This window comes from Phascolarctos cinereus, unplaced genomic scaffold (genome assembly GCF_003287225.1).
Source record: "Phascolarctos cinereus isolate Bilbo 61053 unplaced genomic scaffold, phaCin_HiC Scaffold_2;HRSCAF=192, whole genome shotgun sequence".
Classification (NCBI taxonomy): Eukaryota; Metazoa; Chordata; class Mammalia; order Diprotodontia; family Phascolarctidae; genus Phascolarctos; species Phascolarctos cinereus.
In genome coordinates, this window is record NW_027555625.1 from 258,375,033 (window position 1) to 258,477,387 (window position 102,355).

The 102,355-nt window shown below is 37.4% G+C and overlaps 2 protein-coding genes across 5 annotated transcripts; both read right to left on the reverse strand.

Moving 5' to 3' along the window:
* Nucleotides 1–1,093: 1,093 nt before the first annotated feature.
* Nucleotides 1,094–25,617, reverse strand: INPP5E (inositol polyphosphate-5-phosphatase E). 4 transcript variants are annotated; one of them, XM_020981903.2, is made up of 12 exons: nucleotides 25,075–25,519; nucleotides 23,554–23,690; nucleotides 21,996–23,089; nucleotides 18,982–19,105; nucleotides 17,415–17,512; nucleotides 16,110–16,234; nucleotides 15,078–15,197; nucleotides 12,507–12,614; nucleotides 10,453–10,614; nucleotides 10,193–10,308; nucleotides 4,991–5,127; nucleotides 1,094–2,715 (listed from the first exon to the last, which is right to left on the reverse strand). In XM_020981903.2, exons 3-12 carry the CDS (start codon nucleotides 22,844–22,846, stop codon nucleotides 2,583–2,585), a joined length of 1,974 nt encoding a protein of 657 aa, XP_020837562.1. In that variant the 5' UTR covers nucleotides 22,847–23,089; nucleotides 23,554–23,690; nucleotides 25,075–25,519; the 3' UTR covers nucleotides 1,094–2,582. The 4 variants fall into 4 exon arrangements, with proteins under 4 accessions (XP_020837562.1, XP_020837559.1, XP_020837561.1 ...); XM_020981900.2 differs by lacking the exons at nucleotides 23,554–23,690; nucleotides 25,075–25,519 and adding an exon at nucleotides 25,526–25,617; XM_020981902.2 differs by lacking the exon at nucleotides 23,554–23,690.
* A 1,368-nt stretch (nucleotides 25,618–26,985) lies between these two features.
* On the reverse strand, nucleotides 26,986–73,854 carry SEC16A (SEC16 homolog A, endoplasmic reticulum export factor). Its single transcript, XM_020981906.2, is given in 33 exon segments — nucleotides 26,986–28,656; nucleotides 30,445–30,519; nucleotides 31,460–31,519; nucleotides 32,109–32,183; nucleotides 32,703–32,791; nucleotides 33,227–33,364; nucleotides 34,373–34,487; nucleotides 36,048–36,104; nucleotides 36,615–36,695; nucleotides 37,320–37,472; nucleotides 37,652–37,699; nucleotides 39,533–39,615; nucleotides 40,504–40,767; nucleotides 43,052–43,244; nucleotides 43,544–43,657; nucleotides 44,653–44,793; nucleotides 46,169–46,274; nucleotides 46,567–46,678; nucleotides 46,876–46,993; nucleotides 47,177–47,258; nucleotides 48,550–48,647; nucleotides 49,577–49,822; nucleotides 50,335–50,473; nucleotides 50,592–50,653; nucleotides 51,095–51,237; nucleotides 52,127–52,301; nucleotides 52,818–53,010; nucleotides 54,287–54,413; nucleotides 58,167–58,264; nucleotides 61,597–61,733; nucleotides 63,437–65,178; nucleotides 65,181–67,221; nucleotides 73,617–73,854. Coding segments are annotated over 32 exon segments (7,299 nt in total). The 5' UTR covers nucleotides 67,147–67,221; nucleotides 73,617–73,854; the 3' UTR covers nucleotides 26,986–28,587.
* Between the last annotated feature and the right edge of the window lie 28,501 nt (nucleotides 73,855–102,355).

Genomic DNA, 102,355 nt, shown 5'->3' on the forward strand with positions numbered 1-102,355 from the left:
GAAGGCTGAAGGGAAAAAAGTAGATTTTTGTTAATTGGGGAAAAAATAAACAAGATTAGGAAACCACAGACCACATTTTGGGTTTGTTTCTTGGCAATTTAGTTTTAATTGTGTAAGTACAAAAAATGTACAGCTTAAGTAAAAAAAAATCAAGATGAAAACAATTGATCAGAGACCTGAACACAAAACTCTTTTAAATAAGCAACTCAGACTAATCAAACCAAAATTTTAAGCAGATTTGATTATTGCTTGGGAAATTGGCAAATAATTTACTTTTCATAATTTTTACAGTTCTAATTTGTGCTCAATCAAAATTACATTGTTTTTGTTTTTCTGGCTAGGCAATGGGGTCAAAATTACTTTAACTGTAATTTTCCAGGAGTGAATTCATTTCATAAAGAATCTGAATGTTCATGGTTAAGTAATTTACTCAACACAGAATTAGTGATTTTAGAAATCAGATTTATAAAGTGCCTTTCTCCCAAGTTCTTAATCACAAACTACTATATAAGTGAATTCATGTATTAATTACTTTAAGGTTGAAGAAAATTTATTCCTCCTCATTTGGAAAAAAAAAAACATTTTCAGATTTAATCTGTAAAAATTTGCTCAAGTCAAATTTTATTACAACAAAAATCCACATAACAATGATTTTTAAGTGAAATGTATGGCCCACTTACTTATTTAAGCAATATTTTATATAACATTCCAGTAAAATGAAACAAATTGAACAGCTCCTTGGGATTCTTCCTAATAGGATCTTACCTATAAGACAAAATAGCATTTCTATAAATGTCTTAAAGGCTGAATTTTGTCTTTAAAATGTTCTTTGTTGACTCAAACACAAGTTCATATCTGGAAATTCAAATTTTGTAGTCTGTTACTATGGCAGAAATTAGAAGCCTCACTTAAATATGCTCAATTTTCTGATGTATTTGCAATAAATTTTACTTATAGAAAATAGAAATCATGTAATTGAAATTCGGAAGGATTCTGGTCAGTTGTTTTTTTGTCTTAACTTTTCAACTTCGAATGTCACATATATATATATTTTTTCTATTAGAACTCTAAAGTCACTAAGGAAACACACCTATAAATTTTAAGATATATTTATTTTAAAATATAAATAAGAAAAATAAATATTAATTTAGACATCTAGATTGAATCCACATATTCAAGGCATAACATTTTTTGGATATGAGACAAGAAAGAAAACAATAGTTATGAGTTTAAAAACCCTCTTAAAAATCTGTAGTTGTTTCTCCAGGATTAGTGCAAAATAATAACACTCCAAATATCCAGACCATTAGGCAAGTAAATGAAAAGGATTTTAAATTCTTAAAAAAAAAAAAAAGCAAATGACCTGAACAGAACAAACATGTCCATCTGTAAACGTAGCCTTTCTACAATGTTTCTTTGTTTCCCAAAAATCTTGAACTAGTTCCATAAAATGACACTTGGGGGTGACCTCCACGGGAACCTGTGTAGCTGATAAAATTCTTAAGGATGAATAATGAAGTTCTGTGATGACGCTGAATGTAATGTATCAATCCTGGAGAATCACCTCATGCACTCCCCCTCCCTGGAGTCAAGTTGGCTTTCAGTCATTTCTCACATTTGGTAAGGGTAAGGGCAACCAGATTGTTCAACATGGCCTCTTTTCCTCTTAATAGTGACTCTTGGGTTTGGGGTTCATGTCCCAAGGACAATGCTAAGCGCACCTAAGCCACAAGGTTAGCCTTTAAAACTTCCCCAAGCACAACTGATAAACTACGGGCTCTACTCCCCTGAACTAATGCCCTGGGTGAGGGAGAAGTGGGCCATTGAGCAAATGACTCAATATCCTGTGGCGTTCTACTCAATAGTAACTAGGGGAATGATGTACACAGGAAAGGATATATATTTATATATGGGGGTTGGATATATCTTTGGAGGCTAAATGTAGGAAAAACAAAGATGTACCTACAAGATTTAAGATGCACTAGCTATGGGGCATATGGCCAAATACTTTTTTTTTTAAGTGAAATTTAGTCAGGTATTAAAGGGCTCTTTGGCAGAAAATATTAAGGAAATAAAGTACTGCCTTAGATCATATAAGCTGTTCAGGGCAAACTGTACAGGTGTTTGCCAAAGCAGAGTGCCAATGATTGTATTAATATACTACTGGAGGAATACAATGTAGGAACCCTGAAAAAGGCTAGAATTACCTGAAATGTCAATAAGGATAATTTGCCTTGCTCCTAATGGAAATATTACAAATAGAAGTGATTTATATATTTACAAGAAATCCAAATGATTCTCAGGATACCTATCCTTCCTGGGACAATGATAATTTAGGTACCACACCATTACTGAATTTTCACAGCTAGTGTGTTACAGTTTTTTTGTAAGATACAGAGAACAGAACAGTTCTTTTAAGATTGTCTTTGTGAGTCGTTAAAGATGGAATGGTGATTACACACAAAACTACTTCAGTCTTTTTCAGTGAGTTCTCTTCATACGTAGACTGGAGTATTTATTTGGCCTGCTGGGGTGATCTTCCCTTACTGATGGCTTGTCAGGTTCTTCCAAGGCCAGCTTTCTCAGGAAACAGTACAAATCATACTGGATTTTTGATCTTTAAGTGGTTGCTGTTTCTGAAGTTCCTTTGAAATGCGTCTTCTAATTCCTAATAAATAGAGGTCTCGATCAAATTTGCCAGCAGCTAGAGGAATGCTGTAAAGGAAAAAGAAACTGTGATATGGATATTGCTTCTTAACTGTAAAACCAAGGAACAATCTGGACTTTGTAAGAGCTACAACAAAGTGAGATTTCTCTCCCTTTGGCACATGCATGCATTTTGTGGGTGTCTTCATAAAGGACTCTTTGTGGCTGAGTATAAAGTGGCTTTGGGCAGTGGTCTCCAAACACCTCCAACTAGGTACGTATATTTACTTATTTATTATATACATGTACTGCTATACTAATAATTATATATATCATAAAACTTACATGAAGATAGAAATTAAAAAGGATAAAATAAAGATGAAACAACCTTTGTTACTGCAGATGTAATTGGGAGCCTCTGGAATTTAATGAGAACCCAACTGGTTACTGCCGGTTGTATAGAAGAAGGGAGAGGCCTGAGGGAAAGCAACCTATTAGGAGGCCTTTATTATAATACAGCACGGGGGCAGAATAGGATTAAGGGAAACAGAGTTAGTTTTTCACAACATGTCTGTTATGGAAGTGTTTTGCATAACTGCACATGTACAACCTATATTGAGTTGCTTGCCTTTTCAATGAGGGTGGGTGGTGAGGGAGGAAGGGAGAAAATTTGGAACCCAAAGTTTTAAAAACATATGTTTTTTTAAAAATGTTTTCACATGCAACCGGGAAATAAGAAATATAGGAAATGGGGTACAGAAATCTATCCTGCCCTACAGGAAAACAGAAGGGGAAGGGGATAATAGAAGGGGGGAGAGAAAGAAAAGAGGACAGATATGGGAAGGGATATTCAGAATGCATGCCATCTTGCGGTGGGGGGAGGGTGAGACGGGTTGAAAATTTGGAACTCAAAAACTTGTGGAAATGTTGAAAACTACAAATAAATAAATTTATATTAAAAAAAATAAAAACAAACAGACAAAATAATACAGCATGGGAGAGGTTTTAAGGACCTTAACCAGGGCTATGGTAGTGTAAGTAGAGAAAAGGGGACAGATATGAAAAATGTGCAGGTAGAAATAAGATTCTGGAAATAACTGGATCTGTTTGTGTGATGACGGAAGGTGAGGAGTCTTGTAAACCTGGATGACTAGAAGACTGGTGGTACCCTTAATAGTAATAGCAAAGTTTGGGAAAAGAATGAGTTTGAGGGGAAAAATAATATAATGAGATCTGTGATTCAGTTTTCAATCCATTGGTGTCTGTTCATCCTGTGCAACTACAAAACTAGGAGGCAAGGCTCTTACACACTGGTCATTGCCCTGGAATGCAGAGCCTACTTTCCAAGGGGAAACTTAGAGTCACAAGGTGATGTTGGAGCAGGGGATAGGTACATTGTTTTTTTTTTTTTTTCAGAGTCAGTTGGGATTATGTGACCTGCTCAGGGTCACACAGCTAATAAATATCTGAATCTGTATTTGAACTCAGGTCCTCCTGACTCCAGGTGTCCACTGTGCCACCTACCGACCCTGAGCTTGAGTACACTGAAACAAGAGAAGTTGATTACATACCTCAAAGGGGCCCCAATTTGGAGACTACTGTCTTCGGGAACACACCAAGAGCTTTTCTTTCTAGTCTTAGCTACTCTAACTTTGTAATGTTCAAGGTAAGCCTGATTCATCAAAATGTTTATTAAGTATATACTGTGTTCAAGGCATTAAATATACAAAACCAAAAAACCAGCACCCAATCTAAAGATTATATTCTCCTGACTGAAAAGTTGATTTGCCATCCAACTTTGAATATCCCACTCAGATCTGTATCAAAACACTTGATTTTAAGAGGAAAAACAATATGAAAGCAAGCTTTAAATTGGGCCTATTTTGAATGAGTTATCTCAGAGATGATTTTAAGTTGACCTGTTGCCCTCCTGAGATAAAAATGAAGATCTCACACACACACACATATACACCTATATTCTTAAAAAATTATAATCCATGACATTCAAATGCAACTTAGAATTAAAAAAAAATAACCAAGACTTCTGAGTGGAACAAAAAAAGAGATCTGCATTTTTTTGGGGGGGTATTACACAAATACAATTCAAACAAATCAATACAAAATAATCACTTTGAGATGAGTCATTGGCTCATGGTACTGGTATCTCTGATTTATACAGCTCCAAAATGTGAGGCTACGAGGTTGAACTTAAATCAAGTCAAATTCCAAATTCAAACACCACCACCTCAGGACCTGACAAGAATCAGTGAACTTTGGAAGTCCTAACCCTAAGAGGAGCTGATGTGACCCCTTGTAAAAAGAGATGCATGAATGGGACACTAACTTGTCTCTCCCAGGTTTCACTTTTACTCGGAACAGACCATACACTGGGCGGTGATCAGAAGTCTTGATTCCAGGACAGGAAGAATACTTGATTGGGTAGATGTCTTCTATTTGACGGCTTTTATATACAACTCGGTCCTATAGGGAGAGATTTACAAAAGGCAGGGAAACTAAGCTGAATTCCACAGGAATACATGGTCTGCTCACCTTTCATTTCTTTTTAAAAATTTTCATAGAAAATAGAATAAGAGGAAAAAAACAGTTCAGAGCATCAGCCAAAGCTGACATCATATGCAATATTCCATGTCTACAGTGTTCCCACCTCTATAAAGAAGGGAGTGGAGTGCATTCTTCTACCTTTTCTTTGGGATCAAGCGGGATCATTATAATTTCACAGCATTCAGTTTTTATTGTTTGTTCTTCTTTACATTTACATTGTTGTGGTCACTGTGTTTTTACACTGGTTTCCTGGCTTTGTTTTTTTTACTTCACTTTACATCAGTTCATATAAGTCTTCCTATCCTTCTCTGTATTCATATATTCTTATACTACTGTAATATTCTATTATGTTCATGGATTTTAACTTGTTTAGCAATTCTCCAATCAATGGATATGTATTTTGTTCCTAGCTCTTTGCTACTATAAAAAGTGCTAAAAGTAATATTTTTATATCTATGGGAACTTTTTTTTTTAAATCTCCTTGGGGTATATATACCTAGTGGTGACATCTGTCACTGAAAAGGCATGGGCATTTTAGTCACTTTCTTAGTATATTCTAAACTGCTTTCCAGAATGATTGCATTAACTGTCCATTAACGTGCCTCTCTTTCCACAACCTCTCAAACACTATTATCACCTTTTATCATCTTTGCCAGTAACTAAGTTTGAGATGAAACCTCAGAGTTGCTCTGATTTGCAAGTCTCTATCTATTCGTGATTTTGGAGCAATCTTTGCTATGACTGTTAATATTTTAACAATTTTTTCAAATGCTGTTTATACCCTTTGACCACTTATACAAAGGAAATGGATTTTGGTGTTATAATAAATTTGTATTAGGGTCCCTATATACCTTTATTAGACATAATTCCTGTGAAGATTTTTTTTTTGCCCAATCAATCACTTCCCCTTTTTATCCTAGTTAAGTTGATTTGGTTTGTGCAAAAGCATCCAATTTCATATAACTGAAATGATCTATTTTATCTTTTGTGATCATTGTTTTGCTTGTCTGGTTTGGATTTCCCTCCTATAATACTACTAGGTCTTTATCCCAAAAGAGATAAAAAAGAAAAAAGAAAAGGACCTATATGTACAAAAATATTTATAGAAGCCCTTTTCTGGAAGTAAAGAATTGGAAATTGAGAGGATGACCATCAGTTGGGAAATGGCTGAAGAAGTTGTGGTATATGATTATGATGGGATAATACTGTACTGTAAGAAATGATGAGCAGGATACTCTCAGAAAAACCTGGAAAAGGCTTGCATGGGCTGATGCAAAGTAAAATGTACTGTGTACAAAGTAACAGCGATATTGTGAGATGATAACTGTGATGACTTAGCTATTCTGAGCAGTACAACGATCCAAGACAACTCTGAAGCACTTATGATGAAAAACGCTACCCATCTCCAGAGAAAGAACTGATGGCGTCTGAATATAGATTGAAGCATACTTTTTTTTTTTACTTTCTTTATTGAGGTTTTTTTGTCTACGTTTTCTTTCACAACATGACTATTATGGATATGTTTTGCATGACTACACATGTATAACCTATATCAAATTGCTTGCCTTCTCAATGTGGGGGGGAAGAAGGGAAAAAGGGAGAGAATTTGGAATTCAGAGTTTTAAAAACAAATAAATGTTGGAGGCTGTTTTTACTTGTAACTGGGGAAAAATAAAATACTAAATAAATTTTTTTAATATAAATTTGTTTATTTTTAGTTTTCAACATTCACTTCCACAAGTTTTTGAGTTCCAAATTTTCACCCCCCCTCCCCCCTCCCCAAGATGTCATTCTGAATATCCCTTCCCCTAGTCTGTCCTCTCTTCTCTCTCTCTCCCCTTCTCTTATCCCCTTCCCCTTCTATTTTCCTGTAGGGCAGGAGAGACTTCTGTACCCCATTTCCTGTATTTCTTATTTCCCAGTAGCATGTGAAAACATTTTTTTTAAAACATATGTTTTTAAAACTTTAGGTTTCAAATTTTCTCTTTCTCTCCCTCCCCACCCACCCTCATTGAAAAGGCAAGCAACTCAATATAGGTTGTACATGTGCAGTTATGCAAAACACTTCCAGTAGACATGTTGTGAAAAACTAACTCTATTTCCCTTAATCCTATCCTGCCCTCCCATTTATTCTATTCTTTCTTTTTGACCCTGTCCCTCCTCAGAAGTATTTACTTCTGATTACCCCTTTCCCAATCTGCCCTCCTCTCTATCATCCCCCTGCTCTCTTGTCCCTTCTCCCCCTATTTTCCTGTAGGGTAAGACAGATTTCCATACCCAATTGAATGTGTATGTTATTCCCTCCTTAAGCCAAATCCTATGAGAATAAGATTCACTCATTCCCCTCACCTTCCCCTGTTTCCCCTCCACTGTAAGAGACTTTTCTGTTTTTTTTGTGAGATAATTTACCCCATTCTACCTCTCCCTTTCTTCTTCTCCAGTATAATCCTCTCTCATCCCTTAATTTTATTCTCCAGATATGACCCCTTAATCTTCAACTCACCCTGTGCCCTCTATCTATCTACATATACATACATATAATTTTTTTCCTCCAACTACCCTAATACTGACAAAGGTCTCATGAGTTATAAATATCATCTTTCCATGCAGGAATGTAAACAGTTCAATCTTAATAAGTCTCTTATGATTTCTCTTTCCTGTTTACCTCTTCATGTTCCACTTGAGTCCTGTATTTGAAAGTCAAATTTTCTATTCAGCTCTGGTCTTTTCATCAAGAATGCTTGAAAGTCCTCTATTTCACTGAATGACCATTTTTTCCCCTGAAGGATTATACTCAGTTTTGCTGGGTAGGTGATTCTTGGTTGTAATCCTATCTCCTTTGCCCTCGGAATATTATATTCCATGCCCTGCGGTCCTTTAATGTAGAAGCTGCTAAATCTTGTGTTATCCTGATTGTGTTTCCACAGTACTTGAATTGTTTCCTTCTGGCAGCTTGTAATATTTTCTCCTTGACCTGGGAACTCTGGAATTTGGCTACAATATTCCTAGGAGTTTTCCTTTGGGGATCTCTTTCAGGAGGAGATCTGTGGATTCTTTCAATTTCTATTTTGCCCTCTGGTTCTAATATAGGGCAGTTTTCCTTGATAATTTCTTGAAAGATGATGTCTAGGCTCTTTTTTTGATCATGGCTTTCAGATAGTCCAATAATTTTTAAATTCTCTCTCCTGGATCTATTTTCCAGGTCAGTTGTTTTTCCAATGAGATATTTCACATTGTTTTCTAATTTTTCATTCTTTTGGATTTGTTTTACAGTGTCTTGATTTCTCATAAAGTCACTATCTTCCAATTGCTCTATTCTAATTTTTAAGGAAGTATTTTCTTCAGTAAGCTTTTGGACTTCCTTTTCCATGTGGCCAATTTTTCTTTTTAGGGCATTTTTCTCTTCATTGGCTTTTTGGACCTCTTTTGCCATTTGGGTTAGGCTATTTTTTAAGGTGTTATTTTCTTCAGTATTTTTTTGGGTCTCCTTTAGCAAGCTGTTGACTTGTTTTTCGTGATTTTCTTGCATCACTCTCAGTTTTTCCTCTACTTCCCTTACTTGCTTCTCAAGATCCCTTTTGAGCTCTTCCAAGGCCTGGGACTGATTCATATTTTTCTTGGAGGTTTTGGATGTAGGAGCTTTGACTTTGTTGTCTTCTTCTGGTTGTATATTTTGATCTTCTTTGTCACCAAAGTAAGATTCTATGGTCTGACTCTTTTTGCGCTACTTGCTCATGATCCCAGCCAATTACTTGAGTTTTAAACTCTTTGTTAAGGTAAGAGTCTGCTTCCACTAAATTTTTTTAAAAAATTTCCCTCCTAACCACAGTAATGAAAGAAAGAGACCTGATCTGGTTCTTTTCTAATTTTGTTACTCCCCTTTCACTTCTTATGTTCTACTGTTTAAAACAAGTTATCACTCATCTCAACCCATTTCAGGACTCACTTCACTTCGAAAAACTGATTTCACTTGAAAGTTATCTGTGTTCACAGTTGTTTGGGTTTTTTTTGGAGGATGGGAGGGTGGGATTGTATTCAAAGATTATTAGGACATTAGACTATAGAGCTGTCTTAAAGTATACCTCAGAATAAAAAAATCCATTTCTTTACGAATGTTCATTGGTGATTCTATTCAATGAATCCTGACAAGTAGGATGCATGTTTTCTCATTTGTTATGAAAGTAATAAGAAGATAACTACATGCACAGAATCTATGTGTTCCATCATCTGAGCTTTAATAGTATATAATAGATCCACTGGTTTCTTAACCTTTGCTCTTTCAAGAAGCATTACCACTATGAGAGAGAGTTTGACAGCAAACTTACAGCATAGGAAGGAAAAGGTCCCAAAGCTGAGGTAGCAGGCAAAGGAAACTGGTACCTAATGGGCATTTCATTAAACATTAGTTCTGTTAGTTCCTTTATGCAAAGGAATCTGACTTCTCTACAAATACATCTGGTAGAAATGGGAGCCTCAGGAAATATGTGGGATTCTTCTTTTAGTATTTACAGCTAAGAGTTATAATTAATCAGATAATATATTCTTTATAATAACATTACCTTCCCCCCAAAAAAGTCTGTTGAAATCAAATGTAATTCTATGGAATCAATAAAAAATATCATTAGCTAAAATTCTAGGCAGTTTCTACATAGTGGCATTTTTTTCTTACAATGATTGTGACAACCAAGAGTCCACGTGTACAAATTTTCCAGCTGGATATCAATTTTGGAATTACATGGGCTAAGCAAGGTCCGGGTTTCTTCAAACAATAAGTATTTGTTTTGGCAGATGGCCATAGGTAGTGTGATCCAATGTGTCACACGCAGAAAGAAGACTAAGTCAATGAAGATGCAAGTATAGTCATGTACAACAGGAACATTATGAGCTGCAGTCACACTCTCAGGAATATGTAGGCCTACAGCTCAAAACTGAGAAAAAGGCACTGCCTTTCTAGTAGGAAGGGTAAGGAATGAAGACCTCTTACTGTATAAGAAGGCGTCCTCTGCTTGGAAGTGCTATCATAGCTGTCCTTTCCAACATCAAATTTATATGAAGGGAAAAAGTGAATGTCTGCTTCCCTGAACCCCTTGAAGATGGATCCTGCAAGGCAGAAAGACAAAGCAAGGATAATAAGGACTCTCTGTCCCAAGGTTCTGCCTCTGTTTTCACAAAGTCCATCAGACTAAAATAACTCAGCCTTCCAAAATTTAAAAATGAATAAGAAAAAATAGCAATGCCACTTACCTTTCTTCATTTCTTTAATAAGTTGATCATGCTGAAGTAGCTCTGACATGTTCATCTCCAGATTCTGTTTCAGGATTGACTCTACTGCCATCCGTCCACCATTCAGTCGAAAATTGAAATCTCCAAACCAGAACACTTCATCAAATCGACTTGTGACATCCACTGAAGCAAATGTCAGAAGGTTCATTAGTGTCATATTTCCTAGTTGAGCATCATAACACAAGCAGTTTCAGATCCTGGCTTTTAGCTATGGGTTAAAAACAAGACTAGTAGTGATACATACTGTATATAAAGCCCTGAAGGGCCCAACAGAGACTCTCAACAGGTACTCATTAAATTCTGAGGACTGGCTATCTAGTGAAAAAAGAAGACCAGTTCTGGAATAGACAGAGAAGCTTGTCCAGATCTGTCGCAAAATGGTAAGAAGGAACGTTTGCTTAGCTGTGCAATGGCCCACTATTTTGTAGCATTCCCTTGAAATTCAAATGCATAGAAAAGTTCACACTAATAAAAAGACAAGGGTTATGAAGAGACAGTTTCAAAATAGAAAACATAAGTTTCTAATAATCAAGTAAAACGTTATTTTTAACAAATATTCAAAAAGATGCAAATTAAAATAATTTTGAGATATCACACCTCATACCCATTATATTAGCAAAAATAATTAAAAGCAACAAAAATAAATGCTGGTAGGGCTGTGAAGGAACAAGCATAATCATTCATTCCCAGTGGAATTTCAAATCTGCAGAATCTTTTTGGAGAGCAATCTGATAGTACATATTAAAAGTTACCAAAATAATCATATGCTTTGACCCAATAAATTTATTATTGGGAACAGACCCTGAAACAGTTATTGAAATTTTTTTTAAAAGAGCAATTATTCAAAGATTTTTCCTAACAGCATAATGCATAAATGAAAAAAGTGGGAAATGTTCAATAATAGGAAAGTGGTTAAATAAATAATGCTACATTAAAGTATTGGAATTCTATAATGTAATTAGAATCAATGAGTATAAGGAATACAAAAAACAATGCTTTATGAAATAATGCAAAGTGAAAAAAGTAGAACTAAAAGAACAGATTATATTCTAATTACAATCAAATAAGAGGGAAAGCAAATGAGAGTGAATGGACAAAGAATCCTTATGAGGACTTTCAGAGAATGAATGGAAAATTTTAATACATTATATGCTGAAATTAACTTAAAATGTAAATAGTTCCTAAGCAAGTGTAGTTGGCTGTATTGATCTTCAATGTTATGTTTTTAATAAAATACTTAAATTTTAACATTTAAATAAAACATTAAATTTTAAAATCTTCGCTGATTTTTTTTCACTTCCATTTAAAACAGCCACAATTCATCCAATGACAAGGTACAGTATTATATCCAAATTAAGATAGTAAAAAAAGTCTTCCTGTTTAGCATGAACAAGGTACTGTTTCGGTATCTCAATTTTTCTTCTGCCAAATGGAATAACATTAACAATGAGTGTGACCCTTGTATACAACTGGGGCTGAAGAGATTTAAAATTATGCCCTCTCATCCTTTGTGATGAGAAGGATCACAAGCTAAACATTGTTTTTAGAATGGTGAGTTTATGTGAATGAGACTAGTTAGCTAGAAGTTATTTCTACAGTTTTTTTTTATTTCTACAGTTGTTGATCTTGAATTTACCTCCCCATATGCTCCTCCTCATTTTGCACATACATACATATATATATATATGTAATATAATATTATATAATAGTATACTGAAATATTACTATTACCCCTTGTGCCTACAGTAGACTCTAAAGGGCAGGAACCGTGACTCATATAAACTTTGTATTACTTCTAGAGCCCTGCAAAAGGCTATGCACACAACAGACAGTTAATAAATGCTTACTGTTTTACATTTTAATTAAAATTTTTTAATTTTTCTATAACACAATTCCCTAAGGCACAACAGAAAATATGCTTTCTATTTAAGTGACTAAGTAATTCATTACAAATTATAGAGAAAAATGTCTGTCAGTATTTTTTTTAAAATGTACATTTAGATTTGAATACTCACAGGAACTAGATAGATATGGGTTTGTATCTGGGACATTCTTAGGAAGTGTAAGTGCTTGGATAGTTTTACTGTAGTCTAACAGTCGATCAGATACTTTCCCATCACCAGCTGAAATAAAAGAAAAAATTAAAGAATGTGTGTGACACATAAATTTATAAATTCAAACAAGTCTAGATATTCTTTGGGCATTTCAAATATGATGCACTTAAAGAAGACAAAAACTCCTGGGTCACAATGATTCTATTTTCAGAATTCGATCTAATTTAGCCAAATGTACATAGTTTGGGGATTTAAACCAGAACATATTCCCTGTCTCCCCTGAAAAAATTAATTGCCCACTGTGAACAACTGACCACTGAGTATAAACTAACAGATACAAATTTAGGGTCCTGTCTTTGACTCTTGTTTTACAAGTCTGCAGAAAGCTTGATATAAGTCATAAAATCACAGAATTTCAGATCTGTCACAAATTAAAGACATTATTTATGAAGGGTCTAGACCCCTCATTTTACATACGAAGAAACTGAGGCCAAAAAGGCAAGTGATTCATCTAAGGTCATAAGTGGTAGAGCTGAGAACATAATCCAAATCACGTGACTCTCATACTTTGGTGTTCTTTCTGCTATCGTTGTCTTGTGCCACTCAACTATATTGAGAACATTGTCTTCACTAAAGTTATAGTTCTATCTTCAAAGGCACCAAAAACAAAATGCCAGGAACCTGTGGCCTTGAGGCCACATGTGGACTTCTAGGTCCTTGGGTGCAGCCTTTTGACTGAGTCCAAGTTTTACAGAACAAATCCTTTTATTAAGGGGATTTGTTATGTGAAGTTTGGATTCAGTCAAAGGGTGGCACTTGAGGACCTAAAGGGCCTCACATGGCCTGGAGGCTGTAGGTTCCCCACCCCTGCTCCAGAACTTCCTTTATGCAAGCATTTATCGAGTGATGTCTCAGGTAAATGGGAAGGAGATTGAAGAAGATTCTGAAGGGTTGAGCTTTGATGGTTTACACATCCCAATTATTTAACTTTTTGGAAAATAGCACAATTTCTCTAAGGTCTCAAGAAGCCAAAATTATTATTTATAGCTTTGTGAAGGGTTAAAAAAAATTAGTGATGTAAGGAAGTTTCAACAAAGATCCCTGCTATGCTATGCTATGCTATATAGTGTATTAGGTAACCATTCAGAAAATTCAATCCTTACTCCTCTGGTCCCTTAAGAATTAGTTTCCCAAATCTAGAGATAACTGATAGCTTAAATTGAGTTGCCAAGTGTACATAAAGGTTAATTTGATTTTTTTGGGGGGGGCGGTGAGAAGGAGGGAGGAAAGGTAATGTTTGTTCTAAAAAGCTAAGTTGCACAGTACATAGAGTGCCAGGCCTGCAGTCAGGAAGACTTGAATTCAAATCCTACCTTAGACACTTACTAGCTGTGTGACCCTAGACAAGTCACAACTTCTATCTGTTTCAGTTTCTTCATGTGTAAAATGGAGTTAAAACAAAATCTATCTCACAGGGTTGTTGTGAGGATAAAATAACAAAATATTTATAAAGTGCTTTATAATGCTACATAAATGCTAGCTATTATTAAATTATCAAACTTTATAAATTTAACTATATTAGATCTAATACTGAAGATGAAATCACTATCGTGACACAGTAATTCACATCCACTTTAAATCCATCACACTTTACTTTAAAAAGTATCTAGAACTGGTCTGAATAAGAAAGCCAAGGTTTCTTCTCATTCCCTACTATGTGGCCCTCTAGGCATTATATATTTTTGACAGTGAGAGTAGAGGCAAAATCTGAAATAATGGAGTTTGGAACAATTATAATATGTTGCACAAATTAACTGTATGCATTTTTACATATTTGGAGTTAGGCTTTTCTGTTTTGTTTTTGTTTTTGGCTAGGCAATGGGGTTAAGTGACTTGCCCAGGGTCACACAGCTAGTAAGTGTTAAGTGTCTGAGGCTGGATTTGAACTCAGGTTCTCCTGAATCCAGGGCCAGTGCTCCATCCACTGCGCCACCTAGCTGCCCCGAGTTAGGCTTTTCTGAATTCATAAGCTGCATTTATTCAGTTTATGAAGTTTCTACTATGTGTGAAGCACAATGCTAAGATCTAAAGGTACAAAAACAAAACATGATCACCCCTCAAAGAGTTGACAAATACACTACTTATTTAAGCAAGTAAATATCACTTCTCTGCAGGGTCAGGAAATCATCAACCACTGAGGGATCGGTAAAGGCTTTGTAATGTATCGAAGATGGTGCCACTCCTTGAAGGGGGCCTCTTCATTTAATGATTGAGGAATCCGTTGATTAATATAAAAACATTCAGTAGTTTTATGAATATCAAGCATGAATAACTAAGTGGTACTTTACATAAGTTACATAAGTATATATTACATATAATAATAAGTATATATGTGTGTGTGTGTGTGTGTGTGTGTGTGTGTATATATATATACACACACACACACATATGTATTTACCTAAGTATAGAGATGAAAGCAGTGAGAAGTTTTTTTAAAATAGAACAATTTAATTCAGAAAGTAAGTGACTTACAAGTGAAGTGAGATGTGATAAAGAGAAAGGAGGTGCCAAAAAAGGTGAAGCTGACTCCCAATGACCCTTTGGTTTTTATCTGAGACACAATTCGAGTTGTTACTGTTGAATATTCTACTTCTGTATGTGGGAAAGAGAAAAAGAACAGAGAATTACTTTCCTATTTAGACTATTTAGTTTATAACACTGTTGCCTTTTCAATCTTTTCCAAAGAGGCATGTCTAACAAGTTTATCCGAAGAGGTTTACTCATTTTTTCCAGGGGACAGGGCCTATCTGCCCCAACACTAAATCACCCTAGGTTGCTATGTTTTGAAAATTGTGTTTACTTTTTAGAATTCTCCTGCCTCTACCCTCACTGGCAGGATATCAGTTACTGGGATTCCTTCCTTTAAGAGCCGCCCCCACAAACCTAATTTGCTGTATCCATGCCACTTTTAGTTAGGCAAGGAGAACACTGAGCAAGCCAAGATTTTCTGTGAAATAAAATTACAGTTTCAATAAGTAGACTGAGTGAGGTCCCCAAGACCTCTTCTGAAGAATAAAGTATGTCAATTTCAGCTACTGCTATTTTGTCAACTCAGGGGCCTTTTTTGCTTTAGTTTCCACAGCTATGTTTCCAAATGGCTGAAGCTGCCCCAAATCTGGCCACTAAAGAAGTAGGACCTTATAACTTTTTGTCATAAACAACCTATAGTTAAGTATTTAAGGAGCCTCTAAAGTAGTAACCTGGGGTGAAAATCTGTAATAGTTATGGACTTTTCTTGTATGACCTTGTTTTTCTAAATGAAATCCCTTCCGGAGCCTAATAGTAAAAGAAATTAATCTGTTACACTCCTGTGTGTCTATGTTTAAGCAATCCATCATAAACAGATGTACTGTAAAAAGAACAAGTATATAAATGCTGTTCTTTAATGTTAACAAAAAGGTCAGTTTTTTTTAGGGGCATGGCTGCTAGTTTCAATTCCACTAATAGTAGTATTACTACTCCTACTTCTGTAATTCCTATTTTCTTTCACCACATATTTCATACCTGAACAGAACCAGATGAGGTCCCTTCTTATAAATACTGACATGTATAGTACACCGTGGGCAGCTGAGTACAGCATTACATAATGGGGTCCCAAAGTTTCCTGTAGCCGAATCTCCCACTCCCGCCTGTGGGAAAGAAAACGAAAGAAACAAATCTACACTTCAGCTCTGAAATGACATGAACAAAACAGCTAAAGATGAGACTTTACATTCTGTTTTCATGATAGAAGAGCAAACTGGCAAAATATTGGCAGAGTTAAGAATCAAAGTACTGAGTTTTTTCATTAAGTCATTGTGGGAGAAAAAAATCTAAGAAAAACAATAACAACAAAATCTAAGCTATTTTTAACCAAAGGAAAACACGGCAACTAAAATCCTAGTAATAAACATGCTGTGATACATTTAACTAGCCATTTTTAGTCTCATAAAAAGGTCAAAGCAGCTTCCTATTATGAAACAAAAAGGATTAACTTTCTGTGAAAAGGCCATATGGCCCATGATAAAAAAGAAGCATCTCTGTTCTAGGGCCTTCTGTGTACAGAGATTACCAATTTCCAAGCTCTTTCTTGATGACATGGTAACCTGGCAAAAATGTCAACAATCAGGAAAATACCATAAAAATCTAAAAGTCTACCCAAACAAGATAGACTTCTCAGTCGATCTTAAAATGAATGCATCAGGATCTGACACATATCCATAACAGAGTAGTTATCTACATAATATGAAAACTTCAACCCAGAAATAAGAGACAAATATCTGGAAATTACACGGGAAAATTAAGAATAAAATTCAGAAATCAAAGTCAAAAGCTGAGAAATGACAGGCTAGGGCTTCAAATTGAATACTCAATATATTTTCCCTTTAGCCCTTAATAATTTTTTAAAAAGTTATTTAATAATTACTTCCTTAAGAAAAAGTGGGAGGGGAAGGAAGTAGAACAAGAACAATTTGCTTTTAATATTAGTTTGGCCATTATAGAAAAGGAAGTAAAACTGGATATGCCTGGCACCTAACACAGAGCCTTTCACATAGTAGATGCCCTCCCAAATTCTTGTTGATGATAATAATTTCCATGAGTGGCATCTATGTACTATCTCAGACAGTATTAGGTACAGACAGAAAGGTTGAGCTTAAAGCAAGATCTTTCAGCTGTAGGAATTTGTAACTAGCAGTTCTGGCTTTTATTTTGGCAAATACAAAATATGGTGAGAACTGGAAAAGTGAGAAGAAAAAAATGTGTGAAGAGGAGAGGCACATGAAATAAAGATATAATTTAACAAGGTCTTATTTACACTGGCTATAATACCTGTCTGAACAGCCTTCTTGCACTCCTAAAACATACATGTCCTGGACACAGTCAGCTTCAGAAGGTAATAAAAAGTCATCCAGGTTATTTGGAAGTTCCTGCGCAAAAGTTGAACAAACTGGTTAGATCAAAGGATAAGATGACAAGCAGCAACATAGAGACTGTAAAATATAAACAAGACAATCAGAAACGAAGAGTAAGGTACAAGAAGTACATAACAACACAATTTAACTTTCATTAGAAGATCACAAACACCCCATTTCTTATTGAGATATGAGTACTGGGTTATTCTATTTATTTTTAGCCAAAGGTGGCCCCAAGAAGATAAATGACTTGTCTAAGGTCAAAGAGCAAATGCTTGGTGAAGCTTATAAAATAAATTATAAATTATATAAATTATAAAATTATGATTTTCTCTTTCTAAATATCCAATTACATTTAATCAAGCAAATTTCCAGCTTGGGGCCTCAGTTCTCTCACCTGTGAAACGAGGGAGGGGTTTGGACTAAAGGTCTCTTTATGCTCTGACATTCTATGTTCTATGTTTTTAAACACAGGCAATGTGTTCCACAAGTTTTCAGGGTAATCAATTTAAACTAAACCTTGTGAAGAGAAAATGTGCCAACTACAACTGTGTAACTAGCAAATATTAACACCACCATTGCTGTTCTCTCAAAATTGTTCTTTTCAATTTATTTATGGAAATATTTACTATATTTCTGACCTGAATTGGATTTCTGGTAGTAAGAGCAATCCTGGCTTACAAATGTCATGGTCATAGACAGCTGAACAGAAGGTAGATCTGTTTCAGTGAGAGCCATCAGAACTCTTATTTTTAGGGTATAAACCATTCTGAGATTAAGTACTATTACAATAGACTCTGCTTTAACAAAGGAGACTCCTGGATTGATGCAAGTTATTCATTTCAGAAGGAAACATGTGGGACAACAAGCTCTAAAATACACCGTTATCAAAAAAAAAAACCAAGAAAAAAATTTTCATGTACAAAACTACCAAACTGCCTCCTGCTTTCTCAAAGTGTTTTGTTCCTGGTGGGAAATTGATCTAGATGACAAGTGGTTTTACTAAGTCTCATCATGAAACTTCAGAATAAAACATTTTTCCAATTGGATTAAATCTGTGACAGTAGCAAATTTTCTGTCATTGATCTGTTAGAAATGGATACGATAGGGAAAATAATACTTTCTTTGTTCTATTTTACACAAGCCAGCACTTTTGTTATTTATTAACACTAAATCATCAATCTCTGCAGCATGCTATCTAGGTAAATGTCCAGGCTGCTAGTACACTATTCATTTTCCACGTGGGGCTAACTAATTAAAAAGACAACAGGATTCCATTGCATCATATTGCTTACCGGTGGTAGAGTAATCAAGTAGCAGGTCATAGGAGAGAATTAACAAATTTCCACTTGTAGTCACATTCTATAAATGTAACTCTACCCAACAAAAGAGTTCACTACATATTGATATTCCTTCTGTTCTTATCTTCCCCCTACCACTTGTACAAGCTGCAAAATCCCTGAGATCAAACACAGTTATACAACCTTCTGGCCCTGCATGTTCCATGTGGCCACAAAGAGTCCCAAGTTCCCATCTGGAAAGTATCGGGTTAGTTCATCCACTCCCAACAAGGCACCACTAGCTGAGAAGTTTCCTTCCATATAGCTCCTATAAAAAGAATAAAATAGACTAGGTTCAAAACAATAGTGAATTCCAGAATAAGGCTACCAAGTACTTCCAAATGGTACAAGTCTTCAAAGGAGAAATACAGCAAAAGCATCCAGCTATGTATACTCTCTGGAGAGATGTAGCCAAACTCTTAGCTAAGACAAACTCAGACTAATATAATTTCTCCTGAAAAGGATCACAAAACTTTAATATTAAGACACCAATTTTCTTTCTTTTCTTTTCTTTTCTTTTTTTTTTTTTTGCTGAGGCCATCAGACTTGCCCCAGGTCACACAGCTAGTAAGGGTTAAGTGTCTGAGACTGGATTTGAACTCAGGTTCTCCTGATTCCAAGGCCAGAGCTCTATTCACTGAGCAACCATGCTGTCCCTACCAATTTTCTTGAATCAAATCTGTTAATGGAAACTGCCTACAAAACAGGAGAGTGACTAGAAACTGATTTGAAAAAGAATTGGCATAATTTTTGTCCACTTTCAGCTTTTAGTCACCATACTATAGTGACTAAAAAATACTGATTTGTCCTGACTTTATGAAAATCTCATATCTAAAGCTCTAAATTTAACACAATATATATTAGGGGATGATTTTTTGCACATTACAAAATTCTTCACTTTACCAAATAATTCACCACAATATTCATTTGAATATTCCATTCCTTTTGTAAATCTAAAGTAGGATTTGATTTCCAAAATAAATCTACTCACCTTCGAGGTGTTTTTTTTTCCTCTTAAATTAAGGCCTACTATATAAAATTTGTTTCCTGAGTCATTTTTCTGACAACCAGAAAGCAATTTTTGGTAAGCATCACCATACAACTCACTCACATCAATCCTCCTGACATGTCCTTCATACATTTCTGATGCCCAAAAGCACTTTCCAAATCTAGCTCTGTAAGCCTGGTCACAGATAAAAGATTGCTTTTGATGTCTAAGACAGAAGATAAAAAAGCTGTTCAATTCTCCTTTATTTTAAAGCGCAGGGGAAGACCCATGATAATTCACCCTTGGGTATTCGTTTTGGTTTGTTAACTTTGTGGACTATGTCAGTAAGGTGGGAAGAGCACTGGCCTGGGAGTCATGTTCTAGTTCTAGTTCTGCAACTAATTCACCGTGTGACCTTCAGTCTGTCACAGTCAACAAGTATTATTTAAGTGCTTATTCTCTGTTAGGCACTGTGCTAAACATTGGGGAAATGAAAGGAGAAAAAAAAACCTGGTGCCTGCCCTCAAGGATCTCACATTCCAATGGAGTTCACATTCTACTGTGGCAATTCAATTTGGATAAAACCTTTCCAATCACTAGGCTTCAGTTTACAATGGGATGTTTAGACTAGCTTTCTCTAAGGTCCCTACTCGTTCTAAGTTTCAAAGACTTGATAGAATTTCCTGGGAAACTAATACAATACCTAAACACAAAAGGTTCTTCAACTCTGACAAAGGGAACGAAATGGAATCATTGAGTAAAGGGGAACTAGTTTTCAGTTTTTAATTCACACATTAATATAGTTTTTCCTCACTGCTTTGGTTCAGCAGGTGAAATTCCAATGAGGACAAAGATAATTCAATGTGGTGCTCACCAAATGCCCAATACATTTCATTTCATTAAAAAAAAAAAGGCTTCTTGACAGCAGGGTCTTTTATTTTTGTCCTTGTATCCCTAACACCTGGCACATAGTAGGCACTTAAAAAAACTGTTTGCTGGGTTGATTGAAACAGCAGCTGAAGGTAAAACCCTGTAATTCACCTGAGGGCAAATTATATAATATGCAATGTTGGAGTTATTAGTCCTTAGCTAATTCTTTTCACTGAGGAAAAAAGCAGACACATTTGTAGGTATAATTTTTTGAGATGATCATTCATCCTGGAACCTCCCGCCAAAGAAAACATTAACAACCCTGTCTTCAGCTTCTCTCACGCTAATTATATCTTTTAATTCACAACAAATAGAAAAAGACCCAATTTAATCATAACTGCCTGTCTTAGTCCTATAGAAATTAAAATAAATGAAAATTTTCTCAACTAGTCTTCTTTTGAGGGGAAAAAAAAGGATTTAAGCTAGATGTTTTTGCTTAACTGTTATGACAGAGTACAATCTAGAAGGAGGAATGAAATGACAATGAAATAAGGACAAAAGAATCAATAAAATGCTTAAAGATTTAAACTATTAAACTAAGGTTTCTGCTAAAAACAACGTAAGAATTCTTGTAATTTTTAAATCACTCCACTGTAAGGTGGCATGCCAATTTTAAATGATAAATGGCTTATAGAATGTTTAGTTTCACCTGGCAGTGAACCATAATACATACTGGAGGCATGCTAAATCCTCTCAGGCCATAAAAAGTCAATATTAATTAAATATTAAAGCTACATCCTGCCAAATTATGGGAAATCATTATCTCTTAAAAGCATTTTTTAAATGTAAAGATAACTTGCACCCAGCCCAGAATTCTGCAGTAAAACTAACAGAGCTGTTAGCTCACATCGTCTGTGTAAAGATGAACAATCAGTAATAGTAGTTATCTTCAAGAAACTGTGATGCCACCTGTCTGGGCAATCCTCCACTGATACAGATTTCAACCTTTCTGCAATTTAGTAGATGGTGTTTGAAAGCTCCTGGGGCAAAAAAAAAAAAATTACCACTTCATGGTCAACCTAGTGATGAGATTCTCCAAATTTTGCAAGGCTGGGTCCCTGGACCACAGATAGAAAAACTGTCATTAGGCCTATAATCTTTGTATGATTTCTAAGCAAATAAAACACAGCACAACATTCTAACCTCATCTATCTTTGGCCCACCTCTCCCCAGAGGAATGGGATTACAGCTGTCACTTATATAAAATCAACAGGATGAAATTTTAAAGCGGGGCACCTACCTGTTTCTGACATCCTTTGAGTAAATGGGTGTAAGAAGGCTGAATGCGGACTTCAAAGAGGTCGTGGAACAGTTATCACAAACCACACAGCTTTGTAATCTACCATCACTCAGGCTACTACCAGGCCGGAGCAATTTACTTTGAGCGTTATGCTTATAATTTATATAATCTGGGTCAATTTTATTAGTTGTCCTTAGGGTTTCAGATGCTACATTCAATTCCAAAGGGGGAAGTGCTAATGGTGGCAATACTTTGGAAAGTCTAAGTTTGTTCCATGAAGTTGTAACCCCATGCAGAAGCTCCAGGGAACCACTTGTCACAGTGGGAGGAATAATTTCCAAGGAGGAAGGGGGATCTGTATTATTTCCTATGTCTCCTGGTTCAGGAATATCCTGCAAAGAGGTGCTCTGTAGGCTGCTGAAGTTGTGAGGAGTATGACTGCCATCATGAGCCAATGTAGTCAAAGTTGGAGGACTTGTAGTCACCTCCTGTAGGGAGCCAGATGATGAACCTGTCTCATTAGGGTCTGTCAGGCTTTCTTGGCTTGTTCTAAAACGCCTCCTCCTCCAGCCTTTCTCATCTAAGGAAAATGTTCGCTCCAGCTTTGGTTTTCTGGGTGGTTTGGGGGTGATGGATTTGACCTTCATGTTAAATTTCATTTCCTCAGTCGTAAGTCTTAAGAGTCTATTGAAAGGAAACTCTGAGGTGTTCCCACAAGGCTCATTCCTTTCAGGCAATTCATTCTTCAGCCCTGCTTCTTTTAGCATTGTATCAGATTGTGGACTCACACAGGCTACTGGCTGCTGGGAAACTGAATGCTTAGGATCCATTATCACTGGCTTGGTTGGCATCTTCTGAGAGTGTCCATACCCCCACCAAGCTTGGGAGCTTGATCTTCCTGAGAAAACTCACCTTGTTAATTCACCACTTATCCCTCTGAATATCCTGGATATGCATTTGGGTTTGGAAAGCCCAAATACCAAAGTCAAAGACCCTATAGATACCTTACTTTGGGGCCTGGGACGGTGTAAAATGGCCACAGTCAACTGGCGCATGGTTGGAAATCTTGAAGTCATGGAGCCACAAAGAAATTTCTGAATGGAAGGGAAATAACATATCATTAGAATTTATTAAATCATACCAATTAATGTCAAATTTAACACAAAGGATTTTGTAAAGATACAAGGGCATAGCATATAGTCACCAAATGCATGAGCAATGCTATGGCACCTATGTATAACTATATGTGTAACTAGCATTTGTAAACATATATGTTTAGATATATGTATATACACACATATACATATACACATATACATACATACATGTGTGTATGTGCGCACATATATACACACACACATATATATATATTTGTAAACAGCTTTACACTAAAGTGTAAGATAAAACCCCATGTTACTACCACTTTAATGACAGCCCAACCCCACCACTGGGTGAGCTGGCTGTATCACTTGGCATGCTGAGGACAAAACAGATAAAAATTCACAAGCTGACTTTCCAAACCTGCTATCAAGTTACACTCTTCTCTGACAGTACCCACCTAAGGAGCTAGATGGCTTAGTGGATAGACTGCTGGATATGGAGGCAGGAAGGCTTCAGTTCAAATCCTTTTTCAGACACTTACTAACTGTGGGGTACTGGGCAAATCATATACTCTCTCAGCCTTAGATTCTTCAACTGCAAAATAGGGATAATAATAGTACCCACCTCCCAGAGTTGTTGTGAGGACCAAGTGAGATAATAGATGTAAATCCTCCTGCAAAGCTTTAAGTACTATATGAAATGCCACTTATTATTATTATCCAATGTCAACTACTATACCTAAATATGAAGAGCAGAATTTACACATAAATCTGAAATCTTAATTTTCTCCTTCTTGATTATGCAAGTGACCAAAATGTCCATATCCTTCAATTCTAAGATTCTACTGTTGAGCATATACCCCAAGGAAATCACTAACAAAAAGGTTCCATGTACACCAAAATATTTATAGGAGCACTTTTTGAGGTAGTAAAGAAAGAACTGGAAACAAAGTGGTTGTTCATTGACTGGAAAATGGTCAAACTGTGGTACATGAATGTAATGGATTATTACTGCCTTAAGAAATAACAAAAATGAATATGGATAGAAATGGAAAGACTTCATGGACTAATGTAAAATGAGGTAAAAAGCAGAGCCAGGAAAACAACATACACAAAAATTATAAAAATGGAAATGAAAATAGAACCACTACCTTAAATTATAGACTGAATGTTATGAAGTGATAAAAAAAGTTTATTATCAAAGAAGAGATATGACACTTCCTCCCATTCCTTCACAGAGGCTAGGGCCAGCAGGCATGAAACTCTGCACCTAATATCAGATTTTTTGAACGTATGGATTGTTTTAGAAAATTTCTCTTCTTTTCCTTTAAAAAAATTCTTTGTTTATAAGGAATGTCTCTCTGGGAGGAATGGAGGAGAGATACAGTGGAAAACTAGGAGATCTGAAACAAAAGATAGCAATAAAAATTCGTTTAAAAAACTTTCTCCTTTGTTTCAGAAGTGAATTCATAAAACACCTCTGTTACACTTCAAGGCAACAGCTTCCAGTTTTCCCCCTTCTCAAGCAAGATCCAATTCTTGCTCTTTGCTTATCAATGACTATTTCTAGCTCCTACTCCAATTCTCTATCTCTATCCTTCCCGCAGCCTTAAAACCAATGGTATTGTCTCTCTCAGGGAATCCACACACAAAGCAAAGGAGGGTGGGCTCCAGACAGGGTCTGCGGGAGCAAGGGCAAGTTTCGTTCCTTGGTCTTGGCGTGATGTCCCACAAGCCACAGACCCTCTCTGGGCCTAGGGAGACGACTTTCTCCTACTTCCTGGCCTGACAGGAATACTGGGAGAGTCCACATGCACCCGCAAAAGTGAGCCAGAAAAGGCCTAACTAAGTTCAAAAAAAAAAAACAGCAGCAGTGGATAAAAAGGGAAAAGCTCACAGCGACCTCCTGGAGACTATAAATCAAGATTACTCTCACACGTTTCCTCTTTCCCCGAATTCAATTGCCCCAATATACTTACCCCCTCGCGAATGCTGCTTAGATTAAGGGAGGGAGCAAGGAAGGAGGGGACGAGGGGCAATGATGGGGCTGGGGGAGCATGGCGGGGGGGCCCGGGGCGAGGACGAGGGCGGCCCCAGGGCGATGGGGACCCACGGATGCCGGGGTGGGGAGGAGACGCAGATCCTGGAGGGGTCGGGGAGGGAGAAGGGAGAGCGGCTGGGGAGGTCACGACACGGGGCGCGAGGGGAAGGTCGAGGAGGAGGAAGAGGAGGAGGAGACCGGGAATGGGCCAGGAGGGAGGCTAGAGGGGATGGGGAGGAGGACGTGGAAAAGACAGACGCGGGGCGCAGGGTGGGTCAAGGAGGGGACAGCTGGGGAGACCTCGAGTGATTCGTGGATGGGGCCCAGCGGCACGGAGGGGACCCTGCCGAGGTTGTGGAAGGGGCGATTCAGGAAGCCTCGGCGCTCACCTGCCCCAACCCCGCGCCGGGGCCTCGCCCCCCGGGCCGCACTCCCAGCTCAGCTTCTTAGCAACCGTGCGACCGAGGCGGGAGAAAGGATGGCTGTGGCGGCGGGACGGGGTCGAGGCATCGCCCCCTGGCGTCTGGAGGACCCGCACGCCGTGCAGCCTCCTGCCCGCCAGCCGCCTCTTCTCACCCCCACCCATCCGACCCATCCATCAGTCCAAGGGCAGGATTCCCCAGTGAAAGCTTCCCGCATCCTTCCCCTTCCCCCTTTCGGGGCCACGAGTTGGAAAACCAGCCTTTCCTCCCAAAGGTGCTGGGGGAGGTTTGATTTGTGAGCCTCTCGCTGAAGGCTCTCAACCCATGGGCCAGAGGAAGCATTTCAATTTCCTGGGCTCTCTAGGTGATGCCTTGGTTAAAAATCCAACCCTCCTGCCTCCCTCCCGGGGTTGGAAGGGTCCCTGGATCTGACTCAGCTTCCCCAAACCCCAGGAGAAAAAATGTGTGTGCTCCTGATAAGAGTCTGTGAGAGGGCACTGAGAGGCAGTTAAAGGACTGAGGGCGGTCAGTGGTCAGCCACCGGGCAGCTCCTATTTACTTCCAAAGTTCCAAAGTCCCTGGAACTCCAAGTCCAAGGGGAAAAGGTCCTGAAAGGCATTAGAGCGCTAGAGACCTGGCCTTACATGGTAACTGTCACTTGGGTCTTAGTCTCCTTGTCTGTAAAGTGAAGGGCTCAGAATAAATTCTCTCTCAGAGTCTCTTCTGGCTCAAAAAGGCCCATGAACCTATAAATTTCCCTTATTCTGAGAAGCAATCTGACAGCTGTGTATTTCATAATGCACTGCCTATAAACAAGCATTAGAATACCCTTCATGGCTGCCTTTTAGGTAATCTCAAATGGAATAACTAGGATTTGTATAGGGCTTTAAGGTCTGCTAAGCACTTTACACACATTCTCATTTGATCATCATAACAACCATATGAGGTAGGTGCTTTTATCCTTATTTTACAGATGAGCGGCTCAGGGGAGTTGTGACTTGCTAGGGTCACACAGTTACTAAGGGTCTGAGGCAGGTAAGGGTCTGAGGCAGGATTTGAACTCAAGTACTGATTACAAGTCTAGTGCTCCACCCATTAAGCCACCTAACTGCCTAAACACTTCAAGTTTTACTTCACTGAGTAGTAGTTCAAACTGACCAGGGAATTTCAGGAGTCAAGTGATCCCTTGCTTTTTCTTTACTTCCAGCTAAAATATGTTATATGTAGCCTGTGTCTTTTCACAGGATTTCTCTCTAATGAATGGTAAAATGTAATTCCTACTTTAGTAATACCCCATAGATTGTAATGAAGGTCTACTTTTAAAAAATTTGGATGTGGTCAAGACTTTTTATATGTTGACATGGAAAACCCATCTATGCCAAGATAATCATTTCACTTTAGTTTGTTACCAATAATGACAAGCAAAGTAAAATATGAAAGTGCTCCAGAGCGCAAAATATTTTATTTAAGAATTTACAGTGTCAAATCTAACACTTTTAGGAAAAATAGCAGCTCCCAGATCAGAGGAAGCCTTCTTGAATTAAAAGGTGTTTGGCAGTCTATGCGGAAAGAACAATCGGCAGCAGGGCTGAACTGTAGGAAGCCAATGATCCAAACAAAGTTTTGAAGATCAAAAGAAAAAAATCACATTGACTGCTGATGAGAGAGTCCAGGAGTTAGGATTATGGACCATTAAACAAAAGACTGTATTTCCACCAGGACTTGCCTTTTTATAAGTTGAAGTAAATGAATTCTACATTTAATTGTACAACCCTGCAAAACATTTTGGAGTTTAAGTTTCTCTCCCCCATTTAATCCAAATGTTAGCTAGATAAAAAGGAAGGACCAGTGCTAAATCCACATTTACATCATTTCTACTCTTAGAGGTTCAAATACCAAAGTAACAAATTATTCATCTTCCCCCAGCAAAACCTAAAGAAAGTATGACCTATTGATTTTATAAATATTAAATCTTCTCTCTCATTGGGCCTCTTTAGACTTAACCAGTATGAATAGTATTGAAAATATTCTAAATTAAACCTAAAAGATTTTTCAAGTTCATTAGGTAGAGGTCTATGTTTGCAGTTTAGCATGACTGATATTCAACATATAAGCTACTTAAGACCTTGATATGGAAACTGTTTTGAGGGCAGAAATAACAGATTCCAGGATTTCAGACAGTATTCTATTGTGTTTAACCATTTTCAAGATGTGACCATTGGAATGAAACTGTGCCAACAGTATGAGAGAAAAAAAAGCAACCTAACCATATTGCACTGTAAAAAAAAATCACTCCTCAGAAGAGTACAGCATTGACTATTATACAAGAGCTTTTCATACTATACAATTTCTTTTACAATGAGCCTAAACACAAGCTACATACATACTAGGTAAAATCCAAACCAAATTTATTACAGTCACAGTTTTCATTTAACAATGGTTAATTTGGATCAGCTGTGGCCCCCAAGATCGATATGCACCAGTCATAGCCTAAAATACATGTTCTTTTGCTGATGCTCTCTTAATAACTGAACACCCTTTATACATAGACAAACATCACTGTAACTTCATGTGCATTAAAATTAGTCATGGTCCTAGTAAGGCCACAGAGAGTTAAGTAAAAATGAAAACATACTTGCTACAGGAAAGGAAATGCACTTCTGTAACTAGGGCAAAAACTAACTTTCCATTCTTAAATCACTCTACTAGGTTCCAAAATTATGAGGATGAGGGAACTGCCTTTGGTTGCAGATCTGAAGTTGGTATGAGTAATAGACATCAACTATTTCCCTCTAATGCTTCATAGATTCAGCCTTTCCAACTAGGATCTTAAAGGAAATGTGGAATTACTTTTGACCATAATTCACACATGGACTGCAAGAAAAGGAAACCAGAAGAAAAATCAGTATTAAATTACTGCTATGTCAATTTCAGAACAGAGTAGCTATACCATGTGCAATACATCTGAATTATCAGTATATCAGAAGAATTTCAAGTGTTCCAATAACTAATCCAAAAGATAAAACAGTCTACTTCAGTGCTGGATACTTCCTCTGACCAATTCTTCCCAGCCTGGAGCTTCCAGTGATGGCAGATGGCTGAAATGAAACAAACTGCATTAAGTCACAGACTTTACTGTCTCAATTACACATAGAAGTAAGAAGTTTTCTTGTAATATATAACTATATAGCTTATTAGGGGGCAGGGGGAAGAATGAAGGCATGTTGATAAAAATTAAATAGGCCATTACAACCCAAAGAAAAACAAGTATATTTTTCTAAGTGAATAGAGATTCTTTACTATATAACAACTGTAACTAGTTTAATTGTTGGAATTTTGAAAATTTTTAAGTTGCCTGATGTCTACTAAAAAAAGTTTAAATTTAAGTGCATTTCTATGGTCAAAAGATATAAAGAGAACATTTTTCAAAAGAGGAAACTCAAATCGTTAATAATTACTAGAAAAGATGTTCAACCTCACTAATAATCAGAGGGGTGCAAATTAAAACTACTTGGAGGTACCAACTTGGGACTTGACAAAATGGAAAAAATAATTAAAAGCAACAAAATCCAACCCCCAGGAGGGGTTGTAGGGAAACAAGGAATACTGAATCATTGCTCATGAAATTACAAACTTGTGGAATATTTTTGGAAAGCAATATGACAGTAAATAGTAAAAGTTACCAAAGAATAGTGATGGAGATTTAGAGGGAATGATTGAAAAGTTAAGATATTTATTGAACCTAATTTAAATTAAAGACTTAACTAAACAAGATTAACTTGCTGAACTGATTGTTCAATGTTAAATTAGAAAAAGTCATCTAATTTTAAAATTTCATTTCCTTTACAATAGTTGAATTTCTCTTTAAAAAGCTTTAGGTTTGATTGCCTAACAGTAAAAAAAATTAAGTTTTAATCATCTGATGATATATAATGTTTATTCAATTAGTCAACCTTTCTGCAGCAGCTAAACTCCTAACAAGTACTGTGGGGGGTGGGGGAGGAGTAGAAAGAGCATGTCCTGCAACCAAATCTGTTGAAAATTTAACAAAAATAAATGATATGCTATCAAGGTAAACTATCAATGAGTACAAGCAGATAAAGCACATGGCTGTGTATATAAAAAGAAAAGGAAGTCTAAAAATAGGAAAGAAGAAAGGAGAGGGAAGAAGGGAGGGAAAAATGAAGGAAGGGAAGGAGGATTTGTTAAGTGTTTTACTATGGTGCAATGTTCTTACTTGGTCCTCACAACAACCCTGTGTTGTTGTTGTTGAGTCGTTTCAGTCATGTCTGATTCATCATGACCCCATTTGGGCTTTTCTTGGCAAAGATACTGGAGTGGTTTGCCATTTCCATCTGTAGCCCATTTGACAGATGAGGAAACTAAAGCTAACAGGGTTAAGTGACTTGCCCAGACTCACACAGCTACTAAGTGTCTGAGGATGGATTTGAACTCATGAAGATGAACCTTCCTGAGTCTAAGCCCAGGGTTCTATCCACTGTGCCACCTAGCCGCCCAGAATCCTGGGAAATAGGTGCTATTATTATTTCCATTTTACAACTGAGAAAACTGATACACACAGAAGTGAAGTGACTTGCTAAGTAACAGAGTCACACAGCTAGTAAGTGTTTGAAGCTACATTTGACCTCAGGTCTTTCTAACACCAGGTATGCCACTTTATCATATCTAGCTGCCTCTAGATCTAGGTAGGGAAAGCAGAGTTATGCCAAAAAGTAAGAAAAAGATGAAGAACAGATAAGTTGCTCCAAGAATTTTTACTGGGAGGGTTTGGGGAACAGCGGCAGAGAGAATGAAGTACAGGAGGGGAATAATCATTAAACATATATATCATAAACAACAGTGAAGAAGGAAATTATATCACCTACTTGTGCAAATTGAGAAGGATTATAGAATGGTACTGTTCCCACTGTAGCTTCTCCTGATGGTGGCAGATTGGGAGGCTGTAAACCATGAATAAGCCACTTCATTAACACCATATTCAACACTAATTTACTCATTTGCTCATTTGTAGAATACAGCTATCATTTCAAATAAGTATTTGTAATTTCTACGGAGAAATGATTAAAAATTCACATGGAAACAACTGATCTTAGGCACTTCTTGCAACTCTGGGGTTATTTAATGGCCCACAGAAAATGGTAAAAACATACTGCAGCATGCATAATCAAAAGAGCTTTGAACCAAAGCATGCACAAATTAGGAGAGCCCAGCACCAATGCAGTGTTATTAAATTAGTACTCTGCAGCAGTTAATAGAGCTTATGTTATATAAGACATTAAAAGGGTCCAATAACAACACTCACTGTTTTAATATAAACATAAAAAGCCATGACCAACTTTTCTAGTGGCCCCAACATAAAAAAACCTGAAGTCTATGATACACATAAAGATGAAGCATTCCTTTACTGCCTAAAAAGGATGGTCATAGGGTTATTATTGTTACTTCCCTCTTTTGCTACAAACACATCTTCATGTCTTCAATCACAGAGAATCTAACTTGATTTCCAAAGTGCAGCACCTTGTTTTGAGCCTTCTGAATCATACCTCACATTGGTGAAGTCAAACATTTCACTAAAATCAGACACTAAGAAAATGAACCCAAATAATATGCTCCTAAACAATGAACATTTTAAAATAAGTTTTCTCTTTTGTGTATCAGTATATTAAAAATTAAAACCCTTAAGACCAAATTCAGCAAGGAACACTGCATCCTTAGTTAATTTATGTTTAGTAAAATAATAGGATGACAAATGTTAGAAAGTGAACACATCCAGACCCCTACCCACCAAACCTTCCCCCCACCCGGGAAAAAAGGGGGGAAATGGAATGAAACCAAAAATAAAAGCTTCCATGTTAACTGAAAACTGCCAGCCACATGTACCTGATTAAAATGCTGGCTTACTTCACGTGATAATGAACTCATTGAACTACAGCGCGAAAGCTACAAAATAGCAAGAACACACACAAAACACACACAAATAAAAAAATCATCATGCATGTCACTGCCCCAAGCCATAAATTTATTTTCAAAAAGTTTTATGTTGCCATTAGAGTCAACCAGATATCAAAATTTTAAAAGCCAGTTAGTTTAAAATTCACTTTTAAATAAGTAGTTTTATTTAGTAAGAAATAAATTAGAGTTGATAATAATTAGTTTGGGGAGGAAGGGAATCCATTTAACTTAAGCCAGCTTCTCCCCTTTACAGCAGCACTTACTTAAGAGATTAAAAGAATTATTACATGCTAGGATGAAGAAAGAGAAAACAAAACCTAAACCTTAAAACCCTTCATTTTGGAACATTTAAAGACCCACTTAAAATAGAAAAAAGTGTTCCTAACAGAAAAATTCACACACTTAACATTTTTTTTTGCATTTAATTCTTTGTTTTCTAACCTTTAATTTGTACTTCATAAATTAAAAATATATATCGAAGACAAAGCTCACTAAACATCCTATTTCAAAAACTCAAACCAATACAAATGACTGAGAAATTTTGGGGGGGGGGGGTGGGGGGAAGGGAATATCCTACCTCTCCTGATTGGCAACCATCCATATTTGAAGATGAGTTTTCAGAACCAGGCAGCAATGTGGCAGAGTTTAACAACTAACCAGAAAGAATAGGAAAAAGGTCATGGGTTGCTCAGATTAAACGATGTTCAAATCCTTGGTATCAAACAGAACAGCAATGGATGTAGGATGAATTTTCTCTTATTCACAGAAATAATTTTTTTCTAATAGGTTCTTAATGTCAAAACTACCCTTGTTTTATTGGTACTATTAACAGAAAATCATCCATTTTAGAATGTAGTTTTTAAAAAAAATTTTTAAAATATAAATTTATTTATTTTTAGTTTTCAATATTTACTTCCACAAGATTTTGAGTTCCAAATTTTCACCCCATCTCATAGAACGTAGTTTTAAAGGCATTTCCTTTACTATTATAACTCAGTAGGGTAAAGTCACTAAATTATGAAACACAAGCACACAATTTCCAATCTTTCCATTCTCATGTTTATGTTAAATGAGAAAAGACAACCTTAAGTATAACTGAATTTTTCAAGAGCTCAGCAAAACATTCATTTCCTAAAGTTAACTATAAATATTTTTCCACTCCACTATTTACCTGTGGTTCAGTAGCAGGCTCTGGATCAGGCTGGTATGCATCTGGTGTCTGCCCCTCTAGGCCACTGTTTTCCAAAGGCTGCTCCTCTGCTTTAGTTTTAGAGAGAGAGAGAGAGAGAGTGAGAGAGAGTGAGAGAGTGAGAGAGAGAGAGAGAGAGAGAGAGAGAGAGAGAGAGAGAGAGAGAGAGAGAGAGAGAGAGAGAGAGACAGAAAGAACCATTTTGCCATCATTCAAACTAAAATCTCTTGGGTAAATTAAGTTATAATCACTTAAAAAAAATTCAAGATGTTCCTTCCAATGGTGGCCTTATTCTGAAAGTGATTACAACTATCAAATGTGGAGATGAGATTCTGGCTTTTTAATTTTTAAAACTTTAAAATCTTTATCAAAGATCTTTACAGAGAAGCAACACAGGATTTAACTCTTCTCACTGTTATCCTTGGGGCAAGAAAGAAAAAAATCAGAATTTAGAAATAAGGTTTGTGGTTAAAGGCAAAGCTTTCATGGGGTATTATCTGGCATACCTGAATTTGGTACAAACACGTTTGAAGGAATAGGAAGTGGTGCTAATGGAGCAAATAAATCTGAGGGTGCAGGAACAGGTCCACTTTGTTTTGCTCCACTTGGGTTTAAAACATCAACATAACGAGCTCTTGTTCCTGCTGTGGAGAAAGGAATCCTAATTAATTCCAACATAATCAGGCATTTTTTGAATATCAAAAATTCAACTATTAGGGAAGAAGTGACAAGAATGAATTTTAAAGTTGCATCCAGTACCTTTAATATTTTGTACACTCATGTGCATCTCACTTTAGATACTACATATACTTTTTGTCTAGCTTTTCTTTTTTGGGGGAAAACAGATGATAAAAAGATTATCCCACTGCTTTCTATCTACATTACTTTCTCGAGTTCTATTCTGATGCCTCATTGTGTCACAGAGATGATCCTAATTCTAGAAGTAAGGTTTCTAGAGGCCAGATCCTGATTCTAGAGGCCAGAGCAATGCAAATTCTGGCAAGTTCTACCAAGCTTTATAAACTTTGATTTGTAGCTGCTGACAGATAGTGCATCTGCTGGCCAAGTACCCAACTAGTTATGCTCTTGGAGACAAAACCAGTGGGCTGGCTGCAAGGTCATAGATTTTTCTGTCACATCGGGAAGACGATTTACTAAGATACAGAGGACTGGGGACTTGGTTCAGTGCAATATTCAAATCAATGAAATTATATATCGTAGATACTTAAGTTTTTATTCCTTCACATTTTCTATTAATTTTAAATTTCTCTGCACCCAAGCCAGGAAAGTATAGTATCTGACAATCCCTAAACAACTTGGAGCCAAAGGACCTATGTCCCAGTCTTGGCCTGAGCTTTCTGATCTGTACATGAGGAAGCTGGACAATATAATCTCTAACGTCTCTGCCAGCTCTAAATTCTAAGATTCTAAGATCCTACATATACTAAAGGAATTGGGTTTTTGTATACGCACGCGCGCACGCGCACACACACACACACACACACACACACACACAAAAGTCAATAAATACTTTTAAAATGAGGTGAAAAACCATTTAATTTGCCAATCATGTTTTATAGTTCTTAGATCCAAAACATTTGTATAATGAATAAAATCTACATGTGTTCTATATTCCAGTTTGACACTGTTACCTGCTTTTCTGGAAAACATGTTAACAGAGGTATTGGGGGGGCCACCAGGACCTGGAGGAGCAGCAACCTGAGGAAGCTTAGGAAATGCTGTTGGAGGTGGAGGTGGTGGTTTGTTCTGCAAAGAAAAAAAATAGCTAACTTCAGGAACAAACTAAAATATAATCAGATAAAAACTGAACATTGCATTTAGTGAGTTTCAAGAGATAAAGATAAGAATATAGCTAGAAAACAACTTCTTTTTTGTTCTAACAAAGCCTTTTCCCAACAGGAAAACAGTTTGGAAAAAATAGGTTTACTTCAACATCTTGCACCATATACCACCATAAACTCAAAATAAGAAAATGACATGAATTATTAGAAAAGAAACAGATGAGGTATCTTTCATGGCTATGGCCAGAGGGGGAATTAATAACCAAAAAGGTATGACGGAGCATTCCAAAAAATTAAAAAAAATAATTTTGATTATGTGAAAAGGAAAAGTTTTTGTATTAACAAAACCACAACTAGGATAAGGTGAGCAGTCCTCTAGGAAAAAAATCTTTGCACCACATTATCTGTGCTAGAACTAATGAAAATATATTATGCCAAAAGCCATTCTTCCATGAATAAGTGATCAAAGGAAATGAACCAACAATTCTCCCAAGAACTGTATCAACTATTAATTACCATATGAAAGATTGGTCTGAAATCACTAAAGAAAGATCAATGCAAATTAAAACTACTCTGAAGTATCAGAGCAAATTAGTAAAAACAACAAAAAAATGGAAATAGTCAATGTTGAGAGGCTGTCAAAAGATGGGCACACTGATGAACTGTTAGTGCAGCTGAGAAGTGGTCCAATCATTCTGGAAAGCAAACTGGAATTAAGCTAAGAAAGTAATTAAAATGTTACTTATATATGTATATATATATATATATATATATATATATATAAAACACATACACACACATATCCCACTGCTAGAAATATACTGCCAAAGAAGTAAATGATAAAAAGAAACTTCTCAAAAATACTCTAAAATAACTAAAGCAGCACTTGATTTTCTATAGTTGAAAGAACTGAAAATAAAGTAGATGCTAATCTATTGGGGAATAGCTAAACAAACTAGGGTACCCGATTGTAACGAAATATTACTTCACTGCAAGAAATAATCAATATGTTAAATACAGAGAAATATGGAAAGACTTATATGAATTGATGCAAAGTGAAGTAAAACTGGGAGACCAATATATACAATGACCACAAGACTGTAAATGACAAGAATAGCAGTAAAAAAAAAATAAAAACTGAATTCCATTAAAGTATAAAGATGAAAAAGTCCTCAAGGGATATAAGAATACACCGCCCTCCCTGCTTTGCAGAGAGGGGTGACTGTGAGTGTGGAACAATGCATGTAATGTCAGATTTGGTTAATATATAGGCTAGATTTGAACTCTCCCCCCCCCTTTTCTATTCTTTACCTTTTTTTTTAATTTTTATTTCTTTTTGGTGAGGCAATTGGGGTTAAGTGACTTGCCCAGGATCATACAGCTAGTCTATTCTTTATCATAAGGAAAGACTCTACAGGAGACAGGAAGGCATATTGGGAAATAAATTGGGAAATACAAAAAGGTAACAATAAAAACTAAAAAAGGAAAAAAAGGCTCTTCTTTTCCAGTTAAGGCAATGTTTTACCTCTTCTTCTGGCTCATCTAAATTCACCCAGCGCTGTTTCTTTCCATCCCAAACAATCTGTAAAGATTTAAAATCAAATAAAACAGCATAAAGAGGTTAATTTATGACATTTTAATTTTCATAACTGACAGAACTGCTTTTAGAGGATTCCACATCACTGAATAATTATTTTATATTTATTTTGTCGTTGTTCAGTCATGTCCAACTCTTCGTGACCATGTCAAAAAACTCATGGACCATATCACACCAATGCTGTCCATGGAGTTTTCTTGGCAAAGATACAAGAGTAGTTTGTCATTTCCTTCTCCAGTGGATTAAAGTAAATGGAGGTTAAGTGACTTGCCCAGGGTCACACAACTAATAAGTGTCTGAGGCTGGATTAAAATTCAGATCTTTCTGACTAAAGACCCTAGCTGCCTCCATTTTATACATATACTTAATATTGACTGTTGATATATTTCTTATTTTTATTAAAATTTCTACACTTGCCTTTAGCCTGGTTTTAAATGTATTTGTGGACTACAAAAGATATAAGCAAATTAGTTGGTCATATTTAAAAACACTTACTGATTTGTTTGTGTCATCTGGCAGATAAGCTTCTGTCTTTTTTTTCCCAGGTAGCCAACGAGAAAACCAAGACTCACCACTCTACACATCAAAAAAAAAAAGGCAAAAGAAAAACAAGTACTTGTGAAGCTTTTCTTCTTCAAGATACCAGTAAGCTAATGAAGGTATTACATCATTCCTAAAATACCCTTTTTTATAAGTTAGAGAGATGAGAAAGAGAGAGCCAGTAACGGCCAAAAATACAAAACCATGTGTCCCTTAGTCTTTTTCTTTTTGGAGGGGAGAAGGGAGACGAGGTGAGACTGAGTCTCCCTGTCTCTGAGACTGGAAGTGCAGAGGCCACTAATGAACCTGATCAATCATCACAGAAACTTTTGACCTGCCCAGTTTCTGACTTAAGCCAGTTCATACCTTCTTGGGCAGCCTGGTGGTCCCCAGCTTTCCGGAGCTTACCACTCCAGCTCATGACCAGAATTAGTGTGGCCACCCACTGCAGCAGAGAACCCCCAAGCTCTACTGTTCCAACAGCCTCAGCTTCCCCAGCAGCAGGGTTTATAAGCATGTGCCAATATGCCAGAGTCCATATTCTAAATTTTAAAATATTCTTCCAAATTCCCAATTTATCTTCATACACCAAAGACTTTACACTAGAGTTGATACTGTTTTTTTCTAAAAGTCACCCTTAGAGATATCATGTGCTTTTACCTTTTTAGGTTCCTTGGCCTCTTTTTTGACCTCTTTGGCTGGTCTCTTTACTTCAGCAGCAAAAGTTGAAGAGGGAGAAAGCTGCTGCCCAGCAGAATTAGAACGCTCTCGTCCTTTATAGGATTCAGTGTTCTGACACTTTCTGGAATACTCCTATTCCCAAACATGGTGAATACGGGGTTTATATCCATGCTACTTTACATATTAACTTAAAGGAAAGATTAGAAATCACTTTTGTATGAACCCTTAAAAACATTACTGAGATGGCAAAATAACAAAATGATTCAGACAGAAAAAGATGAGCTAGTGAAAGCAGCACAGATGTACTATACCATGTGTGCTGAAGACTGGGAGGTAGTTCTGGATCTTCGTCCTGATGCCTGGTTAGATAAAGTGAGCACATGCTTATTAGTAAGCAATAAATAATGTCTCTTTGCAAATATTAAAGTTTTTGTGTAAATATGTAAATAAACTCTGATGCACAATGAGAAGCATATTTACTCTCCAATTCTTGTAGAAAATGAAAATGCTATTTTTATACTTGTGAATTATGTACTGACTAAGTACTGATTTTAAACAATTTTAATAAAAGTTTCTGTTAAGTTAGACTTTAAATCCTCATTTTTAATTTTTCTAGTGATATGTTACAAAAAGCAGGACCGGAGAAGCAGACGGAAAAAGGAATTGGACTCAGGATCAGAAAGACCAGGGTTTAAGTCCTAACTAAATAAGTACTAACTAAATGACCATAGGCAAATCATTTAACCCCTTTTTTGTGCCTGAGACAGCTCTCTCCACCTAGCCCAAGAAGAGTAGTCAGAGTTTCTGGCTTTTGCAGAGATGGTACCAATCTCCATTGGTTTAGAAAAAGTTCCTCACTAGGAGCTCCTACATCTACGAAATCACAGGTCTGGTTTAAAAAAAGTAGGATCAATTCAATTGATAACAATTAAAACTAACTAAGATACAGCTTACTGTACTTTTAATAAGTGAAAACAATAAAGTAGATTGTAAACCCTGTGGAAGGTATTTGTTATGGACATTTCTTAACTTGGGTAACCAAAAGGTGTCCCCCTCCCCATTACTTTAGCCATCATCCCCAAAGATATTTCTAAAGGTGCTAAATGCTCATTAGCATCTTGGAATAGGGAGAGCATGACATTTTTTTTGACAAGGGAAACAAAATGTAACTTATTTCAGCATTTTGCTTGTTTTCTTAAAATTAGCAAGTTTTAATCTTACAAAGTTTCATATATGGCCAAAGAAAATGCACTTAAATTTGGTCCTCTAAGCTTGTTGAATTTATTCTGCATTTGTACATTATATAAAAATTGTCACAAAATATTTGCATTTTCTGTGGTTTATGTTAATGGCACCCTAAATTGGTACATTAAGGATCTGAATTGAAATGCAGCATCTTCCAATTTGGTTTGTGGATTATCAAACTCTTCCAGATGATTTTTTATTCTCTCCCTACCCTCAACTCCCTATTTTGGCTATGTTGTTCATAATGAACTCCTTCACCTAAGATCAAGAAAAGAAAATACTTCCTCCAATTATCATGTCACATACTACTACATATCCTTGCAATACAGGTATAAGCAATATCAGACTGTTTGCTGTCTTAGGGAAGGGAGGGAGAAAAATCTGGAACTCAAACTCATAAAAAATGATGCTGAAAACTATATATGTAATTGGAAAAAATAAAATGCTATTTACATAAAAAAAGGAAAAAAGAAAGAAATTCACATTATAGGAAATGTGGTGAAAATTTTAGGGACTCTGAACAGAGCCTCTAGGAAGGCAGGAGTATAAATACTAAAAGCTATGTAATAATGATAAGAATTAATATAAATATCCATATACATGTAAATATAAATAAGCAATTTTATATATCTAAGTATTCTTTTACTTAGTTAAGGTAATTGCGTTCATCTCAATATGAAAAGGTCTACCTCTCCTCTTTTTCTCAACTTGTATTAGTCTAAAGGTAATTTATCTTTCTCCCATTACTTTAATCATTTTATTAGGAGTTCCTTTTAAAAAACTAAGGTTTAGGATTGCATCCTCATGTAAGCATTGAAAAAGCTGATTTGACACCAAACTCCTTTCTCAACTGCAGCTGTTTTTCTTTCCAAATACAGCTGAAGAAGTAGCAACAGTTAATATCATTGGTATAGAAGTGACTATATAAAGAAATACAAGTAGAGTACCATATTGGCAAATTTCCCACCAAAATCCTCTTCTCTTTGTTCTGAAATAGAGTTCCTAACGGATGATTCTTGTGGCACTCTTCCTAGTGATTAAAAAGATAATTATTGGAGTTTTAGTATTGAGGAACATTTAATGAAAGCAAATATGAATAACAGTGATATAGTATGCAACTTCAAGAACATACTTAGCCTTTTGATGGGGTACTTTCAAAAATCAAGACTAAAGCTTTACCTGAACTATTTTCAACTCTCTTTAAAGCCGCATTTGAATTTCGACTTAAAAAAAATAAGTCAAACACATATCATGGCACAGAAATGGCAGGAACTACACAAGATTTAGTTTTTAAATCCATGATACCATTTATTATGACCTCAGGACAAAAGTGATTATCCCCTAATAATGAGTCTCAAGCAGAAATTCATCAGTTCCATCTAAAAGATGACATCCTAAAGTTACTTTCATAGGAATGTCCACTGTTATTTGTATTCTGCATTATGATTTCAACTTTACTTAAGAGCACTATTCTGATATCTTTTCAGGGTAGAACTGATCCTGGGTTCTTGAAGGCTAAGACTGAAGAACATAAAAGCAGACAATTTCTGCTATGCTAAGAAAGGCTTTCCAAATGCAAGGATGGACTTTCATCTGAGCACTGGCCAGTTTGAAAAATGACCCCTGGATGTTTGGCCACCAAGTGATGAATTTGCTTTTTGACCACAGCAGTTCATCAAGATGGTCTCTCTACTGAGGCATGTAAGGATTGGGGGTACTGGATTCATGAATGTACATGTTGGAATCAGCGAAGGAAATCTCTATACTGATGAAATCACAGATGTCTGAGAAGTACTAAAGTATCTAGTGTTTACCATTCAAGTAATTTTAAACAATCTGCTAAGTTTTCATCATGCCATCTCATTTAAAAAGAAAACCAAACCCTTAAGTTAAACACAAGTTGCTTGAGCAGACCAACCTGTGTTCTGGTTCCTAGACTCTTCTGGCAGCTGATCTGTCACCTGGAGAGACTGCCCACCTGGAGATACATTAGGCCCTGGATACACAGCTGCATGCTCAGGACCATATGGATCTGAAAACCCAGGTACAGACACTGGTGGTTCATATACAGGGGCATGCCCAATAGGTCCAGGAGGCACTGGATAGAAGGGTACGGTGTCAGGTTTTTCTTGATGGAAGGAGGCAGGCATACTGCCTGAATTTTCAAGAATGCTCTGAGGAGCTATACGATAAAAGAAGAAAAACATCCTAGATTTTGTGTTGCATAAAATTTAACTCAACAACAGGAAAACAGTGCATTTTCTACCAAACACAAATCTATTCATGATTGCAATGAGTTTGTTTTTCCTCATATTCTTAATTTAGGGGGGAAGGGGGAAATGGGAGTTGGGATGGGAGGGTAAGGAGATGGATCTTAGCTGATTAAAACAAATTTTTTAAAAATTAGGGGGATTAAAATCTATCTAAAGCTGTAGTAAAATGACTGAACCAGAACTACATGTACAATATTAACTACAACTTTACTTATTTTTTTAAAGACAAGGAAACAAAAGAAGGAAAAGTGAAAGGTAAAGGAACTTTATTGAAGGCCAGGAAGGGGACATAAAATAAAAGCATTTTATTTTTTGCTTAATGTTTGGCTAATTTCTTTGGTTCTGACTTGTTATAGGCTAGGGGTTTGATTATATTACCCCCTTTCTGAATGTTTATTTAACTGTTTTTGTTGTGAGGTAAGTTTGTCATTAAAAATAAATTTTTAACATGAGATGTTTGGTCTATGCCAAAATGAAAAAGAATGAAAAAAAGGCGTAAGGTGAAATGAACTTGAGGAAAAATAGAGAAGGGAAAAAAACATAAATGGGGGGGTGGGAAGAAGTGGGGGATGTAAAGAAAGGATGGAAACAGATCCAAAATGTCAGAGCAAAGGATAAAAGAGAGCCAGGCTCCTCTCAACAACAAACACAGAAGAGAAGAGATAATAAAAACCAAGAAAATAAAAATGATCAAAGGAAAAAATGTAGATATGAACACAAATTACAATAAAACTTCCTCATTAAAATATCAGAAGCAATGGAGATAGAAAAAGAAACTAACCAAGACCTTAATACATGTCCATGATGGATAAGTAACAAGCACAACTGACAATGCTAAGAAAATCATAATACAAAGTAAAAAAAGGGCTTGTCTTATTTATCCCCTCTAAGGACTCCCACAGTACACTGCACAAAGTAAATGCATAATCAATGTTCAATTTTTGGAAGAAATGAATGATGAGTAAGACAAAATGAGTGAGTAGAAAAGTTATCAAAAAAGATCCTGGCCAAAAATTGAATAGCAAAAGGAAATATCACAAAATGAGCACCTATGACAAGTAAACAAGCTGTACAACCTAACATGGCTCAAAATAAACAAAGACAACTCTCTCGGAAGAAGCAAAAACTGTACTGACTACCCTATGTAAAAGTATCAAAGGGAACTATGAAAGTACTTAAAATTTTTTTCAACATAATTTCCACTAAAACTACAACTGAACAAGCAGGTAGGTTGTATCATCTCAGCTTCTTACAGTGTCATAGGAGCAGAAAGCCCTACATGTACTAATCAATGAATGATAATTTTATGTATATCTGTGCCAATGTAAATTACTTCTAATCTCCCTTGCAACAAATTACTGGCAATTCAAAACACCACACCAAATATGTCTAACTTTTCTTCTTATAGACTTGTGTTAAAATGAGTGATTTGAAATTTGATGTTATTGATTAGGCAACAAGAAAACTAAGCAAAATTGGTAGGGTAGGAGTTTTCTAATTAAAGTAAAATGTATTGTAAATCTCCTTAATGGTGCTAGTATTAGAGAAGAAGAAGAATGTTTGCTTTACAAGTTTTTTAATTTTCATTTATTCATTCATTTATTTATTTTTGGTGAGGCAATTGGTATTAAGTGACTTGCCCAGGGTCACACAGCTAGTAAGTAAGTGTCAAGTGTCTGAGGCCACATTTGAACTCAGGTCCTCCTGACTAGAAGGCTGAAGCTCTATCCACTGGGCCACCTAGCTGCCCCTAAAGGTTAATTTTTTTTTTGAGGTAATCGGGGTTAAATAACTTGCCCAGAGTCACACAGCTAGTGCGTGTTATGTGTCTGAGGCCACATTTGAACTCAGGTCCTCCTGACTCCAGAGCTGGGGCTCTATCCACTGTGCCACCTAGCTGCCCCATTTTACAGGTTTATCGTGGTGAAGAATAGCACTCAATCTATGACATAATCAGATGCAAGGCAAACAGAAGCCATCATTCCAAAAGGTTATAATATATTCAGTAACAATTCATAAAAGATCAAGACAGCTCCCTCAAAGTGACGGTAACTCTGCTGTTATCCCTTTGTTTTCCTGGCATTAAAATTTGAAAAATTCAAAGCTTTCATTTTCAGAACGATTTCTGTTAAGAAATTTCTACTACATACACTACTATATTTACTTCTCAAATAGAAAATATAAAGCACTCACCTGAAGGCATAAGGCGAATGTTTTGATTAGACTGCTCAGTATTAGGCAACAATGATGCTAGTAATGGGTTGTTGGTTCCTGGGCCAATTTCTTGACCATGTCCTGTGCCATCATATTGCTCCAGTTCAGAGCTTGGTGTACTCGGATACTGATGTGGTGTTGCTCTGTCTTGATTCCAAATTACATCACCCTCCTATAAGAGAAATATTTCAGCCATTTTCAAGAACGTAAACATTTCAGGAAGCATAATCTGCATTATAACAACCTGAATCGAGCATAAAATATTAATTATTAGTGCTTCTCATTTACTCTCTCTTCTTCACCAAAGTAACAAATGATCCAAAGCGCTTCTGCTTTTGTTAATTAGGAATTCTTGCAAACAAAACCATTAAACAATTACAACTGAAATCTCCAAGATGTAAATAAGTGAGGAAACAACTTTCTCAAACATAAAATCAGCAAACTGTCTTATAATTAAAATGAATTCTATACCTCTATCTGCCTCTTCAATTGCTGGAGCTGTATTAACCAAGTAGGTTCAATAAATGATTCCTGTTCTGGTTTCTCTTTTATTTGAGGATCGAAGAGTCGTAACTGGGAGGCTATCTAGAAAAACAGGAAAAAATAAATGGCTGTTACTATTACATGATCTGCCAAACTAAAATCACTTTTCAAAACAGTAAAACCTAGAGCAAATGCATCTTCAATACTACTACTGGAAGTTTTCAATGAACTCAATAGGTCTTTCAGAAATCTTATTCATTTAAACTTAGTTTACAGCAAGGCACAGTAAACAGAGCCAGCCCTGAACCTAGTAAGACCTGACAACCTTTTAAATATACTGAATCAATGACCCTGGGCAAGTCACGTCTTAGCACTCTTTCCACATCAGGGCCTTCTCTATACCAACGAAATCACAGGTCCAGACCTCATCCCTTCCAGGCCTATAATTCGACTAATTTTTTTAAAAAATTATTTAAATTTAATAGAAAAGATTAACAAGCATTGATTTTTTTTTCCTTCCTCCTACCTTTCTCCTGTTGCTTAAAAAAAAAGCCCACAGGAAAAATTAGAGAAAGAAAATTATCATAACATATATGCATAGTCAAACATGTCACCCACTTAATTTCAAAAGCTCAACTTAAATTCATCTGTATACATTATTTACCAGTAATACACAGTAAATATGTAGTTCTGCTTTAAAATATCACTAACATGAGTACATTTATAAACAATGAAAACTACTGGGTGGGCAGAGATGCATTTTAAAGTTCCACACTTCATATGAAAGTTATGTAGTATTTCACTCCACTAAATGAAATTTTTAATGCGCTGATGAACAAAGGCCATCACTATTTTCCGTGAACTAAGATCATCAATAAACATATGAATCAGCACAAGTCATCATATGAACCAGTTTATTAATAGATGAACATTAAAATAATTATGGGAAGAAAATTTATGGCTACTAATGTTTGCTTAATAACCAGTTATAAAAAGGCAGCTTAATTTTTAAAAGTTAGTATTTCATCTCTCTAAACCTATCATAACTTTTATGCTATCAGACAATCTGAAGAAGCCTCAGTAAAGACAATACGTACCTGAATGAGCTGGCTAATCAGCACTGGTGAATACTGACGTGGTTGTTTGAGAATGGTTTTAGAAATAACTTCACAGTAATGAAAGGCCTGTGCAGCAAGTCCCATTTCAGCCAGTCGACAAGCATAGATGAATTTGAATACCTAAAGGAATCAAATAAAGATGTATTATATGCCTTTCAATCACTATCTGGCCACCACTCACTAATGTTCATGTTTACTCTACACTAGAAAGTAACTCATCACATCTGAACTGGTACATGGTTGCAGGCAGATATCTGGCATTAGTGCACTGGCACTAGTAAGCATAATTCTTTTCAAATTCCTCCCTTCTACAGAGATATATCGAGTACAAAGTCAGACAACATCCATGTACCACAACCCACACTCCCCAAAAAAGACATTCTAATATTTTAGCTTTTGTGTCTTCTCCAGAATAACCTTTGGCTTTGGAATTTTATAAAGCTAAAGACGGTCATGACTCACTTAAAAGTGACTGAGATCCAGGAAACTAAGTCTTTAGTTTAGAAACAAACCAGAAGAGTAGAGACTGTTTTAACATAGCTCATTATAACAACAATTACTTGTGCTGTAGCTTAAATTGTGTCCCCTAAACATACTTAAACTCGGATGCAACATTTCCTACGATGGTACAGAATGAAGAGATTTCATGGCATAGTTCATAAACAGATCCAGCTTTGAGAAACTAGACATTTTAGGAACTAAAAGGTTTTGAAGACCAAAATACAAATAATTTTGATATCCTTAAAGCAAATTGTTTCTCATTTACAACAGAAAGCTTTCCTGTAGGATTATTTTCTGTCTCCCACCCATGCCTCAAATCTCTCATGCTGACAATCTACCTTCTACTCAATGGTCAAAATAACATTCCTCAAGGACAAGTCTGGCTATGCCATTCATCTCCATGTTCCCAATGCAGGAAAGTACTCCATTCCCCCCTCTGCCTCTTATCAGAATCCCTAGTTTTCCTTCAAAATTCAATTCAAATACCATCTTCAATATGAGGCCTTTATTTTCTCCCCACAGATGCTAGTGTTTCCATTCCAAAAAATTATCCTGTGCATGGTGTCCCAAAAGTCTTAGTGCAGTCATCAGCTTTAATACTTTAGTGCAGTTTTAAACCATTAAAGCTTAAAACTGCACTAAGATTTTTGGGACACTGTATGTTTTATTTAAAATATATTTTGGACATACTGATATATGTTCATGTTATATCCCACTATAGAACATAAGCTCCTTGAAGACAGAGATTATTTCATTTTTGTCTTTGGAAAACAAGATCCTAGCATAGTGACTGGCACATAATACAAGTTTAATACAATGCTTGTTGATTGATTGTGAGTATTTCACGTCGAAAATTTCCTTGAAAAGATTATTTTTTTTAAAATTTTAATCATTAACTAAAAAACAAGGAAAGACTAACCATAAAAAAATTTCCTCAATTCTGATCACTCATATTCATAAATTGTAAATTCAAAAATATATCATCAATTCTAACCTGGAAATTAGGCAAGAAGCATGGCTGGGTTCCCAGTGACTGTGCATATTCATAGGCTTCTGTTCTGTGAATAGCTTCATTGGTTGCAAATTTTAAAAATGGCAAACTATTAAGAGAAGGATAATTACATTAATTTGAAAAAAGGAAAGTACTTCTGATCAACAATAGCATGTGACTCAAATACATACCTAAGGTGAGTCACCTGGAACCTAACTACATATAGGGGAGTCTTTTTTGACTGGCACAAATATCAAAGTCATTTGATGAAAAAATGGTTCTGATTTTACTAAAAGGGCAAACATCAAGTGAAAAATAACCAGAAACTGCCACCTGAAGCTCTGATCAAAAGGTCAGAGTTTTTCTTAAAAACAAAACAGTTTAATCATATGCTTCCCTACCTGTGATTTGATCCAATTAGGACAAGTTTTGTAGTTTTCTTAGTATAGACCCCAAATCCAATCTGGGCCATCAGATAGCAAAAGTGTGCAGCATCCAAGAGGCCTTTAGAAGCTAAAGAAACAGAAAAGCAGTCCCAACTATTACTGATCATTTTCGAAAAGAGGAAAAAGTTATAAGGTTCCTCAAATCTACAGAAGCAAAATAAACAAGACTTTATTCTAAATATTTCCAGTAACATTAAGTAAACTTAAAACAACTTGTTTACATTAGACAAATGCTATACTTTTAACCTCAATAAACTAACTTACCAAGAGTATCACCCATGGTAGCTATTGTCCTTGACTCTACATCCATATTATTATTCAAGTTGGACAAAACCATAGCAAGATGAGGCCTCCAATCTCCCCATTTCTCATCTCCACAACACTAAAAATAGAAGAAATCATTGTAATACATGGGAAAGGAAAGCTATTTTAAATTCTACAAAGAATGGCATTAGTAAATATAATAAAGCAATCTGGGTCAGCAAAATGTGAATCCATGAGTAATTCCTAATAAACCAGGTAAGAGTATGGAGTACAGCTCCCTCTTCTGAGGGTCAATACCTACTGTGGACGCAGCGGGCATTCTTCCAGACATGAGCTGGTAAACAGTTTGTAAGGGATCATTAATTGGAAGGCTGTTGGCAAACCTGTAATTACATAAAAACAAAATGATACAATAAAAGCTCAGCTTCTGGGAGATCACAATCAGTCCACTAACAAGTATCTATTCAGTGCACATTATATGCCAGGTACTGTGCTAGGAAGCTGGGGAAACAAAGACAAAAACAAAACTGTTCCCACTCTGAAGGGGCTTACATTCTACTAAGAGGCCAACATATTTAAGTACGCATGGAAGTAAATACAAAGTATATCCAAGGTAATTTCTTTTTTCTTTTTGGTGAGGCAACTGGGCCTAAGTGACTTGCCTAGGATCACACAGCTAGTGTCAAGTGTCTGAGGCTGAATTTGAACTCCGATCCTCCTGGCTCCAGGGCCAATGCTCTAGCCACTTTGCCACCTAGCTGCCCCTATCCAAGGTAATTTCAAGAAGACACAAACAGCTGGAGGGGTGGAAATCAGGAAAGGCCTCATTTCAAAAGAAGCTAGGGATTCTAGGAAGCAGATGTTGGAAGGAAGTACACTACAGGAAAGGAGGGGTGGTAGGGGCAGGGTGGTGGTCAAATTACACAAAGGCATGGAGAGAGAGGAGATGGAAAGTTGTATATGAGGAAATAGCAGGTGAGCCAACTGGGCTAGAACACAGACTGCATGAAAGAGAGTAATGTGTAATAAGCCTGAAAAGGCAGTCTGGAGTTAGACTGTGATGGGCTTTAAATGCCAAAGTTGTACGAATTTTATCTTAGAGGCAACTGAGAAATGCCATGGTCAGACCTTTACTTTAGGAATGCCTTTTTAGTAGTTTCATGGATGACAAATCAGAGAGGAGAGAGATTTGAAAAAGTCTTCCTGCCTCAAATCTCTGTCCTATTTGATCCAACCACAATAGCTCAGGCAGTAAGTAATGGAGGCCTAAACTAGGATGGCAGTGGAGAGAAGACAACAGATGTGAGAGATGTTATGTAGGTAGAATAGACAAGTCTTGGCAGCTGGCTGAAATATGAGCAGAGAAGGAGAGTGAAGGGTCTGGATTAGACTTAGAGTGAAGCAACAAAGTGCACTTTGATGGAAAAAAACATGAAAAGCATAGATCCTGAGGTGAAATTAAGGAATCCACTAAAATGTTTTCTGTAAGAATTAACTGAAAGCGTCCAAAAATAAATGCAGTAACAACAACCCTGAAAGAGCAGCATAACTCTAGGAGAATTTCCATCAGCATATCATTCCATGAATATAACCTGTTGCTTCAAAAGAGCTAAATGAATAGCAAATTAATTCTACAAGTATATGAGAAGTCACTCCCAAATTAAAACCCCTTACCTGGTCATAACTCTTGCATGTGTTCGGCTGTCCATTTTACTAGCAAGTAACAGAGCATGTCCCCATAAGCCATGTTTCATAGCAGACTCCAAAGCATCCTATTGACAGTTAAAGCAACTCAAATAAAAACAAATCCAGCACAGAAGCAAATTTTTATCTTATATAATATTAAATGAATGTTACAACTTATTAACACACAAACTTAAATAACCACACTCTAATGCATTACATGCAAATTATTTAAAAAAGAATGCTTTAATGATGAATCACAAAAACAAACCCCTAATATGTACTACTTTCAAGAATTTAAGTTTCCAATTAGTCTCTTAAATCTTGTTTTCCAGGATAAAGAATATAAAATTTTAGCAGTAAGGCCTACTTTTAAAGAAAGAAGTTTTATCAATATTCCTAAGCTATTTTCTTTGGACTCTTGGTCTAAAAAAGGGACTAGTCCAGGCTTTTGAATCTTCCAATTAAGGCTAACACCTCTATCCGTAGAATATCCCTCTCACACTCAAATATATACGATGAACTATAACTCTAGAAAATGATTCATGACTCAAAGATAATCTTTCTGGCTTAGAAGCAGAAATATTCTTAACAAAAGTAGACACTACTCTGCCAGACAAAGAGCTGATGAATTCATTCACATCAACTGTGTGATTAGATCATTAATAGTATTACATATGAAATATCAGATTTATTACTAAAGTAGTCCAGGATGCAGTCAGTGACACAAAGGGAAACTTAAGCCTGTTACCAAAATTCAGCTCTGACTGAGTTTCCAAGACAAATAAATCTTCATCACTTACTGCCCTTAGATGAACATCATGAATATCATTCATTCATCCCTCACCTCGTAAGCATCACGCCTTAGATCCCCTTTACAAGCTGTTACTTTACATTACAACTATTCCACATGTAAACCCACTGACCATGTAATACAGCACACCAGAATGCCAAATATTTCATTTCTGACCAGGATAATGAAATTAGCAACATAATGGATTATCAAGGAACTGCTCACCTTTTTACGCCCATAAAGAAGCAGCTCTCTAAACTTCTCTGTCTCTTTTTCAAGACTATCAATAGTGGTTATCAAACTGTCAGTGAGAAATGAGAGCTGAGCTTCACCAGACTCCTCCTCTTCCACCTGCTCCACAGCCTCATTAGTAAAATCAATCAGGTTTGCCTCATTGGGTGACTTTCCAGGAAGCCATACTGTTTTGTGATCTCGTAGCAAGAGCTCTGCAATGTCTGTTCCCACGACAGTCTGTGGAGGTCACGGGAGAAGAAAATAGAACTATGAGATGTTTCAAGAGGCCAGTGCTACTCAGCCAGACCAAAATGCCTGACTCACAGTTGAGAGACATCAAGCAGTGAGAGAGACTCTCAATATCAGAAATGAAACAGGCATTTTATGAAAAGAAATGTAAGTTAAAAAAAATAATATCAAGTTAGCTAGGTGAAGATTCCTTAAAGATCTCCTCAGATGAATTTAGGTCAGGACACATTAGTCCGTAGCCATTATCAGCCTTGAGCCAGCCAGAAACGCCTACAAAATAAGAGGCTGAAATCGTGTGTCTAAATTATTCGTATTCCTCCTCCCCAAGTCCCCTTCCCCACCCAGCCAAAGGAATTCCTCATCCCATAAGCATTACACCCTAGACTCTTTTCACAAGCTGTTACTTTTATGTTACAACAATTCAATATATAAACTAATGATCAAGGGTTCAAAATTCTTTAAACACTTTTCAAAGTAAAAGCTAACAGAAAGATACATACCCCATTCTGTCTGCATAACAGTACAATAAAATCCCAAAGAAGACTTGCAGATTCTTTATCAATTAGATTTTCATTCCGCAAACATTCTGTTGCTTTAGTCTGTGCAAAATTTATAACGTCCACTTTATGGGTATCATCTCTGAGAAAAAAACAATAAAAAGTCACTGAGTGCAGCAGAAAGAATACAATCTGAGGGGCCAAGCTTAGTAATTACCATTACATAGAGGCATTATAAAAAACATTACTAAGATACATACTTAGCAAGAGGTCCAGGGAAAGATCTCATTTCTTCCTGTTCAGAAGTATGCTGCAACATAGTCTAAACCAAAACACAGAAGTAAATATCAATCTCCTGTCTGCATGATGTGGAAATGCATATTTTGAATAAAGATGACATTCATTTTGACTAAAAATATATTTCAATTAAATTGGAAACACTATCTATTCCTCCACATTTTGTTAGTGAGGAAGGTAATACATTATTGCTTTTAGACACAATGTAAAACTGTGACAGAATTAAAAGTAGCATTACATTATTTAGTACAACGGTAAGGAAGAAGAGTACAAGTCCTATCTGGCACCACCTCCCATATTTGTGAATCAATCTCCAATAGCAAAGGCAGAAAGAGCAGAAGATAAAGTCTAAAAACTGAAAATGCAGGGAAATATATTTTCTCTAGTTTCCTATTTCATGGCAATAATTAATTGGCTATATTTTTCCTATGATGTGCAGACACCAAATTCTCATGCGTGTAGTTACCTCCATGCTGTGTATCTCAACCAAAGCTGGTTGTCCTTCAGAAGGCAAGTTTGGAAGCACTTTAATAAGATGGCCTCCGGGGCCAAACCTTGCACAGACATGAGGCACTGAAAACTTCTCAGGTGTAGTTGGTCTTGATGGAACTGTTTTAAAGAAAAGAAAAAGAAAAATGGGTTTGATAAATTTTAATGATTTCTCAACTAGATGGACGAGTACTTCATTTCTAGAGTGAACATACAGCTGAAGTCACTGACATTGCATAAAGTACGATCATGCCCAATTTAATTTCAAATACGATATGGCCAAACAGTTCTAAAATAAGATCTTATTTAAATGAAATAATATTCAAGTACATCCTTTGAAAAATTTTTTAAATGATTCTTTTCTAAGCACAGAAAAAATTCACTACTGAAATCATACAGGATATCTCATAAAAATTTTATATAACTTTCTAAGTATTTTCCCTTGCCAGTCATTTTAAAATTCCATAATCTACAGATACCATTTCTCACATACATAATCCATTTTTTCATATGGCTAAAGAATCTAACTAAAATATCAAAAATTATTATTGCCTCAAATAATGAAACAAGTTCTTTTGAATAAAATAATCTTAAAAATAAATAAAACAATGTGCCCTGATATTATCTTACTATTTTGTTAATGTTTTTCATAGTAAAAGCTCCAACATGAAGTATTAGGAAAGGAAGCGCAGCGTGTTTAGAAATGCCACAGCTGCAAATATTAGAGTTGACACCCTCAATTTTAAGTGACATACCTAGTAATGTACCCTCAACAAAAGTGAAAGGTATTCAGTTATTATTATTTGACAGTTATTTTCTTCTTCTGAGGGAAGCTTAGCTGGGATGAAATAAAATGCTGCACAGAACATAGATTTTCTTTAAAAGATAAAAAATTCCAGACATTAATCCAAAAGTTTGGACAGAATGGCAAGGTAGAAGTTTGGTAGAAGGGTGAGGTGTACACAAAGGGAGTAGTCCACTGGTCTAAAAGACAAAGTTTATGACATACCTTGTTCTGAAGTTGACCATCCTGTTTCTGCAGGGTAGCCATAATCTGTAAAACCCTGTGCACCACTGAAATTATTACCATAAACGCCATAGGAATAATCTCCATGAAGTGAGGTTGGTGGAGCTGGGCGTTCATATGAATTAGCAGTTACATCATTGTTTCTATAAACCTGGCTCTGTTGGATTTTTTTGTTTGTTTTAAAAAGAAGAGGAGAAAAGTATGATGTCACAAAATTAGCAATCAACTATGTATTTATCACTTTTATAAAACAGTATGTACTTAGAAATGTTATAAATTATTGGAACTATAATAATAACTCTTCTTAACAAAACTGGTATTGTTTCTGAGGTTCTTTAAAAATATACATATACACACACAAATCAGTCCAAAAATCTTGCTCAAAAGTCAAAATGTGTTCAACATTAGCTAACTTCAGACTGAAATTTTTTTAAAAGGACTTAAATTTGACAATTCATTATAACTTAGTTACTTTATATATCAAGCTACATAGTAAGTAATGCCTAAAATTGGAAATATTAAAGTTATTGTGATAAGAAATAGGAATGTTTCAGCAGAAAAGAGACATCAAAAGTTCATTCAATGTTAAGCTACATCAGTGGGAACAAACGCTTATGTGCTAAGTTAAGGAGTAATGAGGCTACGAAAACACAAAATCTTAATCAAAACTCACTTGATGAGAACGTGAGCTGAAGCTGCTGTGGCGGCTCTGTAGACTGTGGGTGCTATGGAGACTGTGGGCAGAATGTTCACTATGGATACTACGCCTATCATCATCATAAGCATCTCTGTGAGGTTCTGGTTCATCATCAAAGCTCCCAGCAAAACGAGGGTCATACCTCCAGTGATCATCATATTTTTCATGTCTGGAGAGAGCAAAGAAGTAGAATGTATATCACTTTGAAGCAATGCAAAGTAGATGTTGGAAATTAAAATAAGTGAGGGAGAAGGATCCTTTTACAGGGAAAATACTGAAAGAAAGATCTAGGATATTTGAAATATACCAAAATATTCAGAGCAATCAATCAAGCAACAAGAATTTATTAAGCACCTATCTGACACACGATGCTAAGTTCTAGGGATATAACAACATAAAATCACTTTTTCTGTCAAACTGGAAACAAAGTGGATACTTTTTTTGGGGTGGAGCCCCCCTAGGCAATGGGGTTAAGTGACTTGCCCAGGATCACACAGCTTGTAAGTGTCAAGTGTCTGAGGCTGGACTGAACTCAGGTCCTCCTGACTCCAGGGCTGGTGCTCTATCCACTGCACCACCTAGTTGCCCTAAAGTGTATACTTATCGATTGAGGAATGACTAAACAACTCATGTTATATGTATGTAATGAACATATTCATAGCATAAGAAACAAGGAATATGAAGACTTCAGAGAAACCTGGTAAAACTTATAAGAACTGATGAAGAAAACAACAACAACAAAAAAAGACAGCTGAACTCATCAAATACAATGATGGATCCTGGTCCCAGAGAAGAGAAGGTGAAATATAATCCCTTGCTCTCAGTAGAGGTGGGACACTATAGGTGAGGAATGTTATATATTCTGTCAGAGAGAGGGGGTGTGTGTGTGTGTGTGTGTGTGTGTGTGTGTGTGTGTGTGTGTGTGTGTGTGTGTGTGGTGTGTGTATGCGCGTGCGCATGCTGTCAGTGTCAGTCACTGTAAATCAGTTTGGCTTAACTGCTCTTCTTTATTACAAGGGAGGGTTCTATTGAGTATATTGAGAAATGATTGGTAAAATACAAAAAACTATCAATAAAATATTTTTTAAGAACATAAAAGTCTTTAAGATAAAAAGAGAAAGTATGTGACTATAATAGTATGCTGAAGACTACAATGAACATATTGATATACTCAAATACCCCACAAACTTGTGAGAAAGCATTTCTTCTATCTAAACTCAAGTTTGAAATAAATACCATCATGATAGCCTCCTGAGGCTAGAAACATTATCAGCAGCAACTGTTTACTTTCTTTCTTCAAACCAATGTTATAACAGCAACCAACTGTTATCTTAAATCCTAAAGACAAGTTTAGCTTTTAAACATATTGCATAAACACTGGAAGAAACAAAACAGATCACTTTTTCTTTTTTTAAACAATGTATATAAAGTTCTATTCCACTGACCTGTCACTATAAGGATATGCTTCTTTCCTGTAATGATCATGTTCAGTATCATACCAATACCTTCGGTCATAGCTCCTGGGGTCTCTAAACCTGTGATCATACTGATACCGTTCCCAGCGATTTGTATCTACAAGTACAAAATAAAGATTAGCACAGTAACATGAACAAGTTATTGATCTATCTACACCCATTTACAATAAGTACACTAACATTATTTTCATGATTTTTATACAATATAACTTTGCTGTCAGCTTTCCTTTTTTTCCTTCTTGCTCACCACAACCCACAGAGTTTTGTAAGACTTTAGATAGAAATAGTAACAAAGAAAAGGGCATATCAACTTTCCTAACAATTCTGAAATCATAGGCAAGGAACTAAAGACCTTCAGAGGAGTGCAATTTTCATCACTGCAGCCATCTGAAAGCAAGTGCTTCAGAAGAGAAAGGCAGACTTGGGAAATGAACAAGATTTAAGAACAAGATGTCTGAGAACAGGCATTGGAATTCTGATTGATAGCAAAAGATAGGAATGACAGGCTCTTATGTACCTGATAAGGCAAATAAAAACATATTTGCCTCAAGTCTTATAGATCTAATGAGAAAGGCTTTGAAAATTGAGATGAATTGCCTTTATCCATTCACCACAAGAGTAGTAGCTACAATGTAGAAAGAATAGCAATAAATAGTAAAGATGCTAGAAATTCATAGGAGAAAATGCTTAAGAAAGGAGTCAGCAGCCATGCATATGACCTCAAATGTCTACATACAAATGAGCATAGGGTTACAAATCAAGAAGAACTAGAGATACTATCGAAGAGAGACAAATTTGACATTGTTATGGTTCAGTGAGAATGAGGTTGATGACTAGAATATGTTTCCTTAAGGATATATTTCATTCAAAAGGATTAAAATAAGTAAACAAAAAAGGTGGGATGAGTGGTCAGAATAGAAACATTTATTAGGCATGTACTATGTGCCAGGCACTGTGGTAGGCATTTTATAATTATTATCTCATTTAACCCTCACATCAAACCTGGGAGGTATTTTTATTCCCATTTTACAGCTGAGGAAACTGAGCAAAACAAAGGTAAAGTGACTTGTCCAGGGTCATCTAGCTAGTAAGCACGAGACCGAGACCAAATTTGAATTATGGCTTTCCTGACTCCAGGCCCAGTGAGCTATCCATTGTACCACCAGCTGCCTCTGTTACAGAGTAGCACTGTACATTAAGAGGATCTACTCATGTAAATAAATAAAGAGGGGTAGAACGGATGATTGGACAGGATGGTACACCCTCCTGACTGGATCTGTAACTCCTGTCTTGAAACTGGACCAATTTGAGAGAGCCTAGTTAACTTCCTGACAAGCTCCTGTATATATACCAATAACTTCTACCAAATCTTGCTTTAGGAAAAGCAATACTACCTTTGCTTCTGAAAAGGGCTCAACGTCATCCATGTTCATCATTCTATTATGCCATGGCTCCACTCACAGTTCTAGTGCCTTCAACTACTCCCTTGTATGTTGTCTCTCCCTATCAGAATATAAGTTTCTTAAAAGTATGGACATTATCTCTTTTGTATTTGCATCCCTAATACTTAGCACAGTGCCTGGCACATAAATGCTTAATAGATAACCTTTTCAATCAATTTTGCTACTCTTATCAATGAGATGGAGAAATGTGGCCTACAAGATAGTACAGTTAGGTACATTCAAAACTGCTTGAATGTATTTGGATCCCAAAAAATAACTATTAATTTCAACTTGGAAAGAAACTTCTACTGGAAAGACTAAGAGATCTGTGTTTGGCACTGTGCTCTTTAATATTTCTATCAATGACAGACAAAGGCACAGATGGCATGCTTAACAAAATCTCAGATTTTAATACAAGGCTAGGAAGGATATTTAATGTAATGGATGACAGAGTCAAGATCTAAAGTAATCTAAAGGGGGTGGGGGAAAATAAGCATTTATATAGAGCCTACTATGTGGCAAGCACTGTGCTAAGCACTTTACATATATTATCTCATTTGATCCTCACAACAACCCTGTGAGGTAGGTTTCCCAAACAGGAAAGAAGGCTGGGTCAAATCTAATAAAATTAAACTTAATACTGAGAAATACAAAGACCTAAACATGGGCTTAAAAAAATTAACATTACAAATTTAAAATGAGGAAGCCAAAGCTAAACAGCAACTAATCTGAAAAAAGGTCTGGAAATTTTAGTGGACACCAAGTTGAATATGAATCAGAAGTGATATATGGCAGCCAAAAAAGCTAATTCTCTATTTACTTTATTAGCTCTGGGACTTGATAAGTATGGGAATACCTAATAAGGAACTCTCTCTTCCAAATGAAGATCAGTGCCTTCAGTGAAAGTTCTAGTCTTAAGAGAGTCACCCTGACATAATAAGACCAGGGTCACACAGTCAGCATATGGCAAAGGTGGGACCTGAACCCAGGTTTTTCTGCCTCCAATACTAGTTCTCTATCTGCTACACAGACTCTCTCTCAAATTCTATCTTGGGCTGCATTAAAAAAGGCAAAGTATCTAGGAGTAGGGCAGTAGCATCCTTCACCCTATTAGGTTCTGCTCCGATCATTTCTGGAGTAGTCTGTTCAATTGTGGGCACATCTTAGGAAAGCTGTTGGTAAGTAGAGCATATCCAGATCACACCTAAGACGCTGAAAGGCCTTGAGATCATGCCACATGAAGATCACGTGGAAGAACTAGGAATGTTCAGCCTGAAGAAAAGACTTAAGAAGGACATGATAAATGTCTAAGTATCTCAAGAGATGTCATGAGGAAGAAGAATTAAGATGTGTTCTGCTTGCCCTCAAAGAAGGTGAATAAGAACAACAGATGAAAAGGTGCATAAGGATAGATATCAGCTTGATTTAAGTAAAAACTTCTCAACAATTAAAGCTGCACAAAAGTGGAATGGGATGCCTAGGAAATTTGTCAAAGATAAAAGGACTACTTATTGGGGGTTTTTTTGCAGAGTTTATTCTTATTCAGGTATGAGTTGAACTGTTTTAAACAGGTTAAATTACTCTGAAATCTTTTCCAAACCTGAAATTCATTGATTCACAGTGGGTTTTTTTAGCATATATATGTATATATGCATGCATGCACGTATGCATGTATTTTCCCCCATAAAACTATACAAAATTAACATTTAAATCCCCCAAACAACAATAAACCAACTCCAGATGTGTCTACAGAATTTGGCTGACAGCAAAATACACTAATAATAACAAAGGACCTTTGGGAATCACAGGAACTCCAACCAAAGCTGACTATACTATAGGAGCAACCAAATCTGCAACTACGAGAGGCATAAATTAAGAGCCAAATCAGCATTTCCCAATGTCTTTAACTGGAACACTGTGAGAAAAGATAAACAATTAGGTTTGGGAAAGCAGATTTAAGAGTCCAGAATGTTTACAACTACCAACTGATTACCAAAGATAATTGCTAAAATCACATAAGTACATTAATGTTATACAAAATGAAGTAAAAAGCATGTGTGTGTATAAACCCACACACATTATTTATAAAATTTTTCCCATTTTCAGGTAATGAAAGAGGCTTAGTTTGCTGATGTTATACAATCATTATTACATTCAGAATTTGAACCCAGGCCTTTTCATCATATCCAACTACTTTCTTTATTTACAAATGTGATTACTTTAAATTAACTCTTCTACTAGATCAAAACTCAAAGAAGAAGATGTAACAAACCGGAAAGTTCCAAACAAAATCATCCCATTAATATTGCTTAGTAATTTCTTGGGATGTTATTTATCTTTGGACAATAACTATTCCACCCCCTGCAAAAAGCATCTGTTAAAAAGACTGTGATAATTTCTAAATATACCTCCATAATCATACTGGCCAGAGTAATAATTTGCATAGTAATCACTATGACTGCTCCATCCACTTTTGGAAGCATAATATCCTTCAGGATACCCCTGTCTGAAAAACATCAAATATGGTACTGTTAATATTTTTTTCTTCAAGAATGACAAGATATCAGTTAAGGCAAGCTGTGCTCACATCAACAAGCCAGAATTACAGCTATTTAAAATGTTAATTATGAAGTAAGGGACAGGAATGCTGATGCAAATTTACTAAATATCCAATACATTACTGATTCAACTTCAACTCAGGCCAAGAATTGTTATGTAACAGCTATTTAATGTGAAAAGAATGGTCTTTACCTGTTCTTGGGGCTCACACCATACAAAACAAAGCAAAGACAAACTCTAACCAGAGCCCCTGCTACCAATCCCAGTAAAAGAAAAAAATAACTGGGCTATTAAAATCAATTTTTCATTACTAAAGATGCCTACTCTTGCTCAAAGTTTAATCATATTTTCAGAGTTACCTTACATCTGTATAACAGTTGTAGCTGTGTTTTACCTTAACCAGCTGGATATACAAATCCAAACTTACAAAACAGATAAGACAATTATTTACATCACAAAATAAATCTTGCTTTTCCAAAGATTTTATAACAGTTTTCCTTTAAGTTGGAATTTCCCTTGTTATATTTCTGATAGGATTTAGTTTATATAAATTTACATAGACCTCTTTAGGACTAAATGTATCCTACCACATAAAAGTGAGTACTCTGGTACATGCAAATACATATGTTGCAGTTAATGTCTAATGTAAACTGAAACGAACAGTTTCATTTAGATTAGATCAAATCACCTAATGAAGGTACATTCACAACCCAAGGTGGTAGTTGATTTCGATGCTTGAGTTATAATGAACCTAGAATGTTTCCCAAACTAATATTGGACAGTAGTTGTGACATACTCTGTGTGTTTATTTTACAGAGATGGGGTAAGGGCAGCAGTGAGAATCACCCTAAAGAGCTATCTTCTTCTAAACTATCACTTAGAAGAGTATGAGGAGAGCAAATCATGGTTACAGTTACAAAAGCATTCTCAGCTTCTCTCACCTTTTGTTTGGCTAGATTGTTTTTGTCAGTGTCATAGCCATTTCAGCTTCTTGTAATTAATACCTATGTTAATCTGTAGACTGGTAAGCAGAAAGAAAACTGGAAAGGCTAGAAAGACCTTACTTGTATAACCTTCCCTGCCTCTCCAACCTCTAAGGAATTCAAGAAACAAGTGCTCGTTTGCTTCAAATTTCAGCACCCAAGGTTAACCTATGCTTTCTACATGGTAAGGTAGAAATCTATGGAATCTAGCGTACTAGTGTCTTAACATTTAAAGCTTCACAAAAAGACTTAAATTTTTAAAAGGAGAATGTAACTGTCATTGTGCTTTATAAAGAACAACTGCCTTTTAAAATATCTGTGTATCTTACAATAACAGACACACAAGGCAGCCAAATAGAGGTAAGGCAAGGAGAAAGTTTTTCTCTACAGAAAAAATATTTAGCAATTCACTATGAAATACATAATTCTGTTGAAATAATGACTATTAATGCCATTACTTCATTAATGATTAAGTTTCTCAGCATCACAGAGAACTTTTATAACCAGAAAGCAAAATATAAGTTTAAACATCTTCTATAATAATATCTACATAAGGCCTAATAATGCTTCTATTCTGACACTGAGCAGTCACAATTATGGGATTTGACAATGGAAAAACAATTTAAATATAGTTGACAGTATCCATATACTCTTACTACTTTTTTTTCTTTGACCACTAACTATAGCACAAATGAAATAGGAAGAAAAATCGTTCTCCATTTCAAAAGAAACCTGCTCTCTGCAATGTAAAACTACTTTCACAGATTTTGTAAAATCTAAGTTGAAAGAAATGTGATAAATCATGTAATCCAACCCCCTAATCTTACAGAGGAAGAAATATTTGGCTTAAAATCTTATTCAGGTGAAAGCATAACAGAGGTAGTTGTAAACAGACACACGATAAAATGTAATAGACTAATGAGATAGATCCTCATTTCAGATTCTATGAGTCTATCCTGATCTCTTGTTATATGTAGTGTTACTACGGGATGGCATGGTCCAATCAGCTATCAAAAATTAACAACGCTACTACTGGCCGAAGTCTTACGTCTAACATTCAAGTAAGTTATCCATAGCCAATGCTACCTTAGCTCAGAAAAGCAAAAGGAGGACTGCCCAGGATGCAGGTTAAATTTATGTGCTAAATGTTGGAAAGGAAGAAAACGGCAAACAAAAAGGCAAAAACAAAAAGGAGTTACAGCAAAGGAAACAAAACAAAAGATTCCTCTTTCAAGGACGTAATTTCTAAAGGAAATAATTTAAGGAGAAAGATTTTATCTTCTAGTACATATGGTAAGGGGTTTAGAACAGAATCCATGCATGCTATTTTTCCCATGTAAAGTTACAGAATATATATGTGTGTGTACACACATATATGTACAATTACATAATGGGATTTTTGTACTTACATTGTCTCAGTATGCAAATTAACATTTCATTGCAAGTTGTAACCTTTTTCATAATATATATAACTAACGTCAACATTATCAGTCTATACAGAGCTACAAGTAATACTAATGCCATCTAAGCAATATTCACTCAGAAAGAATACAACAAAGTCCATGTCCTCAAGAGGGAAATGGATTACCATAGTTACTAAAATCATTGCCATTTTGAGGAGGAAAGATGTAGGGTTTTTTCTGCTTAATGTCCCCCCACCACCCACTCCCCCCACACAAAGGGCTGTAGTTTTCCACATCAACTAAACTTGCTCTTGAGATTTGTTCAGGAGCCCTGGGTAACCAGCTTTGCCAAAAATAAAAGGAAGAGTATTTAAGCACTTCTTTATTTTCTTCCATCATTTTTTCTAAGACTTCAGAACCTTCTCAACTATTGGGAAAATTATTTGCTGGGTCCGTCTGCAACAGGAAGCAGCAGCAGAAGCAATTTCCTTAGTATTTTTTCTGAAATGGGGGGGGGGCCTCCTTAAAAAGAGAGACAAGGGAAGGGAAGCGATAGGAGATTATAAACACAGATTTCTTCACTGGTCCTGTCCAGGAGTCTGCTCTACCACAGTTCACAACTTAGAATATGAGGTTAAATTACATTAAAATGGACCCCACAATTTTTAGTGACTTTTAAATGAACAGTTAAACATTGTTCTTAGCACATCAAAATAAAGTATGAGTTAATCCTACAATTTATTTTGAATATTTATAGCAAATTTACATTTGCTGATTTATGACATTTAGACTAGCTGCCTAATGTACGTAGCAGACACTGTCAAAATCACTAAATTAGCACCATGTAAAAATAGAATATACTAAACTAGAAAAACTAAATTATAGTTCCATACCTGGAAGACGGTCGATCTGAGCAGTGACTAGCTCTGGAACTCGGACGCTCTGGCTCAGCATATCTATAGTTTTCAGCATAAGCAACACTTTTATCATAATGTCTATAACGAGGGTCATATGGGCCATAGGCATCCTCCTAGGAAAAAGGAAGTCTTATAAAGTTTATAAATTACATTAAATAAATAAATTAGTATGGTTAGTTTGAATAAAAACTTTTCCCCAAAATAGCAGAAGTGAATTTGGTGTTTTGAACAATCACCATAAAAAGTGATACTCGTGAAAATATCTAGCAGTAAAACTTTCTCTAATAGCACCAACAACTATGCATGTTCACTAAATATATAAATCTTGTTCAAAGACCACCAAGAGAAAGCAGCAGACAACACCAATTCTACCTGTGGCTAACTCTGGCATGGAACCATTAGGCCTCTTCCTTAGCTATAAAATTCTAAGATTCCATGATTCTAATTATTAGTGACCACTATTTCACAGACATTCTTCTAGCAATTAAATGAACAATAGTATTTACCTGGATGCTCTAGAACTAAATTAAAAGTTATGAGAGTTGGTTACACATTATTCTGTTCTCATATGGCTTCCTCAAGGCAGGTCAAAGAATCTCAAATTCTCTATAAGTAAATCCAATATTAACATCTGATTAAGTGTTATAACTCATAGACTGAGATTCTGAGGCAAGAAAGAAATGAAATGATCTGAAATGAGTCTTAGAGGAAGACCTGTATTAGGAAGTCAGGCTACGAAGAAGTTGGGCTACAAAGACTATTCAACTCAAAAATGCCTACATCTTCTCTACCTCAAATCCTTTCTTCCTACATAATCAGCCATACATGGTTGTGGAAAGTATACCAGACCATGAACTGAGAAACCTGCATTCCAGTCTTGACACCAACTAGCTTTGTGACTTAGAAGTCACTTCATCTGTCTTGAGCTGAGTTTCCTCATCTGTAAAAGGGAAGGTAGGGGAGGAGTAAAAGGGACTGGTAAGGGAAAAAGGTCTTGAACTAGATGATCTCTAAGGTCATGGAACTAAAGTTCTATGGTTCTAGGTTTATTTTCTTCATTAGGCAAATAAGCTAATTTTTGTGTCTGAACTGAAGGATTTTTCAAAACCTTCATTACAAATATCACTTCATTCTCTACTGAAGGCTAGTTCTAACACCTCCATAGAAGTAGGCCACAAGTGACCCACAAGGTTCTTGAAAGTTACACTAAGAAAGCGCAAACTCCAGGTAGGTTCTATTGACCTAGAAAAGCCTCATGTATGGGCCCTCGGGGAACTGTCTAAGAAAAAGACCAGCCAAGTTCAGAGAAACTTAGCACTATAGTTTTAGCCACTAGGTGAGAAATGTTTTTGACCTTGGCGAATCATCAAGACTATCTACTAAATGTAGAAAAGGCCATAATCTGTATCCATGGAGAGAACCCACACATGATGAAATCACAGATCTCTGAGGCACTTAAGTAATATTACTAAGCATAGAAGCAGCAGTATTTTCCCTTACCTGTTAGTTTTAATCAATATTAAAGAAAAGTTCATACTCATCATTTTTCTTGGCTATGATTCCATTGAGTTTAATAAAATATTTTTCCTAAAGACTTCTACCCTGATGATGTTAAAATGATTCAAAAGTTATTTCTAAAATTTCTTACACTGGTCTTTATAGGAAAAATCAGAGCAAAGCTTCATAAGTCTATGAATTGGTTATCATCTAATTCAATATAACATATATCTTGATCATGGACCCAAACATCAAAACAAAAACTATGAACAATAAGATAGTTACAAACACAGATTAGTTAAAAAGCATTGACACTTACCGGGTAATAAAGGGAAGCTGTTCTAGGATCTGAAGGATAGGGTGGTGGATACTGAGGTTGGTAGGTATCATAAAGGTGCCTATAATAGTAATAAGCCGACAGGTTCTGAGGTGGACCAAAAGCATTCTGAGGAGTCTGTGATGGTGGCCACTGCTGCTCTTGCTGACTAACTGGTTGGCTGGAGTGAGCTGAGGTTGTTGGAATACTAGATGACTGTGAGAGCTGCTGCTGCTCCACCTTACCCTGGCTTGGTAGCTGGGGTGAATTTCCTGATGGTAACAAATCAGGTTGATTTCCAGAGTTTGAAGAATCAGATACTGTCTTGTGTACCTGAGCGGCTGGTGACCCTTGTTGCTGACGAGGTAAGGCCTCTGGCTGGGATTTATCAAGCGCAATCTGGTGCTGTACATCTTTTGTTACCTGTTGGTAGAAATGTTCTTTATCATGCAATTCAGGCCCAGACTGACTTTTATGATTAGTGATGGCTTGTTGAGAAAAAGTTGGACCACTAGCATGTGATGTATTATGTGCTCGCACAGAATTGTCTGTACTGTGACTTTCCAAAGTCCGGTTCAGTGTAAAATCAAGTGCTCCAGAGGTTTCTTCCTGATAATTGGTGAGATTTGCTTTATTAGCATGGGATATTAGGGTGCTGTTCACTGGTGGAACTAACATTACACCGGTGTTTCCAGTAGGGAGATTAGACCCCGGAGAAGCAGACAAATTAACCACTGGTTTAATGCCAAATTCAGAAGGAAAACTTTCTGAATTCTGATTTTTTTGACATTCTGGAACCAAGTTAAATGGCATCTGATGAGATGGTGGTTGAACTAGTAAATTGGGAGACTGATTAGAAACCATTTCAGAAGTGGTACCAGAACTTTGTGAAAAATTAGTATGGGAAAGATTGGTAGGTAATGGTGAATTAACAGGAGATGCAACTTGAGTCCCAGACAAGGGAATGCTTTCCCCAGGTACACCAACACACAGAGGCTGACTGCTTGGGGCAGACTTGTCCCCCACTGCAGGATCTTTGCAAGAACGATTATTTTCATTATGATTTAACTGATTAGACAAGGAAATGGAAAAATTTATGGGCTGGGTCAAATTATAGCTCTGATTAGGCTGGGCAATCAAGATTGGTTGACTTTGTAAAGATTCAGTGGGTGGTGAGGACAATAAACTTGCATAACCAGAACTTGCCTGAGACTGAAGGGCCTCCTCTTCTCCCATTTTGGGAGGGTTCTCAAGATTTTCAGAGGACACATTGCCATCCTGAGGGGTATGTATAGGAATAGAGCCTGGTTTACATGGTTGCAGACTGGATAATCCCTCATCTGGAGGCTGAATAATTTCAGAAGCCTGTGTTTTAGCAGGTACACAAAGTGCAGGAGCAGCTGGTGCGAGGAGGACATTTCCTCCAAAGTTAGGTAGTTCATTCTGTGCCCACAAAGTAGTTGCAGGGCTCTCACACTTTTTAGTGGTAACTTGAGGCCTTGAGGGTCGTTTTTCAGATGTCATGGGCACATTTTCCAAAAGTGCTCCCCTGCCATGAGGAAGCACATTAACAGTTTCATCAGTTGTTGCAAGAGGCAAAGGATGTGCATGAGGGGTAAAGAATGTTTCCATGTTGTCTGGAGGTTGTTCCAGATTACCTGGTGAAGCAGCTGGTACCATAACAGTTGGTTTACTGTTGTTCTGCTTGGAATGGTTCTCTCTCAGTTCACCTACCATGTTTGCTCGTCTGCCTCAACAGGTTTTACCCCAACTCCATGGGATCTTACAGGTTCAAAAGAACTATTTGCACTTGTCTGAAATATTCCTGTAGGTTTAGGAGGGCTTGGAGTTGGAGGCTGGGAGAGACTGCTATGATAATTCTTGTTTATATTATCATTTGTCTCTCCTACTAAAGGAGAAGAATCGATCTGCTTAAAGAAACTATCTGAAGTCTCATTAGGCTTCCCAACTTCTTGCTGAATAAATGTGCCCACTGATTCCTGGGGTCTTGTTGAACTAGAAATACTCCTATGACTTACACTACTATAGCTGGAGGATACACTATCAGATCGGACTGGATGAGGTACTGAATCAGGTGCCTCTAGATTTGGTCCTCCTTCAGCATAACTTACAGTACTGTGCTTTGAAACAGACTGCCCTGGGAGTGGCCCATATCTGAACTGATCATTTGGAGAGGAAGGATTCAAATTTGGGGGTTCACTTGGTGGAACTTCTTGATTCTGAATGCACTCTAAGTTCTCAACATTTTCATATTGTGAGCCAATGGCACCACAAGTTTTAACAGTACAAGCCTTGTCTTCATTAACATAAATGTCACAGTTTTTAGTGGTTTGTTTATCATGTTGGTTACTTGTAGACTGAGAAAAGTATTGCTGGCCCTCTATTCCCTGCTGAGTAGACTCATTTGCTGAACCTTTAGGAACTGATGCCTGAAAAGGGACACTTGTTCCAACCTGCATAGGATGAGGAAGGTGATGGCCTCCATGTCCGGAATTGGGGGGAAAGCCATCAAAGTCAGACTTAACAGTAGTATCTGCTTTTTCTGAAGAAAGATTTTCCTCATTTTCTGCTTCTTCCCCTTTGAAAAACATTGTGATAGTTCCTGAATTTGCTTCTGGGAGTACATGACTGGTTACAGCCTCACTTCTATACTGTGGTTGATTTTCTAAGCTATTTCCCTGAGCAATGGGATTAACTAGAGTAAGGTCTGGTAATTGCTGTTTACTCACTCCTAGATTCTGTCTAAAATCCTGACTGGGCCAACTACTATTAACTCCTGGATTGTGCCTAAACATATTTTCAGGCTGAAAGCTATTGGCTGTGTAGTTGCTACTCTGAGAAGGGATCATCTCATTCCTTTCATTGCCAACCAAGGATCCTGATGTAGAAACTAATGGAACATGTTGCTGATGTCCAGGAACTTGATGCATATTTGCTTGAGGAAGAAAATGAGAACTACCAGAAGCAAGAGGAACTGCATTCTGAGAAGTTGGTTCAATGTATGGTGAGTAATTCTGAACTGAAGACTGTGGACTTCCTTGAACTGGTCTCCACTGAACTGGGGTTTGCTGATGAGGTTGAGGAAAGAATGATGCTGTAGTTGGTGCTGGAGTGCCACCATTCGGATCTTGCCGACTTAACGGCCTACAAGGCAGAGGCACACCACTCTGAAGATGTCCCCCAAAAGAATTTTCAAGTCCTGCTCCAGGATTATAATGTGAAGGAACAGATGAAGCCTGAATTCCAGGTTCTGCAGTTGGATGAATTTCTGCATTACTATTCATAACATGTCCAGGCAGCACAGCAGGAGCCAATACATTTGTAAACGAATCAGTATTTACTCCAGGTTGTGATACAGGCCCAGACAAAGATGTATAAGGTCCTTGTGAATTATCCCCTGCATGAGTATGAGGTGCATGCATACCAGGTGGCTGAGAAAACATTGGTGGGGAAGGACCTTGCATAACAAGTGAGTTGCCTTTGGACGGATTGCCTAATGCTGTTCCTTGTGGAGTCAGTCTGCCAAATGCAAAAGGACCCGTTACAGGTTGCACTGGGCCAGCTACAGTGGTCACTGGTGCATTAGCCCGCCTGCTATATGGGCTGTTAGACCAATACATATTACGAGGACCTCCTACAGGAGGTGGTCCACCAGTTGCAGAAGGAACAGTCTGAGGTGGTGGCTGCATCATTCACTTCTTGTGAAGTCAGTCTTGCAAAGTCAGATGCTTTTTGCCCAAAGAAGCTGAAGACAGGCTCTCCTTAAGCTAGAAATAGAAATTTTAAAGAAATACAAAAAGTTAAAATGACTACTGTGTATTCAAAGAACACTTTATGAAAAAGTTCTTAAAATTGTTTTAATTCATTTATGGACTTAGTAATACAACAATGCTGGGAACAAAATATTTTACAATTGCTTTATTATTATCCCCATACTACCTTTACCGAAATGACAATCTATTTGACTTGTTTAATAACAGGTTGAGGACCACCAAAACTAAAGCACATCACCATATGGAGTGGGATTTTTCTATTTTTAAGAATGATTTTTGGGGCAGCTAGGTGGTACAGTGGATAGAGCACCAGCCCGAGTTCAAATCCTGTCTCAGACCAAACACTTGATACTTACTAGCTGTGTCACCCTGGGCAAGTCACTTAACCCTAACTGCCCCCCAAAAACTTTTTTTTAAAAGAAATAGAAACAGAAAACAGAAAACTTCCATTATTCCATTCCATCTTTACAAACAAAAGGAAATGGGGTAAATTTAATATGTTTTCAGCTAACAGGTCCTTTACGCCATGATGTAAAGCGTCTCATTCTTTTAAAAGCTTTTAACAGCTAGCATTTACACTTTTGCAAATCGCTTTACAAATATTATCTCATTTTAACCTTATGACAACCCTAAGAGGAAGGTACTATTTTTTTAGGCAATTGGGGTTAAGTGACTTGCCCAGAAAGAGCACTAGATTGAAAGTTAAAGACCCGCATTCTATCCCTGTTTCTATCTTAGACCTTCATTTCACTTTTCTAGGGAGAATAAGGAAGTTGACAAGGGGTGGTTGTCTGAGTCTATAAATCTAAAGACATCCCCACTGAAGCTCAGATTCCAAGGTCAGAACCCAAACTGCTGCCTTGTAAGACAAATCTTATCTGAATTCCATTCTGGGGTTTTTAAGTTTTCACTTAAATCTTTCCCTGATTTTTAAAAGAAGTGAGGGGTCTTCCAAATGTTACAGGGTATGCTAGCTTAGAAATATTTTATAAAGTAAAAAAGAAAATTACTTGCCCACAAAAGTTTTTCCCTCTTAACAGTTTCTTTTTCTTTTTTTTTAGCACTATGACAGGTGACAATACTTAACTTTACCCCAAACCACCCCCAATTTGAACACTCTACTCTTCTACTGAACATTCCTTCCTCTTTTAAACAGTAAAACAATGCACATAAGCATGTAATTTATTACTAGTAAGTATGGCACTTTATTTAGTAGGAAATTTTATGCTTAATAAAATTATTACACAACTTCAACTCAACTTACCTTTATATAGGCAAAAAGACTGTTTCAAAGAAACTAACATCTCACTGATAAATTATTCATAAGCTGATCTCTTCAATTAAGCTGAATTGTGTCTATGTTAAATACCCTTATACACTCTATTTTCTGCACAAATGCCTTGCCATCACCAAAACTAAGCATTCATAAAACAGGTGCTCTTAAAAATGTTTTAGGCTATGAGAAGCATTTAAATACAAGCATCAAGGAAACTCCTAAACAGTTCTTACTGTGTGCCTATATCCTACCTTTGTGTTAATGTGACAACTCTCTTTAAATAACTTCGGCACTAGGGAAGAATGCAGATGCACAGAAACCACACACTAACTTCTACCGAATACATTTGGCTGGAAAGAAATCAACCCACCTAAATATGAAAGACTCAAAGATCTTTTTCTATTTCTTTGAAAGGTTTTCACATAGTCAGGGACTAACTTACAAACCACCTTATTTTTAAGACTTTTCTGTGGAATTTAAAGAAATGTTTGTAACAGAAAGAATTGCTGAAGTAATTCAGTCAATAACAAAAGACATAAAGCATTACTTTGCCCTCTGACTTCCTTTGCAATACAACATTGTCCTCATTACCAAAGATGGAATAATTAAAAATAGTGCGCAAAGTCAAGATAAAGTTGAAACGTACAAAAATAATTCTGAAATAATAACCACAAACCAAATGACCATGAGTTTATGTACTTGCCATCCAGCAACATCCCAAGATAAGAAATGTTCTTCCTAACACCCAGGGTGATACATATTTAAAAAGAAAAGTCAACTAGCAACACACATCCAATCTAACAAGCAGTTTAAAATTTAAAAGTATCACACTACACCAATTGACCTCAAAGTTCAGACACAAAGTTTCTCCTGTAGATGTTTTTGGGAAAACAGATAACTTAAATTCCTCTTATAATAAACGTGTTAAAAATACAGCTGAAATTTCCCCTGTAGGAATATAATGGCCACCTCTGAAAGGAAAAACAAAAACAAAGCACTTGTCATATCCAAGAGTAAATGCCAAAATAAAACCATACCTAAGGAAAACCCTTTCTCAAGCAGCAATGGGATGAAACATTCATCTACTGAAGCACCTCAGAGCAGAGACCAAGGAGACCAGAAATTAGAATGCTGCGGTTTCTCCTAATAAAAGGTTTCAAGTTTCTTCTAAGAAGTGAATCTAAATCTTTTTTTTAAGCAATTTATCAAAAAAATTAATACACAGAAGATTGTCAAAAAGACTCCAAGAAATCTTTAGAAAGTTTAACCACTTGTCCAAGACCCTTCAGATACAGTCAATTTAGCCTGTAGCTACAGGAACAGACCAAATCCCTTTAATTTCAACTCAGCTCTAGAGTGTTTTTATGACCTGTGGCACACATTCAACCAGTCACGACACTATCTTTTGGATGTGAAAAAAATCTCCAGCAGCTCAAACTCCATTACGCAGTTTGAAAAGTACAAACTATAAGGGTAAGCAATGTCATGCTAAGACGTACTGTTCTAAAATTCCTAAACCTAGTTTTATCTTCAGCAGCACATCCCTCCATTACATGGGCTGATAATGGAACCCCTGCTATTCAAGTATTGATCCTCAATAATCATGCCAAAATAAAGATCCTAAATGACTTAAAGAAAATCACTGATTCCTATCAAAGGAATGCCACTGAGTTCCAAGCTTTACACAGAGGAGGTGGGACAGTTGTAGGGAAGCAATTCAGAACGCATGCCCCAACCCACCCCCCAACTCCTTCCAATCCCTGAAAGCATCTCCCCTTCACTGTTAATAAATTATGGCTAAATTGACTCATACCCCTCCCTCCCTCCCTATTTTTCTTCTCAAAACATTCTTCTCCCTATAACTGTAATCTGCTCCCTGCCTCAGTCTGGTGAATTTTCCAACCAGCTGCTTCTATAGTACTATCCTTACCCAAAATACGTTCCCCTAATTGTTACATCCTAAAGGAACTTTCCTTTGGATCAGCAAAATATTTCAATTCAATTCCACATTTCTTAAGCCCAGAAAGGCACTAAGGCAGTAGGCTTCAAAAAAGAACCGTTTGGAGCAGCTAGGTGATGCAGTGGACAGAATACCGGTCCTGGAGTCAGGAGGACCCGAGTTCAAATTTGGCCTTAGACACATTAACACTCGATAGCTGTGTGACTCTGGGCAAGTCACTTAACCCCAACTGCTTCATTTAAAGAAAAAAAAAGAGCCCTGGACTGGGATTTAGGAGACCTGAGTTCTAGTCTAGGTCTGCTTCTAGCTATGTGACTATAAGTCAGTTCAGATTCAATTCAAATTCAGTTCAAATTTGACAGCCAAACCTGGCTGTCAAACTCTGAAAATAAATGACCAAAGAGTCACAGGGGTTATGCAACTGCTGTTAACTCTGAGAAATATCAAAAAGCACACAGAGGTAATACTCCAATTGTTAATTCTGAAAAATAAATTAAGTCATTTCAGTTCAAATTCCTTGACCTGGCATTAAAGGTTCTCCATAATTGGGCACCACCTTACTATCTTTAGCTTTTATCTCATGCTACTCCACTGTGAGCACATGGTCCTCTAACCAAATAGATAGAATCTCCACTAAAATACAGACTTCTCAAGCTTCTGTGCAGTTGTTTTATTCTATATACCTAGAATGTGCTCCCTGCCTCTCAGACTTGTGAATTTTTACTCACCTTTTAAAGCCTTCCTGGTGCCCTAATCAATTACCCCTCTCTTTAGTCTTTATTCAGCACTATTTTGTACCTGTTCATTGTTTATTACCTTATCTGTGCTTGTACTATACTACTAGTCTATAAACACTGTAAGGGCAGGATCCAGGCCTGAACTGCATATCTTACCTAGCAACTAGTACAGTGCTATGTACACAACAGGCTCTTCATAGGATCATAGGATTTAGAGTTGTAAGAGATTTTAGGGTCATTAAATGTAATCCCCTCATTTTGGAGAAGAGGAAACCATAAGCCCAGAGTCCCAAGGGCACACAGTAATAAGTAGCAGGGCCAGTATCAGCCCAAGTCTTTTGACCCTAAATCCCCAAAACTCCTTCTCCAGGCTTCAGCTTCCTTATCTTAAAAAAAAGAGAATAACATTTGTAGCACTTCTGGTGGAATTTTTTGGTGAGGCTTGGTTCTCACTCTAAGAAAAGATGAGGGAGGAAAGGGGAGGATAAACCATAATAAAAGCTAATAGTAATTAGAAACACTGGAGGTAACATAGTATAGAGAAATTAAATTAGTGCTGGACTTTAGGAGACCTGACTCTAGCTTCCGATGCTCACTTACTGTGTGTACATTCTCTCCAATCACACAGTCACCACCCTAGTTACAGGCCCTCATCATCTCTCACCTGACTACAGCAATAGTCTTCTAATTGGCCTCCCTGTTCCAATCCAGCCTCTACTCTACTGCCAAAAGTGATTTTACTAAAGCAAATGCATGACATCATACATACCCTCTACTCACTAATTTCCGGTGGCTCCCTCTTACCTTTGAATCAAATTTAAAGTCCTTGGTTTGGCAATCATAGCATTTTACAACCTGATTCCTTCCTACATGTCCAGTCTTCTTAAATTTTTCTCCTCTCCTTTCTATGGTCCAGCTACACTGGCCTATTTACATTTCCTTGAACAGGACTCTCTGTCTCCCAACTTTGTGACTCTGTCCTGGCTGTTTCCCATGTCTTTGCCTCGGCTTCTTAGCTTTCCTGATTTCCTTCAAGATTCAGTTTAAACGCCACCTTCTGCAGGAGGCCTTACCTGATCCCCCACAACGATACTTACTTCCCTCTGAGATAACATTCCATTTACTTTATCTCTATCTTGTATGTACGTAATTATTTGCATGTCATTTCCCTCATTAAAATGGGAGTTTCTTGAGGAAAGGGACCTTTCTTTGCCTTTATTTGTACCTCCAGTGCTTTAGCAATGTTGGACACAAAGTAAGTGCTTAATTCTTGTTAACCGATGCTGACTGACCATTAGCAAGTCTCTTCACCATTTTTTCCTTCTCTCTAAAATAAAGAAACTATAATTTGTACTACCTACTTTAAAGGGTTGTGAAGAAAGCACTTTGTTGTGTTATTAACACTGAGAACTGTGACAACTGAACAAGGAATGAAGATACAAGCAGCACGACTCATTGAAAGAGAGTAATATTTCGAGAAGAGCAGCATGGGAGTCAAAAGATCTGCATTCTAAACACAGCTCTGTCACGAATTCTTTATGTGACTGTAGGCAAGTTACTTGCTCTCTCAAAGCCTCAGTTCCTCCCTGTCGCAGGAAAACTGGAGTTGGTCTGGATGATCTTTGTAGTATTGCAGAACTGGGGAGTTGGAAAGGACCTTACAGATTCCCTATTCCAATCTCCCTCATTTTGCAGAAATGGAAACTGAGGCCCCGAGAAAGTACCTTTCAAATACTAGGCACTTATGAATGTTTAACTGAAGAAGAACCGACTCAGGGAATACACAGGTAGTAAAAGAACCATGATTCCCACAAAGGTCCTTTTGACTCCAGGATCCGAGTGTCTGAAGAAGGGACTCCTCCAGGGTCCCAGAGCAACTGGGTGCTGAGAAAGGGCTGCCCGGCACCCACCGCGCCCCCTTGCCTCCACCGTTGCAAGGACGCTGTTTGGGGGGCTAACGGGGTCGGGGGAAGAGGGAAAGGGGCCCCGAGGGCAGGCCGGGGGAGGGTGTCCCAAGGGTCTCCCTGTTCTGAGGTTAGAATCCTGGAATGTCAATGCTGGAATGCCCCCTAGGAATCATAAGATGTCGAGCTGGAAGGACTCTTGAAGATCATCCAGTTCCAACTCTCTCATTTTACAGAAGGAGAAACTGAGGCTCGGAGAGCAGACGAAACTTGCACAGAGTCCCAGGGCGGATTAACATTCAAGCCACTTAGCTAGAATCAGACCCCCTGACTCCAAACCCACCTGAGGGTCCCCTCCGCTCGGCTCTGCCCAAGTCCGGGAAGGCTCCCCAGAGGCGGCGACGCCGGCAGGCTCTGAAGGAAGCGGAGACGCCCGGTGTTCGCGGAGCGTCCCTTCTCCGGGCCGGGGCTGCCTTGTCCCCTCCGGCCCCCACCCTCCACCCCCTGCTTACCTGACAGAGCCCCGGTCAGGCCGGGCTCCCCCGTCCCACGAGCCCTTCGCAGGGAGGCCGCTGCGGCCACACCGCCGTTCCCCGAGCGTTCGCCCGTCCGCTCCTCTCAGCAGCCGCGGGGGAAAGCAGCGGTAGTGGCGGTGGTGGCGACAGCGGCTCCGGCTCCCCCCAGCGCAGACCCCGCAGCAGCCGCAGCCATCTTGGCACATCCGGCTCCGGTTGCCTCGGCCGCCGCCGCCGCCGACGTGTCCGACCCTTACGTCACGGCGTGACCCTGCTTCGTCCCGCCCCCCGACGCTGGCGTCCCGGCCTTCGCGGAAGTGGGGAGTAATTTCTTGCCGGGGAAAAACTATCCAAGTTCTCTCTGCAGAGTGAGGTGCGTGGAGGAGCAAGATTCCTTACCCCACAAGTTAATGTGAAAAATCTATCTTGAAGGTTGGTTCCCGTGCCCTTCGCCAGGGAGACTCGGCTATTTCCGTTAATTACGGAGAGAACCGAAGCTGGGGAGGGTTTTAAGTGCGCGTGCGCTATAGTTCGGCTTTTTTTTTTTTTCCCGTCGAAAGCCGAGGAACTTATGGACTTAGGTAGGAGACGGTGGCTGAATTTTTGACACATGCGCAGAACATCCAAAGTCCTAGTCAATAACAATCGAAGGTTTCGAAAACCTAGACTCTCCTAGTTACTTACACAAGCCTGTTTATCAGCTGTGTTCGTTTTCCTTGAGTTCAGAAGTTCGAATCCCGCGCTCGGGAAACTAGTTTATATTAATTGAATCATAGATCTGGAGCTATAAGACATCTCGGAAACCATCTACCCCAAACCTTTATTTTACAGTTTAGGAAATTGAGGAATTGAATTTAAGAGATTTGCCCAGTGTCACAGAAGTAGGCAGAGGCAGCATTTGAACCCAGATCTTCTGACTCCAAATGCAATGCCTCTTGCCTTCAGGATGAGGTCAAGGAGAGAGATAGAACAGATGAAAGGCTATCAAAATAAAATCTGCTTTTGATTTTTGTCAAAGCATCGTAGTGATGCGTTCTGTCTGCCTTTGCTTTATGATGTTGGACTTAGGAGTTAATGAAACCATGTGGCCTTGATCTAGTCCCTTAATCTCTCTAGGCCGCAGTAACCTCATCAGTAAAATGAGGGGGTTGGATTAGATGATCTCAGAGGTGCAATGGTCTAGAAAATAGGGATTGAGAAAGGTATGGTGGACTCCGTAACAAGTTCACTGTTGGAGTTTTAGAATAGAGAACAGTTTTGCAAGCTTGGCCTCAGTAGGTGATTGCATCACCCACCAAACCTCACATGCTACTAATGCTGTTTAGTTTTTTCTTTAGCAGATGGGCAGAACACCTCCTTACGTTGCAAAAAATGACTCAGAGACCTTGACTGTTGTAAGACATTAAGTGAAAAAAATAGTTTTGTTGTTTGTCCCCCCCCCTACCCTTTTGAATTAACATGATCAAACAGAGCTACTTCACTTTGTTGTGATCTTGAAAAGGGGTTTTTTGTTTGTTTTTGGAAAGTTTAAACAGATCTAGTGTAGCAAACAGTCATTTCTGGTAAGTTAACATTTACATTAAGGAATCTTTTCTACTTTAATTCAACAAGTCATTATTTGAACAGGGTGGTGCCCAAAACCCTGAGCCAGGTGCCATGAAAGCATAGATTGAAAATAAATAGCTCTTTTGTCACAACTTGGGTGAGGTGGATAGTGTATTATTATTCCCATTTTACAGATGATGAAACTAAGTCCCAGAGGGATAGGGCTTGCCCAAAATCAAACAGCTAGTAAGTGTGCCAGCACTTGAACCCGAGTCTCTACTCCTTGCCCAGCCTACTTTTTCCACTATCACAGACTTCTGCTCAGAAAAGATTACAGTCTTGCAAGAGAGGCAAGGCTAATATTCATAGAACAATTTAGATGACAATATAAAACAAAATGTGATGGGCTGGCCAGATGTAGTAGGGCCAATATAAGTACTCTAGAAGTTCAGAGAAGAGAGGAGCAAATGTAAAGTTCTCTTCTTGGAGTCCTTGAAGGTCAGTTATCCGGAGGTAGCAAACAAAAGTAGAAAAATTGATATTGTTTCCTGGTAAAAGCTTCAAGCTTTTGCACAGAATCAAAAATTCTTAGTTTGACGGGGGACTTCCACCTGGTTACAGATCATCCCGAGGTAGATATGAGAATATGTCCTATTGCAGTAACCTTCTGATTGGGCTCCCTACCTCAGGTCTCTTCCAACTTCAGTGCAGCCTCCACTCGTTAAACTGATCTTTCTAAAGTACAGATCAGACCTCTCCTTCATCATCCCATTTACTAAACTCATATGACTCCCTATTTCTTCCCAGATCATATATAAAATCCTCTGTTTGATTCTTAAACCCCTGCATAACATGGCTGTTTCCTACCTTCCCATTCTTCTTACACCTTACCCTCCTCCATGTACTTTACGATCCACAGACGCTGACCTCCTTGCTGTTCCTTATCCATGACGCTGAACATTTTTATTGGCTGCCCAGAAAGCTCTCCTTCCTCATCTCTGCCTCCTAGCTTTTCTGGCTTCCTTCAAGTCTCAGCTAAAGCCCTACCTTCTGCAAGAAGCCTTTCCCAGTCCTCCTTAATCTTAGTGCCTTTCATCTGAGACTGCCTCCAATTTATCCTATGTATATCTTTTTTGTACCTAGTAAGGGCTGTTTTTTGGGGAGAGGGAGGTGTTGAGGTAGAAGTGGAAGGTTTACCTTTTGTATCCCTAGGGTTAACAATAACAATAATAGCTAACATATAGGACCTCCAGGCACTGTGCTAAGCGCTTTACCAAATAAATTATTATCTCATCCTCACGGACAACCCAGGAGGTAGATACTATTATTACCCCTATTTTACAGATGAAGAAACTGTGACAAACAGAGGTTAAGTGATATATCCAGGGTCACGCAGCTAGGAAGTGTCTAAAGCCAAATTTCAATTCAAGTCTTCCTAACTCCAGGCCTGGTGCTCTATCCATTTTGCCACCTAACACTTAATAGGTACATAATAAATTCTAGTTGATTTACTACTTGTTTTGAAGACTCTCCCAAGGGAACTTTGATAATTTATTTACTGTGTAACCTTTGATAAATCACTTCCTCCTATCTGGGCCTCATATTCCCCTGTCTCAAAATAAGAGGTTTGGACTAAATGGTTTCCAAGGTCCTTTTCAGCTCTGATTCTATATAGATTAATTGGTGCTTGAATGAAAGCAGGTTGATTTTCTAACTGGGTATCTAAAGATGACCTCCTATAGTTGCTTCCATGGAACCAGAGTGAGGGGGTGGGAATGAAAGCCATTAGGGACTGACCCTTTTGATGGGGAGGAATGAAAACCTAGATATAAGCAATAGCCAAGTTGTCTCTATATGACTTGGTAGCCAAGATACAAGGGGCTCAGGATAGAAGTTTAAAGAGAAAAACCCTCGGTTTATTAAGTTGGAATGTGTATTCTTTTTTATTCCTTTAAAAAAAAACAGGCAGCTAGGTGGCTCAGTGGATAGAGCACCAGCCCTGGAGTCAGGAGGACCTGAGTTCAAATGTGCCCTCAGATACTTGACACTTGCTAGCTGTGTGACCCTGGGCAACCTTGAGTGCCTCCACCAAAAAAAAAAAAACAAACCACAAAAAACCTTTCAAACATGCAAAAAAAATCTTTGAGTTTGCCATATCTACCAACAGTGAGATTGACTGATTGTTCTCTACCCATGTATATTTGGTAAAGAGTTTAAGATTTCTTTAAGTAATCATGACTTTAGAAAAGTATCATGATGTAGTGAAGAAAAGGCTGCCCTTGAAGCCAGGAAGATCTGGATTCAAGTGCTACTTTTGACTCATACTGGCTGTGTGACCTGAGCAAGTCACTTACCCTCTCTGTGCCCTAAGGCAGTGGCAGGAAACTCAAATAAAAACACGGATTGCTAAGCTGTCCAAAAGGTTCCCTGTGGATCAATCAGTGAATGGCCCCAAAGAAGAGGAAGGAAGAAGAAACAAACTTTTAGAGGAGAGAGCCACCCCACTCCCTCACAGAGATAGAAAGTCATGGGTATGGAACAGTGCATATGTTTTCAGTCTTTTAATGATGTATTAATTTGTTTTACTGATTTTTTCTTTTTACTCTTCAAAAAAATAATGACTCTCTGGGAGGGAGGAGGGAGAGTAATAATGGGAAAAATTTTTGCAATGTAAAAACCAGAAGATCAATAAAATTTTATTTTTTGAGGCAGTTTGGTAATGTAATATATAGCGCATTGAGCCTGGAATCAGGAAGATTCAAATTCAGATCTGGCCTCAGACTGGTCACTAGCTATTTGACCCTGGGCAAGCCACTTAACTTCTTTGCCTCAGTTTCTTCATTTGTAAAATAGGGATAATATAACCCACCTTGTAGGGTTGTTGTAAGGATCAAATGAGATAGATCATAAAGCTCTTAGCATGATGCCTGCCACAAAGTGAATGCTATATAAATTCTAGTTATTATTATTAGCCAGGTAGCTATTATTATTTTAAAAGTAAAAATTCTAACAGTCAAGGGAAAAAAGACTATTACAGCCCTTTAGACGGGAGGTGATGAAAGTCTAAACTAGGGTGGTAGCTGTGCAAGTGGAGAGAAAAGGGGCAGCTGTGAAGAAAGAATCAGCAAGGCTTGGCAGCTGGCTGGTTATGGGGGGGAAGGGGCTGAGGGAGGATGAGGGGTTGAGGAGGACACTGAAATTGTGACCCAGGAGGCTCAAAGGCTGGTGTTACATTCATAGAAATAGGGAAATTGAAAGAGGGGGTGGATGAGGAGGTTAATGTAATGAGTTCTGCTTTGATCGAGTTTGAGATGCCTATAGAACATCCTTTTTGAAATGTTTAATTGGTGGTTGATGATGCAAGACTGGTACTCTGGAGAGAGTCTAGAGCTAGGTTTATAGATCTGAGAGTCGTCTGTGTAGAGATGATCATTGAAGTGATGGAAGCTGATGAAATCATCAGGAGAGAAAGAAGAGAGGAGGGCCAAGGGCAGAGACCCTTGGGGTATTGGCATAATTAGGGGACATGACACAGAGGATATTCCAGCAAGGGATAAAGAGAAGTGAAACAAGTGAGAGGAGACCCAAGAGAGGTCAGTGTCACAAAAACCCAGAAAAGACAGTGTCCAGGAGGAGGGGGCAGTCAACAGTGTCAAATACCACATAAAGGTCAGGAAGGAAAGCTCTGGCAATTAAGAAAGTATTAGTGCCGGAAGGCTTGCATATAAACAAACGTGATAATAACACTGGTGATGGAGCTATAAATTGAGCTGACCATTTTAGAAGGCAGTTTGGAATTATGCCCTGCTAGGCATATACCACCTATCCCTGCTTCCCGCCCTCCTCTCCCCTTTTCCCCCAAAACCAGGTCATAGAGAGAAAGAAAGGTTCCAGATACACCTAAAATATGTACAGCAACTTTTGTTGTTGTAGCAAAGAACTGGAAACCAAGAAGTTTGCAAATCTGCCGGGGCATGACTAAGCAAATAGTGGTATCTGAATATGACAAAACATTACTCTGCTGTAAGAGATAATGAATTTGAAGAATTCAGAAAAACTTGAGAAAACCTATATGAACTGATACAGAGTGCAGCAAGCGGAACCCCAAAAAAAGTCATACAAAATGACTACAACAATGTAAATGGAAAGGAAAAAAATGAAATTGAATATTCTACATTCAGCCTGGTCCTAGAGAATAGATGAGAAAATGTACTTCTCTCCCTTCTTTGCAGAGGTGGGGAACTCTGGGTACAGAACATTGGTTGATGTGTTGGTTAACTTGCTGAAGTTATTTTTTTCTCTTTGCTACAAGAGATGGCTTGTTGGGCATGGAAAGGAAATATTGTGATGTAAAAACAAAAAATAGCAATGAAAAAATTTTAGATGACAGTATAACAAAGTCACTGGTAACTTTGGACAGAGCAATTTCAGTTGACTGGTGAGTTGGAAGCCAGATTGCAAGTGGTTGAGAATTGAGTATGAGGTTGAGAGGTAGACAGAGAGAAAGGAAATTTTTTTAGGAGTTAGGCTAAGAAAGGATGGCAATGTCAAGTGAGGGTTTCTTTATTTTGTTTTGTTTTGTTTTTTAAGATGGAGGACACCCATGTATGTTTGGAAGCAGCTGGAATTGAGCCAGTCTCTTCAGTGTGAGGGATTGCATCAGCCCCTATTACATATGGCTAGGGAATCAGAGAGAAGATGAGAGGATGAAGGATTAGAAATGAGGTGACAAGATATAGGGTGAAAGGAGGGAATATTGGAGAATAGGGGTTAAATTATTATCCAAAGTGTCTATAGGTGATGAGAGGCTGATGAGGGTTTGGGATAGGGTGGGTAGATGAGGATAAGGGAAATGGGTGAATGAAAAATGAGGTTTCTGGGGCACAATGGAGAATTCCAAGCTACCGTAGCTAAGTGGGAAATGAAGGTAGATGTATCTGTTTTGCACTGCCTGGTTTCTATTCCTTGGAAGAAGCTCTTCTATTCTCATCATTATGCTGCTAACACAAGCCTGGATGCCACCTTTCTCAGACCCCTCTCTCTTCTGAATGGAGGGCTGGAGGGTGGAATACCTCCTCTCAAAGCCTTCTTTTATGGAGGGCAGATATTGGATTTTCAAATCACTCCACTTTGCATCACCTGCTTTGCTGGGTTTCAGTTCCTTGGGACCCGAAGGTCTGTTGGCTCTCCACGTTCCTTCCAGCTCCCTTTGTGTTTTGTCTTTCCCCAATAGATTGTAAGCTCCTTGAGGGCAGAGACTGTCTTTCTCTTATTTGTATTCCAGTGCCTTGCACGTTGCTTGGCACTTTGTAGGCACTGACCTGGTTATTGAATTGAATTGAATTTCAAGGGAAGGGTACAGCTGGGGTATATTTGGAAGTGACTGATGTAAAATTGAAAGGCATGAATACTACTTTTGAAAGAAAGGACCAAATTCAGGGGCATCCAGCTACTACCATGGCAAGTGAGCTTTAAGTGCACAGTTGTTATGCAGGATAATAATAACCATCCCCAAAGAGGAGAATTTGAAAAATAACCCTTACCACTTGGTCACTGTTATTAAAGCCACATAGATTCAAAGGGCTCAATTTGCTTACCCAAATTATATTATTTGAAGAAAATGAAGCAGTAGTGGGAAGTAGATAATCATCACTATCATGCTTGAACAGTCTCACCAAACTTATCCAGGTTTTCCCCACAAGAATTTCCTTTCATTCCTGCCCAGCCAGCAAGGTCTTTTCCACTTTGAGAAATAGCTAGTTTTTCATTTCCACAAAAGTCCTGTGAAACCTAAGGAATGAAATCTCAGGGTTAGGTGGAAGTTGAACAAAGGAAGTCATGAAGCAGAATAAAAAATACTATTGGTGAGTGAATAGATTAACCAGCAAAAACCTGTTCTGAATTTAGGTACAGATTAACATATTTGCATACCAAGAAAAGGGGTGCTTGCACACCCAAATAAAGGCAAAAGAAAATAAGGGCCTGGGTCCCTGAATTGTGGGGAGTGGGAAATGTAAACAGGGGCAGGGATTGTAATAGGGAAATTAGGCACTTCAGATAGGCTGTAACCTCTGTAGTACCCAGCCAGTGGGGAAATAGGGGAGGGAAATTCGAATTGGGAATAGGGAATAAAAAGCTGTGTATCTGTCTTAAATGTGTATGCCCACATGTGGGACACCTGACCTTGCTAGGCCATTAATAAAAGTTTTTCTGGTTCACCTCAGTTTACTGTTCTGTAAAGGAGATAATAGTAGAATCCACTTCCCGGTGATGTTGTAAGGATCACGTGATTGTAAAATCATTAGCATATGGTTGACATGACGTTATTATTATCTAATTTAATGTAATTGTTAAAAGTACCAAAAGTAATAAGATCAATAATTTCTATATATGATAATTTGAAAATGCAGTTGATACCATCAGAAGTTTATTGTTTGTGTTTCTAAAATGTATTGTATTTCTAAAATTCTCTTAGATTGTAAAAACTTAAGAGACCCTGACATTTGGGAGAGTTATGCTTATGTAGAAATTTCAAAAGGATGGTGTAGCAAGGAAGGATTTTATGACACAGGATAAAGGGGACAAAGGGAATTCTTATGGTTTAAGGATTTAAAGGACAGGGCATGAGGACACACATTAAAAATTAAAGGACAGGGGAACATAGGATAAGGGACACAAAAGCAATTCTTTTGGTACAGGTTCAAGATAAGGGGGAAAGGACTTTAGGATGCCTTTCAAGTTACAGAATAAGCTGGGGTGACTGGGGAAAGGTCCTAGGAAAGCCTTGATGGGAGTGACTGGGAGGTTGAATGGGGTCTAGATAGGATTAAAGATGGGAAGTAAGGGGGGGGCACCTGGAGGTAAGACAATAGAGGGCAAGGCCAGAAATTAGGGTAACAGAATTAGGCAGTTGGCAAAGGTGATGAGGAAAGGCTAGTTGATAGGATTGTAGCCTCAGGAGACTGCCGTACATCCTTGACCAGGTAAAAGAGTTCAAGTAAAGTTCAAGGAAGGGGTTTTTTTTGAGGGGCCTCTCTTGGGCCCATACCCCATCAGGTGCATGTCTTATTGTGGGGAAACAGCAACTTTGGGGTTGAATTTACTTGAATGGAATAGAAATTGCATTGTTACAGAATTAGGAAAAAAAACCTTTTATTGATAATGGGTTGTTTCAAGTTTTAAATACATTATAATGTGTAAGGTATCATTACATTTCTAAATTGTGCAGTTTGATAAAGTTATATCACCTATTATGTTAGAAAAGCAATTTCTCTTGTAATCTAAATGTTGTTAGATTAAGAATTGTACTGTCAGAGAAAAATGAATAGGTTAAGAAGCTGTTGGGTCATTCTATCTGACCATGTGTTGTAACATTTTGAGGTAGGTACTATAATTAAGAAATCATAAACTTCTAAGTTTCGTCTATATTTAAAGGGAAGTTTCAGCTAAAATTATTTGGTTCTCATTTATGAAACTTAAGATTGTTAACTAAGTTATTTGGAATTATTGTTTAAATCAGTTTTTGTGAAAGGAAACTTGGTAATTATGCAAAGAAAGGACCTTGTAAAATCTCCTTGTAATTAATTTAGTTTGTTATAGTAACAAGATAAACTGTAAGCTGTTTTTAAGAAAGAGAAATACTTTTATGAAGAAATGTTTTGCAAAATCTTTTTTGTGATATTTAGAAGGCCTACTGGATATCCATTTGCAAGCTCATTTATTGCAGTAATAATTTGATATTGATGACAATTATGTCCAAACTTACTGTGAATTTCGAGTTTGTTTTCCTAGGTTTGTTGTGTCCTTGGACTGGCCTTAATGGGTGATTTCTGAGAAACAAAGTCAGAGTCAGCAGCTCAAAGGGAGCAGCATCAGAGGTATTAATACTTAAGCAATTACTGTAGTGAGTTGTAAGTGGAGAAGATCTTGGTATTTTGATCTGAATTGATTCCATGGCCTAGCAGGGGTTAGAATTAGTGTTTAAACTTCTCATATATATAAGATTTAATCCCTGAAAGTGTCTCATTCTTTCAGATTAAGTATGGTCAGAGAAGGATAAATAAGCTTGAGAAACAGAGATGCAAGGGTAGCTAGGTGTCGCAGTGGATAGAGCATCGGCCCTAAAGTCAGGAGGACCTGAGTTCAAATCCAGCCTCAGACCAAACACTTAATACTTACTAGCTGTGTGACCCTGGGCAAATCACTTAACCCAAATTGCCTTTAAAAAAAAAAAAGAAAGAGATGCAAATCTATTAGAGTAGCAACTTATGATCCTAATGGAAATTTGATTTTACTCATGATGTTATTTAATCAGGAACTGGAACACGTGTAGGAACGCATGTAAACTACTTAGGTCTCACTTTAGAGATGTTCCCTAACTAATGTGAGATTATAGTCACACTTAAAACCCTGATGATGAGAATTTGCTATCCAAGATCTTATAGGATTGTTAATGGACTATTATTCTGAATCTAACTCCAGGTATGGTTAGATTGATTAAGCTACTAGCCATGTGGGGGGTGGGGGGAGGGGTCTATGTGCTGCATCTATGCACTGCAGAGAATGTTCTCATAGGAAGGTTGGGAGAACAACTATTCTGCATAAAATGAGGAAGAAGTCTCCTGACCCAATTTCCCCACCATGACACCTGGCAGATTTTAAGCATGATTCAATGCAGTTGGCCATTATATAACTTTTACCTGGAATTGACATGAAGTTAGGAAAGCATTGTTCCCTTACTTTAGTTGTATCCCTATCTTTTATTCCAAATTTCTATAATCATAAGTTTTGTAAGTACAATATCAAATTGAGTATAAGATTGAGCTGTTTGGCCTAGAATTATGTATTCAGCCTTGACATCTGTTAGTAATATATTCCTGTATAAATTAGGGCCGATATGGGGATAATTAGGCCAAGGGTTTGTGAAACCAGGATATTATTCTGTTACGTAATTAATATCAAAGTTGTCTCAGTTTGTTACAGTTGGTTAATGTTAAAAGAAGAATGGCTTGTGGTCTATCTTGTAAATGCCTTAAAAGAAGCATCCATTTTAATAAGAGGTTATTTATTTGTACGTGACCAGAAGTTGGAATTGTTTTATTACTTGATATGTACTGTTTTTAAATTGATTACTCAGTGTCTGTAGGTATTGGAGTCGGTTATTAATTCCTTAGTGGAATTTCATCCTCCTGATGAGGAAATATGAATAAGAATGAATAATAAATTAATGCAAAGCATAAAACCTGGGTTCTAATTTTTCTGTTGCTGCTTTTCTAATTTGAGATTCTTAAACATGACAATTGGCTAAGGTTCCAATTTTGATCTTATAATGCTAAAGACATAAGGGTTGAGTTAACTTTCATTATTTGACCTGGTTATTGGTAAGGTAATTTAAAATTGTTTTAAGATCAATCTTGTAGGAGAGTGGACACAAGAAAGAGGATCTCTACAAGAAGACAGTCTGCTGGACACTGCTTAAACAGCGCCCAGATCAGAAAACTTCATCAGATGATGTCCTAAAAACCAGACAGCTGCATGAGATGCCTTAAATAGACTGTTTATTGTTATTTTTTCCCTTTGGGTCTCTGTATCTGTGCTTTCTAAGAGATCTGCCCCCTTTTGATTTGTATAAGTCCCCAAAACTCCTCCATGAAATGTTGCCCAACAACACAGCCCTGGATGGGACAATTACTAAGGCATGGCAAGGTCTAACCATTTTAGCTGAAGAATTGGCAGAGAACCCTGGGATAGATAATAAATTGACTGGATGGTTAGAGTCATGGTTTGGGAAATGGAAAGGAATGGCAGCATCTAGTTTAACTTCCCTAATAGTAGTGGCTGGGGTGTTAACAGTGGTTGGATGTTGTATAATACCCTGTGTATGAGGACTAATGCAGAGGTTAATGAAACCGCCATTACCAAAGAAATGCCTGTACAGAATAACCTCTGCTTACTTGTGGAAGGAAAGGACAAGGAAGAAGACCTATATGAAAAGGAAAGTGAAAAGGCATTAATCAGATTTGAGGAAGATGTGGAAACAAAATTATGGATGAAAGAAGAGGAAGGAATGTGAGAAATAACTAGTTTTTCATTTCCACAAAAGTCCTGTGAAACCTAAGGAATGAAATCTCAGGATTAGGTGGAAGTTGAACAAAGGAAGCCATAAAGTAGAATCAAAAAATACTATTGGTGAGAATAGATTAACCAGCAAAAACCTGTTCTGAATTTAGGTACAGATTAACATATTCGCATACCAAGAAAAGGGGTGTTTGCACACCCAGATAAGGGCCTGGGTCTCTGAATTATGGGGAGTGGGAGATGTAAACAGAGGCAGGGATCTTAATAGGGAAATTAGGCACTTCAGGTAGGCTTTTACCTCTGTAGTACCCAGCCAGTGGGGAAACAGGGGAGGGAAAATCGAATCAGGAATTGGGAGTAAAAAGCTGTGTATCTATCTGCCGCACGTGGGACACCTGGCCTTGCTAGGCCGTTAATAAAAGTTTTTTCTGGTTCACCAGTAGTTTTGTGGAATTCTTGGTAAGACTTTTTGCCACTTACACAACTAATGAATAAGAATTTTACTGAACAACTAACGACTGCTCCATACAAGGCCTTATCCCAGATGTGAGGAAATGCAAGAAAAGCTTCACGGGCCTGAGATTGGTGAGAAGCTAATGAAAGGCCCTGATATTTGGAAGGACCAGGCTTACATGGACAGAAAGCCTGTGGCTGTTCAGGATGATGTAGTTTTAAGGTTTCATGGTGGTCAAAGATTAAGGATAAGGTAGAATTTATGGCACCAGATGAGGGAGATGGTTATTCACAAGATAAGAGAAAATTTATGACACAGGATGAGGGGAAAAGGACTTTAGGGTGTCCTCAAGGTACAGGAGCTCAAGTTTCAGGAGGAGCTACAGAATGAGCCCCAACACCCCTTCAGGAGAGTCTTTACAAAGTATTAGAAAAGCAACCCTTAATATTCTTTTTAACCCTTAGGGCACTGTATGCTATATCCACATCAAAAGAGTGCCAGGCCTAGAGTCAAGAAGACCTGAGTTCAAATCCAGATAGTTGTTTTGGGCAAGTCACTTAGCCTCTGTTTGCCTCAGTTTCCTCATCAGTAAAATGGGCGTTACAATAGCACCTACCTCCCAGGAATTTGGGGGCACATTGTGTTTTCCTACATGGTCCCTGAACTCTAGGGTGGAGTGGTAATGAGTATGTTAATTTAGGATGAGCAACTCCATTTTGTTTTAGGCATTTTCCATGATAAGATAAGCAGTTGTGTATAGTTTAGCAATACCCATCTGTCCCCCAGATTTGATAAACAATAACTAATGATATATTTGTCCCTCAAAACTGACAAAGATCTGATAATGATTCAAATCTGGTAAACAATTAGCCCCTGCAAATGATGTTAGCTTTGGTTAATAGTTTCCTTTCTCCATAACCTTAGGTAATAGATCAATCACCAATTGGAATTTAGATGTGACTTGTCTATACCCGTAGCCAGAATCATATAAACTCACCTGAGGCCCTAGTCATAATCCTGCTCCCAGTGGGAGTTCCCAGGTAGGACAGATGATTTCTTTCTTTCTCATGATCATCTTCAAATTATGATAAAAACAAAAACAAAAAACCTCTTTTGTGCCGTATGCCCCAATTAGACTTCAGTTGAAGTTTGTTACAGCTTAAAGGGGAACTCCAGTCTGTTAGGGCTAGACTCAAGTGTAAATTAAGTATTTTACATCTTGGCGGCTTTTCTAAGGTTTTGAGTAACTCAGTTCCTAATGAAAAGGCCAGCAAGACAATGCCTTAGGGCACAAACTGCCTTGGTACTTTTGTCCCTAGTCATTTATTTGCCTTAAGAATTTGAGAAAAGTACTAGGATGGTCACAAAAATATTAGGATGGGCTTTCTCAACTAGGAAATCCAGTTTTGAACCCACAATAGCAGTCTCTACTAGAGAGATGACAAACCTCAGAGGCCACACTCTTAAGTGAGTAGAACTGAGGAGGCTTCTGCCAGTCATAGGCTTATGACCTTTGCCCTTTCTGGAAAAAACAAACAAACAGCATTCTAACAGAAAAGTCCAGATGAAGGAGCTTGGTAATATCTAATCAGGCCTGAGGCTGCAGGTGGTTGAGACTGCAGTTGCCCATAGAAGACTGCCCTAGAGACTGGCATCCTGCACTGATGTTTCACACTTTAAGAAGCCAGCCCCAGTGACTGAACCAGCTGACTGATCCAACCTGGCAGCAGCCATGTCCTATGAGTAGTTAGCTGAGCAATTTACCAGCCCAAATGTGTCTAGCAGAGATGCTGTGTGCCCTGTGAGGAGCCAATCCAGTAGCCAAGTGACCCCTCTTGTCATTAGATTGACTCTGTGAGAAGCAAGTCCAGCTGAGCTACCCATTCAACCTAGATGCTACAGTGAACTTCATGAAGACTCTCCAAAAAACCAAGCCCTGCAGTTCTAGTTTCTTGTGTTCCCTGCATGTGTGTATGTATCACTTCAGCTGCACTTTAAATTTGTTCCTACTGATTTTGGGTGTCTTAGTGGGGGAGCATGCCCAAGTTTGGGGGGAGATTGCTTTGTAAGTACTGTTCTTACTATGCCATTTAAATAAATGCCTTTTCAAAGAGGTAATTGAGTCTGTTGGCTGATTGTTCCCAGGAAATCCCCAGATAGGGGCCTATGGATTACGGTGTTAGGAGTAGTTACCCACAGAATAACCTCTAGCACCCAAGATGGCAGTTACCCTTCTCGAGATCCTATTGATTGGTTTGAATGTGAGTTGAGAGACAGCCCAATGAGCGAACTACAAGTAAAATTTAATCCACTAAATATTTGTTATGATGAATGATATATTGGACAGGAGAATGGGACAGTCCTTTGCTCTTGCAAAGATTGTGGTTTAGATAAGGAGAAATAAAAGAAGCACACTAAATAAATATTTGACCACCACCTATTGCCTAGACTTTGTGAGGCATCCACATATACCTAAGGCATGATCCCTTCCATCAAAAACTTGGGGAAACAGGCCATACATATATGTGAACAGTTAGTTTTCAATCACCCTGAATATTTATTAAACCCCTAATATGTGTTAAGCTCTGAGGATACAAAGCTAAAATGAAACTGTCCCTGCCCTCTAGGCTGCAGTGGTATGCTGGAGCTAGGTCATTGTTAGACATTTATCAGCACGTCTGCCCTGAAGCATTCTAGGTGCAGCTAGGTGGAGTGGTGGATAGAGCACCGGCCCTGAAGTCAGGAGAACCTGAGTTCAAATTCAGACTCAAACTAAACACTTGACACTAACTGTGTGACCCTGGGCAAGTCACTTAACCCCATTGCCTAGCCAAAAAAAAAAAAGTTCACATTCTATCCAGGGAGACAATGTGTGTATAGATAGATAGACACAAGGTAACTTGAAGGGCAGAGAAAACACTAGCCCTGGAGAGAATTTGGAAAGGGGCTTAAATGGAGTCTTGAAGAGTTGGGATCTAAGCTGCAGGATTAGGAAGGAGTGCATTCCTGTACTCCATGTAAATTCCATGTAAAGAAGTCCAGTTTGACCACAGGGTCCAAGAGGAAGGGTAACTGGTGTGAAACAGTAGGAGGTAACGTATGATTAAGGCAACATATGATTAAGTGGCAAAAGATGCAAAGATTTTCAGTAGGAAACAGACACCATTTATGGTTCAGTCAAATTTGGGATGGGGCAGGGAATATAAAAGAAGAACTAGATAATTAAGGTAATAGATTTAAAGTTGGAAGGGACCTTAAGACTATCTAAACCAACCTCCTTATTATACAGGTGAGGAAAATGAAGCCCAGAGTGGGCCCAAGTGCCTTGCATAAGGTTACACAGGTAGTTAAGTGGCAGAGCAAATCCTTACCCCAAATCCAGGGCTCTTTCCTGGCTCTGCTAGTATCCAGTTATGTGACCTTGAGGAATTTTACTCCCCATTTCTGGACCTTGGTTTCCCCTTACGTAAAAATAAGGTATTACACTAGATGATTTTTAAGTTTCTTTCCATTTCTGACATTCAGAAATTCCTCTGAGCTGTGATCATGAATTAAAAAATCATCTCTATCAGAGACAAAACACTGCACTGACAGTGCTCTGCCAGCAGGGAGAAGCAAAACCCTGCCAGAGCTCTTCTCTCTGAGGAGCATTCCTCTGGCCCCAGGGAGTTAGGAAACCTTTCTGCTTCCTTCTCATAGTCATAGAATTGGGAGTCTGAAGGGACCCTAAGAGAAAATATATTCTCTCTTCCCTCTTAGGAATCCTCTCTCTATCATTCCTCAGGGATGGATCCTGCATCTGCCACCTGAAACTGACTTCCTTAAGGAGCAAAGGCTTCTAGGTAGTCCTGATTTTTAGCATATGTGGAGTTGAAATCTCCCTCCCTGTAACACTCAGAGGAAAGAGCTAGTAAACATGGTGTAGAGGAGAGCACTTGAAATCAGAAGTCCCAGGTTTGAATCCTGATTATGTCTGGTAGCACTAAATCTGAAATCCTACAGAGATGACATATTAATAAGCTATTAGCATTCCACTCATTGGTTCTGATTCTGTCCTCTAGAATCACACAAAACATTAGCTCCCTCTCCATGATAGCTATCACATATTTCAAGACAATCATCATGTATTAGGACACTACGTAAGATCATAAGTTCATAACAGCTGCTAAGTGTCTGAGGCAAAATTTGAACCTAGGCTTTCCCGGTCTCAAGAAAAGAGCATTATCAATTGAAGCACTTAGTAGCCTCTAAAGTCCTCTCTTTTCCAAGTTAAATGTCTCAAGCTCTTTTGATCTGACCTCCTATGACTTTTGAGTCCCTTCACAAATCTTTTTTAAAATCTTAATTTTTTAAATTGTGAACTTAATTATCAACTATCACAAACATCCCAGTGTATAAAGAACAAAACAAAATTGAATATGAAACTTCAAACTAACTATGATATACTTTGTTTTTAAGCACATGTGCAAGTCAGTAACAAAATTGCCTTGTGTTCTTTTCTGAATACCTTTTTGTTTTCTCTGTATTTTTAATGTTTTATTGATTTCTTTTTTCAATCTCTATCACTTCCCACGACCTCACCACACCTCTTCCCATAGAAGACCTCCCTTATAACAAATAAATATAGTCAAGCAAAACAAATCAATACATTGGCCATGGTTGGCCTTCCCTCTGTTCCTCACACGACACTCCATCTCCCGTCTGTGCCTTTGCATCAGCCACCCCGGGATGCCTGCAATGTCCTCTTTTCTTATTTATGCTTTATAGTCTACCTCCTCCTTTTAAGATGCGGCTCAAGCACTGTCTTCTGCATGAAGCCTTTTCTGATCCCTCCAAATGCTAGTATCCTCCTTCCCAAACTAACTTGTATTTAACTGCTTTGTATATGTTTATATTTACGTACTTTCTAATGTGCTTTTTCTTTATATACTTTTGGTACATACTTGTCTCCTCCATTAGAATGTTAGTTCATTGTGAATTCATTGTGAATTCTTTCTCCTTGTGTCCTCAAGTGTTTAGCAAAGTGAGTGGAAAATGGTTGGTGCTTAAAAAATACTTGTTGATTAATTGATTAATATCTCATTCAGCACCTCTAGTTGTAATCACCTGTGTGCCATAAGACAGGAAACATGCTTCATCTTCAGTCTTCGGAAGTTATAATTGGTCATGGTGCTGTTCAGCATTCTAAAGTCTTTCAAGATGTTTTTCTTTACACTACAGGGGTTATATAAATTGTTCTCCTAGTTCTGCTTATTTCACTCTGTATTAGTTCAGTTATGTCTTTATATGTTTCTCCTTATTCATATTTCATTGGATCATAGATTTAAAACTGGAAGGGACTTTGGTGGCCATTGATTTCAAGCCCCCTCATTTTACAGGTGAGGAAACTGAGGTTTAGAAAAGTCAAGTCATTTGCCCAGAGTTACACAGGTTTAAGGCAGGATTTGAAAACAAGTCTCCCTGACTCCAAGTTTAATATTGTTACCTCCTGCCCCAGCTAACTGCCTCAGTTGTCATTTCTTATGAGCACAGTAATGTTACATTACTTTCATATGCCCCAGTTTGTTTAACCATTCTCCATTTGATGGTCACTCCCTTAATTCCAATTCTGATTTTACAATAAAAAAAGTACTGCTATAAATATTTTTATTCATGTGAATCCTATCTGTCTCTGACAGATTATCTGGGATATACATATAGTCATGGTATTGATGGGTCCTCAATGTTCCTCTTAAAATGTAGCACCCCGGATTGGACACCATATTTTAGCTGTTGTCTGAGACGGGTAGATGATAGTATGATTCTGACCTCCCTCATTTTGGACCCCAGATTTCTAGTAACAAGTTCTCAGCTAACACTTATTTAGCTTATATAGAATCCCTACCTTTTTTCAAGGCTTATTAGCTTGTGTCACCTCTTAGTTTAGGCCTTTCTTGATACCCTTCAGTAGTTAGTATTCTTCCTTTTTTTTCAAAATTACTTTCTATTAACATGACTAATATGGAAATATGTTTTACGTGATTGCACATAGATAGCCTGTATCAAATTGTTTACTGTTTTAGAGAGGAAGGAAGAGAAGAAAGGAGGGAGAAAATTTGGAACTCAAAAAATTTTTTAAATGAATGTTAAAAATTGTCTTTACATGTAATTGGAAAAAATTAAATACTATTTAAAAATGTAAAACAAAAATTAATTAATATTAATATATTTAAAAGTTACTTTGTATTTACTGCAGGTATTTCACATTTACTTATCCAGGCATCTGCTCCAAGAGAAAGTAAAGTTCCCAGAGGGCAGGGTCTGTTTTCATTTTTGCCTTTGTTTCTACTAATACCTATCAAAGTTCCTGTCCTGTCATCTATTAGGTAAATACTTATTAAATGGAATTAGAAGCTTTATAAAAACTCGAAATTTTTTAATAAAAACCTTAGCAAAGTAGAAACGGATAGGGTTTTTTTGTTTGTTTGTTTAATTCTGGAATGCCAGTCATTCAGCCAATAAACATTTATAAGTGCCCACTATGTGCCAGGTGCTGTACTAAGTGCTAGGAACACAAAAAGAGGCAAAAGATAGTCCCTGCCCTCAAGGAACTCACAAGCCAGTGAGGAAGACAGCAAGCAAACAAACATGTACAAGCAAGCTATACAGAGGATAAATAGGAAATAATGAAGGGAGGGAAGGCACCAGAATTAAGAGAGGTTAGGAAATGCTTTTTGTAGAAGATGAGATTCTAGCTGGGTCTTAGCTAGAGATTTGAAGGGAGAGCATTCCAGACGTGGGGGGGTCAGCCTGTGAAAATAACTGGAGCTGAGAGATGGAGTGTCTTATTTGTGGAACAGCAAAGGAGGACAGTGTCACTGGATCGAAGTGACAGGGAGTAAGGTGTAAGGAGACTAGAGAGGTGAGGCAAACAAGTGGTGCTAGGTTATCATAGCCTAGGGCTTTGAATGCCAAGTGTCTGATTTTGTATTTGGTCCTGGAGGCTAGAGGGAGCTATTAGTGTTCATCGAATTAAGAAATGACATGGTTGAACCTGCACTTTAGGAAAATCATTTTGGTAGCTAAATGGTAGATGTATTTTGGAGTCGGGAGAGACTTGAGGCAGGTAAACTTAGCAGCAGGCTACGGGGGAGGATTTAGGGGGAAAGATGATGAGTTCAGTTTGGGATCTGTTGAGTTTAAGATGAATACTGGACATCCATCCAGTTGGAAATGTCTCTCTAATTGGAGATGTGAGATTGGAGGTCATCACAGAGGTGAGGGCAAGATAGTTATATTTGAGAATCTTCAGCATAAAGATGGTAATTAAATCCATGGGAGCTAATGAGATCACTATGTGAAATAGTATAAACAGGAAAGAGAAGAGAGCCCTGGACAGAACCCATGTAAGTCATGTAAGTTGCAATAAGGAGAATGTCCAGACCCGAAAGTGCATGTAGACAGAAAACAAAACTTACTGTACTTGCTTTATTAACAAAACCAGGCAAAGTTCTCTCAACTTTGAACAAACTTCGGGTGTAAAAATCCAGATTTCACAAGCAGTAAATTGGGATGGGGGGGTGATTCCTCCCTTACAAAAGAATTTCTCTAAAATAGGAAGTTCCACTTATTCACATAAAACACAGTTTTATTTATAAGAACTCTCCTCACGTCAGTTTTTAGGAACATAACCAATCTATGAAAGAAAATCTACCTACAGTTTTGTTTTGCTTTTTAAAGTAACTGACTTTTTGCCCAAGTGGTACCAGGGATTAGCAGAACCAGCCAGCAGCTTTTTGATCTCCCAAAATAGATTGGGAAGGGTGTGAACATATCTATTGCTAATATCACAGTTTTTAGAAACAGAGGATGAAAATCTGTGGGCTTTTAAGGAATCTGAGACCCTCCAAAACACTGCTTTTTCAACTTACGTCAGTACTACAATGCTGAATGCTTTTAAGTCAGCTTTAGAAATACAAAGTTTAGGTAAGACCAGAGCAGGTCCTTCTCTTTACAGAATTCAGTCTGATAACACAGGATGAGGCAAACACACAAAAAAAGAATATCAAACAAAAAAATCAAAAGAATATCAAAATAATAACAAAAAACCTCCAGAAGGCAAACATAAGTGATGGTAATATAAAAAAAAAATCACACAGTGAAGGCATCAGAAAGGTACAAAATAAAGTGCTACATGAAATGTTGGGGTTGTGGCAGAGGAGAGAGGTTTCATCAAGGTATTGTTTCAGTTGTGTTTTAGAGAATTGGCAGAAATTTAACAGAGAGGGAAAGTTAGGCCACTCCTGTTTTTAGGGAACAACAGTTTGAGCAAAGACATGGAAGCAGGAGAGTTCAGGGCTTATTTTAGGAGCTGAGAGAGCAGTTTGGCCAAAGATACACCAAAAGTATAGAAAAGAGAGTTCAGAGAGGTGGCCAACTGAGCAATTTGCAAAGGGTTTGAAAGAGAATTCTCTTTGAAAACAAAAGGGGGAAGTTATGCTCAGGGGGAAAGTTATGCCCAGGTCTTCTTTATGATTTTGCCATGATAAACACCTTCCATTCAGAAATTAGAATGAGAATCCCTGTTCTCCAGGGGGTGATCTTTCAGCCTCTTCCTCCCTGAATGAGGAAACAGAATGTGATGAAAGTTTGGATTTGATCCAGTGAGAAACCACTTTTTAAAAGTCTTTTATCTTTGCTTCTGAGAGATGTTCCTGAAAAGTGGCTGGAATCACAATCATTTCCATTATCTCAGTGTCCCTCGAGCAGATACGACTGACACAGGCTGCTTCTTAGAATCTGAGAGTTGGAAGGGACAGCAGAGTCCATCTAATCTAACCCACATCTGACCAAGAACCCTTTCTTCGACATAACCACCAAAGTGGCCTTAGAGCCATTGTTTGGCCATTTCTAGGCAAGGGGAATCCATTACCTCCCTGAGGAAACACATTACGCTTTTAGATAGCTCTAGGATTCAGGAAGACCTGAGTTCAAACCTGGCCTCAGACACTTGATTCTTACTAGCTGTGTGACCCTAGGCAAGTCACTTCACCCCATTGCCTCGCTAAAAAATAAATAAAAATAAAATGTGGCATCTAAAATTGATAGGTTAGGGACTGCACTTATGATTTCATTAATGTAGGGAACTTCTAAATGACAAAACTATCTCTCCTACGAATGCCAGGCCAACATCTTCTCTTCAAGTTAGAGTCTTAGAGTTTCCTAGAGCACTGAGAGGTTCAGTGACTTACCCCAGGTCACACAGCCAGTATGTGTCAGATGTAGGACTTGAACCCAGGTCTTCTTGACTTCAAGGCTATCTCTATATGTATGGCATCATGCTGTCTCTCTTCGAGCTGAATATAACTTAGTTAAATTCAACAAGCATTTTTTTCCCCCTTTTTTGGTGAGGCTATCGGGGTTAAGTGACTTGCCCAGGGTCACATAGTCAACCAGTATTTATTAGGTGCTGACTATGTGTCAGGCATAGTGCTAGGCCCTGAGGTTAGAAACAAAGATGGAAACAGTAGAGTTTTTGCCCCTCTACTGAGGGTAGAGAGAACAATGTGTAAGGATAAGCAAATGCAAAATAGATATAAAATAAATTGAGGAAAATCAGTGAAGGCAGTTATAGATAAGCTGAGCCTTGAAATGAAGTTAGGCATTCCATAAGCTGTGAATGAGGAAGGAGAGTATTCCAGGCATGAGGGATATAGCCTGTGAAAAGAAAGGGAAGTGAACCAAATTACTAGTATCAAAAATGAAAAGGGTGAATGCACTACTGATGAGGATAAAACTGAAGCAGTTTTTAAGAGCTATTTTACCCAATTATATGCCAGTAAAACTGATCATCTTTAGTGAAATGAATGAATATTTACAATAACATAAATTGCTCAGATTAACAGAAGAGAAAATAGAATACCTAAATAACCCTATCTTAGAAAAAGAAATTGAACAAATCATAAATGTGTTCCCTAAGAAAAAAATTGACAGCACCAAATGGATTTACAAAGGAATTTTTAAAAAATTAATCATTTTAAACTTAAATACAAAATTAGAAAAGAAAAACAAAACCATTCTATGTACACAACAGAACGCAAGAGGATTCCACATAAAACAATAAATTTTCATTTTAGGAAAACATATAATAAATACTACACATTGTTTTCAAAGCTACCCAGCTTTTCTATGCTTCCTTCTAGGTTTTCTTTTGTTCTCTGCTGTGCACTTTTTATTTTATTTTTTCCCTTCCCCTCCCCAGAGAAGGCTACAATTAAATACAAATTTATATACATAGACATACGTATCTATAAACACACATACACATATGTAAGATCATGCTATGAATATTTCTATTTGTCAGTTACTTCTCTGGGAGGGGATAGCATCTTCCTTCACAGATCCAAGTCTTTCTATGTTTTTGTAAATCAACCAACTCATAATTTCTCATATCAAAGTAGTATTCCATCACAATCACAGACACGGCTCATTTAGCCATTCCCCAGTTGAAGGGCTTCTATCATTTTAGCCAATCTGATAGGTGTAAGATGAAATCTCAAAGTTGTTCTAATTTGCACTTCTCTAATCAATAAAGATTTAGAGTATTTTTCATATGATTATATATAATTTTGATTTCTTCTTTGAAAAACTGCCTGTTCATATCCCTTGACCATTTATCAATTGGGATATGACTCATATTCTTATAAATTTGACAAGATTTTTTATACGTTGTGATATTGAATAATATTGGTGACACATAGTATAGTTTGCATATTTTTCCCTTTTAATTAAATCTATTTTAGCTGTAACTTTGTCTGAGATCACTATTACTACCCCTGTCTTTTTTACATAGTAAATTCTACTCTGGCCCTTTATTTTAACTCTATGTGTCTCTCTCATTTTTATTGTGTTTTCTGAAAGCAACATATTGTTGAATTCAAATTTTTAATCTGTTCTGCTATCCATTTTTGTTTTATGGGTAAATTCATCCCATTCTCATTGAAAGTTATAATTACTTCTTTATTTCCCTCCATCCTATTTTTTCCTCACTATCCTTTTCTCCTATTTGTCCTACCCTTCCTCATTCTTCTAATTTACTTCAACCCACTAACCTTGCCCTCCAATTCCTTAATTTACCCACCCCTCTAAGAAAGAATCCCTCCCTTCTATTCTTCCCTCACCCTCTACTACCTCAATCTACCTATCTTTCTAAAAGTTTCCCCCTTATCCCCTGCCTTCTCTTAATTAATTTTTTCTTGTTTAGGTGAGGCAGTTGGGGTTAAGTGACTTGCCTAGAGTCACACAGCTAGTGAGTGTTATGTGTCTGAGTCTGGATTTGAACTCGGGTCCTCCTGACTCCAGGGCTGGTGCTCTATCCATTGCAATGCCTAGCTGCCCCACCTTCTCTTAATTCTTAATCTACACATCCTTCTAAAAGTCCTTCCCTCATTCTATCCCCTTGCCCTCTTATTTCTTTCTAAATTTAGAAGACTTTCATACCCTTGTAGATGTGTATGTTGTTTCCTCTTTAACCTATTTTTGATGAGAGTAAGGTTCCAGCTCTACCAGTCCTCCATCCCCACTTGCTTCTTCTGTATCAATTCTTTCTTTCTTGCCTCATTTGTGTGGAATAATTGCTTCTTTTTATCTCTCTCTATGCAATTTTATTTTGTAGAATCACCCTATCATACACAGTTTATCCTAAGTCTTTCTTTCAAACTACCCAAATGATGATGACAGTCAGAAGAGTACTGATAACATGTTCACATAAAAGAAGTAAACAGTTTGATCTTGTTGAGTCCCTTATGATTGGTCTTTAACGTTTACCTTATATTTTTCCTGGATCTTATGTGTCAGATTTTCCATTGAGTTCTGCTCTTTTTGTCACAAGTAGCTGAAAGTCTCTCAATTCATTAAATATCCATTGTTTTTTTCATTCTAGATTATATTTAACTGTGCTGGATAAGTTACCCTTGGTCATAAACTCAGCTCTTTTGCTCTATAAAATATAGTGTTCTGAGACCTACAGTCCTTCAACATAGAAGCTACTAGGTCTTGTCTGATCCTGATTATAGCTCTGCAATATTTAAATTGTTTTTTTCTTGTTGCTTGTAATATTTTCTCCTTAACCTGAGAGCTTTGAAACTTGGCTATGATATTCCTGTAAGTTTTCCCCCTGTGATCTTTTTCAGGTGATGATTGGTAGCTTTTTTCTATTTCTGCTTTACCTTCTTATTCTAGAACTTCAAGACAATTTTACTTAATAATTCCTTGTAATATCGTATCAAAATTCTTTTTATTTATTGTAACTTTCAGGTAGTCCAGCTATTCTTATGCGGTCTCTCCTTGATCTGTTCTCCACATCAGTTGTTTTTCTGATGAGATGTTTTATATTCTCTTCTATTTTTTTATTCTTTTGGTTTTCTTTTATTATTTCTTGTTGTCTTATAACATCCTTAGCCTCCCCTTGCCCAATTCGAGTATTCAAGGAATTTTCTTCCTTAAGTTTTTGATTCTCTTTTTCCAGTTATTTGACTTTCTTTTCATAATTTTCTTGATTTTCTTGGATTGCTCTTATTTTTTTCCCTAATTTTTCCTTGCTGTCTCTTAATTGATTTTTAAAGTCCTTTTTAAGTTTTTTTTTTCCTTCCAAAATCTCTTTTGGGGCTTATGACCATTTGTTGTTTCTTATTGAAAAAGAAGTGGCTTTTTTAGCTCCACTCTCTTCCTCTGAATGTGAACCCAGATCTTCTCTATGTCCATAGTAGCTGTCTATGGTTGAGTTCTTTCTCTTTTGCATACTCATTTTGATTTCCATTTTGTTTTAAGCAGCTTATGATTTTAATCAAATTCTAGTCCTAAGGTATGGGGAATGATGCCCCGGGCCTCAGGTCCTTATTACTGCTATTTTCTAAGCTCTGTCCTAAGGTCCAACCTCGGGCGGTCCTCTCTGCTCCTTGCACAGCCAGGGCCCCCAGCCACGTTGTACAGCAAATGCTCTTGCTCTCTGCTGCCCTTCCAGTGGCTGCAAACTGAACTCTCCTGTTTGTCCTGGAACCGACACCGAAGTCTCCGCCCTCTGCCACCCACTCATCAGGCTTGTGCTAGCTCCTTTTCCCCTGCAGCGGCAGCCTGGGACCACGTCTGGTCAGCCCAGCTGGACGCGGCGTCCTGCAACAGTAGAAGGTCCTTCAATCTGCTCCTGCTCCGTTCCGCACTATCTGTGAAATGAAAGTTTCTGAGACCTTCTGGGCCTCCTGACCAAGCTGCCCCCAGGGCTTGTTTGTTGATTCCACTGAGGGGCCGGCCTCCATCCTTGGAGGTCAAGTCTTTCCTGGGGTCCTTGCAGGTTGTCTTAGCGGGACAACTGCATTACCCCTACTTGTGTTTATTTTTGCTGCTTTACAATAACTTTGAGGCAATGTTCCATCCTTTATTTTTGTGGAGGAAATGTAGAGAACCCAAAGTCTTCTGACCAATACCACCGTCTTCACAGAATCCTCTCCTACAAATGAGTTCTACCAAACATTTAATTTAATTTAATTTAATTTAATTCCAATATCATATAAACTATTTGGAAAAATCAGGTAAAGAAGGAGTTCTACAAAATTTCTTCTGTGACACAAATATGGTTTTGATACCTGAACCAGAGAGGGAAAAACAGAGAAAGAAAACTTTAAACCAATTTCCCTAATGACTAATGATGTAAAAAGTTTAAATAAAATAGTAATAAGATTATAATAATATATTACAGAGATCATACACTATAACCTTGTGGGATTTATACCAGTAAGGCAAGGCTGGTTCAATATTAGGAAAACTATAAGCGTAATTGACCATGTTAATAATAAAAATAACAAAAATAACATAGTTATCTCAATAGATACAGAAAAAACTTTTGACAAAATACAACACCAATTCCTATTAAAAACACTAGAAGGGAATAAATGGTGCTTTTCTTAAATAATAAGTAGTATCTAAAACCAAGAGTAATTATTATCTGTAATGGAGATAAACTAGAAGCCTTCCCAATAAGACTGGGGTGAAGCAAGGATGAACATTATCACCGCTATTATTTAGTATTATATTAGAAATGCTAGCTATACCAATAAAGAAAAAGAAATTGATATAAAAATAAAATAAGGAAACAAATTTATCACTCTTTACAGATGATATGATGGTATACTTTGTTGTTTAGTCATTTTTCAGGCAGTCCAATGCTCTGTGACCCCTTTGGGGGTTTTCTTGGCAAAGATACTAAAGTGGTTTGCCATTTTCTTCTCCAGCTGATTTTACAGATGAGAAAACTGAGGCAAACAAGGTTAAGTGACATTTCCAGAGTCAGATCTATGAAACTGTGCATGCCCTTTGACCCAGCAATACCACTATTAGGTCTATATCCCAAATTGATCAAAGGAAAAGGAAAAGACTTATATGTACAGAAATATTTATAGCCATTAACTTTGTGGTGGCAAAGAATTGCAAATTGAGGGGATACCCATCAATCGGAGAATGATTGAACAAGTTGTGGTATATAATTGTGATGAAATACTATTGTGCCATAAGAAATGATGAGCAACTTTTTGTGATGGCAAAGAATTGGGAGTTGAGGGGATGCCCATCAATTAGGGAATGGCTGAACAAGTTGTTGTATATGAATGTAATGGAATACTGTTATTCCATAGGAAATTATGAACAGGCAAACAAGAAAAACCTGGAAAGTCTTACATGAACTGATGCTGAGTGAAGTGAGCAGAACCAGAAGAACATCGTACACAGTGATAGTAACATTACTCAATGACCAACTTTGATAGGCTTAGCTCTTCTCAGCAGTGCAATGATCTAAGACAATTCCAAAAGACTTATGATGGAAAATGCTGTACGTATCCAGGAAAAGAAATATGGCATCTAAATGCAGATTGAAGCATACGATTTTCTTTCTTTTTGTTTTTTTTTCTCATGATTTTTCCCTTTTGTTCTGATTCTTCTTTCACAATGTGACTAATGTGGAAGTATGTTCAATATGATTGTACACGTATAGCCTATGTCAGATTGCATGCCATCTTGGGGAGGGGGAAGGGGAAAATTTAGAACTCAAAATCTTATAAAAGTGAATGTTGAAAACTAAAAATAAATAAATAAAATTTTAAAAAAATGATGAGCAAGGTGGCTTCAGAAAAACCTGGGATGACTTATATGAACTGACGCAAAGTGAAGTGAGCAGAACCAGGAGAACACCATACACAGTAACAGCAATATTTTAAGGATGATCAATTGTGAAAGATTTAATTACTCTGATCAATATAATGATCTAAGATAATTCTGAACGACTCATGGTAGAAAATGATATTCACCTTCAGAGAGAAATGACAAGCAAATTGAGTGTGGGGTTTTTTTTTCAGTTTATTTTTCTTTCCTTTTGGCTAATATGGAAATATGTTTTTACATTATTTCACAAGCATAATTGATATATTGCTTGCCTTCTCAAAGAGTGGGGAAGTGGCTGCAGGGAGGGAGAGAAAGAATTTGGAACTCAAAAAATTTTTTTAAGTTATTGTTAAAAATAAATTATAAATGAAAGAAATATTTTAAAAAGAAAAGAAATGCAAGTCAGAGTTGGAATGATGTGTGCAAGCAGGCCGGTTTGTTTGGGAATGTCAAATATGGGGAATAAAATGAAATGTCTGGAAAAATGGGCTGAAACCAGACTACGAAGGGTTTAAAATGCCAAAATGGAGTTTCCATTTTATACTAGAGTCTATAGGGAGTCAGCTACTGAAGCTTCTTAAACAAGGGAGTAACTTATCAGACCTATATTCAGCAATATTAGTTTCGCAATTGTACAGAGGGTAGATTAGAAAGGGGAGAAATTGATAGCAGGAAGATCAATTAGGAGGCTATTTTAGTATTCCAAATAATAAGTGTTGAGGATCTGAACTAAGGTGACCCTCTAAGGGAGAGGGGAATGATTGGAGATGTGGAAATAGAGTCACCAGAAATTGGCAACTTTTTGGATATAGGGGGTTAGGAAGAGCTATGGACAGCTCTGAAGTTTTGAATCTGGCTGCCTAGACAGGCATCCTTGACAGGAATAGGGAAGTTAGGAAGAAGGGTAAGCTTTGGTGGTGGGAAGGAGGAAATTCGTTGTGTTTACTGTGTTAAGAATAAGATGTCTATGCAACATCAAGGTAGAACTATCCAGCAAGCATTTGATTTAGAGATAGAATTTAGGAGAGAAATAAGGGCTGGATAGGTAGATTCGGAAAACATCAGCATAGAGGAGATTACTAAGTAAAGGACATTGACAAGTAGACAGATAGGAGAAGCAGGCAAGAACAGAGTCATAAAAACCTAGGGAAGAGAGAGTAACCAAGAGAAAGGGGTTAGTCAATAGTGTAAAAAAAAATTACTAAGGTCAAGGATGAAGCCACCCACATTTGACAATAAGAAATTATTGGTAACCTTGGTGAGAGCAGTTTTAGTTAAGTGGTGAGGTTGGGAGCCAGTTTTTAAAACAGGAAAAGGGAGAAAAGACATAGGACAGTAGCTTGTGGGCTAAGTAATAATTTTTTTTAAAAAGAAGAGTAGATCTAAATGGTTTTAGGCAGCCAGGACGGAACCAATGAATAGAGAGAAATTGAAGATTAGAAAATAAATGAAAGGGCAAGCTGCATACTGGAGG

Bases quoted from the DNA above. Each gene is read 5' to 3' on its own strand.
- INPP5E (XM_020981900.2), bottom strand. From the start codon at position 22,846: ATGCCAACCAAGCCAGTGATAATGGATCCTAAGCATTCAGTTTCCCAG. The intron at 15,198-16,109 runs GTATGAAATATG...TCCCACATACAG, and splicing joins CCTCATCTGGTTCTGTTCAG to AAGTAGAATATTCAACAGTA. The intron at 5,128-10,192 runs GTAAGAGGTCTT...CTCTCCCTATAG, and splicing joins AGAGGACGCCTTCTTATACA to GACCGAGTTGTATATAAAAG.